Source organism: Notolabrus celidotus, chromosome 13, assembly GCF_009762535.1.
Source record: "Notolabrus celidotus isolate fNotCel1 chromosome 13, fNotCel1.pri, whole genome shotgun sequence".
Lineage (NCBI taxonomy): Eukaryota > Metazoa > Chordata > Actinopteri > Labriformes > Labridae > Notolabrus > Notolabrus celidotus.
The window spans coordinates 2,347,976-2,450,475 of NC_048284.1; the positions used below are offsets into that span (position 1 = coordinate 2,347,976).

The following is a 102,500-nucleotide window of genomic DNA, read 5'->3' on the forward strand; positions in this document are numbered from 1 at the left end:
CTTTCTTTCTTCCTTTCCTTTTTCTTTCTTGTCTTCCATTCTTTACTCTCTCTTTCTTTCCTCCTACTTTTTTTCTTCTTTTTCTTTTCCTTTCTCATCTTTCTCTCTCTTTCTTTCTTATCTTCTTTTATCTGTCATGCTTTATTCTCTCCTTTTTCTTTCTTATCTTTCTTTCTTTCTTTTGTTTTTTAAACTTTCTTGCTTTACTTATTTGTATCTCTTTCTTCTTTATTTCTTTCTTTATCTGTTTTTTATTTGTTCTTTCCTTCCTTCTTTCTTTTGCTTTCTTGTTCATTTCTATTCATAATCTCTTTCTTTGTTTTTCTTTCTTGCAATTTTTCCCTCTTTTTTGTCTCTTAATCTTTTCTTCTGCTGTCTCTTTTTTTCTCTCTCTCATTATTTTCTCTTTTTGTCCTTTTTTCTTCTCTTTCTTTTTTCTTACTAATAAATTAATTTTAAAAACTTGGACACTATTTTAAAATAAAAGCCCTCCTCAGAGAACAAACAGAACGTGTGTTTAATGTTGTTAAATATGATTTAAGTTGAACATTAAAAATAAAAGAACTTCAAATCAACTTTAAAAACAGCAGAGGAAGAGGAGGTCAGGATAAAAATGACTTCTTACAAGTTTTAAAATAAACCTTAATGTAAACACTCAATAACTAGAAGGGACATAATTAAAACTTTAATCTGAATGACTGCAGAGCAGATTATTTTCTGTGGACTGTCACACTTAACGTGATAGAAGACTCTTTACAGGCTCTTAATGCTTCACATTAACTCACAGCACATTCCTTCCATTGTGTTTGGAGGGGGAGATTATATTTTAACTGTCTGGGTTATAATAATCCAGACTTTTTACAAAGCTACTCAACATTCCTCCATACCTCGGACTCTATTTCTGGCTCGCAGCATTACCAAAAGCCAATCCTACAAACGGAGATCAAGTAGTGAAGTGGTTTCTCTACCTCAGGCTGAACTCCACCAACGTCTGCAATACTACCAACACATCTGCTCATCTCACAATCGATCTCCAATCTATTCAATCCTCACCTTCGATCAAGACCCTGAGATACTTAATCCACTGTTTTCTAGCAGAGAACCTCAGCTGCAAATTGCCCCAGTGGTCCCAGACTGAAGATGCAAACAGAACCACAAAGACCTGAGATGAAAACACTCCTTGATTCTGTCCATGAAGATCACAGACAGAATCAGAGTAAAGGGGGCACCATGCACCGGACACGTCTGACTTAGTGCTGAGTATGCAGACCCATCCCTCACTTTGGTCACACAGGGACCAGTTGGCTCATAGCAAAAGCCCCCAAAGCCTCATATTCCTGCAGTACATGCAAAGGGACACAACTGGACACATAAACCTTAATTTCTGCCTCCCACAACAGTGCAAGTCTGTTGAAGGAAAGACGGAGAGAAGGAGAAATAGTCATTTATCTGCTGGCCATGCTCCCAGAATATCCCCGCAGATAAACTGACACCTTGACACAACATGACGAGTCCTGTTTAGACTCAGTGGGCAGCCTGTCAGAGTGATATGTGACAGGAAGTCACCCTGGTACTGAGCAAGGACGTTACATCAATGCCATCTGAGCGTCTCAAGGGTGCAGCTGCATATTAATGTTCTTATGATGCCATTAACCGTGAGGCTGTATTTTAATGCAGTGACTTCCACTGCAGAGTCATGTCTGTTTTTAAAGCAGTGACTTCCACTACAGTCATGTCTGTTTTTAATGCAGTGACTTCCACTGCAGAGTCATGTCTGTTTTTAAAGCAGTGATTTCCACTACAGAGTCATGTCTGTTTTTAATGCAGTGACTTCTACTACGAGGCATGTCTGTTTTTAATGCAGTGACTTCCACTACAGAGTCATGTCTGTTTTTAATGCAGTGACTTCCACTGCAAAGTCATGTCTGTTATTAATGCAGTGACTTCCACTACAGAGTCATGTCAGTTTTTAATGCAGTGACTTCCACTGCAGAGTCATGTCTGTTTTTAATGCAGTGATTTCCACTACAGAGTCATGTCTGTTTTTAAAGCAGTGATTTCCACTACAGAGTCATGTCTGTTTTTAATGCAGTGACTTCTACTACGAGGCATGTCTGTTTTTAATGCAGTGACTTCCACTACAGAGTCATGTCTGTTTTTAATGCAGTGACTTCCACTACAGAGTCATGTCTGTTATTAATGCAGTGACTTCCACTACAGAATCATGTCTGTTTTTTAATGCAGTGACTTCCACTACAGTCATGTCTGTTTTTAATGCAGTGATTTCCACTACAGAGTCATGTCTGTGTTTAATGCAGTGACTTCCACTACAGAGTCATGTCTGTTTTTAATGCAGTGACTTCCACTACAGAGTCATGTCTGTTTTGAATGCAGTGACTTCCACTACAGAGTCATGTCTGCTTTTAATGCAGTGACTTCCACTACAGAGTCATGTCTGTTTTTAATGCAGTGATTTCCACTACAGAGTCATGTCTGTGTTTAATGCAGTGACTTCCACTACAGAGTCATGTCTGTTTTTAATGCAGTGACTTCCACTACAGAGTCATGTCTGTTTTTAATGCAGTGACTTCCACTACAGAGTCATGTCTGCTTTTAATGCAGTGACTTCCACTACAGAGTCATGTCTGTTTTTAATGCAGTAACTTCCACTACAGAGTCATGTCTGTTCTTAATGCAGTGATTTCAACTACAGAGTCATGTCTGTTTTTAAAGCAGTGACTTCCACTACAGAGTCATGTCTGTTTTTAATGCAGTGACTTCCACTACAGAGTCATGTCTGTTTTTAATGCAGTGACTTCCACTACAGAGGCATGTCTGTTTTCATTTACATATTCAGGGCTAGGGAAGTTGGGGTTGTATAAATTTTATAAATTGTACAAAGACAAACTGTGTGGAAGGTAACGCCCCTGAATCTTAAAATAGATCAACATTTCTCGTCCTAAAAATCATAAAAAGGATCTGAACAGATAAAATCCCCTGAGCAGTGTGGAGTAACAAATCCAGCTGCCACAGGAAACATGTTTCATCTTTTTCCTTTTTTTAGTTTTGCGCATCATATTTTCTGCAGCAGTTCCAGCTTTAAAGAGGATTCAGCATGTTTGGTTGAACCTGCAGGGCGGGGTTCAGCACAGAGAACAAAAAGGAAAATCGATCCCCGTGATGCATGTGCAATCAATGAATTATTTACCACGCCATGTGGTGAAGCTCCTGAATGAAAACTGATAGACTCACTCCACCAAGATAACAGCTCTCCCTCTTGTTGAGACTAAAGGTGCTCACAGTCTGGGTAGAGAAAGTTAGGATGGTGCTTTGTCTTCAGCTGTCAGACAGCAGAGTTTAGTCTGCTGTTAATGGCTCCATGTAATCTTATCCAGAGATAGTGAAACATTTATAGCCCAGTATGAGCTCTGTGTGGAGAGAGTGGATACCAGTATGAGTCCAGGCCCCACCATCAGAGTCATTATTGAGTAATTTGAAGACCAGCCTTTAAACATCTAATTACAGGAACAGTTATTACATCAGGGTTTTTGTCTCTGGGGGGACATCACTGTAATATTCATCTCTGTAGTTATCAGTATTACATTTTAATTAACCATCTTCCTCCAGTTGGGACTTAGGGTGTTGTAGCGTAGGTAGATGTAGGGCACATTTCCAGCAGAAGAAGAAGACTGCCAATCAAACCTCAAACACTGGATCTAAATGTTAATACCTGCTGTTAAAAAGCGGCGCAGTCGTGTCTAGTGACGCCACTTTAACAGCTTTGTTCCTTCATGACGTCATAATCACGCATTTAGAGAAAACAGAGGCATACTGTGAAGTTATAAACATCACTGAGTGCTCATCAAATAAGAGACAAGATGTAGGGATGTTCCAGATGACCCAGAAATTTAAATTCTGACTAACCAATTAGTCACAAGGGTTAAATAAGGAGAGTTAGCACCACCATTCTTTCGTTCCTCTTGTACCCCTTTTCGACCAAGGCAGTTTCAGGGCCGGTTTGGAGCCGGCACTCGATTGAGAACCGGTAGCTTCCTTACCAGTCAAGTAAGCCACACCCTAATAATTCTGCTTAATAATACAAAACACATAACCTTAAAATCTTAAAAAAAATCACCCCCTGTATTCAGACCTAAGCAGCTTCTTATACTAGTCTATGGACATGTTTGTTTCTGAGCATTGTATGGGTGTTAATGCAGCTTCTGTTGTTTTTGGATTCAGCCTCAAGTGGACACTCTAGGAACTGCAGTTTACAGCATTACTGCTTTAGCTTCTTTTTTAATATCAGAAGCTGCTTTGAAAAAGGAAAATCTGGGGGCACTGGTGGCCTAGCGGTCTAAGTGCCCCACATACAGAGGCTACAGTCTTCATTGCAGAGGTTGCTGGTTCAATTCCAGGCCATGACCATTTCCTGCATGTCTTCCCCTGCTCTCTACTCCCCACATTTCCTGTCTCTTTTCAGCTGTCCTGTCAAATAAAGGCAAAAAAAGCCCCAAAAATATAAGAAAAAAAAGAAAGAGTAAAATCTGGTCTTCTTCAGTCTCTCCTGTCAATAATAAAATATTTCTGGTTAGCGCCCCCTGCAGGCCTGGAGCACTTTTCGTTTGCAGCTGTTTTCTTAATATTGGTGTTTTATTGACTCTGCAAGGATTACATATTTACATTTCCCATTTATGCTTTTTTTTCTTTTTGAAGCACTTTCATTTTTAGTGTGTTTTTTTAATGCACTTGTTTCATACTTTTGAATGTAGATATTTTGAGTCATTGCAGATTATTTGGCCTCACTGAACTAATATCTAAAATTATAAAACTAATACAATATTGACTCTAAATTAAGGCTGACTGAGTAGGATGCTTTATTTGAACTCTGTTAACCCTAACCCTCAGTATTTTTATTGCTACTTTGGTATCTGGATTTATTTAATACATATTAAAATATCATCATGACAACAAACACCTTTAAAAATCTTAAATTACACCCAAATATTTCCCATTAAGAGGTCTAAAATACCAGAAAGCACACATTATGGATATTATAGTGAAAGTATTTATAACAGATGTTATTCTAACAGTCATTTTAAAATATGAACCCCCTCTTTAGTCATTAGGTACACTACATTTTGGATCATATGACCTCTGTAGTTGCTTACTCTGCAATTAATCTAATCCGGATTAACCTTAAATCCCCTCTGATCACACATTCATCACAACACACGAACATTTTTGGATACCAGGGAGTATCTCCAGAGAAAAAAAAACATCAAAGCATGAATCAGAGACAGACTCGACATGCAGAGGAAACATGCACTCACCGAAATACACCGTCTTGTCGCATTTTGGACACTTTGACGCCATTTTCCGGCTGAACAAAGAGAAGGATCGTTCTCAGTCGGTCCACCGGCTCTCTGTCCGCGTGTGTGTGTGAGAGAGAGAGAGTGTGTGTGTGTGTGTGTGTGTGTGTGTCTGTGTGTGTGTGTCAGTCTGCAGATCCAGCGGTGCAGACACACCTCAGAGGAGGAGGATGGTGGTGGTGATGGGGGAGACCGACGCTCACACCCTCGCGTTGAGGATGGTCCCTCTACCTAATTTACATAACTCCGCCCACACAATGACGTCACACGACTCTTGTCCTCACATAAGGTGACGTACAGGTTTGTTCTCAGCTCACCGTCAGCTCACGTTATCAGTTTGTATTTCATTTTCAAATATGGAGGAAAATGTGAATAATAAGATTTATTTCTATATTTAAAAAAAAAACATGACAGAAGTTTTATTTTAAATTTCTATTAGTTTTTTTTATTATTATTCAGCTTCATCAAATATATTTCTTTAAATTCTGGAAGTTTTATTTTAAATTTCTATTTAATTTTTTTTTTCGTTTTGTTCACCTCCATTCAATTATTTTTTTTAAATGCTAGAATTTTTTTCAAATTTTCAAATATGGAGGAAAATGTGAATAATAAGATTTATTTCTATATTTAAAAAAAAAAACATGACAGAAGTTTTATTTTAAATTTCTATTAGTTTTTTATTATTATTATTCAGCTTCATCAAATATATATTTTGAAATGCTGGAATTTTTATTTTAAATTTCTATTTGTTTTTTTTTATTATTATTCAGCTTCATCAAATATATTTCTTTAAATTCTGGAAGTTTTATTTTAAATTTCTATTTAATTTGTTTTTGTTTTATTCAGCTTCATTAAATATCTTTTTTAAAATGCTTGAAGTTTCATTTTAAAGTTCTCTTTAATTATTTTTTTATGTTGTTCAGCTTCATTTAATATCTTGTTTTTAAATGCTAGATGTTTTATTTTAAATTTCTATTTAATTTGTTTATTTTATTTTATTCAGCTTAATTAAATGCTTTGTTTATATGCTTCAAGTTTAATTTAAATGTTCTATTTATTTCGTTTTTTTTATTCAGCTTCATTAAGTATGTTTTCTAAATGGTAAAAGTTTTATTTAAAATTTCTTTTTAATTTGTTTTAGTTTTGTTCACCTCCATTTAATTATTTTTTTTTAAATGCTAGAAGTTTAATTTTAAATTTTTATTTCTATTTGTCTGTTTTTTTTGTTCAGCATCATTACATTTATATTTTTTAATGCTAGAAGTCTAATTTTAAATTTCTATTTAGTTAGTTATTGTTTGTTTTATTCAGCTTCCTTAAATATATACATTTTTAAATGGTTGAAGTTTTATTTTAAAATTGCATTTAATTTGTTTTTTGTTTGTTTTTTCAGCTTCATTAAATGTTTTTTTTAAATACTAGAAGTTTATTTTAAATTTCTATTTAATTATTATTATTATTTTTATTCAGCTTCATTAAATGCTTTGTTTATATGCTTCAAGTTTAATTTAAATGTTCTATTTATTTCGTTTTTTTATTCAGCTTCATTAAGTATGTTTTCTAAATGGTGAAAGTTTTATTTAAAATTTCTATTTAATTTGTTTTAGTTTTGTTCACCTCCCTTCAATTATTTTTTTTAAATGCTAGAAGTTTAATTTTAAATTTGTATTTCTATTTGTCTGTTTTTTTTGTTCAGCATCATTACATTTATATTTTTTAATGCTAGAAGTCTAATTTTAAATTTCTATTTAATTAGTTATTGTTTGTTTTATTCAGCTTCCTTAAATATATACATTTTTAAATGGTTGAAGTTTTATTTTAAAATTGCATTTAATTTGTTTTTTGTTTGTTTTTTCAGCTTCATTAAATTTTTTTAAAAACTAGAAGTTTCATTTTAAATTTCTATTTAATTATAATTATTATTTTAATCAGCTTCATTAAATATAGTTTTAAATGGTAGATTTATTTTAAATTTCTATTTAATTTATTTTGTTTTGTTCACCTCCGCTACATTTTTTTTAAATGCTAGAAGTTTGATTTCAAATTTCTACTTAATTTGTTTTTTTGTTTTTGTTTTTGCCAGCTTCATTACATATATTCTTTTAAATGCTAGAAGTTTTATTTTGAATTTCTTTTTCATTCTTTTTTTTTGTTTCATTAAATATTTTTTTTAAAGGGTCAATAAAAATTGAACTTAAATTACACCTATTTTGCACTGTCACAACATCTATGAGACAGCTGATCTAATTTAAGTTAATTTAATATGACAATAATGTAGTTTGGTGTTGTTCAGAAGTATCTTGGGTTAATAGGATTATTTTTATATGTATTGTTTAAATGCAATGTTGCTTAAAAAAATGATCTGATGTGACTCAGGAGAATTGTTGTGCGGATTTTAATTAATGTGTAATTTTTTTAGTCACTTTTATGCAAAAGTATTCGACTTTTTGTATTTCACTATAAGGAATTATCCACAGCTTATTTTTGCTAAGTTATTATTTCAGTCATTTAATTCCTTAGTTTCTGTCAAATCATTGTAGTGATCACCGGAAACCCACTTGTATAGAGGTCAAGTAAAATAAATAAATAAGAATGAAATATATGTGTCTATAATAATCTAAAGTAAGACGGTATATACTTAGGAAATCCCTCAAATTTGAACTAGATAATAAATAAATAAATAAATAAACAAAATAAATTAATAAATAAAGTAAGATTGAATAAGACTTGGTTAAAAGCAATACTGACACCCTGTCAGGTATCCAATGTGCTAGAACAACCTGCTCCCTATACATCACCTCTTAAAGGTGACATATCACGCTTTTTTCATCAATATATATTGGTCTAAGAGGTCCCCAAAACATGTCTTTAAAGTTTATGCTCAAAAAAACACTTTGAAATCATATTTTGGCATGCCTGAAAACCACTTTTCTTCATTCCTCTTCAGAACACTCTGTTTTCCCTCTGACCACGCCCCCTCAGGAAGTGGATGTGCCTCGGCTCTCCAGCACGTTGATCTAATGTTTACATGTTGGCTGAATATACACGGCTGCTCAGAGATCGCGTTACTTCAAGCCTCTGAATCTGATCCAGAATCTGATCCTGACGGAGAGGCGCCTGTAGCAGGACCTTTCTGAACCATTGGTCACAGATTTAGTGTTTCTTGTTGTTTTATTTATCAGTATGTAGACGTGTGTCTTGGTACACAGCTACGAACATGTAGCTATGTGGCTATGCTAACTAGCGCTAGCACTTATCCATAATAAATAAAAATCATCCACTAGATCTTCAAATCTGCAGACGTGGGGAGTAAAACTGACCTCTGCCAGAAAGGCAGCAGGACCTTTTATGAAGGATTGGTCACAGATTTAGTGTTTCTTGTTGTTTTATTTGTCAGTATGTCGACGTGTGTCTTGATACACAGCTACAGCTACAGCTATGAACATGAAGCTATGTGGCTATGCTAACTAGCGCTAGCACTTATCCATGATAAATAAAAATCCTCCACTAGATCTTCAAATCTGCAGACGTGGGGAGTAAACCCGACCTTTGTGTTTATTAAGACAGCCTACAACTAGCATGCCTCCCTCCTAAGCTCCTTGTTAGCACACATGTGTGTAGGTAATGAAAAACAGAGGAGGGATTCAGTATTATTTATTACAGTCTATGGGCTGAACAAGCTCCGAGCTCTGACTCCGTGACAGACCGGATATTGTTGTTACGTAACAAAAACACGGAAGTCTGAAACGGCTGGTTTCACACACATTTACAGAAAGGTGTAGAAATCAGAACAGGGGCAGAATGGATTTTTTTCATTCTCGGGGGGTTTGTAGACAGGGACACAGATTTCAGGTAAAGAACCATTAAAAAGTCAGTTTTGCATGATATGTCACCTTTAACTAATCCAACAGACTCCCTTGAACTCAGGAGTTCCACATCTGTGAGGATATCCATACACCTAACTCCAAACATGCAGACTGTTTTCCTATCCACAGAAACGTGTCGTCAGAGGCTTCTGTATTTTGGAAAAGAGATAAATCCTAAATCCTAGCAATGTCTTCCCCTCTGCGTTCATCAGTGTCCCCCCCTTCAGCTCTGTTTGTTTCGTCTGTGCGGTTGTTAGGTTACACCGCCTGACAGCTCCGGCTCTTCACGGGGAATGTTAAGTGACGCTCTGCAGCTCTCCGAAGTCCTGCTCTGTACATTCTCGGCACAGAGATAGCTGACTTACGGCGGCCTTTCGTGTGGAATTTAAGATAAAAACACGGCATGTTAAAATAAAACTTGTTTCTCCTCATGCCAAAAAGTGAACAGAAATGGGAATGCCCTCTCGGTGCCTCCTGCTGTTCCACTAAAGCAGTGTTTTTCAACCTTTTTTGAGCCAAGGCATATTTCTTACAGTAAAAAAATCCTGAGTCACACCACCAACCAAAACACACAACAATACAAAATTACACATTTAGTCTCTCAATTTATGAATCTATTTATCTGAGAGAGGGACTTTGGCTACATCTTTAACTGCGTCAGGGCATCTAATTTACAATGGCTTTTGCAGGTAGTATCAATGTCTCTGCCACAGTCTGTGGCTTTTTTTATTTGGCTACAAGTTCAGCTACTAAGTAGCTAGCTTTGAGAGCTCTCGCAGACACCGTTGTAGTTTTTCTCATAAAAGTTGCCTTTTCCACCACCAATATTACGCTCTTCATCCAGGTTAGAATTTGTCCAGGGCTCAGTTTGGAGTTTCATTTTTTTCCTTTTTGAATATTTATATATTGCTGTTGTACGCCTACGTCTTATCACATACACCTCTCGCACGCATCATTAATTCTATTGTCTTAAATTAACAAGGTCATTAGTGTGTTTTATTGCCACCCAGTGGATGGGTAGCGCAGGTCAGTACATGGACGAGTACTGAATTACTCCGCCAGTCACCACACTGCAGGCACAGACATACTCCGTGGCAAATTGTTTGCAGTTTATGAATAATATTTTTTTTGGACTAATTAAGTGAAATTGGGAAATGTCCCACGGCACACCTGATGATCTGTCACGGCACACTAGTGTTCCACGGCACAGTGGTTGAAAATCACTGCACTAAAGTAGTGGGACCATGAAGACTCTAAATGTCAACGAGAGGGTTCAGAGCAGTGGTGTCCAAACTTTTTTTAAAAAGGGCCACATTTGATGTTTTCAGAATACCTCAGGGCCAGTGGCTCCTACTGAGACTTATGAATCCTAAAAGTTATAAATGAAATATCTATTTCATAACAATAATTTTAAAATTTCTCTCAATAAAACAGTAACTAGGTAGTCCTCAGTTCTCCACAAGCCTTACTTTATCTCCGTCTGGAGGAAAATGTTTTTCATTAGGGTCGAGCAATGTGGGAAAAATATTGTCTCATTATTTTCATGTGGCAGGATCACGTTCTGGGTTTCATCACACTTCTTCGTCATGTTGTCTTTAAAGGTGACATATCACGCTTTTTTCATCAATATGTATTGGTCTAAGAGGTCCCCAAAACATGTCTTTAAAGTTTATGCTCAAAAAAACACTTTGAAATCAGATTTTGGTCTGCCTGAAAAACCCTCTTCTTCAGTCCTCCTCAGAACAGTCTGTTTTCTCTCTGACCACGCCCCCTCAGGAAGTGGGTGTGGCCTCGGCTCTCCAGCACGTTGATCTAATGTTGACATGTTGGCTGAATATACACGGCTGCTCACAGACCCGCGTTACTTCAACCCTCTGAATCTGATCCAGAATCTGATCCTGACGGAGAGGCGCCTGCAGCAGGACCTTTCTGAACCATTGGTCACAGATTTAGTGTTTCTTGTTGTTTTATTTATCAGTATGTCGACGTGTGTCTTGGTACACAGCTACTAACATGTAGCTATGTGGCTATGCTAACTAGCGCTAGCACTTATCCATGACAAATAAAAATCATCCACTAGATCTTCAAATCTGCAGACGTGGGGAGTCAAAGCGACCTCTACCAGAAAGGCAGCGGGACCTTTTCTGAAGGATTGGTCACAGATTTAGTGTTTCTTGTTGTTTTATTTGTCAGTATGTAGATGTGTGTCTTGCTACACAGCTACAGCTACGACTTGTAGCTATGTGGCTATGCTAACTAGCGCTAGCACTTATCCATGATAAATAAAAATCATCCACTAGATCTTCAAATCTGCAGACGTGGGGAGTCAAACCGACCTTTGTGTTTATTAAGACAGCCTACAACTAGCATGCCTCCCTCCTAAGCTCCTTGTTAGCACACATGTGTGCAGGGAATGAAAAACGGAGGAGGGGTTGAGTTGCATTTTATACAGTCTATGGGCTGAACAAGCTCCGAGCTCTGACTTCCTGTTACAGACCGGATGGCGTTGTGACGTATGAAAAACACTGAAAACTGAAACGGCTCGTTTCACACACATTTACAGAAAGGTGGAGAAATCAGAACAGGGGCAGAATGGATTATTTTCATTTTCAGGGGGTTTGTAGACAGGGACACATATTTCAGGTAGAGAACCATTAAAAAGTCCATTTTGCATGATATGTCACCTTTAAGACTTTTCTGACCAGCAGACAACATTTTAAGAACAAAATAATTATTTTCCTGAGTTCTGAACATTTTTATGCACCAAATTTTGCCTTTTCTGCACAATTTCATAATTTTGATCCTGTCTTGTGTCTTTTTGTGTCTTCTGAATTTTCAGTGTTCATTAAGAACATTTTCACATCATGATAAAAACATTCATTTGAAAACCTGTCAGCTTTAAGAGTTCTTGTGTTTCCTCTTTATTGCCATCTTGCAGAATTCCCAGAGCTTTGGCTTTAGACAGGAAGTCCATATAAAGCTTTTTGAGACGGTTCTGGATTGACTTTTCTTTTATTTGTGCGCTTGAAAGAAACTGCAAATGTACAGATGATTCAGAAGGTGATCAATTTAAGATGGAAGCTTGGGGCCATAAATAAATGGACCTTGGGCCGCAATTGGCCCCCGGGCCGTACTTTGGACATGCCTGGTTTAGAGTAAAGAGGAAGTGAGAAAACAATCGTCTCGATCAAGTCTCTCCTCGGAGTCTGTGAAGTGTTTGAATTCTCACGCTGCAGTTCCTCGAGGTCGGGTCAGCTGCAGGAAAAAGAGGAAGGTAAAGCAGACGTGGTTCACCGCATGTAATGACAAACTGAGAAAAGAGTGAAGAGAGGGATTATTAACTCAATACAGGAAGTCGATATTAGTCAGAGGAAGCTAATGTTAAGGAGAAGAAGCAGAGGAGTGAGGAGCGGCGAGGGGTTCACATGTCTGCAGCTTTCAGGTAAGAGAACAGCTTCATGTTCTGATTTATGTTGCTGTTGGATATTAAGCTTGATGCAGATAATAAAGTTACTGTCACATCAGGAGTCACACTTCTCTTCCTGCTTTGGTTTTCTCTCAGCAGCAGTGATCAGACAGCCTCCCTCCTCTACTGTCTGTCTCTCCTGATCACAGAGTGTTTATAACATCTATGTTGACTCACTCTCTCTATATCTCCACCTCCACCAGGGACCGAACTAAAGAAGACTGATTCTGCCAAATGAACCTGCTCTGTGTCCACGTAAAGGAAAGTGCAGTTTTTTACAAGTTTCATTTGAAGGCAGTGTTCTGTCGAGATTCATGCATGAAATGTATCAAAAACATAAATAAATAAATAAATAAATAAATAAATAAATATAAATAAAATTTAAAAAAATGAGTAAATACATAAATAAATAAAAAAAATGAATACATTAGTAAATAAATGAATAAATGAGTAAATACATAAATAAATGAATAAGTAAATAAATGAATAAAAAAATGAATAAGTAAATAAATGAATGAATGAATGAATAAATGAGTAAACAAATAAATAAATAAACGATTGAATGAATGAATGAATTAATAAATCAATAAATCAATAAATGAATAAGTAAATAAATGAATAAAAAAATGAATAAGTAAATAAATGAATGAATGAATAAATCAATAAATCAATAAATGAATAAGTAAATAAATGAACAAAAAAATGAATAAGTAAATAAATGAATGAATGAATGAATGAATAAATAAATAAATAAAGGTATAAATAAATAAATGAGTAAACAAATAAATAAATAAACGAATGAATGAATAAATCAATAAATGAATAAGTAAATAAATGAATAAAAAAATTAATAAGTAAATGAATGAATGAATGAATGAATAAATAAATGAGTAAACAAATAAATAAATAAACAATTGAATGAATGAATGAATAAATCAATAAATCAATAAATGAATAAGTAAATAAATGAATGAATGAATGAATAAATCAATAAATCAATAAATGAATAAGTAAATAAATGAACAAAAAAATGAATAAGTAAATAAATGAATGAATGAATGAATGAATGAATAAATAAATAAAGGTATAAATAAATAAATGAGTAAACAAATAAATAAACGAATGAATGAATGAATGAATGAATAAATCAATCAATAAATCAATCAATAAATAAGTAAATAAATGAATGAGTAAATAAATAAATAAATGTATAAATAAATAAATGAGTAAATAAATAAACAAATGAATGAATGAATGAATGAATGAATGAATGAATGAATGAATGAATGAATGAATGAATGAATGAATGAATGAATGAATGAAATAAATAAACAGCTTTTCTTTGATTGTGGTTTTCTGTTGCAGGAGAGGAAACAAGAACAACAACCGAATCAACAATAACAACTGTTTGCACAGTCTAGATCTGGACCCATAAGCAGACCAACAGACTGAGTAGGAGGGGATGAAACAGGATGTTATTGTCCACAGTCATACCAGGAGACAAAATGTGTCAAAATATAAACAGAAGTGCTTTTCAGAATGACATGAAATGCAAAGATAGACACTTATAATCACATACTCTGTCCTAACATGAGTGTACATGTACGTCACACATCACAACTCACAACCCGCCCCAAATCTCATGCACCATGTTAAACCCACGTCTACGTCTCAGCATAAACATGTTCTTTCTTTTTTTAAAGTTATATTTTGGGGCTTTTTGCCTTTATTAAATAGGACAGCTGAAGAGAGACAGGAAATGTGGGGAGGAGAGAGCGGGGGAAGGCATGCAGGAAATAGTCACGGCCGGGAATCTAAACCGGCGACCCCTACGACGAGGACTGTAGCCTCTGTATGCGGGGCGCTAAGACCGCTAGGCCACCAGCGCCCCAAAACACATACTTTAACAATAATCTGACCGGCTGCTGCTTATTCTGAGAGTTTGACGCTCTTTGTTCGACCAGTTAAACACACTTCAGTCACACTTTGGTCTCACTGACCTAAAAACTCTGCTGCTGCTGTGCCCACATGAAACCTCAACACTTCCTGTACAGTTCTCAGAAAATGCCGAGATGAGGTTTCAACAGATCTTAGACCTGTTTCTGTTAAACCTCAATATGAATCCTTCTTGTTCCCATCAGCACCTTCTAAAGTCACAAAACTTTTATCCAATCCACAATCTTTAAAACTTCAGCACCCAAAGCTCCCTTCGTCTTTGTCTTAGTAAGTGTACGCACACTAGACACAGGAAGTAGATTCAGCGTCTGCTGTTGGTAGGAATGGTGTAAAGCCCCTACTACGTCCTCCGATTGGTTATGAGACACTATCATGAGCGCGCACAGAGAGGGGAGGCGGGTGGGGCTAAGGGGAAATCTGTCTGGGAGGGATAGTGTTGACATTCAACGTCCCTCTCTCTGAGAACAGTTGTATACTCCGTGACTACCAACAGCAGCTTTAAGAAGAAGGTTAGAGTCTCAGACTGACACGAGCACCAGAGAGAGATGACCATGGACGAGTTCACATGGATTCATATGCTTTTATTTCTTGCAGCAGTGTTTCAGCTCTCAGGTAAGGTTTTAGAGAAGCTACAGAGTTAAGAAGAATAACTATCAGTGTTACAAAAGATCATCTTCACTTTGATTATTGAACCAGGACTAGAAAAGGTTCATCTGTTTGAGTCCAGTGATTTGCTGGAGGCATCAATTCAGATTACATGATGATCTGGTGACTTAGTCTCTTCATGCATTAACTGATGTTTATCAAAGTGACTAGTTCTGGTCTCATACTTTATTTCTGTAACTGTATTTATGTATTTTTATAAAAGCTGACATCCAGTTTTATGAAACTCAGAGCGTTGATTGCAACATGATTAATGCGTCTGCTATCAAGGTGCTATTTTTTCCCTCATGGCACACCGTAGTTAAGCCACCGCAGTGTCTTCCTGCTTCCCCCTGCTGGAAGTTGTTCCTGCTACTATGAAGGGCCATTTTGGAGCTGAAGAGCTGGTTCTTGTTGAGTGATGTGGATCAAAAACATAGGACTTCCACCCGGTCCATCTCCGTGCTCTCTCGTCCGTCAACACCCACCGGTTGTGTTTTCAGAACCGAGCATTAAGCAGGACCGCTGGAGTCATGTGACCGAGGTTTTCCCCTCATTAATCACTGAATCAAGGATTCTCCCCCTCCTCCTCTCCTCATCCATGTTGTCTTTCTGGTCCTCTGAAAACCTCTGACCTGTTGACTCCAGGCCTGGCTCCGCTCATCATGACTTTGGTTTGTTGTTGTAGTTAAGTGAAATACGATCTGGTGATAAGACGTGATAACAAATTCTGATTTTAATATAAGTATGATTTCTCCTTTTTCTCCACAAATCTGAGAAGAAAAGTCAGAATTCAGACTTTAATTATTTTTGGAAAAATAAATAAATTCTGAAGTTTGACTTTGAAGAAAAAATTTGAGAAAAAATGTCAAAATTCAGATTTTTAAAAATATTAATTCTGACTTTTTCCTCAGAATTCGGAAAAAAGTTGAATTCTTAGAAAAAAGTTTGAAATCAGAATTTAATCAGAAATGTATCGAAATAATACCTTTTGCAAAAAGTTGGAATTCAGACTTCATTCCAATAAAAGAATAACAATTCTGAACGCCGACTTTTTCTTAGAATTTTCAAAAAGTCAAAATTCAGACTTTAATTTAGAAAGATGAAGATTAAATTCTGACTTTTAACAAGAAATATCAAGAAACCCAGAAATCTGATTTTTAATCTTAGAATCTGAGAAAAAGTACGACTTCCCCCTGGAGTCATGTGACCGAGGTTTCCCCTTAGTAATCCCTGAATCAAGGATTCTCCTCCTCCTCCTCCTCCTCCTCTCCTCATCCATGTTGTCTTTCTGGTCCTCTGAAAACCTCTGACCTGTTGACTCCAGGCCTGGCTCCGCTCATCATGACTTTGGTTTGTTGTTGCAGTTAAGTGAAATACGATCTGGTGATAACACAGAGTGTTTTATTCTGAAAATTAACCGGATGTTTTCATTTTGTTTTGGCGAAACCTGACTTCCTGTCCCGCTCCATCTGCTCTGTTGAGATTGATGCGTCGTGCTCCCTTATATATAGAAGTCTTGCGTATCTGATCTGGAGGGCTCCGACCTGCCGGATCAGAGACGCAGTGGGAATGCAACGTAGCGGATCCAGTGGAAGTTAACACATTGACTAGAATAGAAACCTATCAGATCTGGTGCTGTGACGGATCAGAGATTAACCGGACATGGATCTGGTGGAATTTGGCCGCCTGGATTCCCATCACTTGGAGCATCTCCAGGATTCAAACTGGGCTCTTACATGATGAGATGCATTGTAGACAACTTGAGCAGAGCATCCAGCCTTTGTTGATTTGAAGTAATCAGTGGATATAATGGGTTTGGATCTACTCTTTTACTGGACTCGGGTTTCCTTTGCAGACCATCTGACTCTCAAGAGATTTTAATGTCAATGTTAACTTCTGCGCAACTGTCATCGAAGTTAAAGTGTTTGTTAAGGGTAAAAATACCTTATCCACCCCCACTTTCAAAAAATGGAACTATCCCTTTAAGTTTTCATAATTAACAGCATCATGATGCAGATTTGTGAAAACTCAAAAGTCAAGCTTTGTCAGGTCGTTCCTCAAGAGGAGAAGAAACTTTCAAATGTTTGTTGAGTGGAGATCAGCTCGGTCATCACTGATGCATTCAAGGAAGTCAGGAAATCTAAGCGCTGACTGGCTTTCCCAAACAGATTGGGAAGCAGATTTATCACTTAGGTTGAAATTACATTTAAATTAGAAGTGAGCTGCTCTTCTGTTCACAGAGATACATAAATGGTTGTCAGATTTCCACCAATGGGTGTCAGGATGTTCTCATGTTGGGTCGAGCTCTGCCTGCTTTTGCTCTCCATACAGACTGTTTTTCCTGCAGATACCAAGGCCTGATACCTGATAGTAATTCAAATACAACCAGAAACCAGATCACTTCCTGTGCCAAAACCAAAACCCGGTTTTCAGTGGACGCTAACAGACGGGTTTCTACCCTCACTCGTCGGAGAACACTGAAATATTAAAACCGCAAGCGTACAAGCACCGCCTGATGTAAGCCACCGCTTAATGTACGCCAAAGCCTGATGTGCTGCAGGTGTTGCTGTGCTGCCTAGGCTTAAACTGTGAGCATACTCATGCAGTTATCAGCATAGTGTACATTGCAGTACTGCCTGTCACCAGTAGGTGCTGCTGTGACTTTAATTATGTTCTGAAGGATTGTTCATCACAGATCATTATAGAAAGAGTTGTGATCAAAAGCATGTTAAAAACATATTCTGAGAGTAAATACTCATTGTGTCCATTAGGTGGCGCTGTTATTATGGACAAAATGTTTATGTAGATTAGTTAAGGCTGGGTCCATGATGACATTAGCTAAATTTGGAAGAGATCGGGTATTGTATGTAAATGTCAGTATTGTCGTATTCTGGGGGTGGCCTTTTGAAATTTTCAACTTCAAGGGGGCGCCATTTAGCCATTTTGGGGATTATTTTCACGGGACCACAAAAATATTGAAATTTTCACCAGGCCTGGTGCATGTGTAACTTTTGGGGACTTTTGGGCCGCGTTAAGGCAAGCAAATTTGGGATTCAAGAGGGCCTTCGCCGACCTTGTCAGTGCTTGGGCCTTAATTGTTACATTGCTGTCACCACATCAGACGTTTTCTAACTCCAGCTTCACATTTCTTCGCAGCTGGTGGGAATCAACCCCTCTACCTCACTATCAGAGAGGGAGTGGAGGTCACTTTGCCCTGTGAGAACGTGATGAACAGCCAGCGGGAGTGTGACAGCACCACATGGCTCTTCGTTGATTCAAGAAACTCCTCAGAGGTAGAGCTGGTCACACGAGGGAAGATTGGTGAAAATGCTGGATCTCAATCAAACGGACTCAGAGTGACAGAGGACTGCTCTCTGCTCATGAAGGTCACAGAGGAGGGTGTTGGTCGCTACACGTGTCAACAGTACAAATCAGGAACGAAACAAAGTCCAGATGCTCTGATTTATCTGTTTCTTCTTACCAGTGAGTAAATCAATCAATCAATCAATCAATCAATCAATCAATCAATCAATCAATCAATCAATCAATCTTTATTTGTATAGCGCCAAATCACAACAAACGTTATCTCAAGACGCTTTTACAAACATAGGAGGTCTAGACCACACTATGTCAAATTATGAACAGAGACCCAACACCAAGACAGGATAAGACTCAGTCTGACCCCACCTTAATCCATCATGAGCATTGCACATCGCAGTATTTAGCTAGTTACAGTGGTGAGGAAAAACTTCCTTTAACAGGCAGAAACCTCAGGCAGAACCAGACTCATGTTAGACAGCCATCATGCCTCGACTGAGTTGGGTCTGGAAAGACAGATAGAGGGGAGTAAAAGAGAGAGAGGTGATAGTGATGAGACGAGTCGTAGAAGCTGTTGCCGCTGGAGTCCAGCACGTCCGTATCAGCTGGAGTCCAGATCGTCCGCAGCAGGAGGACGTCTACGGCAGCTCAGAGGAATCTACGAGACAAGGGAGCTCAGGGACTCCAGAAAGGTCTATGGTTAGTAACTTTAATGGGACAGGCAGAGTTAAAGTAAGTGATGAGGGGGTTGGGGGGAAGAAGGTGAGCTAGGATCCCAGTGTGTCAGTGTGCCAGTTCCCCCGGCAGTCTAGGCCTATAGCAGCATGACAAAAGCTGGTCCAAGCCTGATCCAGCTCTAACTATAAGCTTTATCAAAAAGGAAAGTTTTAAGTCTACTCTTAAAAGCTGAGAGGGTGTCTGCCTCCCGGACCCTGACTGGTAGATGATTCCAAAGGAGAGGGGCCTGATAACTGAAGGTTCTACCTCCCATACTACTTTTAGAGATTTTAGGTACAACTAGCAAGCCTGCATGTTGGGAGCGTAGAGTTCTAGAGGGGTAATAGGGCACTATGAGCTCTTTAAGATACGAGGGTGCCTGATTTTTAAGGGCTTTGTAGGTTAAAAGAAGGATTTTAAATTCTATATTATTCTAAATCATCACACTTAAACTGTCTTTTAAAACAGACTCTGAAACACGTGTGTTTACCTCTTGTTTTCTCCTCCAGTGAGTGAACAGCAGAACGTAGATTCTGTGACACTGCGCTGCTCCGTGTCGTCACACAGAGTATGCGCACACAGGGTGAAGTGGCTGTTCGAGGGTAAAGATGTGAAACGACACGGTGTGGCGTCACTTGATTTTCCCTGCTACACCTTTGTGACCATTCAGACTGATCAGCACATGTACAAGTCACGATTCAAGTCGCTCAAATGCGAGGTGACTATCGACAACAAGGTGCAGCTGTTTCCCTTCAGACTTCAGCCTGCAGGTGAGCACAGAAGATACCTGAGATATTTGAACGACATGTGTAACGTCTAGCCAATCAGATCGGGTCGTGGGCGGGACATACCGGCAGCAGAGTCAAAGATGGAACTTGTAATCAATAATTTTATCAGCCAGACACTGATAATTGGCCAAATGCAGAATATCAGTCGACCCTCATGGAGGTGTTTGTTCTAAATGATTGGTTGAGTTGTGTTCATCTGTTTCAGGTGAGGACATGGTGCAAATGACGATACCAGCAACAACAACAACAACAACAACAACAGTAAGAGTGATGACTGAATCAACAATGACCACTGAGGACAGCATATACGCAGGTAATGACATCATATGATGAAATGCAATATAATACAATAAGATGCAATATAACACAATGAAATACGATGTGACACAATACAAACAACACAATATGATATAATAAGATACAACACAAACAATTTGATGTGATACGAACAATGCAATATGATACAAACAATACAGGTGATACGATACTAAGAATACAATACAATAAGATACAATGTGATGACATACAAACAATACAATACGAACAATACAATAAGATACAATGTGATGACATACAAACAATACGATACGAGCAATACAATAAGATGCGATATGAACAATACAGTAAGAGACGATTCAATAACATACAAACAATACGATAAGATACGAAAAATACAATAAGATACGAACAATACAATAAGATACGAACAATACAATAAGATACGAACAATACAATAAGATACGATTCAATAACATAGAAACAATACAATAAGATACGAACAATACAATAAGATACGAACAATACAATAAGATACGATTCAATAACATAGAAACAATACAATAAGATACGATTCAATAACATAGAAACAATACAATAAGATACGATTCAATAACATAGAAACAATACAATAAGATACGAACAATACGATAAGTTACGAACAATACAATCAGATACGAACAATACAATAAGATACGATTCAATAACATAGAAACAATACAATAAGATACGAACAATACGATAAGTTACGATTCAATAACATACAAACAATACAATAAGATACGAACAATACGATAAGATACGAACAATACGATAAGATACGAACAATACAATAAGATAGGATTCAATAACATAGAAACAATACAATAAGATACGAACAATACGATAAGTTACGAACAATACAATAAGATACGAACAATACGATAAGATACGAACAATACAATAAGATACGAACAATACGATAAGTTACGATTCAATAACATACAAACAATACGATAAGATACGAACAATACGATAAGATACGAACAATACAATAAGATACGAACAATACGATAAGATACGAACAATACAATAAGATACGAACAATACAATAAGATACGAACAATACAATAAGATACGAACAATACAATAAGATACGAACAATACAATAAGATACGAACAATACAATAAGATACGATTCAATAACATACAAACAATACGATAAGATACGAACAATTCAATAAGATACGAACAATACAATAAGATACGATTCAATAACATACAAACAATACGATAAGATACGAACAATACAATAAGATACGAACAATACAATAAGATACGATTCAATAACATACAAACAATACAATAAGATACGAACAATACAATAAGATACGATTCAATAACATACAAACAATACAATAAGATACAAACAATACAATAAGATACGAACAATACAATAAGATACGAACAATACGATAAGATACGAACAATACAATAACATACAAACAATACAATAAGATACGAACAATACGATAAGATACGAACAATACGATAAGATACGAACAATACGATAAGATACGAACAATACAATAAGATACGAACAATACAATAAGATACGAACAATACGATAAGATACGAACAATACAATAACATACAAACAATACAATAAGATACGAACAATACGATAAGATACGAACAATACGATAAGATACGAACAATACGATAAGATACGAACAATACGATAAGATACGAACAATACGATAAGATACGAACAATACAATAAGATACGAACAATACAATAAGATACGATTCAATAACATACAAACAATACAATAAGATACAAACAATACAATAAGATACGAACAATACAATAAGATACGAACAATACGATAAGATACAAACAATACAATAAGATACGAACAATACGATAAGTTACGAACAATACGATAAGATACGAACAATACGATAAGATACGAACAATACAATAAGATACAAACAATACGATAAGTTACGAACAATACGATAAGATACGAACAATACGATAAGATACGAACAATACAATAAGATACGAACAATACGATAAGATACGAACAATACAATAAGATACGAACAATACAATAAGATACGATTCAATAACATACAAACAATACAATAAGATACAAACAATACAATAAGATACGAACAATACAATAAGATACGAACAATACGATAAGATACGAACAATACAATAACATACAAACAATACAATAAGATACGAACAATACGATAACATACAAACAATACAATAAGATACGAACAATACGATAAGATACGAACAATACGATAAGATACGAACAATACGATAAGATACGAACAATACAATAAGATACGAACAATACAATAAGATACGAACAATACAATAAGATACGAACAATACAATAAGATACGAACAATACAATAACATACAAACAATACAATAAGATACGAACAATACAATAAGATACGAACAATACAATAACATACAAACAATACGATAAGATACGAACAATACGATAAGATACGAACAATACGATAAGATACGAACAATACAATAAGATACGAACAATACAATAAGATACGATTCAGTAACATAGAAACAATACAATAAGATACGAACAATACGATAAGTTACGATTCAATAACATACAAACAATACAAACAATACAATAAGATACGAACAATACAATAAGATACGAACAATACAATAAGATACGAACAATACGATAAGATACGAACAATACAATAAGATACGAACAATACGATAAGATACGAACAATACAATAAGATACGATTCAATAACATACAAACAATACAATAAGATACGAACAATACAATAACATACAAACAATACAATAAGATACGAACAATACGATAACATACAAACAATACAATAAGATACGAACAATACGATAAGATACGAACAATACGATAAGATACGAACAATACGATAAGATACGAACAATACAATAAGATACGAACAATACAATAAGATACGAACAATACAATAAGATACGAACAATACAATAAGATACGAACAATACAATAACATACAAACAATACAATAAGATACGAACAATACAATAAGATACGAACAATACAATAACATACAAACAATACGATAAGATACGAACAATACGATAAGATACGAACAATACGATAAGATACGAACAATACAATAAGATACGAACAATACAATAAGATACGATTCAGTAACATAGAAACAATACAATAAGATACGAACAATACGATAAGTTACGATTCAATAACATACAAACAATACAAACAATACAATAAGATACGAACAATACAATAAGATACGAACAATACAATAAGATACGAACAATACGATAAGATACGAACAATACAATAAGATACGAACAATACGATAAGATACGAACAATACAATAAGATACGATTCAATAACATACAAACAATACAATAAGATACGAACAATACAATAAGATACGAACAATACAATAAGATACGAACAATACGATAAGATACGAACAATACAATAAGATACGAACAATACAATAAGATACGAACAATACGATAAGATACGAACAATACAATAAGATACGAACAATACGATAAGATACGAACAATACAATAAGATACGATTCAATAACATACAAATAATACAATAAGATCTGAACAATACGATAAGATACGAACAATACAATAAGATACGATTCAATAACATACAAACAATACAATAAGATACGAACAATACGATAAGATACGAACAATACAATAAGATACGAACAATACAATAAGATACGATACAAACAATACGATACGATACAATACGCTACGAATAATACGATACAAACAATAAGATACAAACAACACGATACAATACAATAAGATACAATGTAATAACATACAGACAATATGATACGAACAATACAATAAGATACGATACGAACAATATGATACAAACAATCAGATACAATGTAATAACATAAGAACAATTCGACACCAACAATACAATAAGATGCGATACGAACAATACAATACGATACAAAGGGATACAATATGTTACAGTGCATTACAATACGATACGGGAAGACACAAACCATGACATACAGTACAATACAATAATATACAACATGATATGAACAATACAATAAAATATGATGTGATACGATACGAAGACTACGGTACAATACGATACGAACATCCAATATGAACAATACGATGCGATATGAACAATATGATTTGACATGAACAATACAATATGATACGATACTAACAATACGTTACAATACAAGATACAATAAGATAAGATACGGTACGAAAAATACAATACAATACAAAGGTATAAAATGCATTACAATACTATACGGGACGATATGAACCATGCAATATGATACGATACAATCAGATACGATGTGATACAATACGATGATTATGGTACAATACTATGTGATACGATACAAACAATACGATACGAACAATAAGATACAATACAAAGGGATACAATAAGATACAATGCATTACAATACGATACGATACGAATAATACAATAAGATACAATGCAGTACGTTATGATATGAGACGATACAATACGAACAATAGGATCAGTACCATACTATCCATCCACCAACCACCACACCGTGGATCCACCATCCTCTATACCATCGTCTGACTAGAAAAGTAAAAAGCAGATAGCGCCCTCTGCTGTTTGAAAAGTGTATTGTGATTAATTTTTCATACCACCGATTTTGATCATCCCTTATTTACACCGATTTTCAGTCGTCATTCTAGGTACTTTTGCATCCCTGTATTTAGAGGCCGGTGTTCTACTCTAATTAAAATGTGTACTTTGTATCGGACATGTTTTGTATCAACAAAGGTTGTTGTTGATGTGTTTCATAGTCTTTGCAGACAGATGGAGGATCATTATTGTGTCTGTGGGTTTAGCTGCTCTCTTGATAGCCGTTGTGACGGTCAACATCTGGTCCAGAATCAAAGGTGAGAACATTTACAGATGAACAGGAAGTTCTTATAAATGTGTGTTTTCTCTTTGAAAGCTAAAGCAGATTATTTCTCTCATTTTTCAGGGACAAAAACACAGGAGGATGAAAAGAAGGTGAGTTTTGAAACCAGTGCCTGTGATATTAAACTGTAGTTACTGCACAGCTGAGACTGATGAATCAAGGACTACAATTACCTCGTGTGTGTTAATGAAGCATCAATGTTTATGTGTTTAAAATTAAAGTTTGAACCCACACATTTTCGTATTGCTAAAAGTGCTGCGGTGAACACCTGGACAATTCAGAAGACTAACCGTGTTGTGCTTTAACAGACTGATAGTCATGAAGATGAGGATATGGAGAACTATGATGACGTCAGATCTCCATAGATGTGACCAACACTTCAGTCTGTCTGCAGCATCAACATCACCTCATGTGTCTCTCATGTCATGAGTTGCTCTGTTTAGTTTTGTAGTTCTCTTGTTTTGTATTCCTTTACCAGTTCCCTTCTTTGTAGTTCTTTGCGTCTCCTTGAGGATTTTCCCGGCGGTATTTTCTTCTTTTGTTTCTTTGGACTCTGACAGAGTGACTTTTGTTTTTGTGTTTTTGTTAAATAAATCTGTAAGCTGGCTCCTCTTCCTTTTATTAATTATACATGTCACACAATGGGATACAGAATACCACAAAAGAGATCAACACAGTAACATGAGGTCAATTTGAACCCCTCTTAGTTTGAGAGGGATTCTGAGTTTGTTCTCAGATTGGAGAAAAGGACCAACAATGCCACCTTGGGACTCTCAATGGGGTCACTATGGGGCGCTGTTTGTAAAGCTGTGCACACTGAAAAAAAAAAAAAACATTTCTCCACATTTAGCTCCAAAACCTCATCAATACCAAGTGTGAATTTCTCAAAGTCACTTTTAAAAAAAATCATATTTAGAGCAATATTTGTGATCTCTTTACATTTGTTTTTGTAGTGACAAATATATTTAATAAAAATTCACTGTTTAATATAAATGCTAAATATAGATATAAAAGTTAAATTTAAATGATAAACATAAATGTTAAATGATATCTATAAATGTTGAATATAATCAAATTGTTAAATGTTACATCTAAATTTAAATGTTATATATAAATGTTAAATACAGATATAAATGATAAATCTAAATGCTAAACATAAATGTGTAAATGTTAACTCTAAATATAAAAGCAAAAAAGTTAAAGATAAATGTGACTTATAATTGTTAAATGCTGATTATAAATGTTGAATATAAATCAAATTGTTACATCTAAATCTAATTATTATATATAAATGTTAAATAGAGATGTAAATGTTAAATCTAAATACCAAAAATAAATGTTAAATGTTATCTATAAATGTTAACTCTAAATCTAGAAGCGAAAAGTTAAAGACAGGTGTGACATAAAAAAGTTAAATGTTGATTATAAATGTTGAATGTATATCAAAATGTTACATCTAAATCTAAATGTTAAATCTTAATGTTATATATAAATGTTAGATACAGATCTAAATGTTAAATCTAAATGCTAGAAATAAATGTTAAATGTTATCTATAAATTTTAAATCTAAAAGTGAAAAGTTAAAGATAAATGTTACATATAAATGTTAAATATTGATTATAAATGTTGAATATATATCAAAATGTTACATCTAAATCTAAATGTTAAATCTTAATGTTATATATAAATGTTAGATACAGATATAAATGTTAAATCTAAATGCTAGAAATAAATGTTCAATGTTTCCTATAAATTTTAAATCTAAAAGTGAAAAGTTAAAGATAAATGTTACATATAAATGTTAAATATTGATTATAAATGTTGAATATATATCAAAATGTTACATCTAAATCTAAATGTTAAATCTTAATGTTATATATAAATGTTAGATACAGATATAAATGTTAAATCTAAATGCTAGAAATAAATGTTCAATGTTATCTATAAATTTTAAATCTAAAAGTGAAAAGTTAAAGATAAATGTTACATATAAATGTTAAATATTGATTATAAATGTTGAATATATATCAAAATGTTACATCTAAATCTAAATGTTAAATCTTAATGTTATATATAAATGTTTGATACAGATATAAATGTTAAATCTAAATGCTAAAAATAAATGTTAAATGTTATCTATAAATTTTAAATCTAAAAGTGAAATGTTAAAGATAAATGTTAAATATGAATGTTAATTATAAATGTTGAATATAAATCTAAATATTGAATCTAAATATAAAACCTTAAATATAGATGCTAAATGTAAATGATAAATATGAATCAAAATGTTAAATATAAATATAAATCTTAAATGTCAAATTGTATCAATAAATTATAACTCTAAATCTAAAAGCGAAAAAAGTTAAAGATAAATGTGACAAAAAAGTTAAATGTTGATTATAAATATTGAATATAAATCAAAATGTTACATCTAAATCTAAATGTTAAATCTAAATATAAAATATAAATGTTAGATATAGATATAAATGTTAAATGTTGATTATGAATGTTGAATATAAATCAAATGTTACATCTAAATCTAAATGTTAAATCTAAATGTTATATATAAATGTTAGATATAGATATAAATTTTAAATGTTGATTATGAATGTTGAATATAAATCAAATGTTACATCTAAATCTAAATGTTAAATCTAAATGTTATATAGAAATGTTAGATATAGATATAAATGTTAAATCTAAATGCTAAACATAAATGTTACACATACGTGTTCAATCTAAATATAAAAAATGAAATGTTAAACATAAATGTTAATAATAAATGTTGAATATAAATCTAAATGTTGAACTAAATATAAAATGTTAAATATAAATGTTAAATATAAATGCTAAATCTAAATGATAAATATAGATCAAAATGTTAAATATAAATTTTAAATGTTAAATAAACATTTTAAACCTCAATATGAATGCTAAATATAAATGTTTCATACAAATGTAGATGTTAAATCTAAATGTTTAAATGTTAAATATCAATTTTAAATATAAATGCTTAATATAAATGTTTAATACAAATCTAGATGTTAAAAATAAATGTTTAAAGTTGTATATAAATGTTAAATATTAATGTTAAATGTTGCTCTGCAAACCTAAATATTAAGCTAAAATGCTAAATCAGACCACTGCCTAGCAGAAGTACCAAAGTAAAAGCTTCTTAAAGCTGACGTCCCATCCATCGCCTGTCAGAGCTGAGGAAGGCCATGAAGAGATTTCACAACACTCAGAGACAGGACTGACCCGGTCCATGGTCCAGACAAGTTAAGTTAATACTGCTGAGTCTGTATTGAGAATAAAGCTTTTAATTTGGTACTTCTGCAAGGCGGCAGTGGAGAATTGTTGTAGTGCTCATGTCCGCGTCAACCACTGCTGCTCAGGATGTAAGTATTAAATGTCACAGGAAGCTAACGAGTGGTTTTCACTTCTGCTTGTTTTGATATGAAAAGAAAAAAACAGAGGGGGGGATTTTTTGCATCTCTTTCTTGGTTCCTGTGGTGCACTGTGAAGAGTTTCATCTACTGCTGCTGCAAGGTGTTTGCAGCTAAAGCAGCTTCTCTACATCAAACTCAGAGCTTACATTGATGCCAGGAAAAGATTAGATGGAAGAAATGTAGGATGTTTGTTGCAACAAGTCGGCCTGATGAAAAAGCTTTGAGTGGTTTCCGTGGTTCTTCAGCAGAGCTGTTGAAGCCTCCCCTCCGCATGCCGTACTTCCCCTCCAGTTCTCAGAAAAAGACCAACAGGGAGGGACCAACAGATCTCAGACCACCAACATATCATCCAACCTGTGCTCTGTCTCACATTCACACACGGTCAAGAAGTCTGACTCTTCATCATCACCATCAATCGGTCTTTTATATTTATTATCCTCCCAACATGCTGGTCACAGTTTGACCTTCACCAGCCTGCTGTGACCTCTGACATCTTCACTGACCTCTGCTTCTTTATCACTCTGATCAACACTTTATAATCACTGTGGATCAGAATACACTATATATTTAAAAATGTCAGATTTTTTATTTTTATTTTTTATAGATTTGACTGTTTTGGCATCGTGGAGGTGATCGGAAGCCGAATAGAACACACTTAGAGGAAGTTGCATCATGCTGAGGGAAAGGAAGTAGATTCTGCGGCTCTCAAAACTTGTGAAGTTGTGAGCGCGAGAACAGAAGAAGAGCGGATCCCGATCATGGTGTTCAAATGGATTCAGATCGTCTTGTTTCTTGCAGCACTGCTTCAGATCCCAGGTAAGATTGCTGATACCACAGAGAGCATTAAGGCTCATTTAACTGGAGAAAACACATGTAAATGAAATGATTGTTTTTGGAGCGAAGGAAGAAAGGTTAAAGGTTACTGCTCAGCTCCAATCTGCAACGATGAAATGTTCAAACCAAGCCAGAAACCTTGGTGTAATAGACTCAGACCTTAATTTCAGCAGCCACATTAAGACAATTACAAAGTCTGCCTACTATCACCTTCAGAATATATCAAGGATTAAAGGACTCATGTCTCAGCAGGATGCAGAAAAACTCCTCCATGCATTTATCTTTAGCAGACTAGACTACTGTAACGGGGTCTTTACAGGACTCCCTAAAAAGTCCATCAGACGTCTGCAGCTCATACAGAATGCTGCTGCTCGAGTCCTAACAAGGACCAACAAAGTAGACCACATCACTCTAGTTCTTAGATCTCTACACTGGCTTCCTGTCTGTCAGAGAATAGACTTTAAAATCCTGCTGATGGTTTATGAAGCACTGAATGGTTTAGGCTGATCTGCTGCTACTTTATGAACCACCTCGACCTCTGAGGTCATCAGGTACTGGTCTGCTTTCAGTCCCTAGAGTCAGAAGGAAACATGGTGAAGCAGCGTTTAGTCATTATGCACCACATATCTGGAACACACTCCCTGAAAGCTGCAGGTCTGCTCCAACTCTCACCTCTTTTAAAGGTGACATATCATGCAAAATGGACTTTTTAATGGTTCTTTACCTGAAATCTGTGTCCCTGTCTACAAACCCCCCGAGAATGAAAAGAATCCATTCTGCCCCTGTTCTGATTTCTCCACCTTTCTGTAAATGTGTGCTGAAACCAGCCGTTTCAGTTTTCAGTGTTTTTCATACGTCACAACGCCATCCGGTCTGTAACAGGAAGTCAGAGCTCGGAGCTTGTTCAGTCCGTAGACTGTATAAAATACAACTCAACCCCTCCTCCGTTTTTCATTCCCTGCACACATGTGTGCTAACAAGGAGCTTAGGAGGGAGGCATGCTAGTTGTAGGCTGTCTTAATAAACACAAAGGTCGGTTTGACTCCCCACGTCTGCAGATTTGAAGATCTAGTGGATGATTTTTATTTATCACGGATAAGTGCTAGCGCTAGTTAGCATAGCCACATAGCTACATAGCTACATGTCGTAGCTGTAGCCCTGTACCAAGACACACGTCGACATACTGACAAATAAAACAACAAGAAACACTAAATCTGTGACCAATCCTTCAGAAAAGGTCCCGCTGCCTTTCTGGTAGAGGTCGGTTTTACTCCCCACGTCTGCAGATTTGAAGATCTAGTGGATGATTTTAATTTATCATGGATAAGTGCTAGCGCTAGTTAGCATAGCCACATAGCTACATGTTCGTAGCTGTGTACCAAGACACACGTCGACATACTGACAAATAAAACAACAAGAAACACTAAATCTGTGACCAATCCTTCAGAAAGGTCCTGCTACAGGCGCCTCTCCGTCAGGATCAGATTCTGGATCAGATTCAGAGGGTTGAAGTAGCGTGATCTCTGAGCAGCCGTGTATATTCAGCCAACATGTAAACATTAGATCAACGTGCTGGAGAGCAGAGGCACATCCACTTCCTGAGGGGGCGTGGTCAGAGGGAAAACAGAGTGTTCTGAGGAGGACTGAAGAAGAGGGTTTTTCAGGCAGACCAAAATCTGATTTCAAAGTGTTTTTTTGAGCATAAACTTTAAAGACATGTTTTGGGGACCTCTTAGACCAATATATGTTGATGAAAAAAGCGTGATATGTCACCTTTAAATCCAAGACTAAGACTTTCTTATTTGCCACTTAACTCATTTTAACCCACTTTAAATTAAAAATTTAATGTAATTTTTAATATATTTCTAATTTTCCTTTTCTTTTCTGTTTTATTATATTTGTCATTTTAATTGTATTCTTTTATGCTTGTCTGAATGTCTCCAATGCTTTTAATGTTTTAATGTAAAGCACATTGAGTTGCCCTCGTGTATGAAATGCGCTATACAAATAAAGCTGCCTTGCCTTGCCTTGAATTCTATAAAAACTGAGGGTTATTCTACTTGACAGACGCTTTCTCTTGTTTCCTCAGCAGCAGCAGTTGAAGCAAAAACCTTCTACTCCACTGTCAGAGTTGGAGATGACACCACTTTGCCTTGTGACGATCTGTTAGAGGGTCAGCAGAACTGTGAAGGAACTGACTGGCGCTTCCTTAACTCAGCAAACGCTGAGTCAGTGCTGCTGGTTCGCCGTGGGCAGGTTGCAGAAGATGCTGGAGCTACATCAGGCAGACTGAGCGTCACAGAGGACTGTTCTCTGGTTGTGAAGAAGGTCACAGAGGAGGATGCTGGTCAATACCTCTGTCAACAGTTCAGACCAGGAGGACCAGAAGGAACTGAAGCTTTTGTTATTATGTCTCTTCTGAGCAGTGAGTATTTCTACCGTCATGTTTTCACAGTGCTCAACTTCATTTGACTCTTTTTGTCTCTCTGACAATATCTACCTTTACATGAGACTTTTAAATCCTCTTTAATTCAGAATAAAAATTAAATCCTCTTTAAAAAGATTAAAAATGGCCCCGGTAACATGATGATTTTTAATTCTGAATTAATTATTCAGAATTGAATAATTCTGAATGAAAGTATTCTCCTTCATGTTTACATGGATATAGTAATTCCAAATTGAGGTTTACATGGAAATCATGTTTAATGGTCTTTATTCCTCTTAAGGTCTGGGGGTTGGGATGGGTTCTGATTGGACAGTGGCGAGCGTGACGTATTTAAGTCTACCAGAAGAAAACAGACTCCAGTTCCTGCTTCTTTTATTTTCAGTTACAACATGGAAGACCACACAATAAGGACAATTTTCACTTTGATTTTGATTCTAGTTTTGAATAAGCAGCTGGACACAAACATACTGCTTCACTTTCGTCAGCTGAGGAGGAGAAGAGAGATAGAGGACTAGAGAAGGGAGGAGGAAGACCGGACTTTGGAGAATCGAAGCCAACGGTTAGTGCAACAGCTGCTCTACCTCAGCCCACTGACACATCCCGCTCACAAGGCCAGACAGCAGTAGATGAAAGAGTGAAGCAAGGAATAATAATTGAATTGTCTCGGCTTGAGTCCAACGCTTGCTTGGAGAGGCCTAAATGTTGGCCTTGGACAGAAAACAGTCAAATACTAACTACATATCATCACAGCATACGGATGTGAGAAACATTCGTACCACCTGTATTTATTTTTTAAAGTTTGACTGCCCCCCCATTCAAATGAATGGGGGAGACGGATTTTTTGACCTATACTGCAGCCAGCCACCAGGGGGCAGACACTCTGCTGAAAGCTTCACAACCAGCCACCGGAACCTCTCCCTTGGTACCAAGACACACGTGGACATACTGACAGATAAAACAACAAGAAACACTAAATCTGTGACCAATCCTTCAGAAAGGTCCTGCTGCAGGCGCCTCTCCGTCAGGATCAGATTCTGGTTTAGATTCAGAGGGTTGAAGTAACGCGGGTCTGTGAGCAGCCGTGTATATTCAGCCAACATGTAAACATTAGATCAACGTGGGCACATCCACTTCCTGAGGGGGCGTGGTCAGAGAGCTCATTCTCATTTAAAGGCACAGACACAGAAAACAGCCTGTTCTGAGCAGGGCTGAAAAAGAGGGGTTTACAGGCAGACCAGAATCTGATTTCAAAGTATTTTTATGAGCAATAAACTTTAAAGACATGTTTTGGGGACCTCTTAGACCAATATATGTTGATGTTTAATTCTGGTCATTCTGCACATGCTCGTTCCCTTGTCCTGTTGCAATGACGCACATATTCCAGGATGGCCGTCCAAAGCAAGCGTTGGACTCAAGCCGAGACTTTCAATTATTATTCCTTGCTTCGCACTTTCATCCACTGCTGTCTGGCCTTGTGAGCGGGATGTGTCAGTGGGCTGAGGTAGAGCAGCTGTTGCACTAACCGTTGGCTTTGATTCCCCAAAGTCCGGTCTTCCTACTCCCTTGTCCAGTCCTCTATCTCTCTTCTCCTCCTCAGCTGATGAAAGTGAAGCAGTATGTTTGTGTCCAGCTGCTTATTCAAAACTAGAATCAAAATCATAGTGAAACTTGTCCTTATTGTGTGGTCTTCCATGTTGTAACCGAAAATAAAAGAAGCAGGAACTGGAGTCTGTTTTCTTCTGGTAGACGTTAATACGTCACGCCCGCCACTGTCCAATCAGAACCCTTCCCAACCCCCAGACCTTAAGAGGAATTGAATAAAGGCGATTAAACGTGTTTTCCATGTAAACCTCAATTTGGAATTACTACTTCCATGTAAACACGAAGGAGAATACTTTAATTCAGAATTCAAAAAACATCATGTAACCGTGTCCAATATCTCCATCTTCACCAGTGATTGAAACGAAGAACGGTGATGATGCGACCTTGTTCTGCTCTCTGACGACACATGCAGAGTGTACGCTCAGAGTGAAGTGGCTGTTTCAGGGAATAGAAGTGAGAGGACAAAGTGTGAGGACATCACAGCGTCTCTGCTACGCCTTTGCGGTCTTTCCGTCTGATCACCACATGTACAAATCGAGACGTGACTCCCTGCAGTGTGAAGTGACTGCGGGTGACAAAGTGCAGACGTTTCGCTTCAGTCTTCAGCCCTCAGGTGAGAATATCTTGATCTGTTTAAAGTCACTTTAATGATTAGATATAACAGAAACTAAAACTCCTGAAATACCAACGACAGCTCCAAGACCAACTGAAGACGGACTGACAGCAGAGACCACACCAGCGTCTGAAAACGAACCTTCAGGTGTGAGAGGTACAGACTCAACTCTTTTTATTATTGTCTTTTAAAAATGTTGTGGTAATCCAGTTGTTGTGATATCTTGGACTAAAGCAGGGATTTTCAACCACTGTGCCGTGGCACACTAGTGTGCCGTGACAGATTGTCAGGTGTGCCGTGGGACATTATCAAATTTCACTTAATTAGTCCAAAAAAATACTATTCATACACTGCAAATAGAATAAACAATAGTATAAATGATGCACGCGAGAGGTGTATGAGACAAGAAGTAGGCGTACAACAGCGATGGATAAATATTCAAAAAGGAAAAATGAAAACTCCAAACAGGGCCCTGGATAAAATTCTAACCTGGATGAAGAGCGTGATATGGGTGGTGGAAAAGGCAACTTTTATGAGAAAAAATTACAACAGTGTCTGCGAGAGCTCTCCAAGCTAGCTACTTAATAGCTGAACTAGTAGCCAAATCAAAAAAGCCACACACTCTGGCAGAGACATTAATATTACCTGCAAAAGCTATTGTAAATGAGATGCTTCACCCTGACAGAGGTAAAGAAGTAGACAAAGTCCCTCTCTCAGATAAATAGATTCATAAATTAAGAGACATTTTGGAACACTTTTGGTTGGTGGTGTGACTCAGGATTTTTTTACTGTATGAAATGTGCCTTGGCTCAAAAAAGGTTGAAAAACACTGGACTAAAGTGTTCAACCTTACCAGAATGGTTCGACATGTGTTCCCATAGGAAAATACATTTAGAGAGGAGATCTCAAAAGTGTTTCATTGATGTCTCCTAGACAACAATGAGATCTGTTTGAAAGCAAAATGAGACTATCGCTTATGTCTCCTGTTTCTCATTCTTGCCTCCAGAAAAAAAGTTTCAAAAAGTCTCAGCTTAAGCCCAAGATCCACAGGATGCGTCGCGTTACGTTACGGCTGCGCCGCGCACGTCGCAGCAAATAGGTTCCCATTCAAGTCAATGCTCTAGAGTCCACAGGGCGCGCTGCGGCGCGTCTCAGCTCCGTCTCTGGAGCGTTCCGCCGCGCCGCTCTGCCAGAGATACGCGGGGAGTCTATTTTCGCCGCTCCCCGTGCCCAGCACGCGTCAATCCACACAGAAATGATCGAACTATCCCGGAAGTCAGGCACGAGGATCGTATGCAACATCCGCTCACTTTCAAAATAAACACCATGTGCAAACACAAGATCGTAAATTTCACCACTTCTTCAACATTACGTCATAACCTGTGGCATCGGGCCAGACGTCAGTCTCAAAAGATATCCGACACCAGTGACGAGGAAAAGTTTATACTGTGTTGTTCTCGCGCGTTTTGGAGTTCTCGAGGGATCTTGAGTTTCCTGCTCCGGAGTGCGCGCCGCTCCAAACACGCATCCTATGGACCAGGGCGAAAGCCCCGGGACGGAGCAGAGCCGTGTCGCAGCCGTAACGCGGCGCACACGCATCCTGTGGACTCCCCGAGTTAGTCTCCCTTTCAGTTCAAAAGGAGATCTGGTCAAAATCTGAAATGGTTCTCAGGTATTTCCCAAGTGTCGTGACTCCTTTTGAGCTCAGGTGGAGAAATCAGGGAGCTCTCTCAATTGTCTCACTCTAACCTCATCCATTTGTTTTTGTCAGACTCAGTTTTTGTGTCTCAAGTTGAGCTCAGATGGAGCAAAGAAAGAGCCTGAGCTCATCTTTTCATCAACATTTATAGTGCCCTGCAAAATTAACATTTCAATGTAATTGTCCAAAAACTTACAATTCTCATTAAAACATTTGAACCACTTCAAGATCAGATATTTAGATGTTAAATGATCTCTTCTTTGACTTCACAGTCTGGTCCTTCCTTTACAAGTCTGTTTGGAACAAAACAACTTCACAAAGATTTAGTGGATTTGAGAGAAATTGCAAAAGATAGAGATTTCATCCCAGATATGACCGACCATTTATTTAAAATATGGGCTGCAAAAGGGCCGACCAGATTTAGACAGAGTATTACAATTAAAGGGGTGGATTCTTTTGGACCCTGGTGGCCTAGCGGTCTAAGCGCCCCATATACAGAGGCTACAGTCCTCGTTGCAGGGGACGCTGGTTCGATTCCTGGCCGGTAAATCAGTTTCTGCATGTCTTCCCCCGCTCACTACTCCCCACATTTCCTGTCTCTCTTCAGCTGTCCTGTCAAATAAAGGCAAAAAGGCCAAAAATATAATTTAAAAAAGGGAAGAAAATTAGCCATTAATGAGATCTCTCATTTAAGTCTCAAATAAGGCTCATGTCATGGTCTCAACTATTTCTCCTAGTGAATTTTAGGAGAAACTAATGAGAAACTAATGAGAACAATTTGAAACTTGAATGAGGCTGAAGTGAGAGTCTCAATTTGGTCTCCAGAGACTTAGAAGAGAAAGCCTTGAGCGGTAAAATGTTCCTCTGGGTTGTGTCTTTAAAGTTTTGCAGATACTTTTCTTCATAGACATTTTCTTCCTGTCCGTTCAGGTTGTTCTGGTCTGGACTTCATCATGTTGTCTCTGCGTGTGGCTGAACTGGTCCTCATCACTCTGGGTTAAACTCCAGATTAAAGTCAAAATTCTGAAGAAAAAAAAAAAAGCCAGAAGCTTGACTTTCATCTCAGAATGATATTAAGACAGAGTTCTGAGATTTTATGTCATAAATCTGGGATTAGAGTCAAAATTCTGGAATCTTGACATTTATCTCAGAATGATGTTAAGACAGAGTTCTGAGATTTTATGTCATAAATCTGGGATTAGAGTCAGAATTCGAGGAAATAAGTACGAATTTGACTTCAATATCAGATAAAGAATAAAGTCAGAATTAGGACTTTTTTTTCTCCAAATTCTCCAATTCTGTCTTTAATCTCAGAATTGAATTCTAGAATTTTTGAATTCGATTTTTAAACTTTTAAGTTATGAACTCTCAGTTCACAAACACATGCAGTCAGAAAGACTTTCACACACTGACAACAGCTTGTGTCTCTGTCTGATGTTGTTGTGTTTCCTGGTTTTCATTGTTTGGTTCATAAATGGTTGGCTGGTTTAAAATGCTCCATAAAATAACCTCTGATAAATCAGTATTTCCATCTCACGGACCCAGCCACAGAAGAAACAAAGCTTTAAGGAGGAGAACTCATAATAACTGATAACTTTAATATCTTCTTGTTCCTGTTCTTGACAGATTGTAGAGGTTGTTCTGGTCTGGACTTCATCATGTTGTCTCTGCGTGTGGCTGAACTGGTCCTCATCACTCTGCTCACTGTTCTTCTCTTCAGAGCTCGAGGTGAGAACATTCAGACCAACATTAGTTCACACTGATTTTCACCAACCTGTTGTTTGGAGCTGAAATGTTTCTCTGTGCTTTATTTTCCAGGGAACCAGAGACCTCCTGATGATATCACTGTGAGTGTGAAATCAAAGCTCATGTGAACCATGTGTTTGAATCAAAACTGGATCTGAATGATGAGGGACATCAGATCAGTGGAGATGATTAGAAACAGCTGATGCTAACTGTTAGTGTTAGTCTCTAGATGAGATTAGACTGCTCAGGTTTCAAAGTCAACATTTGTTTCTTCTGTTTGAACTCTGCTGTTGTTTTTGACAGGTGCGTTATGATGGAGATGACGACACAGTGAACTGTGAGAACGCTGGAGAGCCTTCTGCTTCAGTCAGACTCCACTGATCAGTATCTTCCACGCCTTCAATTTACCAGACCAATGAGTCCACTGCTCTTAAACTTTGTTACAGCTTTTTACTGCACACACAAACACAAACCCTGATTTCAGTTTGAGCTTTAAGGCGAGGACTCCAGTGATGTACTGATTTAAAAGAAGGTGATATTGAACTCAGCAGCCAGAGGTTTGAGCCTTGATTTGATCTGAATGTGAGAGTACAATTAAACATGATTTATCTTTAACTTCATCATGAGGGAGAATATTCAGTTCCTGACACGTTTAGTAAAAAACTTAAGTTCGCATTTATTTAGAAAGAAGACCTGCAGATTTATTTTTGAATGTCTGTTTGACTTTAAATATCTTTAAATGATCTCATGTTAATCACTGTGTGCTTAGCGACTCTAATGAATGAACTTTAAGTTGACATTGTTGTAGATATATTTCATTGGATTTGTATGCTTTGGTGAAATGCTTCTCAGTCTTCAGAGAGTCAGTGTTTGTCTTCTCTTCATCATATCTGATCACAGTGTCGTCTGCAAATAAAGAAATGTTCACCTCTTAATTCTACAGAGTGTTTTATGATTCCTTCAATTACTAACAGAGTTATAATCACAGTGAACAGTCTTTTTCCCTCCTTCACACTCAGGGCCTGATCTACTAAGATCCCAAATAACGAGCGCTAGTGTGCAAACTATAATATTGCACATTCTATAAGTGGGTGTGTTGCAGGTGATCTACTATGATCGCTTGCTTAACACACAAACTCCTCCACCGCACTAAGGTGTTGTTTTTATCAGAGGGTTGCAGCAAGTCTGACTGACGAGAAACCTTCAAGTGGTCAAAGTGGTTTTCAACAGAGCTGAGCTGATGCTGTTGTACCCACATTCTCACGAAATACTTCCCCTTTAGTTCTGAGAAAAAGACTAACGGGGAGGAACAAACAGATCTCAGACCACAAAAGTATCATCTTATCTTTAATCTTTCACACTACAGACATGCAAAGTTTATATCTGGGGGGTGAGGGGTCCAGCACCCTTTCCCCCTGAGCAACTACTAAATATGAGAGTCCAGTCCCTCTCTGGTTACAGAGCCGGAGCAATGCATGGAGGCAAGCTGATATTGCTCCACCTCCCACCCTAACTCCAGCTCCTTCTCCCCCAGCAAGGTGACATTCCACCTCCCAACAACCAGTCTATGCTGCTGGGGATTAGCATGCCCATGTCTAATACCCCAAATGCCACCCAGACTCCTATGCACCCAACCCCCATGCCACCCCTGTGAGTGTGGGGCCCACTGGGTGGTAGCTCCACATTGTGTTTTCATGCTGGGCCCGACTGGGCCCTATGGAAGGAAGCCCGGCAACCAGATGCTCGCCAAGTGAATCTCTCTTAGTCTGGATGCTCCCCTGGGACCAATGTGCCAGGGGAGACCCTACCAGGGGCTGAGGCCCCGACAACATAGCTGCTGGGTTCACTGGGACACACAACCCCCTCCACCGCGCTAAGGTGGTGTTATTTTTAAAAGGTTGCAACAAGTCTGACTGACCAAAAACCTTCAAGTGGTCAAAATGAATTTCAACAGAGCTGAGCTGATGCTGTTGTACCCACATTCTCACGAAGTACTTCCCCTTTAGTCCTGAGAAAAGATCAACAGAGGATCCAACAGATCTCAGACCACCAAAATATCATCTTATCTTTAATCTCTCACACTGCAGACATTCAAAGTTTATATCTGGAGGGTGAGGGGTTTGTTTTCTGTCACACTTCTCTATAAATCCTGTTTTCTCACAAACTTCGTCTAAAGAAAAGAAGCAGCACTTTTTACACATTTATCTAAACTAACAATCTTCACACCTTCAACTTCCTCTGTCCTCTTCTTCTTCCTCTCAGGAGGTGAAAAACACGTCTGACACTAAAGCTGCAGATGGTTTGAACTACAAACGACTTTTAATCTGTAGTTTTATAGATTGGGAGTCATGATGAATGTTCACCTTCACATTTAAAAACATGAACGTCAGGAGTCAACCAGGAGGACATGTTAATGATGATCACAACCTCAACAACACACAACTCTCATTCGTGAGATCTCGTGAGACTTTCAGAGACTACAGCAACACTCTGTGGTCAACACAGTGAACACAACCGTCTGCACGGTTATTAATATACTTTTCTTGTCACTGCATCCTTCATGATCATCACTTTATGATCACTGTCAGTCACTGTGGATCAGAATAAACTACATTTAAAACAAAGGAGTCTTCATCGTTTCTGACTGAACTACTTTGATGAATTCTTAGAAGTGACTTTTCACTCAGACTCAAAGTCACAAAGAGGAAGTGACTTCATACAAAAAGAAGGAAGTAGATTCAGCATCTCTCTAAATAAGGACGCGCTCATGAACTCAGACAGTTATTAGTGAGAGAAGAAGAGAGAGGGAGAAGAAGAGAGACGGAGGATCAGGATCATGGAGTTCAAATGGATTCAGATCTCTTTATTTCTAACAGCACTGCTTCAGTTCACAGGTGAGAATATTTATATCACATCATCATTGAAGGTGCTTTGTAACTTACTTTGTCATTCTGTTGTTTGTCTCTAACACCATGAGTTAGCGGTGTACTCAGGCTGTTTGAGGGGCAGGGGTGGAAACAAAGAGGGGCACCTGCTCTTAAAATCCTAGTCCTCAGTTTAGAGTGAATTTAAATGAACTGATGCAGTGGTAACAAGAGGGGGGTCTGGAGGTCCTGGCTCAGAACAATTTGAGGAAGTAACACTTAATCCTGCATCGCTGTGAATATCTTTGTGACCAGTTGTGTTGGAAATTGAATAATGAAAAAGTAAAACACAAAATTATTGTTATAGTCTGATATATTGTTGATTATATTACTAAATTAACTGCAAGGGCATCCAGAGGGCACTTTTTACATTAATTCACTGATGGGGCATATGAAGGGAACTTCTGTGAATTCAGTCCAACAAAGAGGAACCCAGAGTGAACTTTTAACACTTTATTGACTGAGTATTTTCCACATTAAGTTCAATAGAAATGAATCCTGAGGGCACTTTTTGATGTGTTTTGCAAGGAAAGGCTCCAGAGGAGACAATTTGTAATATTTTATCTAATCCAAAAGAGGGACTTTAGCGTGGTTTCTTTGGGACGTAAGTGCCCATCCCCCCCCTGAGTACACCACTGCAATGAGTTTATGATATCCAGGATGAAGAATTCATATCACACTGACTGTGAACATAACAGAATTTTTACATTTCACTTAAATTTTCATCATTTGTTTCTCATTTTCTCAGCAGCAGCAGATGAAGTTAAAACTGTTAGAGTTGGAGAGGACGTCACTTTGTCTTGTGAGAATCTGATAAAGAATCAACCTGAGTGTATTTACACTACCTGGACCTTCACAGGTGTAGGATACTCATCAGCAGTAGAGCTGATTACACAAGGGAATATCAGAGAAAACATTGGAGTTAAATCAGTCAGACTGAGCGTTACAGAGGACTGTTCTCTGGCTATAAAGAAGGTCACAGAGGAGGATGTTGGTCGTTATAGCTGTCAACAGTTCATACCAGGAGGAAAACAAGGATCTGATGCTGTTGTTGATCTGTCTCTTCTGACCAGTGAGTATTTCTATCGTCATGTTTTCAGCTCAAACTGTCTCGTTCAAACAGTATACTGAAACATTACAATAATTATGATCACAGTGCTCAACTTCATTTGACTCTTTTTGTCTCTCTGACAATATCTCCATCTTCACCAGTGACTGAAACAAAGAATCAAGGTGATCAGGTGACATTACGCTGCTTTGTGAGGACATCTGGACAGTGTCCACTCAGAGTGAAGTGGGTGTTTGAGGGTAGAGATGTGGATGATCCTCATCAAAGTGTGAGGACATCACAGCGTGTCTGCTCCACTAATGTGACCTTTCAGTCTGATCACCTCATGTACAAATCAGAACCTGACTCACTGCAGTGTAAAGTGATTGCAGGTGACAAAGTGCGGCTGTTTCCCTTCAGCCTTCAGCTCTCAGGTGAGAAACCAGGTGAGAATATCTTGATCTGTTTAAAGTCACTTTAACTGACATGAACAGTTACCTCAGAATGTTGTTGATTTGATGGATTTAAAGTTTGGTGAGTTGTGTTTGTTCAATCAGATGAGGACAACGACAACAGGAAACCACCACGAACAACAACAGCTCCAAGACCAACTGAAGACGGACTGACAGCAGAGACCACACCAGCGTCTGAAAACACACCTTCAGATGGAAAAGGTACAGACTCAACTCTTTTTATCAACGTGTTTTATTTCTGTTGTTCCTGAACTCTCAGTTCACAAACACATGCAGTCAGAAAGACTTTCACACACTGACAACAGCTTGTATCTCTGTCTGATGTTGTTTCCTGGTTTGTCTGTAACGCAGTAATGGAATGCGTCATCGTTTCTAATCAAACAATTATCACGTTACTTGCGTTACTCTAAGTTCTTCAACTCTCTGCATAACGGGAGGACGGTCAAACAAATCAAACCTTTTCATGCGTGCTTCTGTGACACTCTCTGAGCTTCCTCACGGGATGTGTCTGTGACTTTGTCTTGAGTTCATGGAGGGAGAGAGCAAGACCTCTGAGCGGTTTAACTGAATAACCTTCAGTGGAGATTCTGGAGTCTGTGAGGGCTCTGGGAAAAACTTGACAGCCCCCAGAACTACTTTCTAAACCTAAAAGGTTCCTGTGCCTCCACTGTTGTCTGCGTTTCGACCGCGGGCTGAAGTCCCGGGTAGATTGTGTAAATCAGGCCAGTGACGTATGGAGGAAAAAAAAGTAAATGCACTACACCACCAGACCAGTAGAGGGCAGTAACACAAAGAGGAATGCCATTCATCACAGATGACACCATAGAAGCAGACGGACAGGCAGGTATCATTATGAGCAACACAACAGTTAGCCTGTTAGCATGAAGAGACTCAGCTGGCGCTGTTTTAGATGGTGCTATATTTCATCACAGATGGATTCACTGAATCAACACGTGAGAGGAGATAAGCGCGAGTAGCAAAGACGTTTCAACACGGCTTTAAAATCCTTTTTAACTCAAAAAGCCGTGGCAGAGATCGGCCGGTGTTTCGGTTTAAACAGCGACCCTGTTAACTGGAGACTCTCAGCCGGATGCATCCCTCATAAACGTCTTTAGACCATCATTAAATATCTGATGAGGATATTTTGAAATCTTAATAAAAACTAAACTAGTTTGCATTCCCAGGAACTCCCTCTGTGTTTCAACAGCTGTGTAAACTCCACAAACACTGACACGTTCAGCTGAAGGTCTCCAGTTTACAGGGTCACTTTTAAAACCGGAACACCGGGAGGAGAGACGCATTCACGGTGGGCTGAGAGAAGACTACTGTTACAAGCTGCTAAATCAAGAGAATCACAGCTTCTTCTTTTGAAAAGTACACACACATACAAAAAAGATAGAACAAATAAAAACTAATGAAAGAAAGAGAAATCAAGTGAATCACAGATGGAAAAGACAGTGACTGTGAATGGTTTTTGGAAAAAAATGAACAAAAAATTTTGAGAAAAAAAATTGAGAAAAAATAATTAAAAAAAAAAAAATGTTGACAAATGTTTTGACAAAAAAAATTTTGATAACATTTTTTTGACAATTATTTTTTTTTTTTTAAATTGACAAAAAAAAATTGACAAAAAAGTTGACCCTGTCGAAAAAATAAATTTTCCTCAAACTTGAAATTGTGCTCGAAAAGCAGAAAAACATGAAAAAAAGTGAAAATGTTGTGCCTGCGGTTAAAAACGTGTAAAAAAGCAAAGAATGAATCAACACAAACACTGACACTTTCAGCTGAAGGTCTCCAGTTTACAGGGTCGCTTTTAAAACCGTAACACCAGGAGGAGAGACGCATTCACGGTGGGCTGAGAGAAGACTACTGTTACAAGCTGCTAAATCAAGAGAATCACAGCTTCTTCTTTTGAAAAGTACACACACATACAAAAAAGATAGAACAAATACAAACTAATGAAAGAAAGAGAAATCAAGAGAATCACAGATGTGTGTGATGTTATTGTGGACGGAGGGTGGAATAAAAACACTGAGGTTAATCTACCAATCAGACACGTTCAGCACTGCAGGCCCCGCCCCCTGAAAGTCCCGGGACCTTTGGAAAACACTACCCCCTTTGCAGGGGCTTTTTTAAGGGGGGGGATTATCTACCCCTTAACTAAATTTAGACCCTGGGTCCACTGGTTGAAACTTACGTAGTTCAGGAGTAAAGTTCCTCCGGTCGAAAAACTCCTCAACACTGCCAGTGACAGAAGAAACAAAGCTCTAAGGAGGAGAACTCATAATAACAGATAACTTTAATATCTTCTTGTTCCTGTTCCTGACAGATTGTAGATGTTGTTCTGGTCTGGACTTCATCATGTTGTCTCTGCGTGTGGCTGAACTGGTCCTCATCACTCTGCTCACTGTTCTTCTCTTCAGAGCTCGAGGTGAGAACATTCAGACCAACATTAGTTCACACTGATTTTCACCAACCTGTTGTTTGGAGCTGAAATGTTTCTCTGTGCTTTATTTTCCAGGGAACCAGAGACCTCCTGATGATATCACTGTGAGTGTGAAATCAAAGCTCATGTGAACCATGTGTTTGAATCAAAACTGGATCTGAATGATGAGGGACATCAGATCAGTGGAGATGATTAGAAACAGCTGATGCTAACTGTTAGTGTTAGTCTCTAGATGAGATTAGACTGCTCAGGTTTCAAAGTCAACATTTGTTTCTTCTGTTTGAACTCTGCTGTTGTTTTTGACAGGTGCGTTATGATGGAGATGACGACACAGTGAACTATGAGAACGCTGGAGAGCCTTCTGCTTCAGTCAGACTCCACTGATCAACATCTTCCACGCCTTCAATTTACCAGACCAATGAGTCCACTGCTCTTAAACTTTGTTACAGCTTTTTACTGCACATACAAACACAAACCCTGATTTCAGTTTAAGGTGTTTAGTAAAGACTTGATTAATGTAAATTGAACAAATCAACTGCTTTTGTTTTAGCTGAATGTTAAAGTTTAGTTTTTATATAAATGATATAATGATATTTGTTTTTAACTTTGTCAGGAAAATCTGAAGTTTCTGCTTCCAGCTCAGGAAACAACTGATAACTCTTTTCTTTGGACACAATCATTTGTAGAGTATTTTCATTCATGATGAGTTCAGAATAACTTCATTTAATCACTGTTTATAGTTACTCTTTAAGTCAGATTTTATTTTGCATTGTTGCTGAGTTTAACTAGTGTCAGAGGGGAAAGAGTGTGTTTTACTGAAATGCTTCTCAATCTTCAGAGAGTCAGTGTTTGTCTTCTCTTCATCATATCTGATCACAGTGTCATCTGCAAATAAAGAAATGTTCACCTCTTAATTCTACAGAGTGTTTTATGATTCCTTCATTTACTAACAGAGTTATAATCACAGTGAGAACAAGAATGAGCTTTAATATAATAACTTTATTTATAAAACACCTTAAATAGATATTTACAAGGTACAAGTTACACAAAATAATAAAATGTGGGAGTTCTTAGGGCCGACCTGGCAAACAAAACAGTCCTGGCTTTTGGCAAGGGGGACAGGGTTCCAACCTGGAAGACAAATCAGTTCTGCAGAGAGGCCAGTGCCAGGAGTCGGCCAGGCGATGGGGAACCTGGGGCTGGAGTCGGCCTGGGAGCCTACCGTGGAGTTTAGACAGGTGTCAGCATGGAAGCTGACCGATGAGAAGTCACTGGAGTCACCACTCTGGGCGCAGGCACTGGGGTCGCCAATCCTTGTGCAGGCATTGAGATTGTCATTCTAGGCAGAGGCACAAGAACAAGTGTCTGCAGAGCCTCCAAGTGGAACTGGCAACCGCAGGGCCTCCATGTCTGGAGCAGGAGCTGGTGACGGCAGGGCCTTCGCGCGGGTAACAAGAACTTATGTCGGCACAACCTCCAGGCGTAGGTACAGAAACTGGTTTTGGCAGGGCCTCCGGGCACAGGAAATGGTGTGAGCAGGGCCTCCGAGTGAGGAACAGGAGCTGGTGTTAGCAGGGCTTCAGAGTGAGGAACAGGTGTTGGCAGGGCCTCCGAGTTTGGAACTGTTGACAGCAGGACCTCTAAGCAAGGAACAAGAACTGGTGGCATGAGGGCATTCGAGCAAGGAACAAGTGTCTGCAGAATCTCTGAGTAAAGAGCAGGAACAGTCTGCATCAGGACTTATGAGGTAGAAATCTGAAGTGGTGGTGGCCACTTCAGGACCTCTGACCTAGGAACAGGAAGTGGTGGCAGACGGCGCTCTGCTGGTACTGTAAACATGAGTTTTAAGAAGTGATTTCAAAGATCTCTCTGACTCTGGGGACCATTTGGACCATCAAACATTTCATTTCTATGAGACAGTTTAAAACAGCAGCTAGGCTTCTGTGGTCACCAGGTCTCAGCAGCAGGTATATCTGTGTGTCATCTGCATAACAATGGAGTGATAGATTGACATGCAGAATGATAATACCAAGTGGGAGCATTTAGAAAGTGAATAAAAGTGGAAATAAACAGAGAAATGCACCCAAAGTGAGCTCAGAACAATGCATCCTGATTTCATAAGTGTTTGATGCATGTGACCTCATTATCTGTGTGATGCTGAAACTCTGTCTAAATGTTTAATGCAACAGGTCTGACTGACCAAAAACTTTCAAGTGGTCAAAGTGGTTTTGAACAGAGCTAAACTGATGCTGTTGTACCCACATTCTCAGAAAGGACTGCCCCTCCAGTTCTGAGAAAAGACCAACGGGGAGGAACCAACAGATCTCAGACCGCTGAAGTATCATCTCTTCTGCGCTCTTTCTCTCAGCGTCATCCAGAGATATTTTATCTTCTGTCTCTAAAGCTTCACTTTGAACCTTGAGTGTCAAAGAAACACTTGAAGAATGATTTAAAAGGCTTATTATCCTCCCTACATGCTGATCACAGTTTGACCTTCATCAGTCTGCTGAGACCTCTGACATCTTTACTGATCTCTGCTTCTCATCGCCCTGATCATCACATTATGATAACTGTGGATCAGAATTAACTACATTTAAAACTGTACTTTAAAAAGGACTGTACATAGTTGTTGACAGTTTTTGCAAATTTGAGAAATTGTTGGAGGTAAAGATTTTACTCAGACTTCAAAGTCACAATGAGGAAGTGGCAGTGTACGAAAAGAAGGAAGTAGATTCAGCCTCTCTCTAAATAAGGACGCGTTCATGAACTCAGACAGTTATTAGTGAGAGAAGAAGAGAGAGGAGAAGAAGAGAGACGGAGGATCAGGATCATGGAGGTCAAATGGATTCAGATCTCTTTGTTTCTAACAGCACTGCTTCAGTTCACAGGTGAGAATATTTATATAATGTCCATTAAAAAATGTAAAGTGAAAAATTAACTTTATGTCATCACCTTCCTTTGCTTTAAACTAACAATACCAAACAAATGAAAATAATGATTGCCAAAGTAACTGTGAACATGGGTGACGAGTTTTCATTTGAAGTTTATGGTTATTGTTTTATCATCCTCTCAGCTGCAGCAGAAAGGAAAACTCTGCACCACACTGTCAGAGTTGGAGATGACGCCATTTTGCCATGTGAAGATGAGATAAAAGGTCAACGTAACTACGACAGAACCACTTGGACTTTCAGCGGATCAAGAAGCACACCGGCTGTACAGCTGGTCAGACGTGGGCAGACCAGTAAAAACACTGGAGCTGAATCAGGCAGACTGAGCGTTACAGAGGACTGTTCTCTGGTGATAAAGAAGGTCACAGAGGAGGATGTTGGTCAATATGACTGTCGACAGTACACAGCAGAAGGAATACAGAAACTTGACGTTGTTGTTTTTCTGTCTCTTCTGAGCAGTGAGTATTTCTATCGTCATGTTCTCAGCTCAAACTGTCTCGTTCAAACAGTATACTGAAACATTACAATAATTATGATCACAGTGCTCAACTTCATTTCACTCTTTTTGTCTCTCTGACAATATCTCCATCTTCACCAGTGACTGAAACAAAGGACGGTGATCAGGTGACATTACGCTGCTCTGTGAGGACATATAGACATCTAACATGTAAAGTGAAGTGGCTGTTTGAGGGTGAAGATATGGATACAAATATCTGCTACACTGATGTGACCTTTCAGTCTGACCACCGCATGTACAAATCAAGACATGACTCCCTGCAGTGTGAAGTGACTGCAGGTAACAAAGAGCGACTGTTTCCCTTCAGACTTCAGCCCTCAGGTGAGAAACCAGGTGAGAATATCTTGATCTGTTTAAAGTCACTTTAAAGCTGGGGTTGGTAATCAGATTTAGCTACACTTTTTGTCACACTGGTTAAAATGATCTTTATGTCCTGATGGTAATCAATACATGATGTGTTCTTAAAAAAGAGTGAAGAAAAGCTGCTATCTACAGCCGGAGTAAACCTGGGAAAACACCAACCAATCAGCCTTTTTTGGCTCCCCAAATTTTAAACCAATCAAATCCCGCCCAGCCGTTCTGCCCTCCTCCTGCGCGTACATTTCCCGGCGTGCACTCCTCCGATTCCCCGTCTCCTGCCTCTACTTCCCCTGACTCTACTCACTGCCCCTCTCGCTCGTCCTCGGGCCTGTCCCCTCTGACCTGATGAGGGGTTTTGCTCAGGACTGTAGTCCGGATCAGAGTCTAAAAAGCTCTCACCAACAAGCAGAATAATTAATGACATTTAGTGAGTCCTACAGAAAATGTAGATGTACTGTAGCGTCTGTCCGGACGCTGTAGTGATGACGAGCTGATTCGTGAACACGTTGATCTTTAATAACCGGTCACTGTCGGCCGTTACCACGTCAACCAACAAAACAACAATCAATGTTTGAATGAATGAAGAACTTCTCCTCTTGTCTCTCCTCTCTCCACCTCACACACTCTACACCTCTCCTGATGCCTTCACTGACCGTCAACACTGTAGGAATTAAGAGCATCTACACTGAACACGTTTAACAAACAGTAGAGTTGTTACAGTGTTATATATGTGTTATAACTTTTCTCCTGATATCATGTCACCAGTACAACTGGATAATGCTAGCATGACAGTTGTGAGTGCTAACAGCAGCCATGTTTGTTTGAGTTTTTAACTTTCACTATGAGAATGTTTTGGTGAGGACCGGTTTTGAATCAGTCACCATCATATGGTCACAAGTCAGCGGCGCTCGTGCATGTGAGCGGGGGGGCGTCGTTTTGGAGGAGCTCCGAGGGAGGAGGGGAGGGAGTCCTGAGGAAAAGCTACATTCAAATTCATGCTAGTTTTCCGAGACTGCCAACCCCAGCTTTAACTGACATGAACAGTTACCTCAAAATGTTGTTGATTTGATGGATTTAAAGTTTGGTGAGTTGTGTTTGTTCATTCAGGTGAGGACAAAGACAACAGGAAACCACAACCACCACCACCAACAACAACAACAACAACAACAACAACACCACTACCACCACCACCACCACCTATAACAACACCAGCAACAAATGAAAAAAGGGTAAAACCAACAACAGCTCCAAGACCAACTGAAGACGGACTGACAGCAGAGAACACACCAGCGTCTGAAAACAAACCTTCAGATGGAAAAGGTACAGACTCAACTCTTTTTATCAACGTGTTTTATTTCTGTTGTTCCTGAACTCTCAGTTCACAAACACATGCAGTCAGAAAGACTTTCACACACTGACAACAGCTTGTATCTCTGTCTGATGTTGTTTCCTGGTTTGTCTGTAACACAGTAATGGAATGCGTCATCGTTTCTAATCAAACAATTATCACGTTACTTGCGTTACTCTAAGTTCTTCAACTCTCTGCATAACGGGAGGACGGTCAAACAAATCAAACCTTTTCATGCGTGCTTCTGTGACACTCTCTGAGCTTCCTCACGGGATGTGTCTGTGACTTTGTTTTGAGTTCATGGAGGGAGAGAGCAAGACCTCTGAGCGGTTTAACTGAATAACCTTCAGTGGAGATTCTGGAGTCTGTGAAGGCCCTGGGAAAAACTTCCCAGGAAGCCCCTCCGTCCAGAGTTCATCACCATTATAAGACCAACCTTACTGTTTATTAAGGGTTAATACTGTATTCAAGCTCTGACAGCCTGCTAGCAAAGTGGACAGCCGATGTCCCAACTCTGAGTCCTGCACTCTCAGCCTGGTCACGTCCAACAGATCTGGACACACTGGTCTGCTCTGCTAGCTAAGAAAACGGACGCTACTCATTGAAGGAAAAACGCTGTAATGTAATGTTAGCAGGAGTTTTATTATTTCAGTGTCTCCTCAGTCTAGCAGTATGCAGTCATTTACTATTATATTAAACCATTGTCTGATTTTCATTGAGGAACTGTTGCACAGGAACAATGATCAGAGTGAGTGCTGCCACATGGGGCCCCTCAAGGAGGTTTCCTACTGTCATTGCAAACTTTGCACATTTTGAGCCACTGCTGTGGCTTTAAGTTTGTCAGCTGTTATGGGGGGTCCCCTACTGGTCTGGGGTCTCACGTAGTTGCCTGGCTTGCCTGTTGACGAGCAGCTCCTCTGATCACCTTAGTGCTGAAGCCTTGTTCTTGTTCTTGACACATTTTTCCGTGCAGTGCTGTTTGGGCTGATGTCTTTGTACTAAAGACCGTTTCAGAGAGGTCTTGTGGACGTCCTCCTTATAATGAGGATTAGTGCTGATGATGACATCAGTAAGTTTCAGTTTATATTGTTAATTAAGTGACATTGCATCCCAGGTGATGTTATGGAGGATTGCAGAAGGAATCAATCAATCAATCAATCAATCAATCAATCAATCTTTATTTGTACATCAGGAAGTGGATGTGCCTCGGCTCTCCAGCACGTTGATCTAATGTTTACATGTTGGCTGAATATACACGGCTGCTCAGAGATCACGTTACTTCAACCCTCTGAATCTGATCCAGAATCTGATCCTGACGGAGAGGCGCCTGCAGCAGGACCTTTCTGAACCATTGGTCACAGATTTAGTGTTTCTTGTTGTTTTATTTATCAGCATGTCGACGTGTGTCTTGGTACACAGCTACAACATGTAGCTATGTAGCTATGCTAACTAGTGCGAGCACTTTTCCATGATAAATAAAAATCATCCACTAGATCTTCAAATCTGCAGACGTGGGGAGTCAAACCGACCTCTGTGTTTATTAAGACAGCCTACAACTAGCATGCCTCCCTCCCTCCTAAGCTCCTTGTTAGCACACGTGTGCAGGGAATGAAAAACGGAGGAGGGGTTGAGTTGTATTTTATACAGTCTATGGGCTGAACAAGCTCCGAGCTCTGACTTCCTGTTACAGACCGGATATTGTTGTTACGTAACAAAAACACAGAAGTCTGAAACGGCTCGTTTCACACACATTTACAGAAAGGTGGAGAAATCAGAACAGGGGCAGCATGGATTTTTTTCATTCTCGGGGGGTTTGTAGACAGGGACACATATTTCAGGTAGAGAACCATTAAAAAGTCCATTTTGCATGATATGTCACCTTTAAGGAGGAGAACTCATAATAACAGATAACTTTAATATCTTCTTGTTCCTGTTCCTGACAGATTGTAAATGTTGTTCTGGTCTTGACATCATCATGTTGTCTCTGCGTGTGGCTGAACTGGTCCTCATCACTCTGCTCACTGTTCTTCTCTTCAGAGCTCGAGGTGAGAACATTCAGACCAACATTAGTTCACACTGATTTTCACCAACCTGTTGTTTGGAGCTGAAATGTTTCTCTGTGCTTTATTTTCCAGGGAACCAGAGACCTCCTGATGATATCACTGTGAGTGTGAAATCAAAGCTCATGTGAACCATGTGTTTGAATCAAAACTGGATCTGAATGATGAGGGACATCAGATCAGTGGAGATGATTAGAAACAGCTGATGCTAACTGTTAGTGTTAGTCTCTAGATGAGATTAGACTGCTCAGGTTTCAAAGTCAACATTTGTTTCTTCTGTTTGAACTCTGCTGTTGTTTTTGACAGGTGCGTTATGATGGAGATGACGACACAGTGAACTATGAGAACGCTGGAGAGCCTTCTGCTTCAGTCAGACTCCACTGATCAACATCTTCCACGCCTTCAATTTACCAGACCAATGAGTCCACTGCTCTTAAACTCTGTTACAGCTTTTTACTGCACATACAAACACAAACCCTGATTTCAGTTTGAGCTTTGAGGCGAGGACTTCAGTGATGTACTGATTTAAAAGAAGGTGATATTGAACTCAGCAGCCAGAGGTTTGAGCCTTGATTTGATCTGAATGTGAGAGTACAATTAAACATGATTTATCTTTAACTTCATCATGAGGGAGAATATTTAGTTCCTGACACGTTTAGTAAAAAACTTCAGATCACATTTATTTAGAAAGAAGACCTGCAGATTTATTTTTGAATGTCTGTTTCACTTTAAATATCTTTAAATGATCTCATGTTAATCACTGTGTGCTTAGCGACTCTAATGAATGAACTTTAAGTTGACATTGTTGTTGATATATTTCATTGGATTTGTATGCTTTGTTGAAATGCTTCTCAGTCTTCAGAGAGTCAGTGTTTGTCTTCTCTTCATCATATCTGATCACAGTGTCATCTGCAAATAAAGAAATATTCACCTCTTAATTCTAAAGAGTGTTTTATGAGTCCTTCAATTACTAACAGAGTTATAATCAACAACACCTGACAGAGTTAAAAAAGCACCTTCAATGATGATGTGATATAAATATTCTCACCTGTGAACTGAAGCAGTGCTGTTAGAAATAAAGAGATCTGAATCCATTTCAACTCCATGATCCTGATCCTCCGTCTCTCTTCTTCTCCCTCTCTCTTCTTCTCACACTAATAACTGTCTGAGTTCATGAACGCGTCCTTATTCAGAGAGAGGCTGAATCTACTTCCTTCTTTTCGTATGAAGTCACTTCCTCATTGTGACTTTGAGTCTGAGTGAAAAGTCACTTCTAAGAATTCATCAAAGTATTTCAGTCAGAAACGATGAAGACTCCTTTGTTTTAAATGTAGTTTATTCTGATCCACAGTGACTGACAGTGATCATAAAGTGATGATCATGAAGGATGCAGTGACAAGAGAAGTATATTAATAACCGTGCAGACAGTTGTGTTCACTGTGTTGACCACAGAGTGTTGCTGTAGTCTCTGAAAGTCTCACGAGATCTCACGAATGAGAGTTGTGTGTTGTTGAGGTTGTGATCATCATTAACATGTCCTCCTGGTTGACTCCTGACGTTCATGTTTTTAAATGTGAAGCTGAACATTCATCATGACTCCCAATCTATAAAACTACAGATTAAAAGACGTCTGTAGTTCAAACCGTCTGCAGCTTTAGTGACAGAGTCGCTTTTCACCTCCTGAGAGGAAGAAGAGGAGGACAGAGGACAGAGGAAGCTGAAGGTGTGAAGATTGTTAGTTTAGATAAATGTGTGAAAAGTACTGCTTCTTTTCTTTAGATGACGTTTGTGAGAAATCAGAGGATTTATAGAGAAGTGTGACAGAAAACAAACCCCTCACCCTCCAGATATAAACTTTGAGTGTCTGTAGTGTGAGAGATTAAAGATAAGATGATATTTTGGTGGTCTGAGATCTGTTGACTCCTCCCTGTTGGTCTTTTTCTCAGAACTGAAGGGGAAATCCTTTTTGAGAATGTAGGTACAACAGCATCAGCTCAGCTCTGTTCAAAACCACTTTGACCACTTGAAACTTTCTTGTCAGTCAGACACTTTTGAAACTAGGATGCATTGTTTGATTCTAAGCTCACTTTTGGTGCATTTCTCTGTTTATTTCCACTTTTATTCACTTTCTAAATGCTCCCAGTATTATCATTATCATTATCATTCTACATCTCAATCAATCACTCTATTTTTATGCAGATGACATACAGATATACCTGCTGCTGAGACCTGGTGACCACAGAAGCCTAGCTGCTGTTTTTAACTGTCTGAGGGACATTAAATGTTTGATGGTCCAAATGGTCCCCAGAGTCAGAGAGATCTTTGAAATCACTTCTCAAAACTCATTTTTACAATCCCAGCAGAGCGCCGTCTGACACCAGTTCCTGTTTCTAGGTCAGAGGTCCTGCCACCACCACTTCAGATTGCTACCTCATAAGTCCTGATGCACACTGTTCCTGCTCCTTGCTCGGAGACTCTGCAGACACTTTTTCCTTGCTCGAACGCCCTCATGTCACCAATCCTTGTTACTCGCTTGGAGGTCCTGCTGTCAACAGTTCCAAACTCGGAGGCCCTGCCATCACCTGGTCCTCGCTCTGAAGCTCTGCCTACACCAGCACATGTTCCTCACTTGGAGGCCCTGCTGACACGAGTTCCTGTTCCTTGCTAGAAGGCTGTGCTGACACCAGTTCCTACTGTTTTGTTTGCCAGGTCGTCCCCAAGAACTCAAACCTTTTATTATTGAGTATAACTTGTTCCTTGTGGTTCTGGTTTAGTTTTACTTCCTGCCTTTGTGTGCCTTCTTCCAGTTTGATTACACTCATTAGTTTCACCTTTATCTTTGGTGTTGATTACTCTGTGTGTATTTAGTTAATCTGTTTCCCCTTTCCTGTTGTCAGTTCATAGACTTTACTGTATCTGAGTCTTGTCTGCGTCTTCCAGTGCTCTTCATGTTCTCTTGTGTTTTGTTGACTGCTTTTTCTTTTGTTGTGGGTAATAAAGGGTGTGAGTTCTTGGGGCCGACCTGGCAAACAAAACAGTCCTGGATTTTGGCGAGTGGGACAGGGTTCGCCACTGACAGACAGTTCTGCCGAGAAGCCACTGGCAGGAGTTGGCCAGGCGATGGGGAACAAGGGGCTGGAGCCAGCCTGGGAGCCTACCGTTGAGCTTAGACAGGTGTCAGTTTGGGAGCGGACCATGGATTCGGGACAGGTGTTGGCCTGGGAGGCAACCGATGAGCATTCACTGGAGTCGACATTCTTTGTGCAGGTATTGTGGTTGTCATTCTAGGCAGAGGCACAAGAACTGGTGTCTGCAGAGCCTCCGAGAGGAACTGGCAACAGCAGGGCCTCCATGTCTGGTGCGGGAACTGGTGACGGCAGGGCCTTCAAGGAAGTAACAAGAACTGATGTCGGCAGAACCTCCGGGCGCATGCACAGAAACTGGTTTTCGCAGGGCCTCCGGTTATAGGTAATGGTGTCAGCAGGGCCTCCTAGCAAGGAACAGGAACTGGTGTTAGCAGGGCTTCAGAGTGAGGACCAGGTGTTGGCAGGGCCTCCGAGTTTGAAGCTGTAGACAGCAGGACCTCCAAATGAGGAACAAGAACTGTTCACAGAAGGGTGTTCCAGCAAGGAACAGGTGTCTGCAGAGTCTCTGAGCAAGGAGCAGGAACAGTCTGCATCAGGACTTATGAGGTAGCAATCTAGGAACAGGAACTGGTGGCAGACAGCTCTCTGCTGGGACTGTAAAAATGAGTTTTAAAAAGTGATTTCAAATATCTCTCTGACTCTGGGGACCATTTGTGCCATCCAAAATTTCATTTCTATAAGACAGTTAAAAACAGCAGCTAGGCTTCTGTGGTCACCAGGTCTCAGCAGCAGGTATATCTGTGTGTCATCTGCATAACAATGGAGTGATTGATTGAGATGCAGAATGATAATACCAAGTGGGAGCATTTAAATAGAGAATAAAAGGGAAATCAATCAGAGAAATGCACCCAAAGAGATCTCAGAATCAAGCAATGCAGCCTAGTTTCACAAGTATTTGATGCATCTGACCTCATTATCTTTGTGATGCTGAAACTCTGTCTAAGTGTTTGATGCAACAAGTCTGAATAACCAAACACCTTGAAGTGGTCAAAGTGGTTTTGAACAGAGCTGAGCTGATGCTGTTGTACCCAGCCACCCACGTTCTCACAAAGGACTTCCCCTTCAGTTCTGAGAAAAAGACCAACAGGGAGGAGTCAACAGATCTCAGACCACCAAAATATCATCTTATCTTTAATCTCTCACACAACAGACATTCAAAGTTTATATCTGGAGGGTGAGGGGTTTGTTTTCTGTCACACTTCTCTATAAATCCTCTGATTTCTCACAAACGTCATCTAAAGAAAAGAAGCAGCACTTTTTACACATTTATCTAAACTAACAATCTTCACACCTTCAGCTTCCTCTGTCCTCTGTCCTCTGACACTAAAGCTGCAGACGGTTTGAACTACAGATGACTTTTAATCTGTAGTTTTATTGATTGGGAGTCATGATGAATGTTCAACTTCACATTTAAAAACATGAACGTCAGGAGTCAACCAGGAGGACATGTTAATGATGATCACAACCTCAACAACACACAACTCTCATTCATGAGATCTCGTGAGACTTTCAGAGACCCCAGCAACACTCTGTGGTCAACACAGTGAACACAACCGTCTGCACGGTTATTAATATACTTTTCTTGTCACTGCATCCTTCATGATCATCACTTTATGATCACTGTCAGTCACTGTGGATCAGAATGAACTACATTTAAAACAAAGGAGTCTTCATCGTTTCTGACTGAATTACTTTGATGAATTCTTAGAAGTGACTTTTCACTCAGACTCAAAGTCACAAAGAGGAAGTGACTTCATACAAAAAGAAGGAAGTAGATTCAGCCTCTCTCTGAATAAGGACGCGTTCATGAACTCAGACAGTTATTAGTGAGAGAAGAAGAGAGAGGAGAAGAAGAGAGACGGAGGATCAGGATCATGGAGTTCAAATGGATTCAGATCTCTTTATTTCTAACAGCACTGCTTCAGTTCACAGGTGAGAATATTTATATCACATCATCATTGAAGGTGCTTTGTAACTTACTTTGTCAATCTGTTGTTTGTCTCTAACACCATGAGTTAGCGGTGTACTCAGGCTGTTTGAGGGGCAGGGGTGGAAACAAAGAGGGGCACCTGCTCTGAAAATCCTGGTTCTCAGTTTAGAGTGAATTTAAATGAACTGATGCAGCGGTAACAAGAGGGGGGTCTGGAGGTCCTGGCTCAGAACAATTTGAGGAAGTAACACTTAATCCTGCATCGCTGTGAATATCTTTGTGACCAGTTGTGTTGGAAATCGAATAATGAAAAAGGAAAACACAAAATTATTGTTATAGTCTGATGTATTATTGATTATATTACATAATTAACTGCAAGGGCATCCAGAGGGCACTTTTTACATTAATTCACTGATGGGGTATACGAAGGGAACTTCTGTGAATTCAATCCAACAAAGAGGAACCCAGAGTGAACTTTTAACACTTTATTGACTGAGTATTTTCCACATTAAGTTCAATAGAAATGAATCCTGAGGGCACTTTTTGATGTGTTTTGCAAGGAAAGGCTCCAGAGGAGACAATTTGTAATATTTTATCTAATCCAAAAGAGGGAGCGTGGTTTCTTTGGGACGTAAGTGCCCATCCCCCCCCTGAGTACACCACTGCAATGAGTTTATGAGCTCCAGGATGAAGGATTCATATCACACTGACTGTGAACATAACAGAATTTTTACATTTCACTTTAATTTTCATCATTTGTTTCTCATTTTCTCAGCAGCAGCAGCTGAAGTTAAAACTGTTAGAGTTGGAGAGGACGTCACTTTGTCTTGTGAGAATCTAATAAAGAATCAACCTGAGTGTAATTACACTACCTGGCTCTCCACAGGTGTAGGATACTCAGCAGCAGTAGAGCTGGTTGCACATGGGAAAATAAAGGAAAACATTGGAGCTAAATCAGGCAGACTGAGCGTTACAGAGGACTGTTCTCTGGTTATACAGAAGGTCACAGAGGAGGATGTTGGTCGTTATGACTGTCTTCAGTACCCAACCAAAGAAAAACAAGAACCTGATGCTGTTGTTTATCTTTCTCTTCTGAACAGTGAGTATTTCTATCGTCATGTTTTCAGCTCAAACTGTCTCGTTCAAACAGTATACTGAAACATTACAATAATTATGATCACAGTGCTCAACTTCATTTGACTCTTTTTGTCTCTCTGACAATATCTCCATCTTCACCAGTGACTGAAACAAAGGAGGGTGAACAGGTGACATTAAACTGCTCTGTGAGGACATCTGAACAGTGTTCACTCGGAGTGAAGTGGCTGTTTGAGGGTAGAGATGTGGATAATCCTCATCAAAGTGAGGGGACATCACATCGTCTCTGCTACACCTCTCTGACCTTTCAGTCTGATCACCACATGTACAAATCAGAACATGACTCACTGCAGTGTGAGGTGACTGCAGGTAACAAAGTGCAGCTTTTTCCCTTCAGCCTTCAGCCCTCAGGTGAGAAACCAGGTGAGAATATCTTGATCTGTTTAAAGTCACTTTAACTGACATGAAACAGAACGTCAGACGGATAATAGTACTGACTCAACTCCAGATCTCAGGTGGTTGTACGTCACCGTGCCTGTGATGCTTTTAACGGCGCTTCTTGTCGTCGTTGTGATCGTCATCAGACGCAAGAGAACCAAAGGTGAGAGCACACATGAATCTTTTATCATCAAGCTTTTATTTCCTGATTTTGAAGCTGAAGCTCCGCCACTTTTTTTTTGTCTTTTCAGGGAACGAAACTCAGAGGAACGACGACGCTGTGAGTTGAAAAACTGCTTTATTTAACATTTTGATTCTCTAGCTGAGAAAAGATGAGATGAACTGTGTGGTGTTAAAACTCAGCGGCTTCAGGAGCTCATAGCTCAGCTTAGCTCAGCTCATCATCAACATTAGATTCACCCTCTGTACTGATGAGAGGATTTCATCAGCTCCTCTCTGATGTCATCAAACTTTACATGACTGCACTCATCCAGAGACTGTTCATCCGTGTTGCACTTGAACGGATCTCAAGTTTGAATGATTCAATAGTCAGAGCCGTGTCCAGAGAGGCGGGATGGACACCGGTACAAATCTGATTGGCTGTCCCAAAGTGCTAAACTGTGATTGGCTGTTTGCCTTGTCAGAGGCGGGAAAGCTATGAATAAGCATCAGTGCTACAGGCGTGAATGTCATCATCTCCTGAGAATAGTGTGGTGAGCAGCAGAGTGTGTACAGTCTTCAGAGTGTGAGAACAAACAAAAAGAGAAGTGAGATGAAGAAACTTGACCACACCAGAAACGTATCACACAGCGGTGTGTGAAACCAGAAGTCAGAGATCAACCAACCATCAAAGACGACCTCACAACATTTCAGAGATCATTCAAAGTTTCTGTTCCTTAAAGCGGAGAGGTGTTGAGATAAGAAGGAGGGAAACCAGAAGTGTTGCTCTCGTCTTCACTCGTCTGTATTGACTGAGGAAGCAGGGCGCGCTCCCCCTACTGGATCTCTGAGGCATTACCAACAGATCACAGAGCAATCAAACTCAAATACACAGATCTAATTAACCATCCAGGTTCTTCTCTCTTTTATTACTGACTGTGAAACCTCACAAACAACTACAAGTGCACATTACCAACAGAGAATTACTCCATGAAAGACACACTGTAAACGATGCATTCAGGGTGAATGACATGAAATAGATTAGTCTGGTCTGACACATCAACCTGTCTCACTACAACATGACAGAAGTCAGAGAGTTTAAAATGTTGCTTCTGATAAAAAGTGAAGTTATTCTAAATGTTTGTGAGCAGCTGTTTTGTTGTTTGTTGTCTTCTGTGCAGACGGATCCTGAAGAGGGAGTTTCCTACGCTTCCATCAGATACGCCAAGAAGGAGAAGAGGAAAGCTCAGGTGAGCTCTATTAAAGTGATGTGACATGGCTGTTTATGTCCTTCAAACTTCCTCAGTGCACCTGAAAAAGAAAATATCAGAGTCAGAAAATCTGTGGAGGAGTTTGAAGTCAGACGCAGCAAAGGGGTCATTTAAAGTCCTTTAATTCAGACCTTCTTTTTCAGGCTCGGGGTAAAGTTGATGATGGTGATGATGAGGACGGAGCAGTGACCTACGCAACTGTAAAAGCCTCTTCTTCCTCTTCTCCTGCTGCTGATCCCAGCAGCCTCTATGCCACCATCAACAAAGAAAGGAGTCCAAAGTGAAGCTACAGCTCCTGATAACAGCTCCTTCATACTGAGACCTGATCCTGCAGGATGCTGTTGTTGGTTCTTTCAGGATGATGTTGTAGGTTCACCAGCAGCACAACAGTCCAGTATTATCTGAGCTTATGAGCTTCATATACCATCATATTTGCTGCAGGTATTTAAATGTGCGAGTGTTCAGCTGTATTCCTCGTGTGTTTGTTTGTCTTCTTTCTTGTCATTTGATCAGCAGTCGCTTTAACATCGAGACCTCTGCTCAGTTTATTCTGTGTTTTCTAGGATGTAAAGAAAGCTTCCCCTCCCCTATGAAATATAAATCTTCAAATCAGGAGGAGCTATACATCACAAAGAAAACACATGATTTCCTTTTGCCAGTAGGGGGCGCTATAAGATATAGTTGAATATTAGCATACACATGCGTTCAGACTGGCACGCTTATCATGCATGACCAATTTGGTCCTGATCCAACACTGTATGTAAGAGTTATTAAGGTTTAGAATTTTTGGCAGATTGCCAAAATGAACTCAAAAATTTCCTATAAAAGATGGCAGACTTCCTGTTGGGATTTCAACATAACGTTAAGAGGCTTTTTTGTAGGTCTTGGCCTGATAGATATAATAAAAAAAACTTCATGCATGTAGGTTGAACCGTGTTGAGGGGCTGGCCTTTTGAAATGTGAAAAACTGAAGGTGGCGCTATTGAGCCATTTTTGGGACTTTTTACACGGGACCAAAAGAATATCACATTTTTCACCAGGCCTGATGAGTGTGTCAAGTTTGGTGAATTTTGGGGCATGTTGAAGGTTCCAAAAAGGCAATTCAGTGTGAAAATAAGAAACCAACAACATTCCAATAAGGCCTTCGCCGACCTTGTCCGTACTCAGGCCCTAATTAAAATATTCCTGTTCATCAAACAGACATACTGTATATAATGCATCCCTGTTATCATGCTTTATTTCTTTTATTTGTCTTAATTCTCAGTTTGTCTGACTTTTGTGATTAAACTTGTCTTAGTGTTGGTCTGATACAACCTGAGAAATATTTGTGATAAGTAATGTTTTTGTTTGAAACCTTTTGAAGAGAATGTATCATTAAAAAGCTAAGTTGCATTTTGTACTTATATACTTATATATATATATATATATATATATATATATATATATATATAAATGTGTTTCTCAATAAAGTTTATATAATATAAGCTCTTTATTTTGACACTCGTATCATTTATTGGTAACATTATACACTCATGACTCCGCCCAGAAGATATGACAACAGAAGGGAAACACGGTCCACCAAACAACGCAAAAAATTATCTATTCAAAAAACAAAGTGCTGTCAACTCAAACAAATATCATTATATTATTTATATAAAAACTGAACTTTAATATTTGGCTAAAAAAAGCAGTTGATTTGTTCAATTTACATTAATCAAGTCTTTACTAAACACCTTAAACTGAAATCAGGGTTTGTGTTTGTATGTGCAGTAAAAAGCTGTAACAAAGTTTAAGAGCAGTGGACTCATTGGTCTGGTAAATTGAAGGCGTGGAAGATGTTGATCAGTGGAGTCTGACTGATGCAGAAGGCTCTCCAGCGTTCTCATAGTTCACTGTGTCGTCATCTCCATCATAACGCACCTGTCAAAAACAACAGCAGAGTTCAAACAGAAGAAACAAATGTTGACTTTGAAACCTGAGCAGTCTAATCTCATCTAGAGACTAACACTAACAGTTAGCATCAGCTGTTTCTAATCATCTCCACTGATCTGATGTCCCTCATCATTCAGATCCAGTTTTGATTCAAACACATGGTTCACATGAGCTTTGATTTCACACTCACAGTGATATCCTCAGGAGGTCTCTGGTTCCCTGGAAAATAAAGCACAGAGAAACATTTCAGCTCCAAACAACAGGTTGGTGAAAATCAGTGTGAACTAATGTTGGTCTGAATGTTCTCACCTCGAGCTCTGAAGAGAAGAACAGTGAGCAGAGTGATGAGGACCAGTTCAGCCACACGCAGAGACAACATGATGAAGTCCAGGACAGAACAACCTGAACGGACAGGAAGAAAATGTCTATGAAGAAAAGTATCTGCAAAACTTTAAAGACACAACACATGTCGAGCCATTCTGTTAAGGTTGAACACTTCAGTCCAAATTATCACAACAACTGGATTACCACAACATGATAAAAAGTGTTGAGCCTGTACCTCTCTCATCTGAAGGTTTGTTTGCAGACGCTTGTATGGTCTCTGCTGTCAGTCCGTCTTTACTTGGTCTTGGAGCTGTTGTTGATTTAGTTAGGGAACATACAAATTTAATCATATCAGTCTGTGATGATCTTGAAGACGGCCAAAGGACCAAAATTATGGGGCCCCATTTGTAAAGTTGTACTCACTGAAAATAACATCAAAAATTCTCCACATTTTGTGCTTAAATTACCGTAAAAATAAAGTGTTCATTTTTAAAAGTACATTTTTTAGAATAAAATTTGTGTTCTTTGTCACGTTTAATTTTGTCGTGACAAATATGTTGAGCTAAAATCACTGTTAAATCAAAGTGCTTAATATAAGATAAGATAAGATAGTCCTTTACTCGTCCCACAACGGGGAGATTCAAGTGTCACAGTAGCAAAGTAGACAATGCAAAAAAAATATAAAGCAAACAGGAGCCTATAAAGTAACAATTAGTAACAAGTATAATATGTATTGTAATATACAGTAATATGAATATAAATGTTAAATCGAAAAGGTAAATATAACTCTAAATGTTAAATACAAATTGAAGTGTTCAATGTTAATTCTAAATGATAAATCTAAATGTTTAATGTCAATCTGCGATCCAAAATATTATATAAATAAAAGCTGAATAAAGCGACACCAACTTAGCAAACTTTGCTTGTTGGTACCATAGACCGGGATAGTACTTTCTGAGCATTGTGAAATCTCTTAAGGGCCTCCAAACCTGCCTTCTAAATGTTTCCTGCTAAATAGGTCCACATTATGGATGGCTGGCAGTCCAGCTAGCAACCTGTAGGAGTCAGCTCTGACAGTCTATGGTTATGATATCTGTATCACTTTATCAAGCTTTTACTTTGGTACTTCCACTAGGCGGCAGTGTGAATTCGCATATTAGCTAAATATTTAGAATCAACATTTATATTTAACATTTATATTCATATTTAGCATTTAGATTGAAAAGTGATTTAAACTTAAATATGTTTGTCATGACAACATTTAAGTGAAAAAGATCACAAATATTGCTCTAAGAGAGATAAAAGTGTCTTTTAGAAATTCACACAATTTTTATGACGTTTAGGAGATAATTGTGGAGAAATGTTGCTGTTATTGTCAGTGTGCACAACTTTACGAACGTCGCCCATTCAAAATGTCATCACACTGAAGATTGGAGATATTGTAAGAGAGACAAAAAGAGTCAAATGAAGTTGAGCACTGTGATCATAATTATTGTAATGTTTCAGTATACTGTTTGAACGAGACAGTTTGAGCTGAAAACATGATGACAGAAATACTCACTGCTCAGAACAGACAGATGAACAACAGCATCAAGTTCTTGTCTTCCTTCAGGTGGGTACTGAAGACAGTCATAACGACCAACATCCTCCTCTGTGACCTTCTTTATAACCAGAGAACAGTTCTCTGTAACGCTTAGTCTGACTGATTTAGCTCCAATGCTCTCACTGATCTGCCCGAGTTTGACCAGCTCTACTACTGCTGAGTATCCTACACCTACGAAGATCCAGGTAGTGTAACTACACTTCAGCTGATTCTTTATCACATTCTCACAAAACAAAGTGATGTCCTCTCCAACTCTGACAGTTTTAACTTCTTCTGCTGCTGCTGAGAAAATGAGAAAAAAATGATGAAAAATAAAGTGAAATGTAAAAACTCTGTTATGTTCACAGTCAGTGTGATCTGAATTCTTTATCCTGGATTTACGAGAGCTCATGAACTCATGGTGTTAGAGACAAACAACAGATTGACAAAGTAAGTTACAAAGCACCTTCAATGATGATGTGATATAAATATTCTCACCTGTGAACTGAAGCAGTGCTGTTAGAAATAAAGAGATCTGAATCCATCTGAACTCCATGATCCTGATCCTCCGTCTCTCTTCTTCTCCTCTCTCTTCTTCTCTCACTAATAACTGTCTGAGTTCATGAACGCGTCCTTATTTAGAGAGAGGCTGAATCTACTTCCCTCTTTTTGTACAACGTCACTTCCTCATTGTGACTTTGAATTCTAAGTAAAATCTTAACCTCAAACTATTTTCAAAGTTAAGTAAAAACTGTCAACAACTATGTACAGTCCTTTTTAATGTACAGTTTTAAATGTTGTTTATTCTGATCCACAGTGACTGACAGTGATCATAATGTGATGATCAGGCCGATGAGAAGCAGAGATCAGTAAAGATGTCAGAGGTCTCAGCAGACTGATGAAGGTCAAACTGGGATCAGCATGTAGGGAGGATAATAAGCCTTTTAAATAATTCTTCAAGTGTGTCTTTGACACTCAAGGTTCAAAGTGAAGCTTAAGAGACAGAAGATAAAATATCTCTGGATGGCCGCTGTGAGAAAGAACGCAGAAGAGATGATACTTTGGTGGTCTGAGATCTGTTGGTTCCTCCCCATTGGTCTTCTTCGTAGAACTGAAGGGGAAGTCTTCTGTGAGAATGTGGGTACAACAGCATCAGCTCAGCTCTGTTGAAATTCACTTTGACCACTTGAAGGTTTTTGGTCAGTCAGACTTGTTGCAACAAACACTTTGACAGAGTTTCAGCATCACAAAGACAATGAGGTCACATGCATCAAACACTTCTGAGATCCCTTTGGGTGCATTTCTCTATTTATTTCCACTTTTATTCTCTATTTATATGCTCCCACTTGGTATTATCATTCGACATCACAATCTATCACTCCATTGTTATGCAGATTACACACTGATATACCTGCTTCTGTCTCAAAGATATCAAATGTTGGATGGCACATAGTTTTCTACAGCTCAACAACACCTGTTCCTCACTAGGAGGCCCTGCGGACACCAGTTTCCATGCCTATGCCCAGGGCCCCCGCAAGAACAAGTTCCTGTTCCTGTGCCCGGGGGCCATGCTGACACCAGATTCTGTGCCTTTTTCCTGGAGGCCCAGCAAACACCAGTTTCTGTGCCTGTAATCAGAGGCCCTTCCAACACCAGGTCCTGTGCCTGGTTGCCCTGCAAACACCAGTCCGTATGCCTGTTTTCGAAAGCCATGCTGACACTAGTTTCTGTACCTGTCCCTGGATGATCTGTAAACACTATTTCCTGTTCCTTGCTTGAAAGCCCTGCCGTCACCAGTTCAACAGTCAGAGGCCCTGCCACACCTGTTCCTTGCTCTGAAGCCCTGCCGACACTAGTTCCTGTTCCTCCCTGAGAGGCCTTACTGACACCAGTTCCTGTGCCTTCTCCCCTGAGACACTAAGAACATCAGTCCTGTTCAAAATCAGTTCCTGTCGCCACACCTGGAGATCTCATGGACCAATTCCCGTGGCCTCAACAGGAGGCACTGCTGGCAACAGTTCTTGTGCCTACACCCAGAGGGCATGCAACCATCAGTTCCTGTGTTTGTTGCCAGAAATGCGACCCCAGTGCCTGTGCCTCAAATGGCGACCCAAGTGCCTGCGTCCAAACTGGTGATGGTATCTCATAGATCCTGCTGAAAGCTTAGTTTTACTTCCTGCCCTCTTGTGCTTCCCTCCTTTCTGATTACACACATTGCTTTCACCGTCTTTTTTCACATCTGTGTTAATTACCCTGTGTGTATTTAGTTTCTCCATTTCCCTATTCCCGTTGTCAATTCATTGAATGTAAATTCTCTGAGTCTTGTCTGCATCTTCCAGTGTTCTTCATGTTCTCTAGTGTTTTTCCACCTTCCAACAACCAGTCTATGCTGCCAGGGATTAGCATGCCTATGTATAATACCTGAGCTGGCACCTTGCCTCCTATGCACCCAACCCCCATGCCTAGCCCTGTGAGTAGTGGGCCCACAAGGTGGCGACTCCGTGTTGTCTTTTCGGGCTGAGCCCAACTGGGCCCCATGGAGTGAAGCCAAGCCATCAGGTGTATGCCAAGTGAATCGCTCTTAGTCTGGACCCTCCCCCAAGACCAATTTGACTAGGGAGACCCTACCAGGAGCTGATGCCCTGACAACATAGCTGCCGGGCTCACTGGGACACATAAACCTCTCCACCACATTAAGGCGGTGATTCTTGGACAATTGCAACAAGTCTAACTGACCAAAAACCTTCAAGTGGTCAAAGTGAATTTCAACAGAGCCGAGCCGATGCTGTTGTACCCAAATTCTCACAAAATACTTCCCCTTTAGTCCTGAGAAAAGATCAACAGGGAGGAACCAACAGATCTCAGACCACCAAAGTATCATCTTATCTTTAATCTCTCACACTACAGACATTCAAAGTTTATATCTGGAGGGTGAGGGGTTTGTTTTCTGTCACACTTCTCTATAAATCCTCTGATTTCTCACCAACGTCATCTAAAGAAAAGAAGCAGCACTTTTCACACGCTTATCTAAACTAACAATCTTCACACCTTCAGCTTCCTCTGTCCTCTGTCCTCTGTCCTCCTCTTCTTCCTCTCAGGAGGTAAAAAGCGACTCTGTCCTAAAGCTGCAGACGGTTTGAACTACAGATGACTTTTAATCTGTAGTTTTATTGATTGGGAGTCATGATGAATGTTCACCTTCACATTTAAAAACATGAACGTCAGGAGTCAACCAGGAGGACATGTTAATGATGATCACAACCTCAACAACACACAACTCTCATTCCTGAGATCTCGTGAGACTTTCAGAGACTACAGCAACACTCTGTGGTCAACACAGTGAACACAACCGTCTGCACGGTTATTAATATACTTTTCTTGTCACTGCATCCTTCATGATCATCACTTTATGATCACTGTCAGTCACTGTGGATCAGAATAAACTACATTTAAAACAAAGGAGTCTTCATCGATTCTGACTGAACTACTTTGATGAATTCTTAGAAGTGAAGTTTCACTCAGACTCAAAGTCACTTTGAGGAAGTGACTTCATACAAAAAGAAGGAAGTAGATTCAGCCTCTCTCTAAATTAGGACGCGTTCAGGAACTCAGACAGTTATTAGTGTGAGAAGAAGAGAGAGGAGAAGAAGAGAGACGGAGGATCAGGATCATGGAGTTCAGATGGATTCAGATCTCTTTATTTCTAACAGCACTGCTTCAGTTCACAGGTGAGAATATTTATATCAAATCATCATTGAAGGTGCTTTGTAACTTACTTTGTCAGTCTGTTGTTTGTCTCTAACACCATGAGTTAGCAGTGTACTCAGGCTGTTTGAGGGGCAGGGGTTGAAAAAACCCTTTGTTGACTGTAAGGCCTCCAGGAGTATTTTTCCAAATTACATTCAATAGAAATGAATCCAGAGGGCACTTTTAATGTGTTTTACAGGGAAAAACTCCAGAGAAAAATATTTGTAAAGTTTTATCTAGTTTAAAGCGGGAACTTTAGCACAGTTTATTTCGAATGTGAGTGCCCCCCCTCCTGAACGTGCCACTGCAAAGAGTTTATGAGCTCCAGGATAAATAATTCATATCACACTGACTGTGAACATAACAGAATTTTGAAATTTCACTTAAATTTTCATCATTTTTTCCCATTTTCTCAGCAGCAGCAGCTGAAGTTAAAACTGTCAGAGTTGGAGAGGACGTCACTTTGTCTTGTGAGAATGTGATAAAGAATCAACCTGAGTGTAGTTACACTACCTGGGCTTTTGCAGGTGTCGGATACACAGCACTAGTAGAGCTGGTCACACTCGGAATTATTGGCGAAAACACTGCAGTTAAATCAAGCAGACTGAGCGTTACAGAGGACTGTTCTCTGGCTATAAAGAAGGTCACAGAGGAGGATGTTGGTCGTTATGTCTGTCAACAGTACCCACCAGGAGGAAAACAAGGACCTGATGCTGTTGTTTTTCTGTCTCTTCTGAACAGTGAGTATTTCTATCGTCATGTTTTCAGCTCAAACTGTCTCGTTCAAACAGTATACTGAAACATTACAATAATTATGATCACAGTGCTCAACTTCATTTGACTCTTTTTGTCTCTCTGACAATATCTCCATCTTCACCAGTGACTGAAACAAAGAACGGTGATCAGGTGACATTACGCTGCTTTGTGAAGACATATGGACAGTGTACACTCAGAGTGAAGTGGCTGTTTGAGGGTAGAGAGGTGGATCAAAGTGTGATGACATCACAGCGTCTCTGCTACACTGATGTGACCTTTCAGTCTGATCACCACATGTACAAATCAAGACCTGACTCATGGCAGTGTGAAGTGACTACAGGTAACAACGAGAAGCCGTTTCTCTTCAGCCTTCAGCTCTCAGGTGAGAAACCAGGTGAGAATATCTTGATCTGTTTAAAGCCACTTTAACTGACATGAACAGTTACCTCAAAATGTTGTTGATTTGATGGATTTAAAGCTTGGTGAGTTGTGTTTGTTCATTCAGGTGAGGGCAACTACAACAGGAAACCACCACCAACACCAACACCACCACCACCACCACCACCACCACCAACAACAACAACAACAACAACAACAACAACAATGGTAATGCCAACAACAGCTCTAAGACCAACTGAAGACAAACTGACAACAGAGACCACACCAGCGTCTGAAAACAAACCTTCGGATGGAAATGATAAAGTCTCAACTCCAGATCTCAGGTGGTTGTACGTCACCGTGGCTGTGATGCTTTTAACGGCGCTTCTTGTCATGGTTGTGATCGTCATCAGACGCAAGAGAACCAAAGGTGAGAGCACACGTGAATCTTTTATCATCATTTTTTATTTCCTGATTTGAAGCTGAAGCTCCGCCTCTTTTTTTCCCTGTCTTTTCAGGAAATGAGACTCTGAGGAACGACGACGCTGTGAGTTGAAAAACTGCTTTATTTAACATTTTGATTCTCTAGCTGAGAAAAGATGAGATGAACTGTGTGGTGTTAAAACTCAGCGGCTTCAGGAGCTCATAGCTCAGCTTAGCTCAGCTCATCATCAACATTAGATTCACCCTCTGTACTGATGAGAGGATTTCATCAGCTCCTCTCTGATGTCATCAAACTTTACATGACTGCACTCATCCAGAGACTGTTCATCCGTGTTGCACTTGAACGCATCTCAAGTTTGAATGATTTAATAGTCAGAGCCGTGTCCAGAGAGGCGGGATGGACACCGGTACAAATCTGATTGGCTGTCCGACAGTGCTAAACTGTGATTGGCTGTTTGCCTTGTCAGAGGCGCGAAAGCTATGAATAAGCATCAGTGCTACAGGCGTGAATGTCATCATCTCCTGAGAATAGTGTGGTGAGCAGCAGAATGTGTACAGTCTTCAGAGTGTGAGAACAAACAAAAAGAGAAGTGAGATGAAGAAACTTGACCACACCAGAAACGTATCACACAGCGGTGTGAGAAACCAGAAGTCAGAGATCAACCAACCATCAAAGATGACCTCACAACATTTCAGAGATCATTCAAAGTTTCTGTTCCTTAAAGCGGAGAAGTGTTGAGATAAGAAGGAGGGAAACCACACGTGTTGCTCTTCTCTTCACTCGTCTGTATTGAGTGAGGAAGCAGAGCGCGATCCCCCTACTGGATCTCTGAGGCATTACCAACAGATCACAGAGCAATCAAACTCAAATACACAGATCTAAATAACCATTCAGGTTCTTCTCTCTTTTATTACTGACTGTGAAACCTCACAAACAACTACAAGTGCACATTACCAACAGAGAATTACTCCATGAAAGACACACTGTAAACGATGCATTCAGGGTGAATGACATGAAATAGATTAGTCTGGTCTGACACATCAACCTGTCTCACTACAACATGACAGAAGTCAGAGAGTTTAAAATGTTGCTTCTGATAAAAAGTGAAGTTATTCTAAATGTTTGTGAGCAGCTGTTTTGTTGTTTGTTGTCTTCTGTGCAGACGGATCCTGAAGAGGGAGTTTCCTACGCTTCCATCAGATATGCCAAGAAGAAGAAGAGGAAAGCTCAGGTGAGCTCTATTAAAGTGATGTGACATGGCTGTTTATGTCCTTCAAACTTCCTCAGTGCACCTCAAAAAGAAAATATCAGAGTCAGAAAATCTGTGGAGGAGTTTGAAGTCAGACGCAGCAAAGGGGTCATTTAAAGTCCTTTAATTCAGACCTTCTTTTTCAGGCTCGGGGTAAAGTTGATGATGGTGATGATGAGGACGGAGCAGTGACCTACGCCACTGTAAAAGCCTCTTCTTCCTCTTCTCCTGCTGCTGATCCCAGCAGCCTCTATGCCACCATCAACAAAGAAAGGAGTCCAAAGTGAAGCTACAGCTCCTGATAACAGCTCCTTCATACTGAGACCTGATCCTGCAGGATGCTGTTGTTGGTTCTTTCAGGATGATGTTGTAGGTTCACCAGCAGCACAACAGTCCAGTATTATCTGAGCTTATGAGCTTCATATACCATCATATTTGCTGCAGGTATTTAAATGTGCGAGTGTTCAGCTGTATTCCTCATGTGTTCGTTTGTCTTCTTTCATTGTCGTTTGATCTGCGGGCGTTTTAACATCGAGACCTCTGCTCAGTTTATTCTGTTTTTTCTAGGATGTAAAGAAAGCTTCCCCTCCCCTATGAAAAATAAATCTTCAAAATAGGAGGAGCTACACATCACAAAGAAAACATATCATTTCCTCTAGCCAGTAGGGGGCGCTATAAGATATAGTTGAATATTAGCATACACATGCGCTCAGACTGGCAAACTTATCATGCATGACCAATTTGGTCCTGATCCAACACTGTATGTAAGAGTTATTAAGGTTTAAAGTTTTTGGCAGATTGCCAAAATGAACTCAAAAATTTCCTAAAAAAGATGGCTGACTTCCTGTTGGGATTTCAACATGAAGTAAAGAGGCTTTTTTGTAGGTCTTGGCCTGATAGATATGGTAAAAAAAACTTCATGCATGTAGGTTGAACCGTGTTGAGGGGCTGGCCTTTTGAAATGTGAAAAATTGAAGGTGGCGCTATTGAGCCATTTTTGGGACTTTTTACACGGGACCAAAAGAATATCACATTTTTCACCAGGCCTGATGAGTGTGTCAAGTTTGGTGAATTTTGAGGCATGTTGAAGGTTCCAAAAAGGCAATTCGGTGTGAAAGTAAGAAATCAACAGCATTCCAATAAGGCCTTCGCCGACCTTGTCCGTGCTCGGGCCCTAATTAAAATATTCCCGTTTATCAAACAGACATACTGTATATAATGCATCCCTGTTATCATGCTTTATTTCTTTTATTTGTCTTAATTCTCAGTTTGTCTGACTTTTGTGATTAAACTTGTCTTAGTGTTGGTCTGATACAACCTGAGAAATATTTGTGATAAGTAATGTTTTTGTTTGAAACCTTTTGAAGAGAATGTATCATTAAAAAGCTAAGTTGCATTTTGTACTTATATACTTATATATATATATATAAATGTGTTTCTCAATAAAGTTTATATAATATAAGCTCTTTATTTTGACACTCGTATCATTTATTGGTAACATTATACACTCATGACTCCGCCCAGAAGACATGACAACAGAAGGGAAACACGGTCCACCAAGTGCTGTCAACTCAAACAAATATCATTATATTATTTATATAAAAACTAAACTTTAACATTTGGCTAAAAAAAGCAGTTGATTTGTTCAATTTACATTAATCAAGTCTTTACTAAACACCTTAAACTGAAATCAGGGTTTGTGTTTGTATGTGCAGTAAAAAGCTGTAACAGAGTTTAAGAGCAGTGGACTCATTGGTCTGGTAAATTGAAGGCGTGGAAGATGTTGATCAGTGGAGTCTGACTGAAGCAGAAGGCTCTCCAGCGTTCTCATAGTTCACTGTGTCGTCATCTCCATCATAACGCACCTGTCAAAAACAACAGCAGAGTTCAAACAGAAGAAACAAATGTTGACTTTGAAACCTGAGCAGTCTAATCTCATCTAGAGACTAACACTAACAGTTAGCATCAGCTGTTTCTAATCATCTCCACTGATCTGATGTCCCTCATCATTCAGATCCAGTTTTGATTCAAACACATGGTTCACATGAGCTTTGATTTCACACTCACAGTGATATCATCAGGAGGTCTCTGGTTCCCTGGAAAATAAAGCACAGAGAAACATTTCAGCTCCAAACAACAGGTTGGTGAAAATCAGTGTGAACTAATGTTGGTCTGAATGTTCTCACCTCGAGCTCTGAAGAGAAGAACAGTGAGCAGAGTGATGAGGACCAGTTCAGCCACACGCAGAGACAACATGATGAAGTCCAGACCAGAACAACCTGAACGGACAGGAAGAAAATGTCTATGAAGAAAAGTATCTGCAAAACTTTAAAGACACAACACATGTCGAGCCATTCTGGTAAGGTTGAACACTTCAGTCGAAAATATCGCAACAACTGGATTACCACAACATTTTTAAAAGACAATAATAAAAAGAGTTGAGTCTGTACCTCTCACATCTGATGGTTTGTTTGCAGACGCTGGTGTGGTCTCTGCCATCAGTCCGTCTTTACTTGGTCTTGGAGCTGTTGTTGATTTAGTTAGGCAACATACAAATGAAATCATATCAGTCTGTGATGATCTTGAAGACGGCCAAAGGACCAAAATTATGGGGCCCCATTTGTAAAGTTGTACTCACTGAAAATAACATCAAAAATTCTCCACATTTTGTGCTTAAATTACCGTAAAAATAAAGTGTTCATTTTTAAAAGTAAATTTTTTTGAATAAAATTTGTGTTCTTTGTCACGTTTAATTTTGTTGTGACAAATATGTTAAATGCTAAAATCACTGTTAAATCAAAGTGCTTAATATAAGATAAGATAAGATAGTCCTTTACTCGTCCCACAACGGGGAGATTCAAGTGTCACAGTAGCAAAGTAGACAATGCAAAAAAAATATAAAGCAAACAGGAGCCTATAAAGTAACAATTAGTAACAAGTATAATATGTATTGTAATATACAGTAATATGAATATAAATGTTAAATCGAAAAGGTAAATATAACTCTAAATGTTAAATACAAATTGAAGTGTTCAACGTTAATTCTGAATGATAAATCTAAATGTTTAATGTCACTCTGCGATCCAAAATATTATATAAATAAAAGCTGAATAAAGCGACACCAACTTAGCAAACTTCGCTTGTTGGTACCATAGACCGGGACAGTACTTTCTGAGCATTGTGAAATCTCTTAAGGGCCTCCAAACCTGCCTTCTAAATGTTTCCTGCTAAATAGGTCCACATTATGGATGGCTGGCAGTCCAGCTAGCAACCTGTAGGAGTCAGCTCTGACAGTCTATGGTTATGATATCTGTATCACTTTATCAAGCTTTTATTTTGGTACTTCCACTAGGCGGCAGTGTGAATTTGCATATTAGCTAAATATTTAGAATCAACATTTATATTTAACATTTATATTCATATTTAGCATTTAGATTGAAAAGTGATTTAAACTTAAATATGTTTGTCATGACAACATTTAAGTGAAAAAGATCACAAATATTGCTCTAAGAGAGATAAAAGTGTCTTTTAGAAATTCACACAATTTTTATGACGTTTAGGAGATAATTGTGGAGAAATGTTGCTGTTATTGTCGGTGTGCACAACTTTACGAACGTCGCCCATTCAAAATGTCATCACACTGAAGATTGGAGATATTGTCAGAGAGACAAAAAGAGTCAAATGAAGTTGAGCACTGTGATCATAATTATTGTAATGTTTCAGTATACTGTTTGAACGAGACAGTTTGAGCTGAATACATGACGATAGAAATACTCACTGCTCAGAACAGACAGATGAACACCAGCATCAAGTTCTTGTCTTCCTTCAGGTGGGTACTGAAGACAGTCATAACGACCAACATCCTCCTCTGTGATCTTCTTTATAACCAGAGAACAGTCCTCTGTAACGCTCAGTCTGACTGATTTAGCTCCAATGCTCTCACTGATCTGCCCGAGTTTGACCAGCTCTACTACTGCTGAGTATCCTACACCTACGAAGATCCAGGTAGTGTAACTACACTTCAGCTGATTCTTTATCAGATTCTCACAAGACAAAGTGACGTCCACTCCAACTCTGACAGTTTTAACTTCATCTGCTGCTGCTGAGAAAATGAGAAAAAAATGATGAAAAATAAAGTGAAATGTAAAAATTCTGTTATGTTCACAGTCAGTGTGATCTGAATTCTTTATCCTGGATTTACGAGAGCTCATGAACTCATCGTGTTAAAGACAAACGACAGTTTGACAAAGTAAGTTACAAAGCACCTTCAATGATGATGTGATATAAATATTCTCACCTGTGAACTGAAGCAGTGCTGTTAGAAATAAAGAGATCTGAATCCATTTGAACTCCATGATCCTGATCCTCCGTCTCTCTTCTTCTCCTCTCTCTTCTTCTCACACTAATAACTGTCTGAGTTCATGAACGCGTCCTTATTTACAGAGAGGCTGAATCTACTTCCCTCTTTTTGTACAACGTCACTTCCTCATTGTGACTTTGAATTCTAAGTAAAATCTTAACCTCAAACTATTTTCAAAGTTAAGTAAAAACTGTCAACAACTATGTACAGTCCTTTTTAATGTACAGTTTTAAATGTTGTTTATTCTGATCCACAGTGACTGACAGTGATCATAATGTGATGATCAGGGCGATGAGAAGCAGAGATCAGTAAAGATGTCAGAGGTCTCAGCAGACTGATGAAGGTCAAACTGGGATCAGCATGTAGGGAGGATAATAAGCCTTTTAAATAATTCTTCAAGTGTGTCTTTGACACTCAAGGTTCAAAGTGAAGCTTTAGAGACAGAAGATAAAATATCTCTGGATGACCGCTGTGAGAAAGAACGCAGAAGAGATGATACTTTGGTGGTCTGAGATCTGTTGGTTCCTCCCCATTGGTCTTCTTCGTAGAACTGAAGGGGAAGTCTTCTGTGAGAATGTGGGTACAACAGCATCAGCTCAGCTCTGTTGAAATTCCCTTTGACCACTTGAAGGTTTTTGGTCAGTCAGACTTGTTGCAACAAACACTTTGACAGAGTTTCAGCATCACAAAGACAATGAGGTCACATGCATCAAACACTTCTGAGATCCCTTTGGGTGCATTTCTCTATTTATTTCCATTTTTATTCTCTATTTATATGCTCCCACTTGGTATTATCATTCGACATCACAATCTATCACTCCATTGTTATGCAGATTACACACAGATATACCTGCTTCTGTCTCAAAGATATCAAATGTTGGATGGCACATAGTTTTCTACAGCTCAACAACACCTGTTCCTCACTAGGAGGCCCTGCGGACACCAGTTTCCATGCCTATGCCCAGGGCCCCCGCAAGAACAAGTTCCTGTTCCTGTGCCCGGCGGCCATGCTGACACCAGATTCTGTGCCTTTTTCCTGGAGGCCCAGCAAACACCAGTTTCTATGCATTTTCCTGAGAGCCATGCCAACAAGAGCTTCTGTGCCAGTGCCTGGAGGCCTTGCAAACACCCATTTCTGTGCCTGTAATCAGAGGCCCTTCCAACACCAGGTCCTGTGCCTGGTTGCCCTGCAAACACCAGTCCGTATGCCTGTTTTCGAAAGCCATGCTGACACTAGTTTCTGTACCTGTCCCTGGATGATCTGTAAACACTATTTCCTGTTCCTTGCTTGAAAGCCCTGCCGTCACCACTTCAACAGTCAGAGGCCCTGCCACACCTGTTCCTTGCTCTGAAGCCCTGCCGACACTAGTTCCTGTTCCTCCCTGAGAGGCCTTACTGACACCAGTTCCTGTGCCTTCTCCCCTGAGACACTAAGAACATCAGTCCTGTTCAAAATCAGTTCCTGTCGCCACACCTGGAGATCTCATGGACCAATTCCCGTGGCCTCAACAGGAGGCACTGCTGGCAACAGTTCTTGTGCCTACACCCAGAGGGCATGCAACCATCAGTTCCTGTGTTTGTTGCCAGAAATGCGACCCCAGTGCCTGTGCCTCAAATGGCGACCCAAGTGCCTGCGTCCAAACTGGTGATGGTATCTCATAGATCCTGCTGAAAGCTTAGTTTTACTTCCTGCCCTCTTGTGCTTCCCTCCTTTCTGATTACACACATTGCTTTCACCGTCTTTTTTCACATCTGTGTTAATTACCCTGTGTGTATTTAGTTTCTCCATTTCCCTATTCCCGTTGTCAATTCATTGAATGTAAATTCTCTGAGTCTTGTCTGCATCTTCCAGTGTTCTTCATGTTCTCTAGTGTTTTTCCACCTTCCAACAACCAGTCTATGCTGCCAGGGATTAGCATGCCTATGTATAATACCTGAGCTGGCACCTTGCCTCCTATGCACCCAACCCCCATGCCTAGCCCTGTGAGTAGTGGGCCCACAAGGTGGCGACTCTGTGTTGTCTTTTCGGGCTGAGCCCAACTGGGCCCCATGGAGTGAAGCCAAGCCATCAGGTGTATGCCAAGTGAATCGCTCTTAGACTGGACCCTCCCCCAAGACCAATTTGACTAGGGAGACCCTACCAGGAGCTGATGCCCTGACAACATAGCTGCCGGGCTCACTGGGACACATAAACCTCTCCACCACATTAAGCCGGTGATTCTTGGAAAATTGCAACAAGTCTAACTGACCAAAAACCTTCAAGTGGTCAAAGTGAATTTCAACAGAGCCGAGCCGATGCTGTTATACCCAAATTCTCACAAAATACTTCCCCTTTAGTCCTGAGAAAAGATCAACAGGGAGGAACCAAAAGATCTCAGACCACCAAAGTATCATCTTATCTTTAATCTCTCACACTACAGACATTCAAAGTTTATATCTGGAGGGTGAGGGGTTTGTATTCTGTCACACTTCTCTATAAATCCTCTGTTTTCTCACAAACGTCATCTAAAGAAAAGAAGCAGCACTTTTCACACGCTTATCTAAACTAACAATCTTCACACCTTCAGCTTCCTCTGTCCTCCTCTTCTTCCTCTCAGGAGGTAAAAAGCGACTCTGTCCTAAAGCTGCAGAAGGTTTGAACTACAGACGTCTTTTAGTTTGTAGTTTTATTGATTTGGAGTCATGATGAATGTTCAACTTCACATTTAAAAACATGAACGTCAGGAGTCAACCAGGAGGACATGTTAATGATGATCACAACCTCAACAACACACAACTCTCATTCGTGAGATCTCGTGAAACTTTCAGAGACTACAGCAACACTCTGTGGTCAACACTGCATCCTTCATGATCATCACTTTATGATCACTGTCAGTCACTGTGGATCAGAATAAACTACATTTAAAACAAAGGAGTCTTCATCGTTTCTGACTGAACTACTTTGATGAATTCTTAGAAGTGAAGTTTCACTCAGACTCAAAGTCACAATGAGGAAGTGACTTCATACAAAAAGAGGGAAGTAGATTCAGCCTCTCTCTAAATAAGGACGTGTTCATGAACTCAGACAGTTATTAGTGTGAGAAGAAGAGAGAGGAGAAGAAGAGAGACGGAGGATCAGGATCATGGAGTTCAGATGGATTCAGATCTCTTTATTTCTAACAGCACTGCTTCAGTTCACAGGTGAGAATATTTATATCACATCATCATTGAAGGTGCTTTGTAACTTACTTTGTCAATCTGTTGTTTGTCTCTAACTCCATGAGTTAGCGGTGTACTCAGGCTGTTTGAGGGGCAGGGGTGGAAAAAAAAGACGGGTACCTGCTCCTAAAATCCTGGTTCTCAGTTTAGAGTGAATTTAAATGAACTGATGCAGCGGTAACAAGAGGGGGGTCTGGAGGTCCTGGCTCAGAACAATTTGAGGAAGTAACACTTAATCCTGCATCGCTGTGAATATCTTTGTGACCAGTTAGGGTGGAAATCGAATAATGAAAACACAAAATTCTTGTTATAGTCTGATATATTATTGATTATATTACTAAATTAACTACAAGGGCTTCCAGAGGGCACTTTTTACATTAATTCACTGGTGGGGCATATGAAGGGAACTTCTGTGAATTCAATCCAACAAAGAGGAACCCAGAGTGAACTTTTAACCGTTTATTGACTGAGTATTTTCCGCATTAAGTTCAATAGAAATGAATCCTGAGGGCACTTTTTGATGTGTTTTGCAAGGAAAGGCTCCAGAGGAGACAATTTGTAATATTTTATCTAATCCAAAAGAGGGACTTTAGCGTGGTTTCTTTGGGACGTAAGTGCCCATCCCCCCCCTGAGTACACCACTGCAATGAGTTTATGAGCTCCAGGATGAAGGATTCATATCACACTGACTGTGAACATAACAGAATTTTTACATTTCACTTTAATTTTCATCATTTGTTTCTCATTTTCTCAGCAGCAGCAGCTGAAGATAAAACTGGCAGAGTTGGAGAGGACGTCACTTTGTCTTGTGAGAATCTGATAAAGAATCAACCTGAGTGTAATTACACTACCTGGACCTTCGTAGGTGTAGGATACTCAGCAGCAGTAGAGCTGGTCACACATGGGAGGATCAGAGAATACATTGGAGCTAAATCAGGCAGACTGAGCGTTACAGAGGACTGTTCTCTGGTTATAAACAAGGTCACAGAGGAGGATGTTGGACAATATGTCTGTCGACAGTACCCACCAGGAGTAATACCAGAATCTGATGCTGTTGTTGATCTGTCTCTTCTGAGCAGTGAGTATTTCTATCGTCATGTTTTCAGCTCAAACTGTCTCGTTCAAACGGTATACTGAAACATTACAATAATTATGATCACAGTGCTCAACTTCATTTGACTCTTTTTGTCTCTCTGACAATATCTCCATCTTCACCAGTGACTGAAACAAAGCACGGTGATCAGGTGACATTACGCTGCTCTGTGAGGACATATGGACCGTGTCCACTCGGAGTGAAGTGGCTGTTTGAGGGTAGAGATGTGGATCAAAGTGTGATGACATCACAGCGTTTCTGCTACACTGATGTGACCTTTCAGTCTGATCACCACATGTACAAATCAAGTCATGACTCACTGCAGTGTGAAGTGACTGCAGGTAACAAAGAGCGGCTGTTTCCCTTCAGACTTCAGCCCTCAGGTGAGAAACCAGGTGAGAATATCTTGATCTGTTTAAAGTCACTTTAACTGACATGAACAGTTACCTCAAAATGTTGTTGATTTGATGGATTTAAAGCTTGGTGAGTTGTGTTTGTTCATTCAGGTGAGGACAACTACAACAGGAAACCACCAACAACAACAACAACAACAACAACACCACCACCACCACCACCACCACCACTACCACCACCACCACCACCACCACCACTACCACCACTACCACCAACAACAACAACAACAACAATGGTAATGCCAACAATTGCTCCAAGACCAACTGAAGACAAACTGACAACAGAGACCACACCAGCGTCTGAAAACAAACCTTCGGATGGAAATGATAAAGTCTCAACTCCAGATCTCAGGTGGTTGTACGTCACCGTGGCTGTGATGCTTTTAACGGCGCTTCTTGTCATGGTTGTGATCGTCATCAGACGCAATAGAACCAAAGGTGAGAGCACACGTGAATCTTTTATCATCATTTTTTATTTCCTGATTTGAAGCTGAAGCTCCGCCTCTTTTTTTTCCTGTCTTTTCAGGAAATGAAACTCAGAGGAACGACGATGCCGTGAGTTGAAAAACTGATTTATTTAACATTTTGATTCTCTAGCTGAGAAAAGATGAGATGAACTGTGTGGTGTTAAAACTCAGCGGCTTCAGGAGCTCATAGCTCAGCTTAGCTCAGCTCATCATCAACATTAGATTCACCCTCTGTACTGATGAGAGGATTTCATCAGCTCCTCTCTGATGTCATCAAACTTTACATGACTGCACTCATCCAGAGACTGTTCATCCGTGTTGCACTTGAACGCATCTCAAGTTTGAATGATTCAGTAGTCAGAGCCGTGTCCAGAGAGGCGGGATGGACACCGGTACAAATCTGATTGGCTGTCCCTAAGTGCTAAACTGTGATTGGCTGTTTGCCTTGTCAGAGGCGGGAAAGCTATGAATAAGCATCAGTGCTACAGGCGTGAATGTCATCATCTCCTGAGAATAGTGTGGTGAGCAGCAGAGTGCGTACAGTCTTCAGAGTGTGAGAACAAACAAAAAGAGAAGTGAGATGAAGAAACTTGACCACACCAGAAACGTATCACACAGCGGTGTGTGAAACCAGAAGTCAGAGATCAACCAACCATCAAAGACGACCTCACAACATTTCAGAGATCATTCAAAGTTTCTGTTCCTTAAAGCAGAGAAGTGTTGAGATAAGAAGGAGGGAAACCACACGTGTTGCTCTCGTCTTCACTCGTCTATATTGAGTGAGGAAGCAGAGCGCGCTCCCCCTACTGGATCTCTGAGGCATTACCAACAGATCACAGAGCAATCAAACTCAAATACACAGATCTAAATAACCATCCAGGTTCTTCTCTCTTTTATTACTGACTGTGAAACCTCACAAACAACTACAAGTGCACATTATCAACAGAGAATTACTCCATGAAAGACACACTGTAAACGATGCATTCAGGGTGAATGACATGAAATAGATTAGTCTGGTCTGACACATCAACCTGTCTCACTACAACATGACAGAAGTCAGAGAGTTTAAAATGTTGCTTCTGATGAAAAGTGAAGTTATTCTAAATGTTTGTGAGCAGCTGTTTTGTTGTTTGTTGTCTTCTGTGCAGACGGATCCTGAAGAGGGAGTTTCCTACGCTTCCATCAGATACGCCAAGAAGAAGAAGAGGAAAGCTCAGGTGAGCTCTATTAAAGTGATGTGACATGGCTGATTTATGTCCTTCAAACTTCCTCAGTGCACCTGAAAAAGAAAATATCAGAGTCAGAAAATCTGTGGAGGAGTTTGAAGTCAGACGCAGCAAAGGGGTCATTTAAAGTCCTTTAATTCAGACCTTCTTTTTCAGGCTCGGGGTAAAGCTAATGATGGTGATGATGATGAGGAAGGAGCAGTGACCTACGCCACTGTAAAAGCCTCTTCTTCCTCTTCTCCTGCTGCTGATCCCAGCAGCCTCTATGCCACCATCAACAAAAAGAAGAGTCCAAAGTGAAGCTACAGCTTGTGATAACAGCTCCTTCATACTGAGACCTGATCCTGCAGGATGCTGTTGTTGGTTCTTTCAGGATGATGTTGTAGGTTCACCAGCAGCACAACAGTCCAGTATTATCTGAGCTTATGAGCTTCATATACCATCATATTTGCTGCAGGTATTTAAATGTGCGAGTGTTCAGCTGTATTCCTCATGTGCTCGTTTGTCTTTCTTTGTGGTTTGATCTGCAGTCGTTTTAACATCAAGACCTCTGCTCAGTTTATTCTGTGTTTTCTAGGATGTAAAGAAAGCTTCCCCTCCCCTATGAAATATAAATCTTCAAATTAGGAGGAGCTATACATCACAAAGAAAACACATGATTTCCTTTTGCCAGTAGGGGGCGCTATAAGATATAGTTGAATATTAGCATACACATGCGTTCAGACTGGCACGCTTATCATGCATGACCAATTTGGTCCTGATCCAACACTGTATGTAAGAGTTATTAAGGTTTTAAGTTTTTGGCAGATTGCCAAAATGAACTCAGAAATGTCCTAAAAAAGATGGCCGACTTCCTGTTGGGATTTCAACATGACGTTAAGAGGCTTTTTTGTAGGTATTGGCCTGATAGATATGGTTAAAAAAACTTCATGCATGTAGGTTGAACTGTGTTGAGGGGCTGGCCTTTTGAAATGTGAAAAATTGAAGGTGGCGCTATTGAGCCATTTTTGGGACTTTTTACACGGGACCAAAAGAATATCACATTTTTCACCAGGCCTGATGAGTGTGTCAAGTTTGGTGAATTTTGGGGCATGTTAAAGGTTCCAAAAAGGCATCTCAGTGTGGAAGAAAGAAATCAACAGGGTTCCAATAAGGCCTTCGCCGACCTTGTCCGTACTCAGGCCCTAATTAAAATATTCCCGTTTATCAAACAGACATACTGTATATCATGCATCCCTGTTATCATACTTTATTTCTCTTATTTGTCTTAATTCTCAGTTTGTCTGACTTTTGTGATTAAACTTGTCTGAGTGTTGGTCTGATACAACCTGAAAAATATTTGTGATAAGTAATGTTTTTGTTTGAAATCTTTTAAAGAGAATGTATCATTAAAAAGCTAAGTTGCATTTTATACTTATATAAATGTGTTTCTCAATAAATATAATATAATATAAGCTCATTATTTTGACACTCGTATCATTTATTGGTAACATTATACACTCATGACTCGGCTCAGAAGACATGACAAAAGAAGGGAAACACACGGTCCACCAAATAATTCAGAAGTTTATGTATTTAAAAAACAAAGTGCTGTCAACTCAAGCTTTACAAACCAGATGAGGTGTGTGTGTCAGTAAATCAGTGTGTAGTTTTTTTGGGTGAGCAGGAAATATGTGTATCATGTTGTATGCTGAGAAAATAAACTACTAAGACGCCCAAGGCCAACTAACCAGAAGCATGCTGCCACGTTGAGAGTCACTGCGGGGATGAGAATGAGTTGACAGCCTGAGTTTATATAAACCAAGTAGACTGGCCAGGTACTCCCAGGTGCAGCGAAGCTCCGCCCACCTTCCTTACAAAGTTAAAAACAGATATCATATAAAAACTAAACTTTAACATTCGGCTAAAAAAAAGCGTTCTCATAGTTCACTGTGTCGTCATCTCCATCATAACGCACCTGTCAAAAACAACAGCAGAGTTCAAACAGAAGAAACAAATGTTGACTTTGAAACCTGAGCAGTCTAATCTCATCTAGAGACTAACACTAACAGTTAGCATCAGCTGTTTCTAATCATCTCCACTGATCTGATTATGGAAGCAAATAAGCACCAAAATTAAAATGCTAAAGCAAATTTGAAAATTATATTGCATTAACAGAATTACTTTTTAATTTTCCGAATATGAGTGCATTATTTGACTTATAAATATAATTAATATTCAATAATCCTATTTGCATTTTAATTCTAATCTTCAAAAATGCTAATTATTGTACACAATTAGAATGAAAAGGAAAATTACATTTCCAAAAAATGCCTCGCTAATTTATTATCATAATTAAAATTAAAAAGAAAATTGTGTGTTACAAAATTTGCAAGCTCAAACATGCAGGCTGTGAACTCTCTCTTGACCTGTCAATCAAAGAGTTAGGCCACGCCCACACACAGTCCTGAGAAATGCTCTGACCTGGAAAACAAGCTGTTTTTGAACAGAGTTTTTTCAGCGTTGTGGATGTTTATTTTTACTCAGATTTTTGTTGAAGCTTGATTACACATTACACTTTGATATTCTATGTGAATTTCAAATTTTCCATTTACGTTTCCAGGGCCTTTAATCTTTCTTACAGCTTTTTACTTCACAAATAAACACATCTAATTCTCTTCATCATATCTGACAACAGTGTCGTCTGCAAATAAAGAAATACTCACCTCTTGATTCTACAGAGTGTTTAATGATTCCTAGGTTGACAAACAAAGTTAAAATCACAGTGAAAATGAAGTCTGATTAAGGACCTTATATCTGACTGGGTTTAAATGGAAAACACTCATCACTGGTATAAATGTTGTTTGAAAAAAAAAAACTAAAGTCATGCTTCAAAAACTTTCATGAACATATTCCTTAAACTCAGAATATGCTGCCAGGAAATCAGGACATTCATTTTAACCAGAAACTTTAAAAACGTTTGATAGAGATCCTGTTATATCATAGTAAATAACCAGAGTGCGGTGACCCTCCTACGTAGGGACCTCAGCCATTGCTGTTGAAACAGTTAATGGGTCCATGGACCCATCTCTCTGCATCTTGGTAGGGAGAGGGGTTGCCCTTGCAAAACTGCTGACAGGGACCTGCCAGTGTACCATTGGAGACGTGAGAAGGTACCAGCTGCTTCCCCAGTCACTAACTAGAGAGATTTACATCCCTTTATCTTGCAATGGCCACATTTGGCCTCTCCAATGCTTACACAAGCCTGAAGGCGTAAGATGATACTCACACTACTGTGTGTGTGAGAGGAGAGGGAGAGGCGAGTGAGAGGAGAGGGAGAGGAGAATGAGAATAAAGGAAAATACACTACACTACAATCACTAGTTAGTATTTCAACTGAGCTAATGTACGACCTGAGTCAGTCACTGTGTGCAGTTCTTTCTTAACTCAGTGACGGAGATGTTTTGCACTTCTGAGAAGCGCACAGAGGAAGCTGAATGTACAAAGATTGTTGGTTTAGATAAATGTGTTGCATCAGTCAGACTCCACTGATCAACATGTTACATGACTTCAATTGACCCGACTAATGAGTCCTCAGCCCTTAAAGGCCTTGGGAACCCTAATCAACAAAAATGTTCTACCTATATTTCAGACCATATGTAAATACTAAAAACTATGTAAAAATATTAGAACTCAACTTTGATCCATTTTATAAATATGTTCAATTACGTTTTTTTAACATGTTTTCACACTGGGTTTTAAGGGGGCTGGTTTTAACCTGATATTTATTACGTAATAAATATCCAACCAATCAGAAATGAGACACTGAGTCACTTGAAGCTTGATTACACATTACATTTTGATATTCTATGTGAATTTTAAATATTCCATTTACATTTCCAGGGACTTTAATCTTTCTTACAGCTTTTTACTTCACAAATAATCTAATTCTCTTCATCATATCTGACTACAGTGTCATCTGCAAATGAAGAATCGATGGATCGGGTGGAATTTGGCTTCTCTGTTCTCATTAGAGCAAAGCAGCTTCATATTTCCTTTATGTTGAGATGAGAAGAAGTATTTCTTAGAGACACACTAGGGTTTTAATTCTTTAACATGTTCCTCAACACAAGTGTTTTATTTGCTCTTATGATGTTGTAAAACAAATTATACGAGTGTTACAATAATCAGCTTATATTATATAAACTTTATTGAGAAACACATCCATATAAGTACAAAATGCTACTTAGCTTTTTAATGATACATTCTCTTTAAAAGGTTTCAAACAAAAAGATTATTTCATCACAAATATTTCTCAGGTTGTATCAGACCAACACTCAGACAAGTTTAATTACAAAAGTCAGACAAACTGAGAATTAAGGCGGATAAAATAAATAAAGTATGATAACAGGGATGCATGATATACAGTATGTCCGTTTGATAAACAAGAAAATTTGAATGGTCGGTGAAGGCCCTATTGGAACCCTGTTGACTTTCTACCTGCACAATGAATTGCCTGTTTGGAGCCTTCAACATGCCCCAAAACTCACCAAACTTGACACACTCATCAGGCCTGGTGAAAAATGTGATATTCTTTTGGTCCCGTGCAAAAAGTCCCAAAAATGCCTCAATAGCGCCAGCTTCAATTTTTCACATTTCAAAAGGCCAGCCCCTCAACACGGTTCAACCTACATGCATGAAGTTTTTTTTACCATATCTATCAGGCCAAAACCTACAAAAAAGCCTCTTTACGTCATGTTGAAATCCCAACAGGAAGTCGGCCATCTTTTTAGGAAATTTTTGAGTTCATCTTGGCAATCTGCCAAAAACGTTAAACCTTAATAACTCTTACATACAGTGTTAGATCAGGACCAAATTGGTCATGCATGATAAGTGTGCCAGTCTGAATGCATGTGTATGCTAATATTCACCTATATCTTATAGCGCCCCCTACTGGCAAAAGGAAATCAAGTGTTTTCTTTGTGATGTATAGCTCCTTCTATTTATAAGATTTGTTTTTCAAATGTGCTCAAAAGAGGCCTTCACACCCTCATGAAGCATCACTGGTCAGACTGTGACCTGTTGTTGAAGGTCGTGGTCTCTGGTGACGCCTCAAACTTTGATGTCTCACCATGAAACTAAAACATTTATAGCTCCTTCATAGCGACTGGTTCTGACAGACAGTGATTGCGTGTGTGACATGCGTTGGCCCACGTAAGCCCCCTGCATCATTTTCAACTGCTGAGTCATCAAACGAAGCGGAGTGTCACTTTAAATCATAGACTGTATAATACGTGATGTCACACATCTGTTTCTGAAGCACTGTTTTGAAGACGATCGTAAACGGGTGCCATATTGGAAATGCTGAACTCAACCTAACTTCTGTTGTGTTAGTGTGAGGTAAAGAGGCGGGCTTTTAGCCTCTATACTAACAGCTACAGGGTGCCAGCCTGTCAATCAAGGCATGCCCTTATTTGGGCAAAACTCATGAGTTTAATATCTTCAAAAATACCTCATTATAAAAAATTCAACCCGGTACAATGTGTGAGAGAGAAATTAACTATTCAGACCTAAACTGTTTTTTTGAACCAGGCTGTAAACATGTTTATTTCTGCTGTTAAGATCGTCTTCTTTAATGGGTGTGTATGTGGTTTCTGGTGTTTCTGCATCCAGCCTCTAGTGGACGCTCGATGAACTGCAGTTTTTAGAACTTCCACATGGGCTTCATATTTTAAGACCGGAGGTTGCCGCTTGCTTTAAATCTGACACTCACCTCACCCTAACCACGTTCATATCATGCATCCCTTTATCACACCGTTAACATATCATATCCAGGAGTAATCATGAACACACTTTCCTCTGTATTAAAACTTACTGGCTCAAATCACGTCACCTCTTAATGACATGGAAGTCAAAACATAAACATGTTACATAATTTACAGAAACACATCTACATGATATCAAACTGACTCAGCTGCCTTAAGATACATTCTCAGACCCAAATGTTAACAAATAGGTCAGCTTCAACTGGAACACATAGTTTCCACCTGAACTCCCGGCTAAATCAGACAAACTGAAAGGGATTCAAACTTCAAAGTAATAAAGTCAAAGTATCTCCTCCTCTGATTTAAGAACAGGTAGAATCTCTCATTCATCTCATCAAACTCAACAACTCAACCATCCTGTCTCTCTACACCAGATCTTCTGAGGGAGACATCTTTATCTACTTGTTCTTGTTAATGAAGTCTACATTTCTTACAGTGAGGGGAAGCTTTCTTTACATCCTAGAAAACACAGAATAAACTGAGCAGAGGTCTCGATGTTCAAACGACTGCAGATCAAACCACAAAGAAAGAAGACAAACGAACACACGAGGAATACAGCTGAACACGCGTACATTTAAATACCTGCAAATATGATGGTATATGAAGCTCATAAGCTCAGATAATACTGGACTGTTGTGCTGCTGGTGAACCTACAACCAGCCTTCTGGACATCAAGGCTTCCTGCAGCACGTCATCCTGAAAGAACCAACAACAGCATCCTGCAGGATCAGGTCTCAGTATGAAGGAGCTGTGGCTTCACTTTGGACTCTTCTTTTTGTTGATGGTGGCATAGAGGCTGCTGGGATCAGCAGCAGGAGAGGAGGAAGAAGAGGCTTTCACAGTGGCGTAGGTCACTGCTCCATCCTCATCATCTGCTTTACCCCGAGCCTGAAAAAGAAGGTCTGAATTAAGGGACTTTAAATGACCCCTTTGCTGCGTCTGACTTCAAACTCCTCCACAGATTTTCTGACTCTGATATTTTCTTTTTGAGGTGCACTGAGGAAGTTTGAAGGACATAAATCAGCCATGTCACATCACTTTTACAGAGCTCACCTGAGCTTTCCTCTTCTCCTTCTTGGCGTATCTGATAGAAGCGTAGGAAACTCCCTCTTCAGGATCCGTCTGCACAGAAGACAACAAACAACAAAACAGCTGCTCACAAACATTTAGAATAACTTCACTTTTCATCAGAAGCAACATTTTAAACTCTCTGACTTCTGTCATGTTGTAGTGAGACAGGTTGATGTGTCAGACCAGACTAATCTATTTCATGTCATTCACCCTGAATGCATCGTTTACAGTGTGTCTTTCATGGAGTAATTCTCTGTTGATAATGTGCACTTGTAGTTGTTTGTGAGGTTTCACAGTCAGTAATAAAAGAGAGAAGAACCTGGATGGTTATTTAGATCTGTGTATTTGAGTTTGATTGCTCTGTGATCTGTTGGTAATGCCTCAGAGATCTAGTAGGGGGAGCGCGCTCTGCTTCCTCACTCAATACAGACGAGTGAAGACGAGAGCAACACGTGTGGTTTCCCTCCTTCTTATCTCAACACTTCTCTGCTTTAAGGAACAGAAACTTTGAATGATCTCTGAAATGTTGTGAGGTCATCTTTGATGGTAGGTTGATCTCTGACTTCTGGTTTCACACACCGCTGTGTGATATGTTTCAGGTGTGGTCAAGTTTCTTCATCTCACTTCTCTTTTTGTTTGTTCTCACACTCTGCAGACTGTACACACTCTGCTGCTCACCACACTATTCTCAGGAGATGATGACATTCACGCCTGTAGCACTGATGCTTATTCATAGCTTTCCCGCCTCTGACAAGGCAAACAGCCAATCACAGTTTAGCACTTTGGGACAGCCAATCAGATTTTAGTGGTGTCCATCCCGCCTCTCTGGACACGGCTCTGACTGTTGAATCATTCAAACTTGAGATGCGTTCAAGTGCAACACGGATGAACAGTCTCTGGATGAGTGCAGTCATGTAAAGTTTGATGACATCAGAGAGGAGCTGATGAAATCCTCTCATCAGTACAGAGGGTGAATCTAATGTTGATGATGAGCTGAGCTAAGCTGAGCTATGAGCTCCTGAAGCCGCTGAGTTTTAACACCACACAGTTCATCTCATCTTTTCTCAGCTAGAGAATCAAAATGTTAAATAAAGCAGTTTTTCAACTCACAGCGTCGTCGTTCCTCTGAGTTTCGTTCCCTGAAAAGACAGGGGAAAAAAAGAGGCGGAGCTTCAGCTTCAAATCAGGAAATAAAAGCTTGATGATAAAAGATTCATGTGTGCTCTCACCTTTGGTTCTCTTGCGTCTGATGGCGATCACAACGACGACAAGAAGCGCCGTTAAAAGCACCACAGGCACGGTGACGTACAACCACGGCTGACCTGGAAGGATGAGGAGAACATTAGAAGTGTTCTGGAGCAGATTTCTGTCCTCAATCTCTCCAACATGAATCAAACAGAGAGAGGGAGAGAGAGGAACAAAGACAAAGAGTTGAGTCTGTACCTTTTCCAACTGAAGGTTGGTTTCCAGACGCTGGTGTGGTCTCTGCTGTCAGTCCGTCTTCAGTTGGTCTTGGAGCTGCTGTTGACTTCTTCGTTGGTGTTGTTGTTGTTGTTGTTCTTGGTGTTGTTGTTGTTGGTGGTTTCCTGTTGTCGTTGGCCTCACCTGAATGAACAAACAAAACTCACCAAGCTTTAAATCCATCAAATCAACAACATTTTGAGGTAACTGTTCGTGTCAGTTAAAGCTGCTGTTGGTAGTCGTGATATAAACATCAGTTCTGAGAGAGATTTTGAATGTTAACACTACCCCTCCCCTCTCTGCTGTCATGACCCCGCCCACAAAAGATTGTTGTGCGCGTTCTATGAGGAAGTAGTGGCTTCCCAGCTAATCAGGGCGACTTAATGGGGACGCCACTCGACCAATTAGGACAGAGGGTTTGGGAATAGCTCTGATTGGTCCGTGATAACGGGATCAAGAGGAATAATAACATTGCTTGATACAAAGGCATTGGAAAACACAGAGATTTCGCCATAATCTCAAATTACTTCACTTACAGATGATTACCGATGGGTATCATGACATTTTCTCCAAACCCAGAAGAAAAATAGTACAGTTTTTTTTAACACCATTCCTGCCAACAGCAGCTTTAAAGTGACTTTAAAGGGTAACTAAACCCCGGAGTTTCCATGAACTGCATCTACCGAGGAATTTCAAAAAATGCCCTTAGAACTTCAAGACATGCCCACTCACTCCTTCATGCCACACACACACAGATATCAGCAGAGCGGGGCTAACAGCTCAAGCCCAGAATCTTTCCGGAAGTCCTAAATATTCTTGACTATTGATAAAACTGTGTCAATCTTTCACAGCGGGGGAAGTAACACTGCTAGACCATACTGGATACACAACCTGCTGCTAAAGTTATCATCTAGCTTACACTGGAAACATTTAACAACCAAGCTACTGAAACTGCTAACCAACTATCTAAAGTCTGGAAACTAGCAACCCTCAAATATGCACTAAATGAATCCATGCTAACAGAATGATCCAACCATTAAAGTCACAGTCACTATCAGGCTGTGCTGTTCTCCTAGTCCACTTCACTCCCCCTACTTTACTTTCTGGAGTCCGATGACGAACGCGTGCCCCGAATACGTCACCGTGCACGGTGTTGCAGTTGCAGTTGCTGGGTTTCAACCTGAAGGTGGCAGTCTCTACGCACATTTTTAACACATTAAATAATTTATACTCGACTGCTGGGATCAAGACCCACATTGATTAACAACACTACTTAATACTCTATAAATAAGAGTTCAGTTAAAGGTGACATATCAGGCTTTTTTCATCAACATATATTGGTCTAAGAGGTCCCCAAAACATGTCTTTAAAGTTTATGCTCAAAAAAACACTTTGAAATCAGATTTTGGTCTGCCTGAAGAACCCCTCTTCTTCAGTCCTCCTCAGAACACTCTGTTTTCTCTCTGACCACGCCCCCTCAGGAAGTGGGTCAGCACGTGGATCTAATGTTTACATGTTGGCTGAATATACACGGCTGCTCAGAGATCACGTTACTTCAACCCTCTGAATCTGATCCAGAATCTGATCCTGACGGAGAGGCGCCTGCAGCAGGACCTTTCTGAAGGATTGGTCACAGATTTAGTGTTTCTTGTTGTTTTATTTATCAGTATGTCGACGTGTGTCTTGGTACACAGCTACGAACATGTAGCTATGTGGCTATGCTAACTAGCGCTAGCACTTATCCATGATAAATAAAAATCATCCACTAGATCTTCAAATCTGCAGACGTGGGGAGTAAAACCGACCTTTGTGTTTATTAAGACAGCCTACAACTAGCATGCCTCCCTCCTAAGCTCCTTGTTAGCACACATGTGTGCAGTGAATGAAAAACGGAGGAGGGGTTGAGTTGTATTTTATACAGTATATGGGCTGAACAAGCTCCGAGCTCTGACTCCGTGACACACCGGATATTGTTGTTACGTAACAAAAACACGAGAGTCTGAAACGGCTGGTTTCAGCACACATTTACAGAAAGGTGGAGAAATCAGAACAGGGGCAGAATGGATTTTTTTCATTCTCGGGGGGTTTGTAGACAGGGACACATATTTCAGGTAGAGAACCATTAAAAAGTCGATTTTGCATGATATGTCACCTTTAAAAGTGCTGTGGGGGTTTAGTTACCGTTTAAACAGATCAAGATATTCTCACCTGGTTTCTCACCTGAGGGCTGAAGGCTGAAGGGAAACCACAGCTCTTTTTTACCTGCAGTCACTTCACACTGCAGTGAGTCATATCTTGATTTGTACACGCGGTGATCAGACTGAAAGGTCACATCAGAGTAGCAGAGACACTGTGATGTCCTCACACTTTGATAACGTACATCCTTATCTCTACCCTCAAACAGCCACTTCACTTTACATGGTCGATGTCCAGATGTCATCACAGAGCAGCGTAATGTCACCTGATCACCTTGATTCTTTATTTCAGTCACTGGTGAAGATGGAGATATTGTCAGAGAGACAAAAAGAGTCAAATGAAGTTGAGCACTGTGATCATAATTATTGTAATGTTTTAGTATACTGTTTGAACGAGACAGTTTGAGCTGAAAACATGACGATAAAAATACTCACTGTTCAGAAGAGACAGATCAACACCAGCACCAGGTTCTGGTGTTCCTCCTGGTGTGAACTGAAGACAGACATAACGACCAACATCCTCCTCTGTGACCTTCTTTATCACCAGAGAACAGTCCTCTGTAACGCTCAGTCTGACTGATTTAGCTCCAAGGTTTTCTCTGATATTTCTTTCTCTAACCAGCAGTACTGATGGTGATTCAGACGGATCACTGAAGATCCATTCATTTCTCTCACAGGGACGGTGACTCTCACAAGGCAAAGTGACGTCCTCTCCAACTCTGACAGTTTTAACTTCAACTGCTGCTGCTGAGAGAATGAGAAACAAATGATGAAAATTAAAGTGAAATGTTAAAATTCTGTTAAGTTCACAGTCAGTGTGATATGAATTCTTCATCCTGGATTTACGAGAGCTCATGAACTCATGGTGTTAGAGACAAACAACAGATTGACAAAGTAAGTTACAAAGCACCTTCAATGATGATGATGTGATATAAATATTCTCACCTGTGAACTGAAGCAGTGCTGTTAGAAATAAAGAGATCTGGATCCATCTGAACTCCATGATCCTGATCCTCCACCTCTCTTCTTCTCCTCTCTCTTCTTCTCTCACTAATAACTGTCTGAGTTCATGAACGTGTCCTTATTTAGAGAGAGGCTGAATCTACTTCTTATGACGTAATTTCCTCAAGTCGTCACTTTCGAGATTGTTAAAACTATTAATGTCTCAGGTGTGAAAGATTAAAGATAAGAAAATAGCGTGATGGTCTTTTTAATAAAAACAAGTTTCTCTTAGTCACATTAAAGAGGCGGAGTTAGCAACGGATGACCAATTATAGATATGAACAAGTTTTCTGCCAGCACATTTGTTGCTCTGCTGTATTCTTGTGACGTGTATGACAGTTTAAGATGATTACAAAGAGGTTAAGAGAGGTAAGGGGGAAGGGTAGGATTTGGAGTCAGGTAGGATAAGTAGGGGTCGAGGTAAGGTGGGATGGGTGGGCTACTCATCCCCCCTTTACCTCAAACCCTACTTCCTCGACCCCTATTCATCCCCCCTTTGCCTCGACCCCTATCCATCCCCCCTTACGCGGGCCCCTACTCATCCCTCTATTCCTCGACCCCTATTCATCCTTCCATAGCTTGACCCCTACTCAACCCCCCTTTACCTCAACCCCTACCCATCCCTCTTACCTCGAACCCTACTCATCCTCTGTATCCTGACCCTTACTCATCCCCCCTTTGCCATGACCCCTACCCATCCTCATACCTCAACCCCTATCCATCCCCCCTTACCTCCACCTCTACTCATCCCTCTATTCCTCGACCCTTACTCATCCTCCCATAGCTCGACCCCTACTCAACCCCCCTTTACATCGAACCCTACCTATCCCCCTTACCTCGACCCCTACTCAACCCCCCTTTACATCGAACCCTACCTATCCCCCTTACCTCGACCCCTACTCATCCCCCCTTTACCTTGTCCTCTACCCATCTCCCCTTTACCTTGAACCCTACTCATCCTCTGTATCCCGACCCTTACTCATCCTCCCATAGCTCGACCCCTACTCAACCCCCCTTTACATTGAACCCTACCTATCCCCCTTACCTCGACCCCTACTCATCCCCCCTTCAACTCAACCCCTTGTCATCCCTCCTTTACCTCGACCCCTACCCATCCCCCTTTACCTCAAACCCTACCCACCACCTTTACCTCGACCCCTACTCAACCCCCCTTTACTTTGACCCCTACCCATCCATCATACCTAAACCCCTAATCACCCCCCCTTTACCTCGATCCATACACATCTTTCTATTCCTCGACCCGTACTCATCCTTCCATACCTTGACCCCTACTCTTCCCCCCTTTAACTCAACCCCTACCCATCCTTCCTTACCTCAACACTTACTCATCCCTCGTTTCCTCAATCCCAACCATCCTCCTTTACCTTGACCCCTACCCATCCCTCTTAACTTGCTCCCTAATCATCCCCCTTACATCGTCCCTTTAACTTGAAATTCTTAAAAATGTACTATGGCGTGGTTTTGTTTTTGATGTTCAATGATTTGGTGTTCGTTACGTACTACATCGGGTCTTGTTACAAATATAACCTACAAGGGAATGGTCTTGTTCGTGAACAAGTCCGTCAACAACTGCGGAGGAGGACAAACTAACCTGACACAATTTTGAGGATTCTATTTCCAGGTATAGCTTGAAATAGTGTCCCTTATCTCATCTCCTACCCACACCCCCTTACCTATAATCATCTTAGACTGTCATACACGTCACAAGAATACAGCAGAGCAACGAATGTGCTTACAGAAAACATGTTCATATCTATAATTGGTCATCCGTGTCTAACTCCGCCCCTTTAATGTGACTCATAGAAACTTGTTTTTAACAAGACCATCATGCTATTTTCTTATCTTTATTAATCTTTCACACCTGAGACATTAATAGTTTAACTTGATGAATTCTCAGACGTAAGGAAGACTTGATGGAAATTACATCATAGGGAGGAAGTAGGTTCAGCTTCTCTCTAAATAAGGACACATTCATGAACTCAGACAGTTATTAGTGTGAGAAGAAGAGAGACGGAGAAGAAGAGAGACGGAGGATCAGGATCATGGAGTTCAAATGGATTCAGATCTCTTTATTTCTAACAGCACTGCTTCAGTTCACAGGTGAGAATATTTATATCACATCATCATTGAAGGTGCTTTGTAACTTACTTTGTCAATCTGTTGTTTGTCTCTAACACCATGAGTTCATGAGCTCTCGTAAATCCAGGATGAAGAATTCATATCACACTGACTGTGAACATAACAGAATTTTTACATTTCACTTTAATTTTCATCATTTGTTTCTCATTCTCTCAGCAGCAGCAGCTGAAGTTAAAACTGTCAGAGCTGGAGAGGACGTCACTTTGTCTTGTGAGAGTCACCGTCCCTGTGAGAGTAATGAATGGATCTTCAGTGATCCATCAAAATCACCATCATTAGTACTGGTTAGAAATTGGAGGATCAGAGAAAACCTTGGAGCTAAATCAGTCAGACTGAGCGTTACAGAGGACTGTTCTCTGGTTATAAAGAAGGTCACAGAGGAGGATGTTGGACAATATGTCTGTCGTCTGTACCCACCAGGAGGAACACCAGAACCTGAAGCTGTTGTTGATCTGTCTCTTCTGAGCAGTGAGTATTTCTGTCGTCATGTTTTCAGCTCAAACTGTCTCGTTCAAACAGTATACTGAAACATTACAATAATTATGATCACAGTGCTCAACTTCATTTGACTCTTTTTGTCTCTCTGACAATATCTCCATCTTCACCAGTGACTGAAACAAAGGACGGTGAACAGGTTACATTACGCTGCTTTGTGAGGACATCTGGACAGTGTTCACTCGGAGTGAAGTGGCTGTTTGAGGGTAGAGATGTGAATCAAAGTGAGGTGATATCACAGCGTTTCTGCTTCACTGATGTGACCTTTCAGTCTGATCACCACATGTACAAATCAAGACATGACTCACTGCAGTGTGAAGTGACTGCAGGTAACAAAGTGCAGCTGTTTCCCTTCAGCCTTCAGCCCTCAGGTGAGAAACCAGGTGAGAATATCTTGATCTGTTTAAAGTCACTTTAACTGACATGAACAGTTACCTCAAAATGTTGTTGATTTGATGGATTTAAAGCTTGGTGAGTTGTGTTTGTTCATTCAGGCGACGGACTGACAGCAGAGACCACACCAGCGTCTGAAAACAAACTTTCAGATGGAAAAGGTACAGACTCAACTCTTTTTATCAACGTGTTTTATTTCTGTTGTTCCTGAACTCTCAGTTCACAAACACATGCAGTCAGAAAGACTTTCACACACTGACAACAGCTTGTATCTCTGTCTGATGTTGTTGTGTTTCCTGGTTTTCATTGTTTGGTTCATAAATGGTTGGCTGGTTTAAAATGCTCCATAAAATAACCTCTGATACATCTAGACACATTTTGCCATTGCAGAAGTCCCTTCAACTGACATGAACAGTTACCTCAAAATGTTGTTGATTTGATGGATTTAAAGCTTGGTGAGTTGTGTTTGTTCATTCAGGCGAGGACAAAGACAACAGGAAACCACAACCACCACCAACAACAAGAATGACAGCTCCAAGACCAACTCATGACCGACCGGCAGCAGAGACCACACCAGCGTCTGAAAACCAACCTTCAGATGTGAGAGGTACAGACTCAACACTTTTTATTATTGTCTTTTAAAAATGTTGTGGTAATCCAGTTGTTGTGATATTTTGGATTGAAGTGTTGAACCTTACCAGAATGGCTCGACATGTGTTGTGTCTTTAAAGTTTTGCAGATACTTTTCTTCATAGACATTTTCTTCCTGTCCGTTCAGGTTGTTCTTGTCTGGACTTCATCATGTTGTCTCTGCGTGTGGCTGAACTGGTCCTCATCACTCTGCTCACTGTTCTTCTCTTCAGAGCTCGAGGTGAGAACATTCAGACCAACATTAGTTCACACTGATTTTCACCAACCTGTTGTTTGGAGCTGAAATGTTTCTCTGTGCTTTATTTTCCAGGGAACCAGAGACCTCCTGATGATATCACTGTGAGTGTGAAATCAAAGCTCAGGTTTTTTTTATTTATTTTATTTTTTTATTTATTAACCCTTTTTTTTAACCATGTAAGTCATTAAGAAAAAATTCTAATTTCCAGTGACGACCTGGCAAAAGCCACAGCCTTTTGGGGGGTAAAGGGTCAGGGATAACAGTAATGATAAAAACAAACACAGGAGTAAAAACTTAAAGGACAAGTTAAAGGTGACATATCACGCTTTTTTCATCAATATATATTGGTCTAAGAGGTCCCCAAAACATGTCTTTAAAGTTGATGCTCAAAAAACACTTTGAAATCAGATTTTGGTCTGCCTGAAAAGCCCTCTTCTTCAGTCCTCATCAGAACACTCTGTTTTCCCTCTGACCACGCCCCCTCAGGAAGTGGATGTGCCTCGGCTCTCCAGCACGTTGATCTAATGTTTACATGTTGGCTGAATATACACGGCTGCTCAGAGATCACGTTACTTCAACCCTCTGAATCTGATCCTGACGGAGAGGCGCCTGTAGCAGGACCTTTCTGAACGATTGGTCACAGATTTAGTGTTTCTTGTTGTTTTATTTATCAGTATGTCGACGTGTGTCTTGGTACACAGCTACCAACATGTAGCTATGTGGCTATGCTAACTAGCGCTAGCACTTATCCATGAAAACTAAACATCATCCACTAGATCTTCAAATCTGCAGACGTGGGGAGTAAAACCGACCTCTGCCAGAAAGGCAGCGGGACCTTTTCTGAAGGATTGGTCACAGATTTAGTGTTTCTTGTTGCTTTATTTGTCAGTATGTCGACGTGTGTCTTGGTACACAGCTGCAGCTACGACATGTAGCTATGTAGCTATGCTAACTAGCGCTAGCACTTATCCATGGTAAATAAAAATCATCCACTAGATCTTCAAATCTGCAGACGTGGGGAGTAAAACCGACCTTTGTGTTTATTAAGACAGCCTACAACTAGCATGCCTCCCTCCTAAGCTCCTTGTTAGCACACATGTGTGCAGGGAATGAAAAACGGAGGAGGGGTTGAGTTGTATTTTATACAGTCTATGGGCTGAACAAGCTCTGAGCTCTGACTCCGTGACAGACCGGATATTGTTGTTACGTAACAGAAACACGGAAGTCTGAAACGGCTGGTTTCACACACATTTACAGAAAGGTGGAGAAATCAGAACAGGGGCAGAACTGATTTTTTTCATTCTTCGGGGGTTTGTAGACAGGGACACATATTTCAGGTAGAGAACCATTAAAAAGTCCATTTTGCATGATATGTCACCCTTAAACATGACAGGACAGAACAGAGCAGATAAATCAAGTCAAGTCAAATCGAATTTATTTATAAAGCACATTTAAAAACACAGCAGAAGCTGACCAAAGTGCTGTACAATACATAAAAAAAAAACACAATGTGAGACCAAACAAGCAATCATTTAAAAAGAGACAAACAAACGACAATGAAAGCACAGCATTGGAAATGAGAAGCTATTCAGGGCTAGAGGACTCAAATGCTAAAATATAAAAGTGTGTTTTGAGGCGAGTCTTCAAAGAGTCAACAGAGGGGGCGGTCCTGATTGAGGAGGGGAGGCTGTTCCAAAGATGCGGGGGCTTTTACACTAAAAGCATGGTCGCCCTTCAGTTTATATTTTGACCGGGGAACTGTCAGGAGACCCGTGTCAGAAGACCTCAGAGGCCTGGAGGTTTTGAAAGGGCTCAGGAGGTCAGTTATATAGGGAGGGGGGCCAGACCATTCAGAGCTTTAAAAACAAAAAGCAAAATCTTAAAAAACCAATTCTGAAGCGAATTGGAAGCCAGTGGAGGGAAGCCAAGACGGGGCTGATGTGATCCCTCTTCCTGGTACCAGTCAGAAGCCTGGCTGCAGCATTTTGGACCAGCTGCAGGCGGGACAAGGCCGACTGACTGATTCCAGAATATAAGGAATTACAATAATCAAGGCGGGACGAAACGAAGGCATGGATGACTATTTCAAGGTTGATTCGATAAGGAACAGAGACAGCAGGAGTCCAGAATTAAAAGCAGGTGCAGGTGTGTTTCAGAGAGTTCATGAGAGAGTTCCTGAAGGCTGGTTTTTAGATGCAGTGGACCAGTTTTAAAGTGTTCTGTAAACTGTTCCAGTCTGTGGGCACAGCAGACTGAAATGATGACTGACCGATGACTGAGTGTGTTTTAGGGATTTTCAGCAGGATAAGGTCGGCTGAATGTGTGTTGTAAGTTGCAGGTGCAGATTGTAACAGGCTACATTGATACAGAGGTGACAGTCCAAGGAGAGTTTTGTATATGAGCATGTACCAGTGTATTTCACGGCGGGTGTGTAAGGATGCCCAGTTTACAGAGGAGAATAAAGTGCAGTGGTGAGTTCTGAAACGTATGGCAGAGTGATAGAGAGAGTCCAGCTTTTGCAGAGTAGATTTGGAAGCAGAACGGTAGATGGTGTCACCGTAATCCAACATGGGAAGAACTGTCATTTTAACCAGGGTGAGTCTAGCAGAGCGAGGGAAGGAAGACCGCATTTGATTTGACCTTAGTTTGCAGTTTATTGATAATAATAATAATAATAATAATACATTTTATTTATAAAAGCGCTTTAAAAGGTTCTCCAAGCGCTTTACATGAAAATACAATTATACAATAGGAAGCAAAAGGAAAACAGTGCAAAAAAGCAAAGAAAAGCAAGGCAGCAAAATAAAACAAAACAAGAAAAAAAATCAATCAATTATAGTTTAAAAGCCTTTGTAAAAAGGTGTGTTTTGAGTCCGGATTTGAATTTGGTGAGTGAGGGAGAGAATCTGAGGTGTTGGGGGAGAGAGTTCCAGAGGGTGGGGGCAGCGACAGAGAAGGCCCAGTCCCCCCAGGTTCGGTGCTTGGGTTTGGTGAGTGGGGTGAGGAGGTTGGCGTTGGTGGAGCGGAGGTTGCGGGAGGGATTATATGGCTGCAGAAGGTCGGTGAAGTAGGAGGGAGCTAGGTTACGGAGGGCTTTATAGGTGATGAGTAGGATCTTGTACTGTATTCTGAAGGGGATGGGAAGCCAATGGAGGTTCTGGAGGACTGGGGTGATGTGGTCTCTGGAGCGGGTATGAGTGAGGAGGCGTGCAGCTGAGTTTTGTATGTATTGTAATTTGTTGAGGAGGGTGTTGGGTGTACCGTAGAGGATGCTATTGCAGTAATCGAGTCTTGAGGTGATGAAGGCGTGGATGAGAGTTTCAGCTGCTGTGAAGGAAAGGGAGGGGCGGAGACGGGCGATGTTTTTGAGGTGGAAGAAAGCAGTTTTTGAAATATTGTTAATGTGTTGTTGAAAGTTAAGTGACTGATCAAAAATGATACCAAGGTTACAGATGTGGGTGGATGCTGAAACAGTGGATTTATCAATAGTGAGTGAGAAGTCTGGGCAGGTGGAAGTGAGGGATTTTGGGCCTATGATGAGAATTTCGGATTTGTTACAATTGAGTTTGAGAAAGTTTGTTTGCATCCAGGAGTTTATTTCAGTGAGGCAGTTTGTGAGGGTGGTGTGGGAAGCAGCGGTGATGGATGTGGTTGAAATGTAAAGCTGGATGTCGTCGGCATAACAGTGGAAATGGAGGCCATGGCGGCGTATGATGTGACCAAGAGGGAGCATGTAGATGATGAAGAGGAGGGGACCAAGCACTGAACCCTGGGGGACACCATGAGAGAGGGGGGCTGTGCGTGACTTGAGGTTGTTGATGCTGATAAACTGATGGCGGTCAGAGAGGTAGGATTTGAACCAGGAGAGGGCGGTGCCAGTGATACCGAGGGAAGATTGAAGGCCCAGATGACCTGTTACTTGTATTGAGAGACCTGCTCGAGGTTAGATCCGCTGAGGGTTACTATGTGAGGAGGTGAAATTTGGCACAGAGCTCCTTTTACTGAACCAGATGATCTTGGTCTTCGAGGAGTTCAGCATGAGACGTAGGGAGGAGAGTGCCTGTTGGATACTGTTAAAACTCGATTGCAATGACATGCGTACTGCCTCATGGGAGGGGCCAGTGGCATAAAGAGTCATCCTCGTACAGATGAATGGCTGAATCTCCAGCGAAACAGGGGATATCATTCATATAAACAGAGAATAGTGTTGGACCTAGTATTGAGCCTTGTGGTACCCCCTTAGATACAGGGAGGGGCTCCAACAGGAGCTGGAAATTAAACCTCATGTGAACTATGTGTTTGAATCAAAACTGGATCTGAATGATGAGGGACATCAGATCAGTGGAGATGATTAGAAACAGCTGATGCTAACTGTTAGTATTAGTCTCTAGATGAGATTAGACTGCTCAGGTTTCAAAGTCAACATTTGTTTCTTCTGTTTGAACTCTGCGGTTGTTTTTGACAGGTGCGTTATGATGGAGATGACGACACAGTGAACTGTGAGAACGCTGGAGAGCCTTCTGCTTCAGTCAGACTCCACTGATCAACATCTTCCACGCCTTCAATTTACCAGACCAATGAGTCCACTGCTCTTAAACTTTGTTACAGCTTTTTACTGCACATACAAACACAAACCCTGATTTCAGTTTAAGGTGTTTAGTAAAGACTTGATTAATGTAAATTGAACAAATCAACTGCTTTTTTTTTTGGCCGAATGTTAAAGTTTAGTTTTTATATAAATGATATAATGATATTTGTTTTTAACTTTGTCAGGAAAATCTGAAGTTTCTACTTCCAGCTCAGGAAACAACTGATAACTCTTTTCTTTGGACGCAATCATTTGTAGGTGTGCAGATTTTTTGAGTATTTTCATTCATGAAGAGTTCAGAATAACCTCATTTAATCACTGTTTAAAGTTACTCTTTAAGTCAGATTGTATTTTGCATTGTTGCTGAGTTTACCTAGTGTCAGAGGGGAAAGAGTGTGTTTTACTGAAATGCTTCTCAGTCTTCAGAGAGTCAGTGTTTGTCTTCTCTTCATCATATCTGATCACAGTGTCGTCTGCAAATAAAGAAATGTTCACCTCTGAATTCTACAGAGTGTTTTATGATTCCTTCATTTACTAACAGAGTTATAATCACAGTGAACATTAATGTTCCTCCTTTACATTCGGTACAATCTTTTCAATCATGTGCAACATTTTAAGGTGAAGCTCCAACGTGATGTTTGCTGTCCCATATGAGTTTTTATATCAAATATAATCATGAAAGGACATGCCCAAAACTTACCGATTTCTGGTCCAATATTTTTGATACACTTGGTCAATCTCTTGAAATGTCTTTAATACCGGATCCTCTGACTGCTCTGTTTGGTCTCCCACCGAAGGAAAATGTTCCCTCTACTTTTCAGCACGTCATTGCCTTCACCACCTTACTGGCCAGGCGCTCAATCCTTTTTAAATGGAAACTTGTATCCCCCCCGACTCACAATAGATGGTTGCAAGATGTCTTAAACTGTTTAAAACTAGAGAAACTAAGGTTCTCACAGAAAGGGTCTCTAACATCCTTCAACAAGACCTGGGGCCCCCTGATAAACCTTATTAGAGACAGGATCTCTGTCACTCCTGATGATGCTGGAGACACAGCGTGAGCAGAGTTGGGCGCTGTAGAGAGAATCCCCCCCCCCCCCCCCTTTTTTTTTTTATTATTTTATTTTATAAATATAATTTCTAATTTCTTATTTGTGTATTTATTTATTTATTTTTATCATTATTAATTTCAGTAATTATCGAACTGTGTGTATGTATACTTATGTTGGCTCTGTGTCTACTTGTACTGTTTTTTAGTATGTGTAATAGGACGGTCGTAGATGGGCTACTACCTTAGGAAGTTGGGAGGGTGAGGGTTG

General features: G+C 39.7%; 5 protein-coding genes and 4 long non-coding RNA genes across 9 annotated transcripts in view; 7 read left to right on the forward strand and 2 right to left on the reverse strand.

The window, feature by feature from the left end:
- Positions 1-5,607, reverse strand: part of crip2l (cysteine-rich protein 2-like) — a 16,423-nt gene extending 10,816 nt beyond the window's left edge. The window contains exon 1 of the mRNA XM_034699160.1: positions 5,331-5,607. Within this exon, the coding sequence (XP_034555051.1) occupies positions 5,331-5,373 (43 nt within the window). The 5' untranslated portion in view covers positions 5,374-5,607. The remainder of the gene's footprint in view (positions 1-5,330) is intronic.
- Positions 5,608-15,123: 9,516 nt separating this feature from the next.
- On the forward strand, positions 15,124-26,007 carry LOC117823884. Its single transcript, XM_034699158.1, has 7 exons — positions 15,124-15,269; positions 18,459-18,785; positions 19,847-20,107; positions 20,331-20,438; positions 25,280-25,375; positions 25,465-25,493; positions 25,710-26,007. The coding sequence occupies exons 1-7, from the start codon at positions 15,203-15,205 to the stop codon at positions 25,764-25,766; spliced, it is 945 nt and encodes a 314-aa protein (XP_034555049.1). The 5' UTR covers positions 15,124-15,202; the 3' UTR covers positions 25,767-26,007.
- A 3,483-nt stretch (positions 26,008-29,490) lies between these two features.
- On the forward strand, positions 29,491-38,171 carry LOC117824562. Its single transcript, XM_034700095.1, has 7 exons — positions 29,491-29,666; positions 31,774-32,109; positions 34,085-34,345; positions 34,427-34,501; positions 37,671-37,772; positions 37,863-37,891; positions 38,094-38,171. The coding sequence occupies exons 1-7, from the start codon at positions 29,609-29,611 to the stop codon at positions 38,169-38,171; spliced, it is 939 nt and encodes a 312-aa protein (XP_034555986.1). The 5' UTR covers positions 29,491-29,608.
- A 4,176-nt stretch (positions 38,172-42,347) lies between these two features.
- On the forward strand, positions 42,348-45,595 carry LOC117823888. Its single transcript, XR_004633507.1, has 4 exons — positions 42,348-42,436; positions 44,565-44,666; positions 44,757-44,785; positions 44,988-45,595. It is a non-coding gene; the product is annotated as an uncharacterized LOC117823888 (long non-coding RNA).
- A 6,218-nt stretch (positions 45,596-51,813) lies between these two features.
- LOC117823889 lies at positions 51,814-52,740 on the forward strand. The gene is made up of 3 exons (XR_004633508.1): positions 51,814-51,899; positions 51,990-52,018; positions 52,221-52,740. It is a non-coding gene; the product is annotated as an uncharacterized LOC117823889 (long non-coding RNA).
- Positions 52,741-58,587: 5,847 nt separating this feature from the next.
- On the forward strand, positions 58,588-60,149 carry LOC117823890. Its single transcript, XR_004633509.1, has 4 exons — positions 58,588-58,686; positions 58,775-58,803; positions 59,864-59,932; positions 60,097-60,149. It is a non-coding gene; the product is annotated as an uncharacterized LOC117823890 (long non-coding RNA).
- A 1,310-nt stretch (positions 60,150-61,459) lies between these two features.
- Positions 61,460-62,288, reverse strand: LOC117823891. Its single transcript, XR_004633510.1, has 3 exons — positions 62,195-62,288; positions 62,076-62,104; positions 61,460-61,873 (listed from the first exon to the last, which is right to left on the reverse strand). It is a non-coding gene; the product is annotated as an uncharacterized LOC117823891 (long non-coding RNA).
- Positions 62,289-77,756: 15,468 nt separating this feature from the next.
- LOC117824563 lies at positions 77,757-81,423 on the forward strand. Its single transcript, XM_034700096.1, has 6 exons — positions 77,757-77,906; positions 78,679-79,002; positions 79,143-79,168; positions 79,582-79,638; positions 81,046-81,114; positions 81,280-81,423. Exons 1-6 carry the CDS (start codon positions 77,849-77,851, stop codon positions 81,421-81,423), a joined length of 678 nt encoding a protein of 225 aa, XP_034555987.1. The 5' UTR covers positions 77,757-77,848.
- A 13,722-nt stretch (positions 81,424-95,145) lies between these two features.
- Positions 95,146-102,500, forward strand: part of LOC117824564 — a gene marked incomplete at its 5' end in the record, with an annotated part of 34,692 nt that continues 27,337 nt past the window's right edge. The window contains one exon of the mRNA XM_034700097.1: positions 95,146-95,284. Within this exon, the coding sequence (XP_034555988.1) occupies positions 95,146-95,284 (139 nt within the window). The remainder of the gene's footprint in view (positions 95,285-102,500) is intronic.

Bases quoted from the DNA above. Each gene is read 5' to 3' on its own strand.
- LOC117823884 (XM_034699158.1), top strand. From the start codon at position 15,203: ATGACCATGGACGAGTTCACATGGATTCATATGCTTTTATTTCTTGCA. The intron at 15,270-18,458 runs GTAAGGTTTTAG...ATTTCTTCGCAG, and splicing joins AGCAGTGTTTCAGCTCTCAG to CTGGTGGGAATCAACCCCTC. The intron at 18,786-19,846 runs GTGAGTAAATCA...TTTCTCCTCCAG, and splicing joins TTATCTGTTTCTTCTTACCA to TGAGTGAACAGCAGAACGTA.
- LOC117824562 (XM_034700095.1), top strand. From the start codon at position 29,609: ATGGTGTTCAAATGGATTCAGATCGTCTTGTTTCTTGCAGCACTGCTT. The intron at 29,667-31,773 runs GTAAGATTGCTG...TTGTTTCCTCAG, and splicing joins AGCACTGCTTCAGATCCCAG to CAGCAGCAGTTGAAGCAAAA. The intron at 37,892-38,093 runs GTGAGTGTGAAA...TGTTTTTGACAG, and splicing joins GACCTCCTGATGATATCACT to GTGCGTTATGATGGAGATGA.
- LOC117824563 (XM_034700096.1), top strand. From the start codon at position 77,849: ATGGAGTTCAGATGGATTCAGATCTCTTTATTTCTAACAGCACTGCTT. The intron at 79,003-79,142 runs GTGAGTATTTCT...CATCTTCACCAG, and splicing joins TGATCTGTCTCTTCTGAGCA to TGACTGAAACAAAGCACGGT. The intron at 79,639-81,045 runs ACCACCAACAAC...TCTTCTGTGCAG, and splicing joins CCACCACCACTACCACCACT to ACGGATCCTGAAGAGGGAGT.